This window comes from Arvicanthis niloticus, chromosome 2, assembly GCF_011762505.2.
Source record: "Arvicanthis niloticus isolate mArvNil1 chromosome 2, mArvNil1.pat.X, whole genome shotgun sequence".
Taxonomy (NCBI): Eukaryota; Metazoa; Chordata; class Mammalia; order Rodentia; family Muridae; genus Arvicanthis; species Arvicanthis niloticus.
This window is the reverse complement of record NC_047659.1, coordinates 96,230,855-96,354,163: the sequence shown is the minus strand read 5'-3', so window position 1 is coordinate 96,354,163 and position 123,309 is coordinate 96,230,855. Positions and strand designations below refer to the sequence as shown.

The 123,309-nt window shown below is 42.1% G+C and overlaps 2 protein-coding genes across 8 annotated transcripts; both read right to left on the bottom strand.

The window, feature by feature from the left end:
• Window positions 1–14,053: 14,053 nt before the first annotated feature.
• Window positions 14,054–25,010, bottom strand: Dut (deoxyuridine triphosphatase). Of its 2 annotated transcripts, XM_034496921.2 has the most exons (7): window positions 24,559–24,897; window positions 24,077–24,209; window positions 22,689–22,780; window positions 21,044–21,088; window positions 14,856–14,930; window positions 14,648–14,718; window positions 14,054–14,427 (listed from the first exon to the last, which is right to left on the bottom strand). In XM_034496921.2, exons 1-7 carry the CDS (start codon window positions 24,848–24,850, stop codon window positions 14,371–14,373), a joined length of 765 nt encoding a protein of 254 aa, XP_034352812.2. In that variant the 5' UTR covers window positions 24,851–24,897; the 3' UTR covers window positions 14,054–14,370. The 2 variants fall into 2 exon arrangements, with proteins under 2 accessions (XP_034352812.2, XP_076785787.1); XM_076929672.1 differs by lacking the exon at window positions 14,648–14,718 and having other exon boundaries at window positions 24,559–25,010.
• Window positions 25,011–44,542: 19,532 nt separating this feature from the next.
• Window positions 44,543–122,515, bottom strand: Slc12a1 (solute carrier family 12 member 1). Of its 6 annotated transcripts, none has more exons than XM_076929670.1 (27): window positions 122,377–122,513; window positions 120,674–121,279; window positions 114,958–115,089; window positions 114,759–114,834; window positions 109,987–110,082; window positions 106,085–106,224; window positions 104,496–104,606; window positions 103,978–104,089; window positions 101,413–101,540; window positions 98,075–98,159; window positions 89,998–90,149; window positions 88,625–88,732; window positions 88,196–88,319; window positions 86,752–86,853; window positions 84,774–84,929; window positions 78,931–79,030; window positions 78,047–78,158; window positions 72,434–72,574; window positions 69,527–69,633; window positions 68,095–68,177; window positions 59,941–60,084; window positions 56,690–56,821; window positions 56,353–56,464; window positions 54,701–54,787; window positions 48,624–48,759; window positions 46,823–46,890; window positions 44,543–45,819 (listed from the first exon to the last, which is right to left on the bottom strand). In XM_076929670.1, the coding sequence occupies exons 2-27, from the start codon at window positions 121,079–121,081 to the stop codon at window positions 45,684–45,686; spliced, it is 3,288 nt and encodes a 1,095-aa protein (XP_076785785.1). In that variant the 5' UTR covers window positions 121,082–121,279; window positions 122,377–122,513; the 3' UTR covers window positions 44,543–45,683. The 6 variants fall into 6 exon arrangements, 5 of the variants coding, with proteins under 5 accessions (XP_076785785.1, XP_034350757.1, XP_034350759.1 ...); XM_034494866.2 differs by lacking the exon at window positions 109,987–110,082 and adding an exon at window positions 109,362–109,457; XM_034494868.2 differs by lacking the exon at window positions 109,987–110,082 and adding an exon at window positions 108,810–108,905.
• Between the last annotated feature and the right edge of the window lie 794 nt (window positions 122,516–123,309).

Below are 123,309 nucleotides of genomic sequence, written 5' to 3'. Positions count from 1 at the left end.
AAGACACCAGAACTACTAAAGTAAAACTTTTCCTTTGCTGGGATACTTAATGGTGGTCAGCTAGAGCTGAAAATTTAACAATGATTAAGAAGAGACCAGCATTGTTGAGGAGAAATCTTCTGGGAAGTGTTTTTCTGAGAGTCAGCACACAGAAGGTGTGTTCCAGGGGTGATCAAGATTGTACCTCACACTGGAAGCTGAACTTGATAGTGTAAAGGTCACCCAGATGGTACTGGTTTTGAAGGCATGAAGGAGTCATGGAGAACAGCTATGACTTGGTGCTGTGAGAGGTTAGGAGAGGCCATTGAAGAAGGTATAGCTTCAGTGACAGTTGTTGGCCCAGGAGTGAAGGGGTCATGCAAAGAAGGTGAAGCTTGGCACAATGAAGAGAGCCTATGAGAGGCTAATGGTGAAAGTGCAGCCTAGTTGCAGCAGAAGACTCCAGCATTTTGGAGATGTCAATACCAGGGGATGACGCCCAAGAACAGCAGAAGCAATTGTGTGAAGCCATCCAGAGCCTAGAAGACAAGCTGTGTGAGCTGAAGGGCAGAGCTGAAGAAGTGACTCAAGCTACTTGGAGAAACATAGAAGACTGTGAGTGGATCCCAGATACCTGGACATTGAGTTATTTATGCTGTTGGAGTTTGGTTTTGTTTGTGACTGTACCCTGGTTCTTCCCTCTTGAAGAAAGTATTTAATTTTGATTTTAAGTGGAGCTGTCTTAGAGTTTTATTGCAGTGAAGAGACAACATGATCACAGCAACACTTATAAAGGAAAACATTTAATTTGGGTCTGGATTACCCATTGTGGTTGGTTCCATCCCTTGGCTGGTGGTCCTGGGTTCTACAAGAAAGCATTTGGAGACAGCCATTGGAAACAAGCCAGTAGGCAGCACTCTCCATGACCTCTGCATCAGATCCTGTCTTTAGGTTCCTGCCCTGTTTGACTTCCTTTGATGAAGAACAGCAATATGGAATCGTAAGACAAATGAAGCCTTTCCTTCTCGACTTGCTTTTTGGTCATGGTGTTTCATCAAAACAATAGGAACCCTAAGTAAGATAGAGGAAAGGAGAAGGAAAACTGTAGCTGGTAATTGAGCAGAGTAGGGAAATTATGACAATTTGAAAGTCTAATACAACTGGGCAGTGGTGGCGCACACCTTTAATCCCAGCACTTGGGAGGCAGAGGCAGGCGAATTTCTGAGTTCGAGGCCAGCCTGGTCTACAGAGTGAGCTCTAGGACAGCCCGGGCTACACAGAGAAACCCTGTCTCGAAAAACCAAAAAAAAAAAAAGTCTAATACAACTAAGCAATGGTATATTACTCTGAAGGACTTGGAGAGGTCAGGAGTGATGCTTCTCACTACTCTTAAGGATGATGGTAGGAATGAAGAGTGGGGGCAGTCAAGCCTACATGTGTTATGTTATGCAGCACTCCTACATGTCCACAGAAGTACCTCTCACTGCCCTGGTAGCAGGTGGCCATTTGCTCTCTGGAGATGCCAGCAGTGTTCCCCTCTCAGTGATACCAGAGAGCAGAGTGCATAGAAACAGGAAGAAGAAGTGAAGAACCCATTCTATCCAATAGGTGAGACTTTCAAACCTCCCTGTCTTAGGGTTTCCATTGCTGTGAAGAGACATCATGACCAAGGCAACTATTATCAAGGAAAACATTTAATTGAGGCTGGCTTACAGTTTCTGAGGTTCAGTCTGTTACCACCATGGCAGGAAGCATGGCAGCATCCAGGCAGATATGATACTGGAGGAGAAGCTGAGAGTTCTCTATCTTCATCCGCAGGCAGCCATGAGAAGACTAACTTCCAGGAAGCTCGGAGGATTTCATAGCCCATCCCCACAATGACACACGTCCTCCAACAAGGCCACACCTCCTCATAGTGCCACCTACTCCCTAAACCAAGCATAGTCAAACCACTAGTCTCCTTATCTCTATGAACACTACACAGGTTTAAACACCTGTGGGGGAAACTGGCCACCCTAGAAGGAAGTACCCATCTGGACCTAACATGGGAGTCCCCCCTTATCTTTCTACAGGGAAGCCATCCATCTGAATGCTCTACCCACATCTACAGGCCTTCGCTCGTCTTTCAAATATCCTCAGCACTGGAATAAAGACAGGTAAGCAAAGATTTCAGGTGTATGAGGAAATCCTTTAATTAAATAAAAGAGAAATTGTTTTTAAATGAACAATTTAAAATAAACACCAAACATTTAAAAAAAAAAAAAAGGAGAAATGATACAAGAGAGGAAAACTTAAATGCCATTAATTAATCAAGATTAAGTTTATTCATAAAATAGCAGTGTGCTCTATGATAATAATGTACAAAAGATAAGTCTCTTTAATATGAAAATAAAAATATTTTAAATCAACTCAATGATTGGAAAGCAAAACAGAATATCATCTAGAGAGTAGCACAGAAAGGCAATAATGATTAAAAAAAAAGTAAAATATACTAAATGTTATTGTGAAATGTCAGAAAACCAAGTAAGGATATAAAGAGAAAATGCTAAAAAAACAATTTTTTTCAAGAAAAAAAACAAAACCCTGTTCCTACATAATGAATCACACTGGCACTAAACTTCTTAACAGCAGACAGGAAGCCAAAGATGAGGGAGAAAACAATCACGATTCCAAGGAAAACAATTACTTCGCTATGAGTTTAACACCAAACTCACGCAGTGTGACATCAGAAGCAAGGTTCTGTCAGATGTGTAAGTATGGTCAGCACGACCTACCCTGACAACATCTGCTTCTCCTTTCTTTTAGTTCCTCAGAACACTTCACTTCCTTTCAAATTGGGCAAGCCCATGTGTTCTGATCAAGTGGTTGTGAGTAGACCTGACCTGTGACATTTCTTGGTCGAAGCACGGAAGCCAGGAAGAATATGAACTCATGCTTTCTGATGAGGCTTGAGGCTGAAATGAATGGTAGGCTTAAGATGGAAACAGTCTGAACTGAGAGGTAGCTTGGTGGTAGAGACTGTGCAGAACACACACACACACACACATCAAAGCAGCTTAGATCACTAAGTCACTACATGGAGGACAGCTGCCCTGGACAGTTTCCTCCCTTTCAGACACTCTTGAGCCAGAGAGGCATCACATATTAAACCACTGAGAAATGGGGTGCATTCATTTTGGTAGCATGTTCCAGCAGAGCCTGACATATAATCTATAGAAAAGATTTCTAACCACACTATTCTCAGAAAGCTCATGGACACTGTGTAAATTTAGCAGTTCCACTCCTAGCTGACAGCTCCTATAATGGACAAGTCTCTTTGCAACAGCTGTGCAGAAATTCCCCCAGATAGCTTCTATTCATAATACGGCAAAAACCAAATGAAAGAGTTAACTACTGAAGCAGGTCCCAACACAGAGGGTTCGGGTGTAGAGAAGAGAGCCTCCCATCTGAGCCTTAACACGGTGCTCAAGAACAGGCACGGCTGTTGCTGGCAGAGGGAGACGGTGATGCACTCCTGGGGTAGGGCGGAGGGTGGTGATGGCTATAGACTAAGAGACGGCTAAATGTGCTAAAGTAGGGGATGTAAATGTTCGATATTCTCAATCCTGGAACAATCTTTCAAAAATTAGCATACAAAGCCATGGGTTGCCTGGCGGTTCAAACACACTTGGTTCTTACTCATTCTTCCTGCTCCCCACTTGGTGGTTACAGACACACACAGATGCAAAACTTTAATGAACTGGCCACTTAAGCTCATTATGGTTTCTAGGTGTTTTACTCCAATCTAAAATGTAAGTTTGAAACCAGGCATAGGGGTACACGCCTTTAATCCCAGCACTCAGGAGGCAGAGGCAGGCAGATCACTGAGTTCCAGGCCAGCCTGGTCTACAGAGCAAGTTCCAGGACAGTCAAGGCTACACAGAGAAACCCTGTCTTGAACAACAGTGACAATAACAACAATAGCAAAGACAACAACACTTAGTGTTCAGCAGTTATAAAAATTAAAATAGGTGTCAGTATGAGAATAACAATAGCTGTTGATTTTTTTTTTAAACTTTGGGGTTTTTTTTTTAGGTTTATTTATCTGTATATATGTATATATGAGTACACTGTAGCTGTCTTCACACACACACCAGAAGAGGGCATTGGATCCCATTACAGATGGTACAGGTGAGCCACCCTGTGGTTGCTGGGAATTGAAGTCAGTGCCCTTAAACACTGAGCCACTTCTCTAGTCTCGCTGCTGAAGATTTTTAAAGCAGCAATAGGCAATGTATCAAGCTTATACGTAGTTGTCAGTATGAGACCCTCAACAAGTGAAATCATGTGATTATTGTACTGTTTTGATTTCTTTGACCTTGCCTAAGGCAGATCTGCCTGCATGCACACCATCCATTACACCTGCCAGATTTCTACTGCAACCCTGGTCCAGAGAGACAATAAATTACACCCATTGAGCTGGTCCTGCTAGCTGGAATCCAAGAGTGAAGGAAAAATGGCACATGGGAAGAAAACCAAATAATTTTAACTTTCTACTTTCAACCAATGTTGAAAACAAAAACACTGTCGTGACAGGCATTAAGTGTTCAGGAGAGATGGGAGGTCACTGACTCTGTTTGCATTTCTTTGGTCACTGTGTTTGTTGTGAATACAGTAACTGAGTGTTGGGTAAGCTTCCATGTTTAGGCTAGATGCTGCCACAGTAGAAGCACAGTACTTAGTTTGCTCTGCCACCAACAAGATTGTTTGTATAAGGCAGATCACCTCTTGACCTACAAAAATTAACATTGCTAACCAGGGGTTGGAGAGATGGCTCAGCAGTGAAGCGTACTTTGCTGCTCTTCCAGAAGACCCAACTTAGTTCCTAGCACCCATGTCAGACAGCTCACAAACTGCCTGTAACGCCAGCTCTACAGGAGTGATTCCTTCCTCTGACCTTAGCGAGCATCCTTGCACACATGACAAACATTCACAGACATATACATAAAACTGAGAATAAACCTTTACAGGATTCCTAAACAAGGCTAGGCGATGGTGGTACACGCCTTTAATCCCAGCACTCAAGAGGCAAAGGCAGGAAGATTTCTGAGTTCAAGGCCAGCCTGGGCTCTACAGAGCAAATTCCAGGACGGACATGGGTTGGGGAACACTGAACAATCTCAAACGTGGTGTGAGTGGACATGAGTTGCATGGTGACTGCTTGGTGCTTTACAAAACACTGATTGTACTTCAGACTAAGTGGATGGATACATACTCTCGGTTGCTTTAAACATAGAGAACAAGTAGCAAATGAATATATATTTCATATTGATCAGCATATCTTCCTATTTTCTCTTAAGTGGGCAACTATTTAACTACTTAAATATACATCCTGTAGGGGGCTGGAGAAAGGGTTCATCAGTTAAAAACCCTTGTTCTTCTAAAGAACAGGTTCCATTCCCAGGACCCACAGGAGAGCTCACACACATCTATAACTCCATTTTCAAGACAACCAATGCCTTTTTCTCTGACCTCCCAGGCATCAGGCAGGAATATGGTACACACACACACGCACGAAGGCAAAATACTCATACACATAAAATAAAAATAAATAAATCTTTATAAAAATTAATGGAGAGTAAAAATGTTTTAAAGCAATTTAAAAATATTTTCTTCCCCATTACAAATATGAAGGATTTATAGCAAAAATGTCATTGAGTCATACATGTGCATTAAGGTGGTAAAGCTGACCACAACACCACATTCAGATATGGAAAGTTGGACTTCAAGCCCTCAATTCTTTCCTAAGTTCTCATTAGAATATATAACACACACCATTAATCCCATTAGGGCAAGATTTGTAAGGGCTTACCTGTATAACCTCACAGCAGTGATAAGTACAGTGGATTCTATCAATCACTTCCTGGAGAGTAGGCCCTGGGCTAAGCATTTTGCAAATTAATTTATTTGTGCTTAAAAAAATACTCTCATAAGCAGTATATTTCCCTTCGTTTTGCCAAAAGAGTACACTGAAGGCAGAGAGGTTAATTACCTTTCCAAAATTTGCAACTAGTGAAGGAGAGGATTCAAATACAGACAGTAGACTCTCAGGCCTGGCCAGCGTTACCTACCGCTCTCCAACAGAGCTCAGGCTGCTAGCAACTGACAAATATTAGAGTAGAGCTTCACAATTTTTCACTTGAAAGCTATATTTTTACATGTATGTTGGCTTTTACTTTAAAACGTTAAGTTGCATCTTATTATGTCACATTATAACTTTATATAAAAAGACCAAAAAGTGTGATATACCAGTATCTATGTATCAGCACACTTCAGGATTCTCATAAAAGGGGCAGCCCAGCAGGGTTTCCCCTCCACTGTGGGGAGTGTATGTGTTTGGTACAAATGAGCTAAATCCTGGTAATACAATTCAAATCTCCTTGGACTTGGTTCTAGAAAAGAAAACATACCTGGTGACCTGGGAAAGTTGTAGGAAGTTTGACAAGAGACTGAGTTTAACAGTTGTTGCAGAGCTTTAGTTAGAGTGGTGGCTGCCACATGGCCCTTGAGGCTTGCTGTCTATTACTCTGATCACAAAGTCTTTAGTAGAAAACTTTGTTTTTACAGGGTTTCTCTGTGTAGCCCTAGCTGTCCTGGAACTCACTCCGTAGAGCAGGGTGGCAGCCTCAAACTCACAGAGATCTGCCTGCCTCTGCTGGGACTATTTCTAGGCTTAAGGACTGCTAGTAGCTTCCTTTCTCACCACCAAGTTCCACCAGTTTCTGTTACTTGATTTTTGTTGGCGGTAGAGACTTTGAGAACACTACCAGAGCAGCCAAAGCGTGACGGTGAGATTGTGTTTCCTGACACCAGGAAGGCTGGTTAGGAGAGGCTTGTCCCCGTCCATTTTCTTCAGGATATAATTAGTTTCCAACATTTAGAAGTAAATAATTAGCAACCATCACTCATTAAATGCAGGAGATGTCTGCCACGTGCTTATTGTCACAGTGCTCACATTACTGAAAAAGAAAAGATAACCCAAGAGGCAGAGAGACCAAGTGCATTTTAAATGGAGCCGACTGGTGGCTTCTGATTGAGACCTTTGGTGTGATGGCCTTGCAGAACCCACCCGACAGCAGACCAGAGCTGGGTATATAAGATCACACAATAAAGAGACGTTTTCCATTCTTTGACTTGAGTAGCCATGCAATCTCAGCCCCGACATGGCTATGGTTTGAAAACAATATGTTTTAAAGATCTGAATGAAACGTCCGCAAACAAAAGAGCCACATTTGTACAGAGGGGCCGGTTGGGAGAGAGCAGCAGCAGCAGCAGCAGCAGCAGCAGCAGCAGCAGTCCAAGTGTTCAGGGCTTGATCCTCTCAGGGACATATTGAAAATTATTCCTATTTGTTGTTTGTCTTGGTAAAAACAGGATGATAATTCTTTCCCAGCTCTTACACATCTGCACCAGGACACGTTTGAGGATTGGAACCCCATGAGGTAACTGAGGAAAGCACTCAGATCTCTCACACTTGAGGTCACACAATTTTGCAAGTCAAAAACGTTGGATATGCCAAAAACATCACACTGCATACTACCAAATAAAAGAACACTGTTATTCTTACAGGGGGGGAGGGGGCTTGATGGGATGGGAAGACGGGAAAGCGAAGTTTACTTAATACTGAGACTCATTTAACCATCCTGAAGCCGAAATACAATGACAGCTTCAAACAAACAAACAAACAGCTGTTACACAAAACCACTGGGTGCACGGCCTCCACCAAAGCCCGTTATTAGATTTTTGGCAAATTCAAGAATCGGATAACCTCAGATAACTCCGGGGAAACTTCTAGAAGTCTTCTCCTTAGTCATGCTATATGCTTTTCACAAAGATAATGAAGATTAAGGCAGTTTTAATTTATGGATGGAAAGTTTAAACAAAGAAGACTGGATCTTAAAATGTTGGCACATGATTCCATTAAAGGGTAATTCTTGAAAACACCACATTCTCCTTAAAATGGGGGAGGGGGAAATACAGAAAATGAAGGGAAAAAAATCTAGGCCTTTGGATAAATTTTCATTTGTGTATCAACACAGCAAGAAGACAGGGCTGCTGGCTTCTCTGGCCTCCCGAAGGCCAGGAGTGATTAGACAAAGTCCATAACCAGCCAAGCCTTCTTTAAAGACTTAATCTCATTCTTCAAACAACTCCTGCCCATTTGCTCTCAGATGCTGCTCTAGCCCATCTTCAGCCAGGCTTTGGGTCTACTGGGAATCTTTAAATTATAAATGTGATTTTTTTTCCCTTTTATTTTTAAACCAGAAAAGCAAACAAAAAGTGACATCTAGTGGGCATCGGGTTAAAGCCTCCAGAGCAGCAGTTCTCAACCTTCCTAATGCTGCAACCCTTTAAAACGGCACCACACGTTTTTTGGTGGCCTCCAACCATAAAATTATTTCATTGCTACATAAAATTGCTAACCATAATTTTGCTACTGTTGTGAATCATAATGTAAATATCTGACATGCAGGATGTCTGATATGCAACCCCTGATGATGGGGTCATTCAACTCCCCACGGGATCACATCTCACAGGTTGAGAACCAACTCCTCTGGATGACTTTGACACATATTTAATTTTGCTTTTCAAATAGTCATTTATCTTCCTAAGATGGAAAAAACATTGGATAAAAGACTGATAAGAATGGCAAACTGTCAATTTTTTTCCTTACAGAAGACATTTTTCTTCTCATAGAACATGAACAAGAACTTTTGAAATAAAGCACTAGAGAAACTGAACAGTGCTATTGGACACTGGGGTTCATGACTGTAATCGACAGCCATGTAGTGAAGTGTGAAGACAATAGCTGGGTGTGAAGACAAGGTAGGTAGCCAGCCACAGACCTCAGTTGATACACCTTAAGAATATTAACAAATCTTTCTACTTCCATGAGTGCTCACCTCAAATGCAGGTAAGCATGCCAGCGCTCTACACTGGTGGATACCTTCGATGGTCCCCTAAGTGATAAGATGAAGAGTCGGTCGAGATTTTAATTAGGATTAGGACAGCTGAACATTGCTCCTTTCAGCAGTCCGCCCTTCAGAAGTGTCCTGGTGGGAGCACACACTAATGTCTATAGACGGGACTTGTGAACGGGAGAGAAAAGGAAATCAGTCACTAAAAATCTGAAAGATGGTGTTTAAACTTAGTGTTTTTCTTCCAAGAAAATGTTCAGCTGTAACCAAAATGACAGTTGTCTCCTTGCCCCAAGCCTTCAGGAATCTTCTTTTTTGATAACCAGCAAACTCACACAGGGCACAGGCTCTCCTGAAACTCCTTCCATCTCCTCTCCCCACCTTCCCACTTTGGGTTCTTATATCTACCACCCTTTGCCACCCTTGTCCCCGCCCCCCGCCCCCCTCCCCTCCACACACACACACACACTAGGTAGGAGAGAAAGGTTAGCAGGGAAAGGGGCCACAGAGCTTTTTAGACTACTTCCTGCTGATTAAGTTCCTAGGGGCAAGTCCAGTCTTCGTAGTTAGGATATCTCCAACCAGCAATCCAGCAAACAGCAATAGCAAAAACACAAATGGAACAGCAGGGAAACAGTCGCAGCAGCAGCAGCAGCAGCAGCAGCAGCAGCAGCAGCAGCAGCAGCAGCAGCTGCTGCTGCTGCTGCCTTGGGCCTTCTCAGAGCTCTCAAATTTATACCGGCTCAAGAGTCCCCGTAATTCCAAATGTAAATTATCTGCAGCAGACAAAAATCATACCCCACCTAGATAGAGCACAAATCATAGCAGCTGTGGACAATTTGAAGCGGGCCCATATGCCACACCTGGGATTAAAACAAAAACACTCACACAGCACACCTAGGCTTTTCAAGAAGCCAAACTTCTCACCATCCAGATTCCAAGTGCTCCATGCACCCAGGGCATTGTATGAACCGTCACCTGTCTTCCCCCACTTTGACCGGAATTTATTTTTTTCTTTTCATCCCCTTCCAAAGAACTACTGGTGAGGAAATACAGTGGTCAATTAGGCTGAACTGTGGGGACAGGGATAGGAAGCTACATCACTAATGGCTCAGCAAACAGGTTAAGATGTCACCCATGATGCTAGGAAGCCTGGGAGTTGTTTCAAAATATTTGAGGAAGGAAAGAGTTGCAAGTGGAAAATTAGGGTAACACAGGGGACACCATCACCCACAGCGCTGTCTGAGCCATGGGAGGACATGGGGACCCACTGACTACTTTCACTCATACTTGGAACTTCTGTAAAATTTTCAAAGATGCAAGTCTCTAGGCAATACCTGAGGCAGGAACTCTCTCACTGGCCTCTTCTCCCATCAGTCCCCTACTATGTGTGGGGTCTCCTCTCATATTTGAGGAGGCCCTTATATCTTCCTACATCCTCTTTCCAGGTTTGCCTAAGCAAGCCCCTGAGCTCTTGAACTCATGTAGCCCAGAAGAAACTAAAACAAAGGAACTGATTTCCACCCTCACCCTAGACAGTCCATCCAGGTGTCCAGAATAGCTCCTTTAGGTCAAAGTGATGCACATAGTTCAGCACGTGGCTCCTAACTCACTTTAAAGACCCCTCTCTATCCTAACTAAAACATTTAGTTCTGAACCTGGCTTTAGGATGAATGTCAGCTGATGACCATCCACTCAAATCTTTTCTCTCAAGGTAAATAGCTATAAGTTTTCAACCCCGTCAGAAATCCAGAATGACTGAGTTAACTGTAATTGTGGGAAGCACAAAGCATAGTTTCTAAAACTTAGCCAATTTATAGAGACCTCTGAACACCTGGACACTCGCTCTACTTCAAACCGTTGGAGCATCTGTTGGTGCTGGTTAGTCAACAAAAGGATGGACTGGGTATTAGGACTATCTTGTACCTCACGGGTACAAATTGGCATAATTATGCTCTAATTGTATTTTGAGAGAAAAGTTTCATTTTAACAGGAAGGGTGATGTGTAGGAGGAGCTAAGGTAGGAGGAGTACTGAGAGGATGAAAAGGAGTAAGAAGAGAAGAAGGAGAGGAGAAGCTAGGTGATGAAAGAGAGAAAGAGGGGGGAGACAGGGAGGCAGATGTTCTTGTATCTCCACCAGCCAAAGATAGTTGTTATATCTAGGTTGGGTAGTGGGTTACACCTCTGACTGAACAATACCAAACTTATAAAGCCTATGATTAACATTTTTTTTTAAAAGGTATAAATGCAAAAAGGAAAAGGGGGCATGGGATAGGGTTTTTTTAAGGGGGGGAATGGGGAAAGGGGATGGCATCTGAAGTGTAAATATCTAATAAATAAATTTTTAAAAAAAGACCTCTCTCTTCCTGTGTGTTCTCTAACTCAAGTGCCCAGGATTGAGTGTCAAGGAGTGGGCATGGATGACTGTATTAGGGCAAAGCAGTTGGAAAGATAAGCTCTACAGAAGTCTTGAAAAGAAGACAGCAAATGGATAACTATTTTTCCTCAACAAGATGTTCAAGAGATACCGTGCTGTACCCAAATAAAACTACCTTTAAAAAAAATCCACCTCCGGTTCTTCCATTGTTCACAGTTCACGCAGCTGTGGCTAACCTGGAAGGCTGAGGACTGTGAGTACACAGGCCTGCCCCAAGGCTAGTGACATGCAACCTCTCTGTTCCTTAGCTTCAACTGGCCCCAGCTCCTTTAAACAGCTTTGTCTACTTGGGGAAAGGATAGGGTCTTACTGAAGATCTGAAGCAAGATTCCAGCTACTGTTCAAATTCCCCAAAAGGTGTGCTTACCATTTTCTTACTGACTTTCCCCAGACTGATAGTTACCATTCCATCCCATGGAGGCTGGTAAGGTTACAGGAGAGAACTGGTTGGAGTGACTTGGGCACTGGGATCATTTAACTGAAAGAATTGAGGACTTTAACCTAACCTTCCAAAGCTTTGTCTTGTCAGACAGCTTCTTTGCTTTGGCTGTGTGTCTATCTACACACGCATGCACGAGTTTTACTTCTGAGATAATCCCAACCAACAGGCAGCTTTTCCACTAAAACATAATCACTACATGCTTCCCATGGGACAGGATGGTGTGGCATCCATCTTTTCCCCCAACACTATTAACCGACACCTCCCAGGAGCGGAGGGATTTTATTCCTATTTGCTTTTGCCCCCTCAAAATATACTTTTCCTGTCACTTGTCCTGATTTCACTTTTGTCAAAATACTACCCCTGGTAGTATTAGTATCGGTGGAATTTAGCCTGGTTTATTTGGACTTTGCCTTTGCAGTTTTCATAAACATAATTGTCTGCCTCTGTTGAGCAGACATCTCACTATGCAGCCCAGGTTGGCCTAACTTGGGATCTTCATGCCTCCATGTCCCAAGTGCTGAATCTCAGGTGTGCAACACCACACTCAGTCTTTAGACTTCTCTTCCGCCGAGAATAACTGCTGCCATTGGCCAGAGTCCGTTGCTGTGCGTGTTAGATCCGTCATCTCTACTTTTCCTAATATTATATCCGTCTTTATTTTTCAGAGACTCGGTGTATTGTCTCTTAGGTCACGAGGGTAGTATGCAGTAGTTTCCATTTGTATCATCTAATAAAAGAACAATTTGGGAGAATGCAATGGTAGCATCTACACACTAGAAACAAATGATGGTGCTTTTATTCAGTCTTGTTTTAGTAAGATGCCACACGGTGGCAGCATTTCGCCATGGTCAGTCAGATCTTCACAAAAGCTGAGGCCTCACTCCCAGAGATGAGCCACATTCTTTGATTTAAAAACTTGGGAGAACTTTTAAGTTTATTTTAGCAAGAACCTAACTTAACCTTGAATGTAAAGTTTCCCAACTCATTTTCTACATTTGGGTTTTCTTCAAAACTTACATATATTTTCTGCATTAAAAATACAGTAAAATATAATTTAAAAGATACACATAAACCAGATGTTGGTGGCCCATCCCTTTAACTCAAGCACTTTAGAGGCAGAGGCAGGTAGGCAGATCTTTGAGTCAGCCTGGTCTGCAGACCAAATTACAGGACAGCCAGGGCTATATACAGAGAAACACTGTCTGTCTCAAACAAAATACACACACACACACATTTGTGTGTATGTCTGTATTTACATGCATTCATGTGTTCAATGAAGTCTCAGCAGGAGTTAGATCGAGGCAGTAACCTCTATGCTACCTTCCCCAACCCCATAAACCCATTTTTAAATTAGGACCAAGATACAATCTTATTAAATTTTGTTTATAACCTTATATAGGTACTAGACTTATTCCATGAGACCTGCTAAATTTAAAAAAAAAAAAAAAAAAAAAAAAAAGATGTCCCCAATTTAACCATGTAGTTTCAAATAGACCCCTTTAAAACATACACTTCTAGAAGGAACCTCTAAAATTTTAAATTTATGCCTTTTCTGTTTTCTTTTCGATTAGAAAAATCAACAACAGAACACCTGTGTACACACAACCAGCCTCCATATGGGGGAAGTGCACATTTTACTTTCTGTTTGGAGAAGATAGCCACCCCAACCTCTTTCTTCTTAGGATGATAAAAAACAGTGCATTTTGCAGCTAAAATGATCAGGTCAATTACCTTGGGGCGGGGCGATTCCTTTACCACAGCAGAAAATGCCGGAAATGTCCAGCCACAGATTACAGCATTATCATTTGAAGGATGATCACATGCCTTGCATAGTTTTATCTCCAGACACTCCTAAATCTATTGCTAATATTAACATTGGTCTTTAAGATTTCTATTCACAGACAGTAGGACTGTGAGGGAAAGCAATCAGGGTAGCAGACAGACGTCCTATAAGGCCAAGAAACTGCTGGAACAGCCTCTGCAGGGAAGAGGCCCCTCCAGCATTGCACACAGTGAGGACCTAGAGGCAGAGCTGCCTACAGGCTATACAGCGTGCCCTAGGTTCACGGCTTTAATGAGCAGTCACCATGCTGAGTGGGTGGGCTTTCAGCGGTACCTTTGAGTCATTTCTGTTCCCGTTTGTAGCCCCTCCCCAACAGATGCCACACACTCACTGGTTGGCCACATTGTACATTTGTGGGTTCAAAATCTGGGGTAAGACCTTTCGAGTTCCAGTGTAAAATCATTATCTGCTAAAGGTTTCAACTTTATTGGATTAAAAAAAAAATTACAAATGATACAGCAATTAGAGCAAAACCAGTTCTTGGAGGGCGATACTTTAAATAATACAACAACAAAAAAATCTGATTGTACCCTTGGTTTTAGTAAGTCTGTACATCAGTGCCATCCTCATGATGTAGACTTACAGGGGACCATCAACCACAGTAGTTCCAATGTGACAGGTCTCCTTTCCTGCATCCTAGAACACGAAATGCTTCCAAAGTTAAAGCTCCTGTTTACAGTGTTGAAACAGCAAAATACTTCAAGCAAAGCTTTAATTCTTTCCTGTGGAGCCGAAGCCTCCTGAGCCTCTCTCAGTGTCATCCAGTGTCTGAAAGACAGTATGAGGAAGGGGAAGGAGTCAGTCAGAGCCTTTGCACACCTCATGGACCCATTCAGATGAAAAACATTCAAGTCTCAAAGTAAAAAACTAATCTTGCTTAAAGATTACCAGTCACTAACTACATAGCTACTAGCAGCACACTCTGAGCCATCCCTCCTCTCCAGTGCACACACCAGTGCATTCTCCACTCACTGCTTACAGTGCTCACCTGCACTTCCTCTAAGTCTGGGTAAGAAATCCGCTCACAAATGAGCTGCGCAATCCGATCACCTTTTTTCACTTCAAAGAAAAAGCACAACACAGATTACCACCGATGTGTACTGATCTATTTTCTGTAACCTGTCTTGTTCAGTGAGAACCAGTCAGTTTTACTAACACAGGAAGCTCAAAATTTTCTATGAACATATTTAACTCACCTTCAAACTTCTCTTTTCCAAAATTAAACAGCACAACACCAACATTTCCTCTATAATCTTCGTCTATGACACCAGCTGGAGGAGAGAGTTGATGTTAGCTTTATTCAAGCTGTCAAGAGCATCAGGAGTCGGTCTTCAGTGATCGCAAAACCACTTTGCCAAAGATTTTCTGAGATTACAACTGACAAAGTCATACTTTGGTCCTACAGAATCTGAAAACAATTTTTACTAAAATATAAGAATTTTAAAAATGTGTTCCCGATTTTCCAATCTGAATGCCTATCAAGTGATGAACACTTCCTACTGCAAGCTGAGCACAGCACAGTACCATCTCCATCCTCCCAGATGACTATCCAGGCCATGCACTGGAGACTAGGACCTCCAGTCTTCTCTGGTAACAGCTCCACTGATATTCTGACTGAATTGTAAAGAACCGAGACTCCAGAGCCCGGTAGTCTGCAGTGGGAGGTCAGGGGCACATGCCCTGCAGTGTCTTACAGCGATCAGAACTGCTGTTTATACACCTTTCATTTCCAACCCTATCCTTTTTAAACCACAATGGCTCAGTAAACACGGCTGGTAAGCTTTAATGAGTTCCATTTGGAATTTCTGTTGTGGCGACAGCATCATGTGTGGAGGTCAGAAGACAACCGTTGAGTCAGGGCTCTCCTTCCATCTCGTGGGTCTGAACTCAAGCCATTAGGCTCGGCCGCAGGCACCTTTACCCAGCGAGCCATCTTGCTGGCCCAAGATTATTTTTAAATGTCCAATTAGTACCTGTTTGGTATTATAAAGTAAAATAGATCTTTACAGGAGACTTGCCGTGGCCCAGAAGATGCATGCCCCAGACTTGCCCTCAGCTGTCCTGGAGTCAGGAACTTGATGTGTTTACAGAAGCACAGATAATGTGGCGAACAGCCCTCCGTTTCTGTTTTTAACATGGAGATCTAATTCACATGTCAAAGGCAGTTCATTCTGTCTAGACTGAGGATCTATTTTTTTTCTAAGTAGAACAGCAACAAACCTTTCACCAATCCAAATATTATATAAGGTTTCCTTTCTACCAGTTTATTAGTTTAGCCCTTAATACTTAGGAAAAGAACTGACGTGAAGATTGGGCCAGCTGTTTTCATACTCTTTGGAGAGAGGTTGACTGCAGGGTGATGTAGCTTGCACTTAACAAGGAACCTCCTTAGTATAGAGCATGTTGTCCCACGTTGGAATGAATGACCACAGAAGGCTGAAAATTTTCCACTGTGGAAGACCTTTGAGGTCCAGCCCAATAGGCCTATCTATCACAAGTGAATCTGTGAAAGATAACCCGGACTGACTTTCAAATTCTTTTGGTTACTCAAACAGTATTATCACGCACAAGGTAAAAGCCAATATTATAGTAACAAAGTTTGTAATTACTTTAATTCTTCCACCCCAAAGTGCAGAAGAGTTTTAACCCAGTGATATAGCGGCTCTGTCAAGGGATCACATCCAAAGACCTTTTATTTCTATATAATCCAGTTGGAATACAGACACACCCTTAGTACACACCTTTAATCCCTAACAGGTTAGTTTGTAGAAGGAAGCAACCATGTTTGAAAGTGGCATCTAACTGAGGAGCAGACAAAGTGACTAATCAGAAAAAGATCTGACAGAATGGGTCAGAGTAGGATATACCCCAACTCACATAAGAACAGCACAGGAAAGAGAGGCTACTTAAGGGAGTGGGTGGGAAGTAGTATGGCATGTTTCTACAGCAGTTTTACCAAGATAGTTGGAGAGAGACAGACTGCAGAGAGAACAAGCTAAACACAGATGAAGACAGCATGAGCCAGAGAACAAAGAGCCAGAAGATTAGAACAGATTGCACAAGTTAGGATGAGGCTGCTAAGCAGAGCAATTCAGTCAGAAGTCAAGAGAAGCCAGATTGAATTAGTCAATTTGGCAGATTAGATTGTACAGAGGAGCCGGGCGGTGGTGGCGCACGCCTTTAATCCCTGCACTTGGGAGGCAGAGGCAGGCCAGCCTGGTCTACAGAGTGAGTTCCAGGACAGCCAGGGCTACACAGAGAAACCCTGTCTCGGGGGAAAAAAAAAAAAAAAAGATTGTACAGAGGATAGACCTTCCAAGCTAAGGTCTAGGGATAGTTAGAACAGAGAAAGAAACATTCTGAGCTCAGTTCAAGCAATGTATTATTATTATTATAGCTTGGGTATGACGTTCATCCTATCATCTGAGGAAATAAAAGTGACATTTATACCAAAGAAGCAGCTATTCTTTGAAATAGCATAAATTTTAGTCATTCCTTTTAGATACACATGTGGAAAGGAAATGCCAATATTTTTACATGACTATTATCTTACATAACACCAGTCATGTTGCTTTCATGGTTTTTTTTTGCTGATATATATGGAACAGCCCTCAATGTATATCCCTGTACATTAGTGCTAACTCATGTAAGTTACAAAAACTTCCCTGGGTCAAAGGATGGAGACATGTACATGAGACTACTGCTAGATCACCCCCAAAAGCTGTGAGCACAGCCATTTCTACTTCCAGCAGCAATATCTGAGAGTCCATTTGTGCTAGGACAGATGGCAGCAGTCTAACTGCAGGCTACTAAATAAAAAGAGACATTCCACGACCCTATCTCCCATTTCCCCGTGGATGGACATTTTCCTTTCTATATGAATAATAGACACTTGCATGTCCGTACATGTTTCTACATTTTGCCTATGGTTTTTTAATGTGGTTTTTTTCATGAGCTGTAGATATAGTAATTTTATATCATTCATTCATACACACACACACACACACACACACACACACACACACACACCCCTTTACTGTGTATCTGCAAGTTTCTTGTTGAGAGTATTCATTAGGTGTCTTGAATTCTATAGAACCAGGTCATTTTATATGCTTGGAACATGAATATGTGAAAATCTTTGACTAGCAAGCAAATAAATAATCAAAACAATGTTGGCTGTGGTGGCAAAGGCCTACAGTTCCAACTACCTGGAGGCTGACACAGGATGACATTCAAGGCCCACTGGTAACTTTGTGAGGTTTTGTCTCATGAAGATGTGAAGACGGACTAGAGGCATGGCCGGCAGTTAGGAGCTCTGGCTGTTCTTACAGAGGACTTGAGTTCAGTTCCCAGCACCTATAAGACAACTACAAGTGAAGAGAGGACTAGGAAAAAACGGAGTCAGAACACTTGCCCCAAGTGTGTGAGGTGTGAGTTCTTGGGTTCAATCCTAGTGCTACCATTACAAAGAGGCAAGCAAACCAAAAAGGCAGAAGACCGATCTTTTCTCTGCATTCTCTTATGAGCCCTGCGTATAATCTCTGCGTCCTCACATCTCTTCACGAGAATGCAGAGTATCTTGGAAAGTTATCAGTGGAAAAACCAGGCATCGGAACTGGCAGTGGTTAACCGACTTCAGGCAAGGTTTTCTGTGTCAAGACTTTGGCACGTCACTGTTGGAAACTTCTTTGGTAAAAAAGCTCCATACCTTCCAGATGTGAATTCAGAACACAATCTTGCACAGTCAACTTTTCCTTTTGACCCTTATTCACATCTCCCTCCAGTTGCCAACTATGATAAACTTGTACCTAAGAGAAATTGTTTAGATATTCTGCATCCAAGAACATACCACAATGTGATTTTATGAATAAACTCATACCAAGCAACAGGCAAACTAACTTTCCAACTATACGATTTTCCCCCAGACAGTTGTTTTAAGCAGAGTAAAATTTAGAAACAAAATTGGAGGGGAAAAAGAAGTTTCCACATAAAAAAATCTGCTATGTCCTTAGGAGACAGATCTGTTAACTTGAATTCCTGTGTGCCAAATATTGTTGGATGCTTCAGACACATTACTTAGCTCCCTACCCGTCAGAGGTAGGTATGCTAATTCCTACTATGTAGACGAGGATTATCCTCTTAAAAACCCTTGGCTGTCTGGAGAGATGGCTCCCAGGTTAAGAGCACTGACTGCTCTTCCAGAGGTACTGAGTTCAATCCCCAGCAACCACATGGTGACTCACAACCATAGGTACTGTGATCAGATAACATCTTCTAGTGTGTCTGAAGACAGCTACAGTGTACTCGAATATATAAATAAGTCCTAAAAAAAAAAACCTTCAAAATTTCATTAAAATATATATAAAATCTTTTATAACTTTAAAATAAATATATATATGAACACTGTAGCTGTCTTCGGACATACCAGAAGAGGGCTTCAGATCCTATTACAGATGGTTGTGAGCCACCGTGTTGTTGCTGGGAATTGAACTCAGGACATCTGGAAGAGCAATCAGTGCTCTTAACTGCTGAGCCATCTCTCCAGCCCTATCTTTTATAACTTTAAGTTAGGTAGTTTATCCCAAGTGACCATATTTGAGTTGGTAAAAGTTGTTTTTTTTTAACTTTTATTTTATGTTCTGCCTGCATAGATGTCTGCTTACCACATGCATTCAGTGCATGAGGTCAGAAGAGGGCACTGTACACTCCAGCACTGGAGTCACAGGCAGCTGAGTTTCCACGTGGCTGCTGTGAACTGAACCAGGTCACCTGGAAGAGCAGCCAGTGCTGAATCATCTCTGGCCTATAAAAGTATTTTTTGAAAATTAAATGTAACTCACTATGCCCTGAGAATTCTCAACCTAAGAGAGAACATAAATACCAACCCTGAGGCTACATAGATCAGAAGTTATTTTGGGTATCTGCCTACCCCACAGCACCACCTAGTGATGCCATGGGAGATACCAGTACTTTCCAAAACAGCAGGCCAATGCGTAAGGTCTGGGCAGCTTCATCAGGTACTTAACTAACCCCTACACTGGCACAGGACAGTAAGCCCATCGGTGGCTTTTAATCCCGCTGGTGATAACAGTGCTGTTAGAAACACATTTCTAAGCCAGTTTTCTCATCTTAAAAAACAACACCTTTTGGCATGGGTCTGTAAAAAATGGCTGCAAGAGAATCTAGCATACCCTTAGGTGAGGGCTAAGGTGTCCTAACCCATGGTTGGAGACCAAGGTCAAGACAGTAAGGACCACCCCAGTAAGAGATCAGAAACAAATAAGCCTATCCTTTGTAGGGCCTGGTGTTTGGTTTCTGACCTCTGTGGTAAGGGACTGAAGTGCTTATTTTACACATCAAAGCAGACCTGGCCTCCAGGTTCTCCCAGCATCCCTTAGTCCCTACCTGGCATACCCTGCCCCTACAGCCTCCTGTGTGTGTGTGTGTGTGCGCTCGTGTGTGCGTGTTTATATATTTTCATATTCCAGACATTTTAGTCTCTCTCCCCTTTCTCCCTTTTGCTTCTCCTTCACCCACCTCCAAGGCAACTGCCCTGGCCTCAGTCCTCCGGGCAAGTGAACTTGCCCAAGAGCAACTTCCCAATAAACCCGCCTTTAATATAATCTAATCTGGCTTGAACTGGCTCATTTTACTAATGGTGGAGAGAAAAAAATCTACCAGCTACAAAACTGACTCAGTGATGAAAAGCACTTGCTGGTCTTGCAGAGGAGCCCTAGGTTAACTTTAACAGCATGCACACAACAACTCACAACCTTCTGTAACTCAGTACAGGGGGCGATGCCCTATTCTGGCCTCCAGGAGAACCAGGCATACACACAGTGTGTGTATACACAGGCAAAAGGCTGGCATACAGGAAAGAATCAGGAAAGTGAATATTCTTTACATATAAAGGTATGGTTAGAAACCCTGTAGCAAAATGGCTACTAGACAACACAGTCACAAAGGCAACATGGAAACAGGTGTCTCTGAAGATAGTTTTGGTAAATGCAGGAAAGCATCATGGGGCAAAGTATCTTGTTACATTTTGCAAAACAAGTGGCCTTTCCTTCTCTCAGAGCTAAGAAACTCTTACAAACTGGATCTGCCCTTTCCAGAACCTTTTGATTATTAGTTTAGCAAACTATAACCCAATAACCACACAGAAGGTTTTCCTAGTTTAAGAATTAATCTTGTATTAAAGTACAGATTAGCAAGACAGCAAGGTAAAAACCCCTCATCACACTGTGCCTGTTATTAGTAAATAATATGCATTTCACATACGATCATTAAATATTAGACACTAAACAATATTATTGCCTATTCAGCCTTACAAATTTCCAGTGGCAAGGATACTACTAAATTTCATAGAATAAAGAAATGTTACCTCCTACATCTATGAAGTGCTTTACAGTCAAGCCAGAGCGTGGAGCTAAAAACAAAGTCAGAAAAAAATGGTTATTTTAAATGGTAAGGGGAAACAATACACCGTTTTTGACATAATTTAAATACCATGGTCTCCTCTAATGTTCATACAGTCATCTTAATTTCAACAAATCATTCTTACAGAGGACATTCATCATACTATACCACTAAAGTTGGAGAGGCTAGTTTAGAAAATTCAAAGCAAACTCAAAGCCCGACCACTGACTGGTAGTATTACAGATGCTAACTATGGATTGCTGGAATGAACTGGAAAGAAAGCACACATAGTCGTCTAGTGTCTAAAACATTTGTACTTATTATGACTGCGTATGTGTATGATGTGTGTGCAGGTTAGAAGGCAACTCTGTGAACTCAGGTCTCTCCTACAGGTGGGTCCCTGGGACAGAACTTGAGTCAAGTGCTTTCCTCACTGAGCCATCTTTCTGGCCCAACTTGTGGGTCAAGACTGGAGAGCTGAATATGCAGAGCCTAGATGGGAAGAAGGAATCAGGCTAACCAAACAGCAGAGCTTAGCCAAGAACCTAGGACTTTATTATTCAGGTTAGGAGACCTGTATGTATGAAACACGAGTAATGACCAAAGCCCTCACACTGGTGAGCTAAAATATCTACAGCTATGCACCAAAAATCAAGTTCTCTTCTACATTTTTAATTCTAAAAATGGTAAGCATTTTATGGCTTTAACTTGCTGGCCTGGCTAACTGGTCCACTTCAATAATCCTAGTATCTAAAACCATCTAAAACCATGCTTCAGAATAAACTATAGCAGGTGCCATGTCAGTAACGCAGTAACTGCTACCTCTTCTTGAGAGGTTAACCTCTTTCAAACTCTTTGCTGTTCTAGCCTGGGAATTTAGAAGTGTGATGCTAGAGACCAGGAAAATCCACTTTGTTTTTTTTGGGGGGGCCAAAGTACTAGAGGTTCTACAGATGCACAAGACAGTGTTAGTCATGCTCTCTTATCCAAGGAAGACACTTGGTTTTTTTCCCCTCCTATTTACTTACTTTGAAGTTACAAAAAGCATTCATATTTTGACATGTTTTGAATTCACAAGCGACTTGCCCTAGAAAAATCCAAACCCAGGAACTCACAGCCCACTCTTCCTCAGAAGTAACTGATAAAGGTTTTTCTCTCGAGTGGAGTGCCCCTCACTCTAACCTCTAGGAGGCAGAGCAAGACAAGGCTCAATGGATTGAGACAATCTGGCAGTTTCTCCCCTACAATATAAAGTGCTAAGACCCATCATTCTAAGACCCCATTTTCTTACATAAATACAGTTATCTACAAAGAATGTGACCTCATATGTAGACTGGAAAAGCCAACTAAACAGCATCTGAACTTCGCACTTTTCTGTGAAGTTATAAGATCCAGCAACTGGGTCAATATGATCATCCTATGAGCTCAAGAACATATTTGAAATAAAAAGCAAAAAAGTAAAAGCAGACATGTGAATTCACGTTTTTTTTTTTTTTTTTTTTAAATGGGTGTAAGCATATCTCTTCACTCTGTGGCCACACAACACTAAGATGACAGACGTTATCATAAAAGACAGGCATGAGGAATAGTTACCTGTTTAAGCCACTTACCTACTCTTCCATAGCACCCAGAAGGAACAGCTATCTGAATGTCCGTCTTCACAATGGCTTTCTCCATGGGTGATATTGTATAATCATAGGCACTAAAAGACAAGTATTTTAAACTGTTTAAACATTTTTCTTATGATAATGCATATAAAATGCATATTATTACTTTTCATATTAACTTAGATCCTGTAAACAATCTTATGACAGATTCCTAACTCACCTGAAAGTTTACATACAAGGTAGTAGGCATTTTCCTTTATCTTTAGATGGCTTCAGACCCTTAATCCTAGCACCCAGGCAGAGAGAGCTCTGTGACCTCCAGGCCAGGCAGAGCGAGAAGACAAAACTGTCTGTGGGAGTGGGGAACTGGGAGATATCAACATTGTCTCTGCTATGTGTTCTGTGGTTTTGACTCTGATGGTGATGGCTGGTGAATTAGCATGAGGAGCAGAAAGGCAGACTATTCACTAACTTTATGGAAAAATATGAAAAGCCAACGAAAGAGCAAACCGCTAACACTCACTAGGCCCTCACTCCATGCCACACTTCCAACCTGTTAACGCATATGAACCTATTTTACTTTTGTAACGATTTTCTTGATGAGGGTGAACCTGCAGAATGTTAAAACACAGGGGTGAGGCAGCATTCCTTCTGCCTCCCTGGCTATGATTGTGAACTTCAGTGGCTGAGAGAGGTGGTCCCCCAGAGCAGCTCTTGAGGATGGACACTGATCACAACCGAATGTCCATCTGCCAAATACTGCTGTAGTCTTTATTACTGCAGCTTCCTTCCCGATTTAAAAAAAAAAAAAAAACAAAAAAAACTTCAGAGACTTTACAATGAGCAGCGCTGGAAGCTGGTCTAACATCTGGTGTCAGTGTCCGGGTAGCTCCATTTCCGTCACACGGAGCCATTCCCAATACACAGAAACCGCCAGCTTATGTAGATAGCCAAAGTATCTAAAATCTCTCCAAGACTGGGCATGCTAGATGCATACATTCGGGTTATCAGGCTTGGTGCCCAAGGCAAGTGCTTTTTACTTTACGCTGAGCCACCTCACTAGCTAGCCATAGACCCCTTCCTTAAGTTCCCAGTCCTTGGACAGGATGAAAGAGGTAAACAGCTTCCATACATCCTTTATCTTGACTCTTAACGTGCGCACCGCAATGGTCACCCTTCAGTCAAGAGTAAGCCTTGCTCATTCGGACCTTCCACTTGGAAAGGGTGGGGAGCACGCGGCGCAGTAACGCATGGGAAATGTCATAACCCTTTACTTTCCGCTCGTCCAGACCCCTACTGAATTTGCTCAAAATGAACTCTTCGAGTGTCTGCGCGAACGCGGCGGAGCCACGACTGCACCAAGGCTCCGTTGTTTGCATTGCGGCTCTCACCTGTACAGGTCGTAGCCTGCAGCGCGCGTGGACCCGCGGGTGGGCGCCGTGGCGTGCTCTGAGAGCCGCACGAAACGCAGAGAAGTGCCATCCTCCGCTCGAGCCCTCTTGGGGACAGAGACGGTCGCAGCGTCTTCCGAGCAGGGCATGGCGGCGGGCGGGGAAAAGCAGAAAAGAGGGTGTGAGCGGGCCCGCCGAAAATCTCCCGCCTGGACGAGCCCACCGCGCAGGACGGGGGCGCGGCCTTCCGCAAAGCGCTCAAGCGCGGCTTAGAGGAGGCACGGACCGCGGCAGCCTCCCCTCCTCGGGGCTCCAATGGACTCGCTCCCGCGCTCCGGCCCAGGCCCAGGCTCACCGTTACCTGCTCAGCCCCAGGCTCCCTACGAGCGCGCTCCCGCTCCAAACTCCCCCACCAACGCGCGCTCTCGAACTGCCCTAATCCTTCCCTGCCGGTGCTCGCTCCCGTCCCAGCCCCCCCTCACCAGCGCGCGCTCCAGGCCCAGACCGCGCGCTCCAGGCCAGGGCTCTTCGGCTTCCTTGGCTGCTTCGGCTCTGCGCGGACGCGAGCGCGCCCGAGCGGAGCAGAGCGGGCTGCAGGCGGCCGTTCAGCAGCAGGCACCGGAGAGGCATGGCGCTGGAGGCCCTGCAGGCCCTGAGGCCGCTGCCCCGCCCCGCGCTCCGCCTTGCCGACCTCCTGCGTGCCTTTCCTGGCCCTGACGTTCTGAAGCGCAAGCTGGAGACATTTTGCTTTCCTCCAAGGGACCTGCCGGGCATTTTAAAATCCTTTGACCTCAGCCAAAGCGAGAAGGAGCCTCCCGTGGCTGGGATTCAAACATTGTTTGATTTCTCAGGGAGGATAATTAAAGAACTTTCTGGAGTCTCTGGTTTTATCTGGACTATACCACAAACACGGGGAGCTCAAGTTGTGGTGCACTTTGATTTTCAAAATAAATGGAAGGCCCAAGGGACTTTTATAGAAATGCCAACTAAACATACTGGGACGACTGGTTCCCCTGGTGGGTGTGCAATACACTACACTTCTTGAAGATCTTTTAAAGAATCTGGCCGGGCGGTGGTGGCGCACGCCTTTAATCCCAGCACTTGGGAGGCAGAGGCAGGCGGATTTCTGAGTTCGAGGCCAGCCTGTCTACAGAGTGAGTTCCAGGACAGCCAGAGCTACACAGAGAAACCCTAACTCGAAAAAACCAAAAAAAAAAAAAAAAAAAAAAAAAAAAAAAAATCGGTTATTGTGCAGTCTCATGATGTGTCTGTGTGGTCCCGCAGATCATGCCAATGCCAGGTCACCTTCTCCATCCTCCTTCCCTGGGTTTAGGGGTAGACCTCTGGTGACCAGGCTTGAGCAACAAGCTTATTTTCCCACTAAGCCTTCTTCCTGGCTTCCAGGCTTTAAAGTTTACCTATATGCCCAGAACGTCCTAAATTTCTAACAACATGATCAGACCTCTGGCTTTTTCCTGCCTTGAGCTATTATCCCGCTGCCCTTTGGTCAGTGTCTTTCTAACAATTTCTAAACCTTGCTTTGGCTTCAGCAAAACTCAATTTGTCTCTAAAAGGCCATTCTGGAAAATCTTAACTGAAGTGGCTGTCCTGCCTCCACTCTGTTTTCTCTCAGAATATTTTTCTGTTTACATTTCTTCTTATTACAGTCTGCACATGCATGTATTTTCTTGCTCAATGTTTACTTGTTGGTTAGATTCAAAGTCCATGAGGTAAAGGCTCTATATGCCTTGATCCAGTCTTTGTATTCCTGGGGTCTAAAGCCCACTCAACTAGCTCGCGCTCTCCGCTCTCCCCTCTCCCCCCCTCCCCTCCCCCTCCCCCTTTCCTCCCCTCCCCCTCCTTCTCCCCCTCCCCCTCTCTGAGACAGCTGACTCAGGATCAGGATGTAGCCCTCAGCTACTGCTTCATTACCATGCCTGCCTGCTCCTTTACCATGATAATGGACTAACCCTCTGAAACTATAAGAAAGCCCCCAGTTAAATGCTTTCTTTATAAATAGAGTTGCGTTGGTCATGGTGTCTCTTCACAGCAATAGAACACTAAGACAGTGATTTCATTGTTTAGTAAGTAGGATCCCTATGTATTATTTCTTCTCAGAAATCTTAGTATTTGTGTTCAATCCTTTAAAACAAAATTATTGTTGGGCCTGGAGAGATGGTTCAGCTGTTAAGAGCACTTGGTATTCCTGTATCAGACCCAGTTTGGTTAGCAATCCCCACATTAGTGATTCACAACTGCCTGTGACTCCAGCTCCAGGGGACCCAGCTGTGCTTTCTGGCTTTGGAGGGCACCTGTACATATGTGGTGCACAAAGAATCAGGTCCACATAAAGATACATTGTAGAGTGAAAAATTATAAAGGTCATTTTACGAAATATGTGTAGATTTTTCACAGAACTCGGAACTGAAAATAAGATTTCAGGCCTTCACATTCCAGGTGAAGGACACTTGCTGGATTACATTCCCCAAGCCTCGCCCAAGGCAGGAAGGCATTCCTCACTACAGATAAAGATGCTATCATTTGGGCTAGTTTCTCTGAAATGTTCCACTGTTCTTGGTTACCCCTCCCTTGGTCTTCCCAGTGCTATGTTCAAAATTTGTAAAACAACCAATCATGTGTAAGCGCGCGAAAATGCCTTCCTCCCCCCACCCCATGCTATAAAAGACCCTTTAACCCACCACACGTGGCCAAAAACCCTGCTCTTGGAGCTAAAGAGCTTGTCGTTTTTGACCACCGGCTCCTCCCCTAATAAACCTCTGCTGATTGTGTAAAACCCAAATGAAAAGGACCTCACCGATCCCTGGAGAACTGCAGACGCACCCCAAATCACTCACGAGAAACACAACTTGATGCAAATCGCAAGAGGTTTACTGGCTAGCCAGGGCTGTCTTTCCTTCAAGCCTGCACAGGGGCAGCGGAATTCAGCACAAGAACAAAAGAAGTTTACAGCTTTTAAGGGGGAATCTACAAACCAGGTGGGGGTGGAGTTAGGGAAGGGGGAAGGCTGAGAGTGGAGTTAGGGAAGGGGGAAGGAGGGAGAACAGGTCACTAGGTCATCGATACATTTGATCTCAAATTCCTAAGATGGATGGTGTGTCACTTTATAATTGGCTATTTCAAACTAGTTTCACACTATATATCATGAGCTCCAGTTCAAGGGGGTCAGGCTTATCTCAAACTTTTAGCATCCTGGCACCAACTGTCTCAGGGCTGTTAGTTCAAAGCCCGGCCAAGCTAATCTCGGGCCCATAGCATCCTGACACCATGAATCTTAAGGTTTGTTTAGTTAGGGTCATCTGTTCAAATGGTCAGCTAATTTCCTGGGACTGAGGCAACATAGTGTTTGACTTACAGGTTTTTATGTCTTTGCTTTTAAGAGTAGGGTTCAGGGGATCAACTTATGATTTTTCTATCTTTCAATTGCATCCAGGTATGGTTTCTTGTGATTTTTGGGTGGTCGTGATTCCGGAGGCTTGAGGAAGGGTCTCCCGAGTATGGGGGTTTTCAACATAAAAATATATTCTTTTCAGTTTTGCATATAAACGTGTATATGCTTTGACCACAAGTCTCCGGTTCTTAACCTCTTACCCCATTCTCCCAGCAACAAACCCTTCTTCCTGTAACGTGCCTCTCCTGGTCTTTTGTTTTGTTTGTTGCAGGATATTTGATCACACTATGAACCCACAGATTGTGTCATTTATTGGAAAACCCGTGTCTGGTTGTGGTGTGGCTCAGCCCTAGCACAGAGCTTTCATCCAAGAGCTTCTTTCTGTTTATTGTAAACAGGATTAAATGCAGTCAACCATAGGTCAAGAGGCAGAGCAAGCAACCAGCTGACAGGAAGTGAACACTGGCTGACAGGAAGTGAACACTGGAAAAAAACCATTCAGGGTAAGAGGAAATCAGGAGGACAGTTAGAGGGACGAACAGCAATTTAAGGGAGGGACATTCAGCTTGAACGGTTTTTGAGATGGTGTGGAGGGCAACTTCCTTTTGGGGACTTCAGCTCTGGAAGGTCAGTTGGTTGCTTTCTCTGCCTCTCTGAGCTAGCAGGCTTTCACCCCAGCATCTGGCTTTCAAGTCTTCTTTGGTAAAATAGAATGATTGACATTTTGTTAAAAACAACATTTGTTTGTTTGGCTTGTTTTTTTTCTTTTGAACCCACAAGCATTTAACTAGACTTGCCTCCCTGAAGCTGGGTGTGCAACCATTATGTCCGTAGCTTCTCAGGGGAAGGTAAGGCCTTATCTGCCTGTTATTTTTATTTTCTGAATTCATTGTTTTTCAGACAGGATCTCATATAAGCCCCACGACCACACTGGGCTTGAAAAGGATGACTTTAGACTTCTCATTCTCCTGACTCAGTCTCTCTAGTGCTGGGTTACAGATGTGAGCCACCATGCCTGATTTTGCCAAGGCCTGGGGATAGAACCCAGGGCTTCATTCATTCTGGGCAAGCACTTTATCAAACTATTCTATATGTCCAGCTCCCTGGTTCCTCTAATTTTAATTGAAGACTCTTTCCTCCCTACATTGTTATTCAAATATAAGAATCAGGCATGATGCCTTCCCTAAACTTCCACACACATCTACTCAAAGTCTTACTTTTTAGGGGCAATACTCCCAACATTCTGGGCTTTTTGTGCTGGAGTTTACTTCCCTGTTTCTAGATTGTGTGTTGATATTTCTTTTAAAAGGATACAGAACTCACCTTCTGAATTAGGACATTTTTTTTTTTAAACATTTCCTAAGTACCTGGCCAGGGAGTAGCTTAGTAAGGACTTTTACATCACTCCTGGAATGCACTCTCTCCCGACATAAATAATGTCATATTAAAAAAAAAAAAAAAAAGAAGAAGCAGTATCAAGCTAATTGTTTTTCCACTTGAGTTATTGGAGTTACATATAATTTGCTTATTCTTTCTTTTTTGTTTGTTTGTTTTTCCAGAACCTCCTTCTCCCTGGTCTGGCTCTGGTCTGTAGCAGTGACTTTTGTCCCTCTGAAAACCTTGGCTGTGCTTCGCTCACTCTGGAGTATGGTTCAAGGGCTTCTCCATTTGTTTCTTCATTTTGCTGGGGTTCTTTCTCTTGTAGTTTCTGAAGAGTTCACATGAGAAGTTGTTGGGCTCCCTGCTTCTCTTATCTTGTAATAATTGCTAGGACTCCCTTTTCCTAGGAGACCTCAGGTTGCTCCAAAAATTACATCCAGGAGTGATGTCTGCCCCATCTTATCTCCCGTATCACTTACTGAGTCGTTTCTTCTCACTTGCATGGTCTCATATCTTATCTTCCAGATTAGGAAAAGTCATATAACTTCACAAATGCTTCCAAGTGGTCACCTGAGTGTACTATTCAAACAAAAACGTTGCTTGGCTTACAATATGTTACCACCAAGCTAGTATGTATCTTACAGTATCTTTTGTTAATTTGGGTATAGAAAGTAGTTTTTCCAATCATTTTTCATTTGGGGTTATTTTAGGCTGAACAGAGAAAGGGCCAAGTGAAAGGGGGTATCAGGATTCTGAGGTGTTACACATATTAAAGACAGTGGAAATGAGCTCAAAACAAACATTGGACTGAAATCCAAGCTACCTCACGTAAGAACTGAACATCTTCCCATCGTGATTTATCCAATCAAGATACAGCCATCAGTCCTGCTGACTAACTTAACTGCATACCCCTGGCAGCTTGAAACTTGAGGATCAAGTGGGAACTTTGCCATTCAACCTGGCATCAGAGTCCATGTCTGTCCTCTACCATTCTCTGCAGTCTCCATGTGTCCCAGAGAGACTGTGATAACTCAAGACTGAGGCTGCCTCTGCCCATGCTCCTTAGGTCTGCTAAGATGACTGTAGAAGAGTCTGGATCCTTCATTTCAGAGTCTTCTTATAATATTTTGTTTGTTTGTTTGTGTGTGTGTGTGTTTGTTGTTTGTTCCTGGCTGTCCTGGAACTGGCTCAGAGTCCATTTGTCCTTCCGGATGTGCTCCTTCCCTGGGCTGCATCCTCTGGATTTCCTCCCAGTTCCTCAGCTTCTCTTCTCGGGTGCTTTTCTGATCCTTCTTAACTTCTGATGCTTCAAGCTTAAAATAGTCTAAGGGGAGCCAGGTGTCATGGAGCACACCCTTAACCCCAGCTCTTGGAAGGCAGAGGCAGGCAAATCTGAGTTTGAGGCCAGCCTGGTCTATACAGCCAGTTCCAGGTCAGCCATAAACAAACAAACAAACAATTTTTTTTTTTTCTTTTGGTTTTTCGAGACAGGGTTTCTCTGTGTAGCCCTGGCTGTCCTGGAACTCACTCTGTAAACCAAGCTGGCCTCGAACTCAGAAATCTGCCTGCCTCTGCCTCCCAAGTGCTGGGATTAAAGGTGTGCACCACCACTGCCCGGCCAAACAAAATATTTTTAAAAAGAGTCTTTATTTTTTTTTTTTTAATTTATCTCAGGTCTTCCCTGCTTTAAAAATAGTCTGTTCCTGGCACCAGCTAATGCTTTGCCCCATTCAATGGTTTTTCATGGCATGCACCTTATCTGTTTCACCAGCTCATTGTGCATCTATCCTTGACTATCACAGAAACACCCTGGAGGATTGAAAATTGTGATTTTCTTTTCAGAGTTCTAATTATTGTTTTACTCTTCCTTGTCTTCTTTTAAACTTACTAAACATTTATTTCCTGTTTTCTTGTTATGTTTTGCTGTGTTTTTTATTGAAATGTGAGCTTGATTCATCAGTGTTTAAAATGTGAAATTAGCCTAATTATTTTTTTCTGGATAATCCTGGGTCTTTATAATGCTTTGATCTTGCTAATCCTTTTCTCATTTACATAAAATCATAACCTAGTTATGGTTAAGTTCTGGGCACTTAACTTTGATAAGCCTAACTCTTCGTGGTACTGAGTAGTCATTTAAAGAGATGTCCACCTATAGCAAAGCTTTATTTTGAAAACATCTCTTACTTTCTATGAGATTGGAATATTTGATGGCCCTCATACCCAAAGTTAATAACAGATCTTGAGGTCACTGAGATTTAAGCCTGCCCTTCTGCTGTGCACTCAGCCCGTTTGTTCAACCTGCCTTTAAGAGAATAGTGAGACAACCAACCTTACTTGCTTGGATTTCCCTTGTAGTCAACATTTACAACCTACACTAATGCATACTTGCAATCTTGTTATGTACTCTTCCATTCCTCTGACCCAGAGAGCAATGCATGTTATGGTAATGAATGCTAGAAACAGCAAATAGGTTGAAGGCAACTTTATAAAATGATTCTTTTCCATAAATGTTGAAGACAAAATGTGAATATTGCTTGATAGGATTTGTTTGCTTGTTATCTGGGTCAGTTAGAGTCAGTGATTTAATCCCTTGTAAAACTGTTACAGATTTCTGTAAAGTATTCCTCATTCCTCCCCCATGTGATATCTCCTGAGCTGTTGTACAAAAGAGAGAGCAAAGTCCTTTGTTGGGAATGCAGACACACAGACAGACAGACACAGGGTAAGATTCACAAGACAGCATCCAGTCAGTCACACACTGAGACTCACACAGCAAAGGATGACAAAGACATTGGGAGAGAGAAGGTAAGAATTCACTCTTGATTAAATTATACCAAGTGGAAGTGATTTTAAATTTGTTTTTCTTAATGGGACACAGATGCACTGTTGGTGACTGGGAGTTTATCACTAATGCATCCAAACCAATGCATTTACCACAAGTATTAATTTCTCGCTTGTCTTCCCATGTCTCAGACCTCTGGCCTGTGTCACTGTTTTTCTACCCAACCCATCCTGTGAAGAAGGACCTTTGCAGAGGAGTTTTCTCAGATTTGAGGCCTTGAAAACTCTTGCTTTCCTTCTCAGTGGGAGTATATTTTCTCAGACAATAATGCAGGAATGGAAGAGATGCAGGCAATGGTAGAAAACTGTCCCTTACTCTCAGCTAGCCAACTCTATCTAATTTAGAACATGCCAAAAAATGAGCCAAAGTAACCTTGTTTCTCATGCTGAGGTTCACCATCAGACATGGATGTCAAGACTCTGTTAGGGCTTGACATGTTAATGTTAGGGCTCTGACACTAAAACTGAAATGTGCTCCTTTGCTTCTATTCTAGAAGCCTTTCCACCAAGGGACAAATCTGAGGCAGGCTAGGGGTGGGTGGGAAGTGTATCTTTGTAAATAGATGGCTACACAGGAGGGGGGGGGGAAGGAACAGGCAATAAACAGACAGATATATTTAAATAAAACACTGACCACCACAGTTCACTATCTAAAATGTAATATTATTGCAAATTATTCATCTAGAATTTCAGGATGCTTTAATTTTGCTAATGTATTATTTTAAAATGTTTTGGCCCAATAAATACACCATTGTGGGGTCTAGAGAGATAGCTCAGAAGATTGTTTACTATAAAAATAAAATGAGTTGGGACTGGAGAGATGGCTCAGCAAAACCAACTGCTCTTCCAAAGGTCCTGAGTTCAATTCCCAGCAACCACATGGTGGCTCACAAACATCTGTAATGGGATCTGATGCCCTCTTCTGGTGTGTTTGAAGAAAGCAATGGTGTACTCATATACATAAATAAATACATCTTTAAAAAAATAAAATGAGTTTGATACTACTACCCATGTAAAAATTTGGGTGTAGTGGTTTGTACTTTTTATTCACAGCTTGGAAAGTGGAGGCAGACAGATCTCTGGGGCTCCCTGGGCAGCCAACCTAGACTATTAGGTGAGTCTCTGGTCAATGAAAGAGCCTGTGTATCAGGAGCCATCGTAGTACAAACTAATAACTATCAGGGGATCTTACTGAGATGACTGCCTTAGATTAACACCTACGACAGAACTCCACAAAGCAAGGCCCAGGAGAAAATCATTTTAGGAAAGATTCCTGCTATTAATATGCTTTTCCTGTTATTGTTAAACATATATGACAATCACTAGGTGTTAGCTCACTCTTTTGAGCAGATCTCTGCAGACCTATGAAGATATGCTGTTTTGTAGTGATGCTATATATACAAATAGATGATTTCTTAATTCTTAATGATGATCCTATATGAATTCCTAAAATTATATCAGCATTTATTAAGCTCTTTTATAGTGGGACTGCTATTAGGTCCTTTTCTGATAGTTAAAATTGCAATGAGAACTCTGCCAGTCTCCCATGTGTCATCAGTTAATTGCTTTTGTGATAGTAACCAGACATTCTACTACTCAGAGCACATTCCAAAAGGTTGTAAAATCATTAATCAAAGGTCATAAAAAGGGAACTAAAGATTTATTATAGGTGCTAGGCTAGAAGATAAAACATTGACCTGGTTTATCTATACAGAACTTCACTAATAACTTAGTTATGATTTTTAACTTTCATTGAACCTGTGGAGCTGTGACAGGTGATGAATGTTTAGCCAGATAATTACTCCTAATGGATATGCATGTAACTATACACAGTTGTAAGTTCCTTATTTGATTTATGATGTAAATTTGTGTAAACTTGTGAATTTTTTAACATATGATCATGTATTCTGAAAGCTGTATAAAATGCTGAGGACAAAGAGAAGAGTCAGAACTGAGCTCAGGAGAACATTTTAGACAGAACACTTTTTAGAAAGAACTGAACTCAAGAACTTAGAAGTATAAGCATAACATTGGGAGAAAAGGCATTGAGAGTAAAAGCATTATTGTGACATCAGAGCAGGAGGAGAGAACAAGATTAAAAGGAGAATACAGAGTGGAATAACTTAGAAACTATACGTAACATATATATGTACGGGAGGATGGCCTTGTCAGGCATAGGTGGGAGAGGAGATCCTTAGTCCCATGAAGGCTGGACGCCAAGTGTGGAGGAATTCGAGGGTGGGGAGGTGGGAGTGGGGGGGGTAGGTGGGAGCACATCCTCAAAGAAGCAGGAGAAGGTGGGATGGAATAGGGAGTTCCGGGGGGGGGGGGGAGTGGGGTAAGGGGATAACATCTGAAATGTAAATAAAATATCCAATAAAAAAATTAACAACCTAAGAGAGCAATGTGCAGAATGCAGAAGGAAAGAGGAAATAAGAAGCTGCAGAAAGGGCAGAAGGAGCAGACAGGCTTCTCCTTACCGTGGGACAGAACAGGTCCTTTCTTAATAACAAGGCAGGCTTAGTCTTATTAAAAAGGAACAAAGCTTTCTTCTTACAAACTTGGTTTTAATTCATTTAGCATTAAAAGGGTTGAAGATTTTTCTTTCTCTATGCAATAAAGATTGGAGCTCATTTTTCATTCAGAATGAGTGAGTTCTTTCTACACCGGTGCTTGGTGCTTGGTCGTTTGCTCCATATGCATATGTAAGTATGGATGTGTGTGTAAGTATGTAGTTGTGAGAATGTATGCATGTGTAAGTATGTAGTTGTGAGAATGAATTCATGTATGTGTAAGTATGTAGTTGTGAGAATGTATGCATGTGTGTGTAAGTATGTAATTGTGAGAATGCATGCAAGCTGGGCCCATCTGGTTTGAATAGAAATGCATGAATGCACATGTGTGAATCTGTATATGAACTTATGTGAATTATGCATATTTGCCTATGTAAAAGTTTTTCCTTCAGAAAGCGTTATTCTCTTCTCCTGGCTCAATAGCCATTTATTGCTCCAAACATCCCCCTAGCCTGACAAGAGGCATCTGGACAAAAGGGAAAATGTTCTAGCAATTAATCCTTTACTTAATCTCCTGCTGCTTTAGGATGAGGTGCTAAGTGCCAGCGACTGCAGTTTGTGGCTTCAGCAAAACACAGAAGGCAGATCAGATACAGAAGCAAAATGACTTAGACTTAGATAAGTAAACTTTTTATTATTGTATAGCAACCCTAAATATCTCGTAAGAGAAAGTCTTACCCTCGCCAATGCTCTTTCCCCTCCACTGCCTCAAGAATACCCAACAAGAAAGAAGACCCCTGCCGGGGCTGGCCCCTGGCACTTGTCTGTAAAACCAATGTAAATGGCTCCTGAGAAAGGATACTGGAGGTTGACCTCTGGTTTACACACACACACACACACACACACACACACACACGCCTAGAAAATAATGTCATTGGGAATCTCAGAGTGTCTTTTGTCCCCCAGAAGTGTATACAGACATATTTGAAAATATTTTATCAGTGTGTAAATTAGGAACCACACATGATTATGTCTATGAGGCTCTCATGAAGAATACAATGAACAGATGCAGGATTTTAATTTCATGGGACCAGCACTGAAATCTTAAGTGTCCAAATAGGAGGGGCTAGAGAGATGGCTCAGTGGTTAAGAGCACTGATTGATTTTGCAGAGGTCCTGGGTTCAGTTCCCAGCACATACAGAAAGGCTCACAACCATCATAACTCCAGTTCCAGGGGATCAGGTACCTTCCTCTGACCTTTATGGGCATCAAGGACACATGGACTGCACTTACCTAAATGCAGGCAAAACACTCATACATATAAAATAAAAATAAAAAAAGAATGGCTCTCTACATTGATACAAAATGGGCTGGCAGTTAAGTGGCTTGAAAGCTAATTACATGAGCATTTCGTAGTGTGAAACTATTTCAACTAACTCACAAATTATTGCCTCATTGTGTTGCAGTTTGGTGGGGGTCAGAATACTTAACATAAAGTCTGAGAGTGTGACATTCTCTTGAAGACATTGCATACTCAGTCTAACTTAATGAGGGCAGCCATCATGAAAAGCTGACTCTAGATTATGCAGACATGTCAGGAGACACAATCCCTATAATTATAGTTCTGAGATGAGTTATTATCTCACTTAAAAGTATCATTTAACTCTTATGAAGTAAATAGTGTAAAATCGATAGCTCTTAGACCAAAACCACACAGGACAGTCATCAGAGAGCTTTGGTTTAAGCCCATGTTCAGTTCTTAGGATGCTTTGGTTGATCATCCTGGTCCATATCATTGCTTTGAGGATTTATTTTGGGGGATTTTTGTGGGTTCGTCACACCCTAGAAAGAATTTCTTCCCATTTAATCACTACCACCAGCAGTGCCAAACCTGCTGCGCTGAGCATCTTGATAGACACCACCACTTTAAATACACTGGCAAGGCTAGAGTCTTTGTTCCTAGCACTAATTTTGTGGTATAATTTTATTAATAATTACAGAACAGACAGCATTCAGAATGTCTGCTGCTTTCTTAATTAAGCTGAACAGAGATCATTAGTTACAAATGTTGCTCCATCCGCAATTGAGTGGGACTCAAAGACTGAAGCTAAACTTCCTGTCTAATATGAGGTAAAAGTCAGAGCCAGAAGGGACTGTAAATGGAGGAGGGTTACATGCACTGGGCGGAGACCGCCTTGAGGAGCATGGCCTTTCTCCACCTTGCCTGGCCAGTGGTGTGTCTTTATAGCATTCCTTCCTTTCTCATCTTTAAAGAGTATTATTGGAATGCACAATTAACTTTATAATATAGCTGTCTCTGTCGACTTGTCCCTGGTCAGAGTGTCATTATATGGTTCCATCTGGCCATGGAGGCAGAAATTATTTCATTCCAGGACATTGACTAATTTTTTCTTTTACAATTTTCCTAGACACTCTTCATGCAACCTTTTATAATTTGCTCCCATTTACAAAGTCAAAGTAGAAGGAATTTTTGATTGACCAAATTTTACCCATACACACACCTGTGTAGCTGGGCTTTTGCTACTTTGTGGGTTCTTTCTTCCACTCTTTCAACCCCCTAACACTACATAAGAGAGAAAAACAGTATAGCAAGGAAAGAAAAGAGATCCCTGAATAAAGTCAGGGGTTAGAAAGGGGGCAACACTGTTAGACTACTTCCAGATGACTAGGGGTTCCTTGGGGCAAGTTTGATCTTTGTTGTCAGGATATCTAGTTTCTTTTTGTTAGTTCTTCTTAGCACACGACTACTTAACAAACTTCCACCAACAACAACTAACCATCAACACCCCAACAATCTACCATCCCTTTCGAGGCCCGAGCATTTATATATCCTCTGAAAAGTCCCCAGAATTCCAAATGTCACACAATCACAGACACTATCTGCAGCTGGCAAAGTCATACCCCCAGCAGAGCAGGGAGCAAATCATAGTCAGCTGCTGTGGACGATGTGAAGCAGCCCAATATCCCAACACCTGGGATTAAAATGGAAACATATTCTTATAATATGTTTATAGTGTTTTAAAGAAACCAAAATTCTCACTACACACCTGTATTACTTACAAAGATGAAATGGTCTCCTGCATTAGGACAGGAAACAGCAGAAAGAAGAACTATGGTACAGGACTGAAGGCATTTCGTTTTGCCCCCTACAGTCAGTAGTCATTGCTTTTCTGTTACTAAATTCAAAATACCCGACAGAGGCAATCTGAGGAAAGACAGGTTCCTTCAATGCACACTTTCAGATTTCAGTCCATCACAGTGTAATAAAGGTAAAGCAGAGAGGTTTGGTTCATGGTGGCTGAAGCTTGTGGCACTGGTTGGTCACACAATATAGACAAGGAAGCAGAAACCCTCACTTCCTTGGTTTCTCCTCCAAAGGTTTTCTGGGAACCAGAAGCTGACATCTCAGAGATGCCATTTCACTTTCCTAGTTATTTATGTCCCCTAACTCTCCCTCAGGAATATCCACGATCACTGCTGTGGTTAGGGTATGAATATCCACGATCACTGCTGTGGTTAGGGTATGAAGTTTCCCCTTTTGGCTCATATGTTGAAGCCTTGGATCCCAGTTCTTAGAGCCAACTATCAAGAGCCAGTTGAATTACGAAGGATCTGACCTTTGCAGTAATTAATCCACTGACTGATTCATAATTCAGTGACATTTTGGGGAGGCGGTAGACACTCTGAGAGGAATAGGTCACTAAAGGAGTATTCTTGGAGGTGTTTCTTGTCCTGGGCTCCTTTCCCTAGCTCTGTCCTTTCTTCTTCAGTTGCCATAAAGAGAACAGCATCTTCTCTTTGCCATTTACTAGATGTTTCAGCCTCCTCCATGGCAATGAAGTCGGCCAGAGTGGTTAAAACTCTGGAAGTATTGAATCAAAGCAAAATCTTCCCTTTTTTCTTTAATTATTATTATTTTTAATTAATTATTCTATTTGTTTATATCTCCAATGATATCCCACTTCCTGGTTACCCCTTCACAAGCCCCCCATCCCACAACCTTCCTTTCCTCCTTCCCCTTTACCTCTATGAGGGTGCTCCCCCACCCACCCAACCTCTCCTGCCCCACCGCCCTGGAATCCTTCTACGCCAGGGCATCAAACCTCCATAGGACCAAGAGCCTCCCCTCTCATTGATGTCAGACAAGGCCATTCTCTGCTACCTATGTATCTGGAGCCATGGATCCCTCCCTGTACATTCTTTGGTTGGGAGCACTGGGTGGTCTGGCTAGCTGCTGTTCTTCCAGTGGGGTTGCAATCCCCCTCCGCTCCTCCAGTCCTTCCACCAGCTCCCCCACCAGGGGCCCTGAGCTCAGTCTGATGGTTGGCTCCAAGCATCCACATCTGTATTGGTCAGTTGTTGGCTGAACCTCCCAAGGAGCAGTCATATCGGGTTCCTGTCAGCAAGTGTCTCTTTCCTTTTTAAAGGAGTTATTGTTAAATAGTTTATCACCATGTAAAGGAAATCAGAAACAAAACTAAGCATGAATTATTATACCACCTTTTGTGACTTCAACCTGAGTATATCACGGCATCCACACCAGTAATCAATCAGCACCTGCATCCTGGGCCCATGACAGATGGAGGTGGTTGGGTGATGGAGTGGTAGGTGTTTCTGGAAACCAGGATTGCTTTGATATACTCGGTGGTGCTATAATGGCAAGTTCCCAGGGTAGAAGAGAGGAGTTTGTTTGGTAAGGAAAAGAGGCAGAAAGTTGTCTTGGTTTCTTGGTAGGAAGAGGCCTACGGCTGAGAGAAGGCCTTCCCGAGGGGTGGGAAGACCAAGGAAGAGTCTATACTTTTGTGTTTTCATTGTGCAGAGGCAAACACACACACACAAACAAAACAAAGCAAAAGAACGTGTGCCTGGGAAACTGGAAACTGGAAAGTCTTTTTTGTTTGTTTGTTTTTGTTTTTTTCGAGACAGGGTTTCTCTGTGTAGTCCTGGCTATCCTGGAACTTACTCTGTAGACCAGGCTGGCCTCCAACTCAGAAATCCGCCTGCCTCTGCCTCCAAAGTGCTGGGATTAAAGGCATGCATCACCACTGCCCTGCGAAACTAGAAAGTCTTGAAGACTCCTCCTCAGCTTTGAGAAACTGTAAGCAACCATTGGGACAGGAGGGGTGGAGGGGACTCTGTCCAGGCAGGCTGAGCTCTAGCTACCTCAGGAGCTGAGAGATTCCTCATAGGTCAACTGCCTATAAGTTGTGCAGAAAGCTCCAGGTTGCAGCTTCCATGGGTTGTCGCCTGTGCTAGGTGGGGTTTTCAGTGCTGGAACTGTTTTTGAGTCTTCCCTGCTGCTCTGAGTAAGCTGTCATCCTTACCCCTGCTAGCAATCCCGGAACAACTCATTGGATACTGGTTCAGGAAGTTGGACTTTGGTCAATTGTTGCTTTGATTTTTTCCTAGGTTCCTTTTCTGGGAAGAGTAAATGTGCACATGTGTGCATGCGTGCATGCATGCATGTGTTTCATCTCTACAGGAAATGTCTTTTATACAACACTTGGTACCCAAACAAGGGTACCAAGAATGAGTCAGGGAGATGTGGTTGCATGGACCTTGCTGTGGGTAGCAAGCCATGCAACTGAGGTTAAACCGTCTGAAGGGTAGAGCATTCTAGGAGGGAATTCCTACATAGCAGTCCTTTACTATGTGGAGTGTGATAGTTACCTTTTTGCTCTAGGAGTGTTTTCATGGTTCTTGCTATCAGTAGTGAGATGTGTAACTAACACTGAGCCATCAGGGATTGGAGTGTCCATGGAGGAAATCCCAGAGTGGCAGTCTTCCTCTCTATGATGTGTACTGGCATGTAAGTGGCACTTAATGAGTGGAGTCTGCTACTTGAGTACAGGATGCTCTGAGAACAGTTAAAGGTATAAAGATTGGGCCTAGGGGGTCTCAAGAAAGTAACCGCACAATTATGGAAGGGAGTTGGTGGTGGTGGCGCATGTCTTTAATCCCAGCACTTGGGAAACAGAGGCAGGTGAATCTCTGTGAATTGGAGAAGGTCCTGGTCTACACACACACACACACACACACACACACACACACACACAGAGAGAGAGAGAGAGAGAGAGAGAGAGAGAGAGAGAGAGAGAGAGAGAGAAGAGAGAGAATATTCCAGGATAGCCAGGATTACCCAGAGTAATCCTGTCTCAAAGACTCAAAATCAAACAAAACTAAACCGAAAATTATGGAAAGGAAAAAGTTTTAACTTCTAGAGAAAATTTTAACTTCTAGAGAAAGGTGCATAACCAAGCTTAGGCAAGCAAGCAAGGTGTCCCAGTGGATTTCTAGTCCTAAAGCAGCTGATGTTGATACTCTTAGGAGATTAGCAGATCAGTTGACACACAGGATGAAGCCTTGAGCAGACAAAGCAGCCTCAAGAACACACTTTAGTTTCAGGACAGTGCTGACTCAGGAGGGATTCTTGCCAAGTCTTTTCCTATGTAACCTGTGACAGAAAAGGCGCTATAGGCTGGAGAGATGGCTCATCAGTTAGGAGCACTGACTGCTCTCTCTGGAGGTCCTGAGTTCAATTCCCAGTGACCACGTGGTGGCTTACAGCGATCTGTGGTGGGATCCAGTGTCCTCTTATGGTGTGTCTGAAGACAGCTACAGTGTACTCATATATATTAAATAAATAATATTTTAAAACCAACAACAAAAATTAAGAAAAAAGAAAAGGCAGTGTATTTCTCGCTCATTTCCCACAGTTGTACAAACTTTGCAGTGTTTGAGAGTAGCGTGTGAGAGATGGGGGTGTTGGCAAGAGGCTGGGGAGGTGTTGGCCACTGTTAGGTGTAGGAAGAGATGCAAGCGAGGCCCAGGTGTCTGGGCAGCCAGAGCTAAGCAGGAGGGAGTATGACAAGAAACAGAGATGCAGTTAGCATATCCTGGTGGCCTCTGATTTGGCAGGTGAATTAGATAAAAGACAGGAGATTGTGGGACCCTGAAAGGATGGCTTGGTTTCTGGTAGACCACTGGCTAGAGATAGCTGGAGACCCAACAGGTGTCCATGCCTGCAAGGGAAGGCACATAAGATGCTCTCAAGCTCCATTGACCAGTGCCTTTCAGTCACGTAGGGCAACGCCCCTACAAACCCCTCTACAGGTAGAGGGTGTGACTACAGGCCTCAGCCTCAAAAGAGTTCCATATCAACGAGATACCTGAAGGCCAGAGGGCATAGCCAATTAGGAATTCCTTCCCACACCTTCTTCCCTCCCTCCCTATTTAAGCCAGGTCCGCCCTGACAAAGGTGGGGAGGTGCAGCCAGAGTCATCTACTTCCTGCCATGACAATAAGCCTTGAAAAACCATGGACTTCTTTGTGTCTTTGGGGCCCTGCCATGGAGAAGGCCTTTAACTAATGAGCCACCACTGCCACCTAATCTCCTGCCTAATCTCAGCATTCCGCTGAGGAGCCCTGACAACTCAAGCAAGCCAGCTTTGAATCAGCCAAGTGAGTGCCGTAACAAAGATTCTCTTTCCAGTGGGGTGCCATCGGGGCTTCCTTTTCTCCCCTCGTTCCGTGTCTCTGTTCTTCCCGTCTTCCAAGAATGAAGACCAAGCCTCCGGGTCCACCCAGGAGCCCTTTCCCCCTCGGGAACTTCAGGCTGAGATTGCTCCACGCCCTGTCGGAGCCCTACCGTGTCCACCCAGCACTTCATGGGGTGAACTCAGCCAAATTTCTGCGCTTCCACTCCCCGAAGCCACAAGCAATGTCCAGCCTGGGGCAGCAGACATGGACATGGGGAATCGAAACTCCACCTAACAGGACCCACGTTCAACCCCCCATGAGATCATGGAAGTGTTGATTTGTCACTCCGTACAGCTGGGGGCCAATGGGAAAAGAGTACAAATTAGATCTGTGCTAAGAAGCCCTTTCTGGGATCCAAGAACCTGGAGCTTATGGGAAGAATAGGAAAGAGGGGAGGAAAACATGCAACAAGAACAGAAAGTAACCCTTGTGTAGGAACTTTAAAAGAGAAATGGGGGAATCTGTGATCTGACATGCAGATGGGGGCCTTAACAACTGTCTAGTACGGGAAACCATGACAGTCAGGAAATACTGCCCCTGAGCTTCTCCAATTGGGGAAGATGTCTAAACAATCGATATAAAACTTGCAACAGCTTGACTACCGAGGCTGTGGGATATGGGAACAGATGGAATCCATCTAACCAATGTGGGGCAGAAAAACTGAGCAATGCAATGACCTCCTTAAGACAAATGAGTTGTAACCCTAGACAGTATGGTAAAAGAAAGTGTTCTAAGGTACCTGGAGACCAGAAAGGTTGCAGACTAAAAATTGCTTATTGTGCCAATCCAACCTCTAAATCACGGATTCTCACCCGTTCTCATGCTAAGATCCTTTGACACAGTTCCTCATATTGTGGTGACCCCCGATCATACAATTATTTCATTGCTACTGTATTGTACTACTGTTATAAATCATAATGTAGATATCTGATATAAAGGATAGCTGATGAGAACTCTTTCCAGCTCTAATTGATGGCATCTTTACATTTCTTTTCCCTTTCTGCTTTTTCTTTTGTCTTGTTGTTTTGATACTGGGTTTCTCATAGCCCTGGTTGGTCTAGAACTCCCTGAGAATGACCTTGAACTCCTGATCTTGCTGCTTCCACCTAGTGCTGGGATTACAGACCTGCACTGCCACACCCAGCAACTTTCAGTCTTCTATTGCCAGCATAACAAAGTGTTACAGTCTTAGGGGCTTAAACACTGTCTGAAATTTAAGTCAGAAGTCCAACCCAGCTCTCAATTTTCTAAACATAACAGGACATTGGGACAGCTGCCTTTCTAGAAGTTTTAGAGAGAAAGCCATGCTTTCCTTCTCCTGCCTTGCCTGCCTATGACTCCCTCCCTTGTGCCCAAAATTTCGAGCAGCAGATGGGTTCTGTCACTGCTGCCATCTCTTTGCTGCTAGAGCCTCAACAGGCCGAGTTGGTGGTTGTTTGTGGTTTGTTAGTAGGTGTGCTCAAAGAAGAAATAAAAGGAAAGAAATTAGATTCAGGGATCTATCTTTCTATCTCTCTATCTCTCTATCTTTTCTTTCTCTCCTATCCAGTATTATGGAGTGAAGCCAGAGGTGGGGATCAAGGGTGGGGAAAAAGAATCCACAAAGTAGCAGAGACCATCTACAGGGAGAGTGCTTGCCTAGCATTCATGAAGCCTAGGGTTCAACCCCAGCACCACATAAACTAGACAAGGTGGTATATTACTGAGATTCCACTGCTTGGGAGGTAGATGCAGAAGGAGGAGGAGAAGTTCAAGGTCATTTGAATTTAACCTCAACTACATGACCCTATCTGTCCAAAAAACAACAGCAGCAATAATAAAACATCCTCAAACAAACAAACCCGGGCTTAATCTATCACTTAGTGCCTAAGGAATGGAGGAATGGGTTCCATTAGTAAACAGAGACTTGAGCTCAGGCCAGCCTGAGGAGAGGGCTTATATATATGTATATATATATATATATATACATATATATATATGTGTGTGTGTGTGTATATGTTTATACACACACATATATATATGTACATATATACACATACATATAATACATATATATACACACATACATATACATATATATGTATATTTTTTCCCACCCTTTGGCAGAAATGATGATATCCTATTCCAGAGTTGTTAGTGAAGCACTTGCTGTCAAAGAGCTGGGAAACAGACCTCAGTTCCTTTCAGAGAACAAGTTCACACATTCTCCAGGGCAGCCCACAGCCAGCAAGCCGTCCTAATCATGCAGAGTACAAGACCCAGACACTCTTCTCCCTTCTTGGGATTACTTGGAAGTGAACATTCTAGCTCCAGATTGCTGGGCAAGCCAGTCCTTATCCCCCACATCTCTGCTTACCATTTCCTTCTTCCAATTCCAGCTTCCCCTCAACCCCAACAGTCCACAGTGAGGGGATGTGTTGCTCACTGATCCACTTCACGCCTTTCCTAGAGACACACTCTAGTATTTCAGAGGAATCTGGGCCCTTTTCACTAGGTCAATAGTCAGGTTTCAGAGCCTCAGCTCAGGTTTCAGGGCCAAGAGGCTGAGGTAAATCCAGGGAAGTGGACTATGGAAACCAGCTGCTCAGGCCTTTCTCCTTGCCTCTGTTCTGTCCACCTCTGAGCAAAGCTAAGGTTAGAAACAGTCATCCTGAACCCCAGCACTAAACAGTGTGGGGTCACCAGATAAAAAATTCATGCTTACATCTGTGAATCATTTCACAGTGCTCTTGATTTCAGTAACAGAAAAGGAAAATACACTATTTTGCCAAAGCAAACAAAATTTAGTGATTTTATTTCAGGTCAATTTGCCCCCACGAATATCCCCAGAACAGTCAAAATATGCCAAGAAAAGACAAAACCAAAACCAAGACCAAGCCATTTATCATATAAGCATTTTTTCTGTGATTAAATAATATACACATTACTAATAAGAAGAAAAATCAACACCTGTATTTTTAAATTTTATAAGTTTCTCCGTTTACATCTTAGGTATTTTGTAAAGCCATATACCTGTATATTTAGAAAGTAAATAACTGGAGGATACATTTTTAATAGTGGATTGGAAACCCGTGAGATTAATTTCCAATGAGATCATTGATTTTTATTTCATCTATGCAAACCACTTAATTAGAGAAAAAAATAAAGTAGTACTAAGAAAGAAATTTCAAAATACTTAGCCAGGAAGACAATTGATATTTGTATGTTAAGACTCTATTTCATTTAAGTGGAACATGCATCTCTTGCTCACCTACCTAATATATCTTCAGCTAGCAGCAAATGCAAGCTATGTGCGATCAGAGGTTAAGCTTATTATCTGCTGCATTAAATAAACCTTATTTAGGTAGCTGCTTTGAACACTTTGTAGGCTCCAGTCCTTCTTACAGTTTCCAGATATTGATTTTTAAATCTTCACAAACTTCTCAGGAGGCCAAGCAGAATGAGGCCACTGACCCAGCGGGCCTTTTCCTGTGATAGCCACCTGCCTTCCCCAGACCAGCCTGTCAATAAGAACTTATGGAGAGCCTGCTGTGGGCCTGTGGCCTGCACCAGGACTGTGCAGCAGACTCCGCAGAAACAAGAGATTAAGTTTGCCTGGAGCTCACATCTAGATTAGCATATCCTGTAAGCATGTCAGCCAGCTTTTATTAATTTCCTATTTATCAGCAACAATGGAAAAGTGTTTTTCTAGGAGTCCCATAGCTTTCGATGTTTTTTTAAACTAGTGAGGAAAAACTCTCATTAATAATAACTTTTAAAAAAAAAGACAAAATTTATGTAGAATCGGGTAGGCTAGTCCCCAGAGGTTTGTATATTCATAGAAGAGGTTTAAAATCACAAAGAACCAGATGTGTTTCATAATTATTCAGACACCAAGGTACAACATTTCTCATCCTTCACGCTTTAAGAGTAAAATGTCAGGACATTTTTGTGATTTCCTCTAACCAGTAACACAGGAGGGAGGTTCTTGGTCAGGATTTCTAACCACACCATGTACAACAAATCCGAAATAGATCCTTTTCTTGCCACTGGAAGGCTCCTGACAACAGGGAAGAAAAATTAAAACCAAAGAGAACGTTACAGCCAGTAGGGACATTATCTGCACTTCTGAATTAGTAATGAAAGGTTTATCATGCTCCCCCTCAGAGATAAGCACTGCAGTTACTTTGACTACAGAATTGATTGCATTTTTCGGATAATGCAAATATCTATAAATGAGAAAAGTGGCTTAGTCATTATACAGACAAAATAGAACTGTAACTTCTGATTTCTTCTTTTTTTTATTAAATAAAGAATCTAATCAAAAGATGTCCATCCGTATGGAGGCCGTTACTTTTGCCTTCAGTATTTCCCATTTCTTGGAGGGGACATTAGACGTAGTGGTCCTTCAAGCCACACCGTACTTTAGGATACATACATCTTCACATTTGGGTCAGTTCACGAGGTCAAAATGAAATCATTGGATACTTCCCAATTTTTAGCACCAATCTTCTTCATTTCATGAGTAATATTTTCAGTAGGCATTTTCCTAACATTGGTAGGGCCATGAGATAAAGAATGAAAATAGAAAAACTCATGGCCTTTTGTCTTTGGTGACTTGTTTGGTTTTGTGTTTGGTGACTTTGGTCCACACTGTACAGAGAGTCAGCCGTGGACACACACAGCTCGGGAAGAACCCACTAGGGAAGATGCTTGCAAGCTCCATCGCCCACTTGGGCTATTGGGAGGGAATTTCATGGTTTGGGCTCCTGCAGCCTGGTCCATATGAATAGCATCAGTCCAACATGGACACATGTTTCCAGCCCCATGAATGTTGATGGACTGCTAGAAAACCCAAGCAAGTTCTGCTGAAGTCCCCAGGATTCTGTCATCCCTTCTTAGGGTGACATTTATCCTCCTTCACTGCCTAAACTCCTACACGAACCAACCTATCTTAAAAAAAAATCTGTCTTCCCACTGGAAGAGTCATGGGTCTTTGGTCTCATCAGCCCACTTACCCTATCCCTTCTTCCTACCAATCATAACTGCCCAGCGACACTTACAACACGATGAGGTTGGCAGCTCTGGAATGTTCCTGTAAGAGCTCGTTCAGTCGAACTTGGCGGTAACTCTGTGGAAGTATTTAGACTGAGTTGAGTGCAGGACTACCAGAATTCTGAATGAGAATTTATCTTCTCACCTCAAGTCATGGATAAGCAGAAGATATCATTTAAAAAAGCTATTTCTAGAAATAAATACGGTGTGCTTTGAAAAACGATGATTTAATGTTGCACAGCTTCACAGGAAATTTTAGAAATGTAAAGTGAGTCTGAATTATCACTGTGATATGGTGGCTTATTAGATTTTAGGGGTGTAGAACAAATAGGACAGATGGCCAAATCAAAAAAGACTAGAACAGAGAGTTTGGGAACAGACTTTCATTTGAAGAAAACCAATTGAATCCTGCTATTGCTTTGATAGCCTAACAGGATAGGTTCTGTTCTATTCTGTTTTCTTTACACTCCCTGACAACATTTGTGTGGGACTGGTTTTGAGTAATAAGCCACCAGTAAACTCATTGAAAAAAATTATTTTGCAGTGATAAGAATAATACTTACTTTTGTATTTCACTGGTTCAGAAGCAGCCTCAGGTGTCTGCGCTGCTTATACTCTGTGTTTCTGTAAAAACTGGATACTCAATCCCATGCACAACTTACTGGTCTATCCCAGGGTTGTTTGACTAATGCTGGAGAGTTTAATATTTTCATCCTCTGAGTTTCCCAGCTCAGATCCTAATACAGTTTATCTATGTTTGTAGTTTAGCAGCTCCTGTGACCCTTGTCCTTTAATGTCCAATTAAGATGTTGAGTTTTGTATTTAGATCGGGATCCCTGTTTTTTTGTTTTTGTCTTGTTTTTTTCATTATCAGTACTACCCACTAGTTTAAGTTCAGGCTAGAGAAAAACTTCTGGTTGTTCTCTGTCTACCTCAGGCTGGCTTGGGGGTTGTGATCCTCTTGCCTAAGCCTCCAAGTGCTGGGCTTATAGGCTACCTAGGAAAGCTCAGCCTTTTTCATCCATCTCATGATGTGTGTGCCAGATTCAGCTCAGCGTACACACACACACACACACACACACACACACACTTATTTTGTTATTCCTGTATGTATATTCCACTGTTTGTAAATGGAGGACAACTTTTTTGTTGTTGTTTTTTGAGACAGGGTTTCTCTGTATATCCCTGATTGTCCTGGAACTCACTCTGTAGACCAGGCTAGCCTTGAACTCAGAAATCTGTCTGCCTCTGCCTCCCAAGTGCTGGGATTAAAGGCATGTGCCACCACTACCCAGCCAAGGACAACTTTTTATGAATATATTTTCTGCTTGCACAGTGAGACCTGGGGATTGAACTCAGGACATCTGATAAGCTATCTTGCTAGCACCAGGTACAACATTTGTATTCTTTATTCTAAGCAATACATCATAAATTTCTGTAGATATTTTTGTCAGTTTTTCACAGCTATGTTTAATAGGTTAAAGGTCTTTGCTATTGTTTAAATTGTGTTAAACTTACCTTTACCACGTTGTACGATTAATGTTTTATTTTAGGTTATTAAAAATAAATTTCAAAGGAGCTATCACAATATAAACCAATAACTCGTTAACTTAAAAACAAGTTATTTTCTAGAAAAAATGAAAACATTTTCTAAATGATTATATCCAGTCATATGATTGAAAAGCACCTAAAAATGCAGAGTGCTCAGGAAGGCAGGTTGACCAGATGTCTCATTTCTTGAACTCAACCCTGTTATCTCTTTGATCTAATTAGACAGTAAAGTGAAAACTTAGAAAGACAAGTCCTTACCTTTTCCTTGACTGCTTCCAGTTCTGTATCTGTAATTTTCCATGGGCTTTCTCTTTTTAATTTCTCAGCAGTGGTCAAATCTTTGTGGCTTTCATGGAGCCGATAAGGTTCAATCATCTCTTCAAAGACTTTCCAGCTGAAATTGGAATTGTAAAGGAGGCCTCACAGTGGGGAATGGACTCATTATTTCACAGATGCATGGAAGCAGAGCTGAATGGTATGCAAATCTTTTAAGAGTCATCTTTGCAGGGAACTTACAATGAGGAAACCATGGGCACAGCACTCCCTCAGTAGTGAAAGTAAGCAGTGGTGTGTTTGAGGCCTTGTTTGTTTGTGGGGATCATCAGTATTATTAATTCATGAACACGTAGATAGTAATTACTGCACAGATATGGTTTCTGCATAACTCGGTTAAAGCCACACTTATGCTGTACACACTTAAGTCCACACCTGAGTTTCCATTTGCTTGTTATGCTGATCAATGGGAGACTATCAGTTTCTGTAGATGAGAGATGACCTCTATTTATTGAGAGCTGGGCGTCCTCCTCACCAGAAGTCAATTAACAATGCCCACTGTTAAGGAGGCTTTGGACAGATAGGAAAATAGCCTGGGCTCCCACAGGCTTAACACTTCTTGTGCAAAAATATCTGCCAAAAATAATGGTGTCCTTGTCCTGGTGTTTGATGTTGCTGTCTGAGATTTTCCAATGACTATTATTCATGTTTGTGTTAAATGAGAGGACAAAAATCAATAACATTTAATGCCTAAAAATCTGAGGCCATCTTAGGGCATCTAAAAATAAATCATTGAGGAGAAAGCGAGAAGCTGTGTGTGAGAGCTATGGAACATTTAAAAATTGCAAGGAGAATCTCATTCTTGTCTTACATGATAATCTCTTAAGATTTATTCTTCAAACCACAGTACAAAGTAAAGCTTATAATTTATGAAAGGAGTTGTCTTCAGAGCTCTGCTGGAGAAGGTCTCGACTATGAATAATTTTCTTTGGTTTAATATAATTTAGCTTACTTACAATTTAGTAACTTTGGGATGAATGATAATTAGAATCCATACGCTTTGGGGTTAAGACATTAAAATACAAAGTGATGAATTTAATTATCTCATCAGTTGGCCTGATTTAGGATTTGCAGATAGAAGTGCAGAGATTACAAAGGAGCAAAATTGTCTCTGCCAGTAAGCCTCTGTTAAGGACTGAAGAGATACTGAGTGTCATAGATTTCTATTGTGCTGACTCACAGAAAGTGGGGGAGACGATGAGAACTGAAGTGACCCTATTATTCTTTCAACAATGCTTCGGTTTGCTGCTACTTCCAACAGTGTCACCCTTGAGAGAGCTGTAAAGACAGTCAGTAAGATGGGGTCCGACCTCAGATCCTGGATTCTTGCTCTAGTTATTGCTCTAACTCTTGTCCTCAGCATAGCTAACCTGGCCTATAGAAGGGAGTGACAATGGCTACTGGTAGTCTTATGAGAGCAGCAGATGGTGTAGAAGAGTGCCTTGGGAAAGTAAGGCAGCACCATGTTGACCAGCTCCAGAACTTGGTTTTAATATGGAAAACACTGTTTAAACTCTACATGTTCTTACTTTTGTAGAGTTAGATTCTCTCTGCACCAATATACACCCAGTATTATGGCGCCTACCATGGATGGCCCTGTGGTGAGCCCTGACTTCAATGACTAAAAAGAGACACTTTCTCTCCTACTGAACACACAGGAACAAGTATGTAGTCCTTGTTGCTATTGTCAGTCATCTTGCTTTGATAAGCTAAATAAACTTTGATTGATGGCTTTATACAAGAAGATAGACTAGGAAGAATGGAAAAGAATCAGTTCTTTGTTATAAAGTTTATTTTCTAGGTCATTTAATTGAAAGCCAGCCTACCCTTGTATTTGATTGTGTATGATAGTCATTTCTGTCATTTAAATCACTATGAGGTTTTCTCACATTTGTATTTGAAACATGGCTAAGGGACACTGCACTGTGAGGAAGCTGTCTTTGCCCATTCTTCCTCTGATTCCTTGTCCCGAGCTGGCCCTTTTGCTGTCCCAACCAGGTGATCCTAAAGCAGCACATTTTCCCACTCTCCTTTCCCTGATTTTTCTTTCCTTTTTTAAAATTGAAAACAAGAGAACGATTTATTTAGTTTTATTTTATGTATATGGGTGTTTTGCCTGTATGCATGCCTATACACTACATATGCCTGATACCCAGGGACAGCAGAACGGGTCATTAGAACCAGAGTTATGGATTGTTATTAGGACTACCATGTAGGTCCTAAGAATTTAATCCTGGCCCTCTGGAAGAAAAATCAGTGGTCTTAATGCTGAGCCATCTCTTCAGACCCCAAGTGATTTTTTTTACAAAGTACCTTTCCATTGACTTTCAGACATATCAGTAATATCTGCTGTTAAATATAAATAACATTTAATTCAGCATTTTAAAATTATCTAATAACTGTCCTGCATGCTACGTCATTTTCTTCATACCAAGGTTTAGCATTATTTTAACTGCAGAAAGCTCTTCCTGAGAGAGGAAAGGGAAGGAGGAAATGATATATTTTTATTTCACAAATAGGATATGAATTTAAATTTTTCTCCTTGGTTGGTCAATATAAGATTTCTTCTTTCACAGTAATCTTTAATAGTGTTTCTTTTTTCTTTTTCTTTCTTTTTTTTTTTTTTTTTAAAAATTACTCTAGCATCTAGTATCTTTAAGCTAAATTATCTAGTTAATTGCCTTCAGTTTCTTCTTGATTTCCATATAAAGATTGTTGTCTTTGGCCCATGACTTTTAATTCAGTTTATACAATAAAAATGGAATCTAACCACAATATATCCTACATTTCTCATGCTCAATTATTTTCTCATTTAGTTGCCTTTTGTTCTATCAAATGCCTCTGTGGTAGCAACATTTCACAGTTATTGAAAGATTTACCAAAGATAATTGTAAGATAATTTAACACTAGTCTCCACAAGCAAATCACTGACTTTGTATAACATCAGGTGAGTAAGACAAAATTAGTGATCTGGGGATAATTGTTAATGGTGACAAAGACTGCTCAGCCATGAAGGCCACCATGGGTGCTGAAATTGGGACAGTATTCTTCCCCACCCCTTCTCTAAGATTTGTTTATTCACATATTTTATGCATATGGGTGCTCTGACTCCAAGAATACCAGAAGAGGAAATCAGATCCCATACAGATGGTTGTGAGCTACCATGTGGGTGCTGGGAATTAAACTTAGATCCTTTGTAAGAGCAGCTAGTGCTTTTAACTGCTGAGCCATCTCTCCAGCCACTGGGCCAGTATTCTCTTGATGGCTTAGATCAGTGGCCTGTGGCTGTGTCCATCTAGAAGAACTTTCTCTGTTTGATTGTACTACCCAACTTGCTGCCAGAGGCCATTGGTGCTATGGACCAAATGACTGCTTTCTGTTCTAAACTTGGGCCATTTTCAAAGCCTGGGGTATGAGTTGCCAGCAGGGTTCTTGGCATTTTACAAAGCAATCTGGCTGAAGGAGGGTAGATGGATGAGTGATGAGAATGGCTCTTCGGCATCCTCCTTCTGGCAGATGCCTCTTTTCTCAGGACAGTGTTCAATAGGCACCATGATTATTTTACCTTAGTAAAGATGGATGTATCTTTTTTTTTTTTTTTTTTTTTTTTTTTTTGCAACTTTGATACAGCTAGGAGAAAGTCTGTAAGACTCTGAAATCTAATTTATTGGTTTTACAGAATGGAAGTAATTCTCTTTGAGGATGAGGATGGCATTGTGTGAGGGACACCATTGGTATCTGGAATAGAATTTAGACACAGGGCAAAATGAAAATGCCCTGAGAAGAAGATATCATGGGTCAAGGGTCATCGTAAGACAATGTGTGTCTGTATTGTAACACTTAGGTACTCCCAGAATGGGGAGGCCAGTTCATAAAAGTAACATATCACACGCTCAGTGACAGAACAGAAAGTATAAGGACACAGGGCAGTGGCTGTATCAGCTGAATGGAGGCTAGGATGGCTAACACTGAAGGAAACAGGACTCTCTGAGAAGAAAAAACCAGGTTGAGACGGAAAGAACAAGGGAAATAACCACTCATTTAGGAAGATAAGTAATGAAGACAAATTCCACTACTACAAGACTAATTTGGGAGACAAATTTGTGCTTAGCATAGAACAGGGGCTTAAAGAGAGGCAGTGGCTACCCCACCCCCCAGATTTTGGAAAGTGGCATGACCATGTTATACGATGATTTCTAAATCCTGCCACTAAGGGCTTGATGCTAAAACTTGCTCAGCTTGTTCTGTTATGAAGCATTGTTCTCTCTTACCAACTCAAGCTACCCAATGAGCCTGTTGGGTCCCATGACTGAAAATGCCATGAGGCATTGACCCAATGAACTACAACTCTTTAAATGAAAAGAGATCTCACGACAATCCAGATCTGATCAGAACAGTAGTCCCACTAACCAGAGGGAATTATAAATACATTGTTAAGTATATACACTTGTGAGTGCGGAAGCATAAGAATGTCAGGCGTGTGAGGTATGTATGATACAAGGAAATGTTATAAAGCATTTCTGGTTAGCCCTATTTGTTTCAACTTTCTTATTAGAGAAGGTACTTTGTAAAGCATTATACCTGACCTGTAGCTTTAGGGAGCTCATAGACACCCTAAACAATACAAAGTTCAAGTTTATCTGGTCAATAAAATGCATTGTAAGTCTTTGTTTGTTTGTTTGTTTTTGTTTTTTGAGACAGGGTTTCTCTGTGTAGCTCTGGCTGTCTTGGAACTCACTCTGTAGACCAGGCTGGCCTCAAACTCAGAAATCCGCCTGCCTCTGCCTCCCAAGTGCTGGGATTAAAGGTGTGAGCCACCACTGCCCAGCTCATTGTAAGTCTTAGTATTCTTAGATATTTATCCATAAAAGAAACATTATATTACAAGAAGGGAAGAGGTGAGAAGACTCAGGAATTGTAGAATGATAGCTTGTCAAGAATTGCCAGAGGAAGCAGAAACAAAGAAGGTCGTATAGGATTGTAGGACCCCAGGCACTTAGAAGCTTTCATGTGTCGCTGTGTGGTTTTCTTTGTGGCCTCCAGTCTATTTTAAATCAAATGTATTAAATTGTATCCATAAGATACAGTAAACATAACTTACTATAACAACCGAAAACTTTCTATAGTTGCTAAATTATAAGTCTAATCAGTTCATTTAATTTAAAATTGACCATGATTCTTGGCAATATCCTTGCACCTTTGAGATACTCTGCACACATATAACTTGTGATACCAGTGGTTTTCAGATATGATTGTTATGAACTGCAAGGTTTGCAGTCGGCCAAAGTTCACATGGTGAAGCCTAAACCACCAATGTTGTGAAGTCTGGAGGTGGGGACTTTAGGGGCCACTTAGCTTTAGATAGAGTCATAAGGATGGGGGTCCCATGAGGGAATTAATGCTCTGGTAGAAGAGAAAGAAATATCAGAATTCTTTCTTCATTGGATGTAAAAGTGACCAGCTTCAAGCTAGAAAGAGACTTCTCAACAGACACATATCCCAAAGCTCCTTCATCTTGGATTGCTTAGCCTACAGACTGAGACACACGTGTGGGTTGGCCAAGCCGCCTGGCCTATAGCATTTTGTAAATGGCTAAGATAGTAATGGAATTGAGAAACTCAACGACTGCCGTGCTTTGAAGACATTTAAATGATTATCTCAACTCTGCCAGCTTTCTATTTTCTGGGTGTGGGGCTTATCACCGCTCTAGGTCTCAGATAGTTTTAGAAGCTCCATTAAAAGTTCACAGGCCCTAAGCATTGAGCCACTTAGTCCCTGGAACCAAAAGTTGCTCTGGGATGGGGATCCTTTCCTCAAGCTTCTCACCAAACCCTCTTCTCTCTATTAAAATGGACTGGGTGGTTCTGTGTTATAGTTAGTGAAAGCATTTCTTTAACATCTATCAAGAAGTCATTACAGTAAATACATTACATTTTCACCCTTTGTTAAGTAACACAAGAAAGAGAAGCAGGGGTTGGCCAAGCTTGCTAAACAATTCATACCTCTCTTTGTTTGGCTTAATGTTGATGTCTCCAATTATATGGATGTCTGCAAATTTTATCCTAAATTTGCTGAGGAGAGAAGCCATTCTGAAAAGAGAGAGAAAAAACCCATATCACTAGTGCCTATGTAATTACTTTCTATCAAAAGTGCCTTTCTGTTTGAGTTAAGGTATCAAAAGCAATCAGTGTGGCTTTCAGACAAAGGCTTTTCAGTTTTGATTTGCATTAGCAAACTTGATGGAGATGTTAAGTGTATTTCACTGAAGGCATAAAGCGACCCCTGCGGTCAGCCGAGGTGGCACATGCCTGCTATCTCAGTGCACCGAGGTAGGAGCACTGTGAGTTAGGCCACATTGGGTTGCACAGAGAATTCCAGGCTGGCGTGACATACTCACAGACACCTTGTCATAAAAATAAAATCCAAGAGATAAAAATGAGAAATCCCAGTCGTACAGAGAACTGAGAGAGCAAAGGGGACTCTGTATTCATCTTCCTGAGGAAGAATGTAAAACAGAACTCAGTAATTTCTGTTGAGGAAGCTTTTATAATGTTTTCAACAGACTAATAGTATATGGCTATATGTTGTTCTACCCTGGAAATTGGTAACTTTAACTTTAGGCTACAGAAATCTTGTAAATGTGGTACAAAGATTCCCAGACTTGTCATTGGAATGATTTTCAGTTTGCTTTGTTATTCTCTTTGTTTCTTTCTCTTTATATCTGTCTGTCTATCCACTTCTTTTTTTAAATAGTCATATATTTATTTTATGTATATGAGTACACTGTAGCTGTCTTCAGACACACCAGAAGAGGGCATCGGATCCCATTACATGGTTGTGAGCCATCATGTGGTTGCTGAGAATTGAACTCAGGACCTCTGGAAGAGCAGTCAGTGTTCTTAACCACTGAGCCATCTCTCCAGCCCTATCCACTTCTTAAGAGGAATCAATGTATGCAATACTATTGCATGAACATGTAATGGTTTCCATTGAAAGCAAATATATAAATATAATTATGTCCTAGCTATAAAATGTGAGTAAACCATAATTACATTCTCCTCAGAGGGAGAAGACACTATGAAAACCGATGGAACGAGAGTCCTCTCTTTATTGCCGGGATCTGGGAGTCACGGAGCTCAGGACTTAAGTCTGCATGCCAGACCAAGAGCCGCTGGGGTCTCCTTAGGTTTCCCATGGCAGTATGAGTAAGCCATGCTCTTGGTTGTTTTTCTTCTCACATGAATGCTTCAGGTCCCAGTGGCTGCATTAATGAAAAATCTACAAAGATGTATGATGCAACTTTACTTTAAAAGTCTCTGTCTATCTGTCTGTCTGTCTGTCTATCTCTCCCCCTCTCCCTCATACTCTCTCCCTTCCTCCCTCCCTCTCCTTTTCCCTTCCTTTCTTCCTTTTGAGACAGGCTCTCAGTATATATTCCTGGCTTGTCAAGCACTCAACCTGTGGATTAGGTTGGCCTTGAACTCCCTATGTTGTAGACCAGACTGGGCTCAAACTCAGAAAGATTTGCCTGTCCCTGCCTCTCCAGTGCTGAGTATTAAGGTATGCACCACCGTACCTAGCTCTCTCAGAGACATTTAAGTCAACAGAACAACCTGTCCTCAGAGTCCAGAAAGGTGAGTCCCAAATTACTCACGAAATTTTTTCCTCTTCGATGCGGTTGATCTTTCCTCCAACATAGATTCTTAACTTACAATCTTTCCATTTTTTTCTGAGAGTCAAGATATATGGGATAAGCAGTGTTAACCCTGGAGTAAAGAGCAAATTACCACAGAAAGGATGAGAGAAGTTGATAGAAAAAACCCGAGAGCGTTATTTTTATCTGTTCTCGTTATCGTAGCTGTTGAATGACTTGTGGTCATTGGGAACTCAGAAACAGGGCTCTCAAACTGACACTCTTCTCATATGCATGAACTTTGTTAAGATAACACGGCAGGAGTCCTGCTCCTCAGTGAACACTCTGGACAGCTTACCTCCATCATCAAATAACCACCAAACATCAATCGTGCCTTTTCCCTGTTTCTTTTTAAACTGAGCGCTGGCTTCCACCAGTTTCTGATTGAACTCCCCGACGTGCATCGACTGGATGGTGCTGATGTTGCCGTCTGGAATGGAGGACACAGTAGAGAATCTACTTGTCTTTTGAGGACAGAAACAGCGGGCTAGTTTTAGCTCCTTATTCTCAAAATAGAGTTATAATTTAGGCATGTGGTGGCTTAAGCTCCAAAGATACCCCAAATATAAGAAGCTTATATTTTAAGTCCCCCACCCCCACCCCCGGGGAATGGTGCTGTTTGAGGAGGTTGAGGAGCCTTTAAGAGGAGAGTTGGAGAAAGTAGTTCAGTGGAGGGGCGGGCGGTCCTAACATTATAGCTTGGCTCTGATTTGTAGGGCCTATCTGCTTGGCTTCTGCTGCCAGAGATGAAGACATGGTGGCTCATCTTGAAATCATGAGCCAAAGTAAATCTTGCCTCCTTTAAGAGGGTTTTTATTCCATTTTGGTTTGTTCAGAAGACCATGAAAGAATAAGGAGTTTCTATGAGTATGGTTGGGAGGAGAGAATGGTGTCACATATGACATGTATGTGGAAGAGGGCTCCCAGGGGGAAGGGGAGGGTTCGAGAGACGGGGGGAGAGGGGGACAAAGGAGGAAAGAAACATCAAAATCAAGCCTTGTTTGAAAAATACTATAACGAACCCTAATCTTGTATGTTAATAAAAAGGTTCTTTTCAGAAGAAGCAAGCTACAAAGGGAGCTTTCTCATGCAAAGTTTTAGCCCAGTTACACGCCAGTTATGACCACAGCACATGGCAGCACTAAGTAGGTACCCAACCTTCAGAAATTTAAATTAGAACCTGTGGTGATTGGCTTTTCTAGAGACAAGGAGTAGGGGACTGGGAGATCACTTAGTTGTCAAAGTGCTGGCTTCAAAGAGCCTTATGAAAAATGACGTGAATGGTGGCAGCCTTGTGTGGTCCCAGCCCTGGGTGTGGGTGTGAGTGTGGGGCAGCAGAGAGATGGATCCCCCTGGAGCTCACTGACCAACCAGCCTGCTTTGTTTGGAGAATTCCAGGCTATCGAGGCCATCCCTCAAAAGGGATAGATGGCTTTCCTGAGGATGACACCCAAGGTTGTCCTCTGGCCTCCACACACAGGCACAATGTGCACCACCATCCATACATAATACATACATTTACACACACATATGAATAAACTATCCTTTTACTGGCAAGTTCACTCACTTAAGAACAATTCTGCCCCATGAAAGTCTGGATTTCAGTTTTTCAGGGACCATAGTCATCTTGAATTCTAATTCACAAGCTCGGCTCACATGTTTCTTTTTCAAGACTTCTGTGAAGCTAAAGCAAAACTCCTTGAGTTGTGTGAAGTTTTATAAATGATATAAAAAAAAATAAGTCCAGGATACATGGAGATTTTTTAAAAAAAGCTTTTAGTTTTAATTAAGGATGGCTGCATATATAATACTTAGAAGTGATTAATATTTTACTAAAATATTTATTAATTTGTTTAAAGATTATTTTTATTTTCTATGTGTATCTGTGTGCGCACATGTGTTACATAGGTCAGGCGTATTGACTCTTCATGAAGCTGGAATTACAGGTTTTAAGCCACCTGATGTGGGTACTGGGGCTTGAACCTAAGTCCTCTGGAAGAACAGAACTGTTGAGCCATCTTTCCAATCCCAGACTTATTATTTTTATGTGTGTACCCTTGGAGTTCAGCAGAGGATGTTACATTTCCTAGAACTGGAGTTCACAATTGTGTGCTGCCATGTGGGTGCTAGGAATTGGGTCCTCTGGATGAATGGCCAGTGCTTTTAGACACTGAGCCATCTCTCCAGCACCATGTTTAAAAGGTTTTGACTCTGACATGGATACAGAGAAGGAGTATTGGGCGAACCAGGCCTGTTTCCTAACCTTCATCACTGGGCATTCTTTGGCATGCCATCCGTATTATTTCTAGTTTCCTTGCCTTTGAGAATTGTTACTTCCTGGCTCTAATGCAAAGAGGCAGCGTTGGCACACTGCTTAGGGCATCGCTGAAAGCCTCTTCTGAGAAAGCCTCTTCAGAGCTCCCCTCTGATCTAGCAGGTTCTGAAGATGCTTTGCTCTCTTCTCCTCTGTTGCCATATTTTGGGCCTGTCAATTCTAAAGCAAGTATCTCAGATTGTTTTTATATCCTTAAGACCGCTGAGACAGAAAGTAAATTTATTTGTAGAATGGACCAAACTCTGCCCTTACTTCCATGCAAATCAAAGCGTCTGGAGGAATTGTTAGGAGAGCCTGCAGGTTTGGGCTTGATCTAGAGCTTAAAAGAGTTGTCACCCCTCAAGCCCCGGGGGTGTTGCCCCCTGCAGAGCAGTGCTTGAACCCCTAGGCATTAAACGACACAGCATTATGGCTTTGTTTCTCCTGAACACCATGGAAGGTTGACATTCAGAAAAAGTACCTCTTAACCAAAACAAGCGCAGTGACAGAGGACCAGATCAAGCCTTGCTTAAATGTGTGACCCTTTCAAATAGAAAGAGCGGAGGACTGAGCTTTGATTTTGAACTTTCCATTGCTTTTCCAGACTGTGTCTCTTAATAGAGATTAATATTATAAATAAGACAGTATTGGGAAAAGAAATAATTTTTAAAGCCTTGTTCTAATTACAAATTTTAAGCGCTTATTTTTGCTTCAGTTTGAGTCCTGCCTCTGGACTGACAGTGAACCAGTCACTCTGTGATCTCACACCAGTGACAGGCTCTGGTGTTCTGTGCGCATTCTGATTTTCGACCAGCAGAGGTCACTGTGGACCTGATTAAAAATCAAACTTACTCTTGATTGGGAAAGAAGGGAATTTTCAAAAGCAGGTAGATAAATAAGTCTCCTGTTGCTACAACTTCAACAAATTCTCTCATTTTTGATTCTCTAGCCTCAGGATGTCTTCCAGTCTTGTCAGCTTACCACTAAACTAAAACTACAGGCAGGAATCCATGTGAGCATTGCGCCCAGACTCTCATTCTGGTTAGTGACAGGGATGTTTCTAGCTGTATGTTTTAACAGTAGGGAGGCATAAAGTGCTTCATGATGCTGCTTTCATGAAAGAAATATTTTGGTGCCTGCCCATACCCAGTGTCTCAGATGCTTCTTCTGCCCCTTCGTGATACTCAGCCATGTGCCCATCTTGAAGTCATGCTCTTAAGATCTAAAGTGCTCACCTTTTTTAGGGGCTGGCTTGGAAATGTTCAGTTTGCCGGCCTTCTTAAGCAAGCCTCGGATGCCCCCCTTCCCCTCCTCACACTCGTTGTCTTTGATTGCGGCCTCCAGAGCCAATCTCTCCTGTTCCAGTTTCTCTAGTTCATCTGAAGAGAGTAGACATGGTCAACGGCTTCACTCGGAGGAACAAGGTTTCTAGGAACAATCTCATACATAATCTAGCATCTCGTATGATTATACAATAGGATGCATGCCAATATGCACATGGTTTGATACTTTTCTGTCCTGATCATTAAAAAGTAATTCGTTCAGTAAATTGTATTCAGAAAGTAGTAACAGCTGGTTCAGAAAAGCAGCTCCATGCATGAAGTCATGGGGCTTTTATTTGTGAGGGCAAGAAAGGCTACTTCTTATTTAAACCACCCAGAAAACCCATCTAGTGAGATGATGCCACTGCTGAATCACTGACTTAAGGATCAAGTTACCAGGTAAGGTTTTCAAAAAGCAGACGTAATAATATTGCAGAAGTATGCTGGGCTTGTGTGTTGGGCACATATGCTGGGCATGTATGTTGGTTAGGTATTCGCACATAGCAAGTCCTCTGAATTGAAACATACAACTAAGAGCAAGAACCACAGCATGGTACTGCATGTTGGCGCACTCATGTCATCCCAGCCCTTGGGAGGTGAAGGCAGAGAGTCCAGGATTTCAAGGTCTTCCTTGGCTACACAAGTTTAGTGTCAGCCCCAGGCTACTACAAGACTGTCTCAAAAGGCCAAAGGGGATGGGGAGCAAATGACAGACAGATAACCATCTTATAACCAAGTTCTCTAGTCTCTGAACACAAAACTGCAGTGAACAAAATATCAGGCGCTGGTTATGTCTCCTAAGTGGAAAAAACAGAACAACCTTATGATGTGAGCACCCAGAGACAAAGGACGAAAGAAAGCCAAGGTTTCTGAGAGAATGCCAGCGATCAGCTGAAAAGTCATGCACAATGCTTGAGTCTAAACCAAGAGTCAAACTGTGTAAAATTTCCTCCAGAAGGTTCAGGATTTTGATGTTGTATCTGGCTGTCTTTTTAGCTTTTCTGAGTTTTGATTGTGTTGGAAAGTTCCTAGTGGATCTCTCTCTCTCTCTCTCTCTCTCTCTCTCTCTCTCTCTCTCTCTCTCTCTCTCTCTCTCCATCCCCCTCCCCTTCCTCCCTCTCTCTCCATCCCCCTCCCCTTCCTCCCTCTCTCTCCTCCTCCTCCTTCTCCATCTCTCTCTGCCTTTCTCCTATCTCTCCCTCCCCTTCTCTTTACACCATAATGTAATATATAATCTCTCCTTGACCTTAGCAAGTGAGAGCTTACAAATAGTCATGTTAACAGTGCTGAGCTAACAAGCATATTCTTCAACTTCTGTCAGATCTCCTATCTCATTGCCTGCTGAGAATCCAGCCTTGGGAAATAAGCCTTGCTCCAAGGGAGAATGCAGAAAAATGTAGATTCCCTGTTACAAAACCCTGCTAGGCTTCTGTAAATGTTGGCCCTCAGAACACACTGCCTTAGCTCTTTGCGAAGGGGCGATTCCACATTAAATCCGTCAGAACCACCACCACACCCTTTGGATGCTGCTGTTATCCAGCTACTCAGAACCACCTGGCCCCTTTCCAGGTTTTAGCAATTAATCTTTTGCCAGTGGCATGAGATTTAGAGTCAAGTCACCCATGTGATCTCCCCAAAGCTTCAAAGGTTCTCAGATGAGCAGCCTAGGAAAGCTGGGGAATTTGGCTGATGGTGTTAGAGTTTGGGCAGGTCGTGCTTGCCCTGACTTTAAATGGTGAGGGCAATCTACACTGTGGCAGGGCCACAACCCAGAAGAGCTCTGCAGCTGGCTTTCTGTGGCTTCAGTCATTCACTCTTTCTATGCCTCAGGCCTTCCGTGTACTGAAACATCAGAACGCTTTCCTTTTCCCACCCCTCTGAGCTTCATAAAACGAATAAACGGCAGCCTGCCTTGGAGCTTCAGGAAGAAGAGAGAAATGTGTTCATCAGGCAGGGTCTTTATGTTTCTTCTGGAAATGGATCTTCTCATGCAAAGCAAACTAAGCATTTGAGAGGTCCAGGTGCTGTTTGAACACTGCTTATTGCACACTCTCTGGGTGCTATGGTTTATTCTTTTCCGAACAGCTTGGAAGGGGCTACAATTATTTTCTTTGCTTTATACACGAAGAAACCAGAGTTCAAAGAGGTTAAATAATGTATGTGACTATCAACGAGCAAGGAGGGGACTTGAGTACAAAGAGGTTAGTTTGACGGTCAGTCTATGTGTTTCTTAGCCTGAAGCCCTGCTTGTGGCTTGTTAAGATTACTTAACAGTTGTTTTTATTAACTGCCAGCCTCTTCATCAGACAAACTAAAACATTTGCAGGCACAGGATGCCAAGCCACACCCCCAGCGATGGTTCTGGAACATGTCATCTTAGGGAGGCCTCTCAGAGCTCCAGCGGGGACATGTGTTTCCAGGAGTTCTGCTGTGAATTTCCCGGAGGCAGCTATAAGCAGCACAGGGGAGGGGTTCCTCCCTTTTCTTTCTTTGACAGGCTCCAGCACACCCGGTCTTTAGCTACTAACTGTGCACTCCAACTAGTGCTCTTCTTGGGCAAAGATGGTTTACATCTTCTTTTGTAAAGGAGTTACTCTCTGAGCTACTCTCGAGGTTTGTTCCAGGACAAGCAAACTGCAGAAACCCAGGCCCAGGACACAGCCCAAAGTCTGCTTCTATGATTTAAATTCATTAGTTCCCGTGTAGAGCAGACAGGCTTGCAAAGTCTATTCTGAAAGCTAAAATCAGCTTGCCTGGCCATCTTGGGTCTCAGGGCCACCAAGTAGAGCCATCTCCGCTGCACAGTGAGCTTTCAAGTTTTCGTCAGAGATGATTCTTCATTATTTACTTTGTGGGAGATAGAAGACCCCTGTCCTGGGCAACTCTCCACATTACAGTGTGAAACAGAAGTGGTCTTTGATGGTCTGGTTTTTAAATTGCATCTGATGTACTGCACACCTCTGTTTGCACTGGAAATGAGGGGCAGGAAGAACAGTAGCCTTTGCTAAAACATTTAAGAGAGAGACTGGCTAGTTTTGTTTGCAAAAAATAACCAAAGGAGGAGGTGACTTAATGGAGCCAGGGGGGTGACATGAAAGATTCCTCATTCTACAGCCAGCCACCAACACCACCATCACTACTGCCTTGTTGTTGTTGTGTTTTGTTTTTTTGAGACAGGGTTTTCTTCTATCGCCTAGAAGTCTTCACACAGCTGAGGCTGTCTTTAACCTCTGTCTCCTCACCCCAAGTGCTGGGAATGCAGACCTGTGCTCCTCTGCTCAGCTACAACTACACTTTGAATATTTAGGAATTATAATATTTAGGAAGCTTTCGATGCAGATGCTGGTGTGTGGGGAGAGCTGGTTTTAGTTTGCATTCCATTATAAAGGAAACTTGGGCATTGACAGTCCATGTCGTCTGTGTCTAATTCTATCATTAGATTCTGCCTCCACTCACTGTCTGAGTCTTGTAGCCTCAGCTAGCCTCAAGTTCACTTCGTAGCCTAGGTTGGCTCTCATTCAACTCCTAATCTTTTTACTTCAGCATTGTTCGTGCTGGGATTACAGGAATGTGCCACCATAGCCTATTGTTTAATCCCTGATTACAGTGGTCCTCAACCTTCTGGATGCTGGGACCCTCTAATATATACACTTCCTCATTTTGTATTGGCCCCCAACCATGAAATTATCTTCATTGCTACTTCATAATTATAATTTTGCTACTGCTATGAATCATAATGTAAATATCTCTGTTTTCTGGTGTTCTTAGAGGACCCCTGTGAAAAGGTCGTTTGACCCCCACAGGGTCAAGGCCTATAGGTTAAGAACTGCTGCTCTTAAACAAAGCAAAGCAAAGCAAAGCAAAGCAAAGCAAAGCAAAGCAAAGCAAAGCAAAGCAAAGCAAAGCAAAGCAAAGCAAAGCAAAGCAAAACAAAACAAAACAAAAGCTGGGCAGTGGTGGCCCACGCCTTTAATCCCAGCACTTGGGAGGCAGAGGCAGGCGGATTTCTGAGTTCAAGGCCAGCCTGGTCTACAGAGTGAGTTCCAGGACAGCCAGGCCTACACAGAGAAACCCTGTCTTGAAAAACAAACAAACAAACAAACAAAAACAAAATAAAAGAACTGCTGTTTTTTTTACTCTTCTTCAGTCACTCAATCATGATATCTGTCTGCCCTTCTATTTTATAGAGTTTGAGAGAGAACCCCAAGGTTGTAGTGGAGAGAGTCAATGACCTTTAGATTGTCAGTTGAGAGCAGGTTTTTAATAACCCTCTTCCTGCACACCCCAAAACAACTCTAGTGAGACCAGATACCCAAGTTGCTTTGAATAGCGGCCACTGTGTTCCCAAGTGCTCCATAAACTGGCCACACAGTAACTGACTGGAGAGACTGTATTTCGAAAATTGGATTTAGTTGTCAAAACTTCCTCATGTGTCCTACCATGTCATTGTTTAAAAAGATGTCATTTAGGGGTTTATAATTTACCATCTGCTTTGACTCTTAAGGACAGCGGAAGGAGGAGCAGAGAAAGCCAGAGGGCAGACATATCCCCGCCCATCTTACAGCCTCTTCTTCCTTTATTCCTTATTAAATTGTAACTCTTTCCTTGGTCAGTCAACTTGAAGCCACACACGCTTACGTGGAACCCCGGGTGGAGTCAGGCTGGATAGAAGGCAGCAGTCCTTGCCTTCCAATCAAGCAATTATTTACTGCTCGGCCATCTGTCTTTATTTTTCAAAGCCACTCGATCAGACCCAGCCGTATCACCGTGCTCTGAGCGGGTCATAAATCGCTTGGTACTTACACAGGGTACTCAATTGCGACTCACACTCTATCACTTTGTTTACTACCAGTGCAATCTGGATTCTTTGTTGTAATTGGCAAACTTGCTAAATACCTCTGGGATGTGAAAAATATGAAATGCCACTTTTTTTTTTTGGTGTGTTGTCAGGCAATAAATTAATTTATTAAGAAGCAGCATTAGTCATCAGTACCGGGTGACTTGCCGCAGTGAACGAGTTATAATGTTATGAGCATCGATCTTATTTATACAAAAAGTTATTGTCGTGTGAGTCTGTGACACAGTATAGAAACGACTGCCATTAGCTGGTAAATTACCTAGAAAGCTGATTTCTGCTCACTGTTTTATTAACTGTAGTATATGGGCTCTGAATTGTTAATGTTTCCCTTAAATTATAATCTGTGATGACACTGTGGTGCATGTTGGGAAAGCTCTGATGATAATCATTAACATACTGTAATGCAATACCGAAGATTTATCAGGCTCTTATTAAGCCCTATATTACAGTGTATTATAATGAACTACAAGTTTGTTTCTTCTAATCCAAAATCTATGATGAGGCTTGTGCCATAGATCACTAAAGCTTCATGACAAAGCGTGGTGCTGTGGCATCAAGCTAATGTCCGTCATTATGATGTTTGTTTTTATCTCACATGTTCTCTGGGTATGTGCGTGACACTGAATTTTTGTTTACCTAGACAGTTGGTCCTTATAATTATTTTACTAGCATCTAACTGTAATTTCCCTTTCTTGGTTAAGAAAGAGAAAAGAATTCAAACATCAAAGTTGATCTAAACACTACTTGTTCTTTGGGAAATTTAAAGAAGCTATGCTTCATGCTTCCTTGAGAAATGCTACACATTCTGGTAGTGGCTTCAGAGAAATGTCTGGTGCCTGGAGCAGTAAGGGGTAGTAGAGGTGATGTATTCAGCTCCATCACATATATCAGCTTCAAGAGACTAACATAATACACAAATGCATAATAAAGCAAATGCATCATCTAAATACAAGCTGTGTTTATTGTTCTTGTTTTTTAGATAGAAAAAACAACATCAGCAAAGCCAGAAAAAAAATCAAAGTAAATAGAACATGGGGCTTGGAGAATACAAGGTGGACCCAACCAAAAGCCTTATCCCTGAGGACTAGTTTTTATAGTACCAGAAGGTTCTATGGAAGCTTCCACAGGAGGGAAGCAGTCAGTAGCCTTACCCAGCTCTGATGCCCATGAACTTCAACAATGACCAGGATGGTAAGATGCAATAGTGGCACTTATGTCTTGGCAGTAACCAACAGCTTTCTATTTGGACTTATGGCCCACTCAACAAGAGGGAGATCACTCCTGGTACTGGAGATCTAGCCAACTACCCAGGGCTGGTGAAGTCACGGATCTTGGAGAACATACTACTGCCACTTTACTAAAGCAGCATAATTCTTAACTGAATTCTAAGGGCTTATCCTCATGTCCTTAAGTGTAACCTTCAGTCCTCATCCAAAAAACTTCTCTTTCCAGTAGATGGGGAGAATTACAGAAACCACACCTGAGAAGAACTGACCGTGGGTTGTCCAGCCCCAACTGCTACATCTACAACACAGCTCCTGTATCTAAGGCCTAGGGGACATCGTGGAAGCGGTGGCATAATGATTGATTGAAGAGCCAGAGGACCAGGAGATCTGCTGCAGGAGAGTGTGTTTCCTAGACATGACAGGGAAGTTTTTCCCATGACACCTCAACAATATGGCTGCCTAAGCAAGATCTGAACAAGGATTTCAACACTATAATAATTCTAGAGAAATCTCTTTGACTACAATTACGTATGCCATGTCCAATATATTTCATAGACTGTAACTGGGCTTAACTGCTGTCTCTGATAATGCTGATTATGGCCCATGGCTCTCTTGAACCCAATCACCGGATCCTTTTACCTCTCTGGCTCCCTCCTAGCTTCTCTCTTGGGCTGTATTTGCATTGTTGTGATGTCCATTTCTACCTTACCTATGATAATTTCTGCCTTCATTTCCTAGGGACAGTCATGGAACCACCATGCATTAAAGAGAGGAAATGAAAATTTGTTTCTCATGGTTCAGGAAGTGAGAATTTCAGTATCGAGGTGCTAACTGAAATAATTATCCTTAGGCCACTTGCCATGGCTTGAGGGTGGCTGTGTCCCACATGGCAGTGCCCAAATTATCTATAGAGAAGAAACAGTTGCTGGTCAGAGTGAGTCTTTCTACCTGTGCGTTAGATTAGTGATCCACAGGCATGACACATTCCGATTCATTTTATTCATTTCTCGTCAGCTACAAACCAGTTCTTGGTCACCTAAAAGCAAATATATGCTTTGCCATGGGGTGTTGGGAGCCAACTCCTAGCAGAAAGCGGCTATCATCTTTGCAAACATCTCCAGCCATATACCCTGACAAGAGACTTGTTTTCAACAGCCTATAACAGCTGAGCACACTCTGATAAACATCTTGTTTATCTCACATATCTTGCTGGGCAGTGGTGGCGCATGCCTTTAATCCCAGCACTTGGAAGGCAGAGGCAGGCGGATTTCTGAGTTCGAGGCCAGCCTGGTCTACAGAGTGAGTTCCAGGACAGCCAGGGCTACACAGAGAAACCCTGTCTCGAAAAACCACACACAAAAAAAAGTATCCCACATATCTTGTTTTGTTGTTAGTGCCCACAGCTGCAAGGTGCACGTGGTATGTGGTATCCATGCCTGCAAGATGCACATGGTATCACAACTACAAGGCACGTGGCAAAGCATATAAATACCCCGGATTTCCTTTCATTAAACAAGACTAGAGACTTGATCAGACCCTCTGTCTTGTCTCCATTCTTTGGGTCTCTTTCCCCTCTATCCCTATTCTCTCTTGCGCAGACTGGAGCAGCAGCTCAGGCCGGGACACAGTGGCCCCCAAGCTGGGCAGTGTGGGCCTCAACAATGAGGAAAATAAAAAAAAAAAAAACCTTCATTTTGTTAAACATCTTGCAAAAATTAATTTGGAAGGCTACTTACTGAAGGTGTTTATTTACCTTCATGCTGGCTTTGTGGTATTGAAATAAGAGAAATCATTAATTACCCTGAGTTAGACTACATCTCTGATTACCAAGGCAAAGGCCATGAGTGTTAGCCATGAGAAAGCACGGAGGGCGTGCATACACCATGGGCTAAGGCATAATCGTTTTATTTACGCTCAGCACTGTTCTGATCCAACCACCTAAAACAATTCACCATCTGTTGAGTGGATATGAAAAATATTTACCTTGTACCTGGAGAACTGGAGAGATGTCAAACCCTTGGCTGATTCTGACTATGACCACGCCAATCTCAAAGTCAAAGGCATCGCTGAAATAGGAAACAAAACAACATTGGAATGTGTCCAATGTTTTCTTTAACCTTTACACTTGGAGTAAACATTAAACTCATCTCTCGGATTTTGATATTGTGAATCTATTAAAATTCACTTTAGAATACAGCTAAGATCCAGTGTCTTTTTGTTTTGTTTCATTTGTTTGTTTCTCCTTTGTGCCATTAAAACATAAATTCTAGGTAGAGGTAAGTAAGTTATTCACTCTGAAGCCGATATGTTCAAATAGTCCCACCAGCTAGATATTTTTGTTAAGAAATCTCTACATACTTTTAAATAATTAATATGTTATTAGGTGATCAAAACAATCTGATAAATTTAGAATGGAACATTTATAGATTGCAAAATCTTTTGATTATCAGCCTTCCCTCTCTGCCATTGGGAAGACATCTTCAGTGATGTCTGACACCAAGCTCACGGCCTAAAATGTCTTCAGTACAGCAGTCAGAAGGCAGGGGCAGACATTTTCTGAGTTTATGGCCAGCCCAGTCTCCATAGTGACTTCCAGGACAGCCAGGCCTATGTAGTTGAAACCCTGTCAACAAACAAACACATTTCCAGTGTCTCTGTGGAACTTTTGTCATGGACTCCTCACAGGCCCTTCAGAGCTGTGCCTCCCCATGGAAATCCTTGCAGATGTCTCTGATGCCTTCTCTGCACCAGCCTAAAGAGATTTAAGGATGTAGAAGAGAAGGGGAAGCTGTTTGGTTTATCTCATCTCCTGTAGTACATGTTGTCAATCTGAAAGCAAGCCTATTGCTTTTTTGTGTTATTTAATGTTTACTACTGAGAAGGCCAATTGCTATGTGTTGTAAGAGCCAGAGGCTTCCTCAGTTTGATGTGACTAGGCTCCGTCGTTTGGATCCTTTGAATTGGCTGTTTGAGGTGGGGGGTGGGGGCTGACCACAGGGGTGCTGCATCAATTACTAGACCCTGAGGATGTACAAAGTTCTGAAATTTGCTTAGATTTCTTTCTCCACCTTGTTTGTTGGTAAAATAGCCAAACCTGGATTCTAAATGTTTTCAAGAAAAATTCCCTTCCCCTCTCTACATATCCTTTAATCTAGTAAATAGACATTTAAGTTAGAACCTTATACATTTGTCCCTTCTTGACTCCAGTATCACCCCACACCAGCTCCTCTGCTACTCCACCTCCATCCAGAGTTTATTGGTGGTGTGGGTTTTTCTCCTTTATTAAAGAATGTACAGGATCAGAAGAATGCATTCTCTGGCAACTGGATGTGCTGCTAGAGAGCTTTGTGCATACAGACTGTATGCTGCCCTGGTGAGCACATTATAAACAAAGGTCCCCCAAGCCATCACTTACTGTAAGATTCCCACATAGTTCTCAAGCTCCGACAAGGGAGTTTTCCTCCAGTTTTTTTTGTATCCAATCACGAGAGTGTTTGGCTTCATTCTCCCCAAGCCTGAGGCCTAAACAGAGGACATAAACACATGAGCCATCCTTATCATGCCAGTAAAATACTACTGCAAATGACAAATGATGTCAAAGAGCACTGAAGTAATGTTCTGAAGATTCTGAAGATTAGATTACATCTTAATGCATGTCCTTCATGCCCGTACCCAAGCATAAAATAGGAAGATCAGCTTTAAATCATCTCAGTCATAAATGGATTTCAAATGACAGGAATGTAGCCTTGCTAAATTAGCAGTCATTTGCATTACTTCTGACACACTCATTAAAATGGTTCAATAATTTAAAGTCAAGCTAGGGTTGGCTTAACTATCAATGTACATGTTATAGCAGTGGTTCAGATCTCATTTCCACCTGGGATGTTCAAAATGACGTCAACAACAAAAGTCCACATTTTGGAGATCTCTGTATACAAGGACCATTGAAGATGTCCTCATATTGCTTGCTGAAAATAACTGAGATGCACTTCCCAAACAGAATGCTCTTGAATGACTGTGTCCTTAGCTGTTATATTTCATATCAGAAACTTCAGTCATCTTTAGAGGACAAGATGTGACTTCCAGTCAATCACATTTAATGTAGTAATATTACCAAGTCTGTATTAATTGCAAAGTGATAGTTAAGGCACTGGTGGTAGGGGCTTAGAATAATGTAGAAGAGACAAGATATACATAAGCAATTGTAACTCAAGAATAAATGCAATAGAGTCTTGTGGAAGCCCCAAGGGAGATTTGTGCTCCACCTGATGGCTACAGCTTCCTGGAGAGGTGGCATTTATTCTGAGTCTACAAGTCTAATTGGATACTGACAAACAAAAATAAGGAGAGCTGAGCATGAAGAGAGGTCACCTTGGACATGAATATACTAAAGAAATTACCAGGACCAGTCATTCTAGGGGACATAGTCCTGAACAGAAGGACATGGGCAAAATCAAGGATTGCTAACATCAGCCTGTCCTTCTGCACACTTGGTATATGCTTCGTGTGAATCTGTATGTTCATTTTTTTAACATTTATTTGTATATTTCTTTACTTTCATTTTTCATGACTAGTTTAAAAATTCTTTGACAAATGTCCCCATGTCTATGCTGAAATCTAGGCATTTTTATTCCCCCCTTTCCCCTTTCCACCCCTTGCCTCTGCTGAAGCTTTTCTCTCTAACAGGCCTCCACCAGATTCAATGGCCATCGTCATAGTCCACTGAGTGTAAAATGTGGTCACTTGCATGAGCATGAATGTATCTGAGGCTACTAACTGGACATGGTCAATTTATAGGTGAATACACCTATAAATTGAAGACAATGACCTCCCTCTTCCAGCACCTATACATTGCCCATAGTCCTTCTATAAGGGGTGGGGCTTCATGAGCCCCCTCCCCCCCCCACACAATGAAATAGTAACAGGTCAGATTTTGTACAGGTCTTGTGCAAATAACCACAGTTTCAGCGATTCATGGGTGTGCTTCCCGCATCATATCCAGAAGACACTGTTTTGTAGCAGTCCAACCTCGGCCCCAGACTCTTACAGTCTCTATTCCCCTCTCCTGTGCTGTTCATGAGCCTTGGAGTGGGTGATATTGATAACCCTTTTAGAGCCTAGCACCCCATAGAAATTTATTCTTCATACTTTAACTAGTAGTGTGTCTCATCATTAGGTAACACCTATTGCAAAAAGAAGCTTCTCTGATGAAGGCTGAGACCAGCACTAATCTATGAATATAATAAACATCATGTCAATTTAGTGAAATGAGAAAAGCACTCTCTCCTTTGGGGTCTATGATCTTTTTTAGCTACAGGCTCTTTACTGGGTTTGTATTAAAAGGCATGAGTTCCCTTCTATAGAATAGGCTTCCAATCCAAGGAGAAAGTGGTTGGTTATTTCCATCACAGTCATGCCACTGTTACAGGAGTGGGCATATCTTGCCAGTCTGGTTAGTATTATAGAACTCCTAGAAAGAAGCTGTCACTACAAAGGCTGATCAACAGAGTCAGCACTGTGAAGGGGTTGGAATGTTGCAAGTTCAGAGCCAGTTTTTCTTGAGTGTCTGTTAGCCTCCCAGATAACCGTTTATTGCCTTCTTCCATGTCATCTAACATCTTTGGAGCCATTGGGTAAATATTTTGAAATACACAAATGCTATATTCAGAGAGTCTCTTGAATTGTTTTAAAGATTTTTTTTTCTTCAAATTACAGAGGTGAGAGCTGAAGAACAAGTTTCTATAGTCACCGTAGAAGTAGAAGAAGGAAGGGCAAAGGAAAGAACAGGGGACGGATAGAAGACTGCAGACTCCAGCATGTAGCTGTGGAGATGAGCACATTTATTTAATGTTCTGGAAATAATTCCCGAGGCTGGGGAGATTTTCCGCCCTGGTCCACATGCATTTATTAGTGGAGTCTAGCAGCTGCCCACCCGTCATTTGCAAAAGAAAAAAAAAAAAAAAGAGAAAAAGTGCCCAACTGGACTGTAGCTACGTCCTGTACAAGACGCACAAGTTTGAAGTTTTAATAGGATTCGGAACGTCTTCAACCTCCAGAACACATCTGCATTTCAGTGAGCATGAGGACAGAGTGATGCTGGCCCAAGGCATCTGATTTTCTATTTCCAGTAGATCATTCCTACTGGAATATTCCTACTGGTAATAGAACCTCAGCCTGTGTTCCAGCTTGCCTCACCTGAGGTTCCCTGACCACCTGCCTTGATCTCTTATTCTTCCTTGTGACTGGCCTAACTCTAGCCATTGGTTTTAGGATCGTCTACCTGGATGCTGTCTTCAGCCTCTGTGCTCACTCCCTGCCTTACCTGAAGGAGACTCCGGACACCGTCCCTGAAGCAGTCTGCTGCCACCGCAGCATAGAAAGCCTTGATTTTGTTCTTTATAAGCCAGGCCTGTTTTTTAGCCATGCCGCTGTTCATCTCTTTAACACACAGCTTTCGAGGTCCCTGTAAGGACACAAAGAAATACTGGTTAGCAGCCCCACTATTATACATCACACTACTGTTACCAGGTGACAAAAGCAACCAGTAAAGCCCCATTAGATTAAATGATGGGACCAAAGCAAAAGCACCTCCTTAAATGAGGCTTGCCCAGAATGAGGCTTGTTTTGGGAGAGGACCTGTCCTGTTCCCATGATTCACTTTCACACCCAAATATCCTGGCTTTTTAATACCCACTTAAATAACTGCCTTGTGCAGAACAGAAAGAAAAGCCGAGGGTTTGATAGAACACAAGGAGAATAGGATGTGATCCAGGAGGCTCAGGATGAATTCACAACCAGCCTGTGATTCAGCAGTGAGAGCCATGCTTATGAACCTCAAAGAAATCTCAGCTAGATCCCAATGTTAAGAATGGACCGAGCTCTCAGGACCCCCGAGTATTCTGGACCACAAATTCTGCCCCAAGCCACAGATCCTGACAGTTTTGTAAGTGTCTGAGCACTGCATTTTGATTGCTAAGAATTCCCTTCTACCACTCTTCCCTTGAATCGATACATTTATAGTTGGGCAGGTTAATGCTTCTTCCTCATTTAGTGAATTGAGTGGGGACAAAAGATCACATGTCTACGATGTAAGGGGAGTGAGAGAAGCTTAGAGAAAGGGAGGCGGGCATGGTGGTGCTAAAGCACCTTGGCATCTCAAGATTATATTCTGGAGACCCAGTGTTTGCCTAGCAACTCTTCTTCCATAGAGGTCCAAGTTAGCTCTTTTCTTCTCATGTTTTAACTCAGTTCAAAGGGTATTTCTGGTTATTGCCTTAGTGTTTAGCAGGACAGATGGAGCACCTACTTTCTTCAGTCTACAGAGAGAGTTGTATTATGTTTGGATGTTGTAGATTTCATGCAAGTTCCTTGAGATCCTGATAACATGTAGTTGACAACTCCTAGAGGGTGTGGAGTGGGGGTTAAGCATCTGAATTTGTAATAAGCTTCTAGGTGACATAGATGTTACTGGTTCCTCACACTGCATTTAAAATGACAGTCTTAATGGTCTTTGGTGGGAAACGAAGGACTTTGGGATACAAGAAAACTTGTCTAGCCCTTCACTTGACTACTTTGGAGTTCATGGGTTATCTCTCAGATTTGAAATCTTATTCTGGATTTGGGGATAAACACCCCATTCCCTGCATGGTTATTTTAAATAAGTAAATAAGGTATCTAGTACTAAGCTTGAAAAGTACTAGGTCCTACCTACATCCGACTTTTATCATTGCAAATGAATGTTTATAATCTCACTGAAACTCCAGGTTAATTCTAAACTGTATTTGCTCTGGGGCAGTTGGAATGAAACTGAACTGGGAGACAGAGTTCTGGATTTAACTGTGGCTCTGGACTGACTCCCTGATACAATGGACATCCTCTCCTGAGGACCAATATATTTATTAAATAAGGCAATTGCTGAGTCATCACTGCCAACCATAACAGCTCCTAGCCACATGTCGTTACTCAGCATTTGAAATGGAATTCATATTAAGAGAGCCTTGGTACACAAATATGTGTAAAAAATATCACTGACATTTATGTTGATTGTATATTGAAATAACATTTTGAACATATTTGAGCTAAACAAGAGAAATTATTAAAAATAACTTGATATATCTTTTTGTCAATTTAATTGGCAACCAGAAAATTTTAAATTATCCATGTAGCACATATTGCTATCATACAGCAGTAGTTGGGCTCTGAGGCCCTTTCATTCTAGAATTCTGTATAAACTGGGTCATGTTCTTTGTATAGTTAGTTGTTTTCTGGTATATGTTTTAGAAGTTACCAATATTACAGAAACAGTTGGATTGTCATGTATTAGTCAAAAAGCAAGAACCTTCAATGATGACAGAAAAGATCAAGACATCAGGAGGATGATTATTGAACCAGAAGTCCTGGACCAGAGAAAGACATGCTAGTAGAGGAGAAGTTTCCCTCAGGCCTCCAGAATGTCAGCACATTTTTGTTACCAGTTCTTCCTTTCCTTCCTTGGGCACCCACTAGAAGAAGAGGAAGGAATGTTGCATTGAGGGTCATTTACTGTTGACAAGAACCATTAGATAGAAGAACAACCAACAGCTAGAAGGATGGCAGACCGTCAGAGTTCTGAGCCTTCCTGCAATGCCTGTAAGCCCCTGGGGAAAGTGGTGCTTATTTAAAGAAATACAGTCTAGTGTATGTCTGTTAGTAGTACAAAAATCTGGATTACACATTAATTGCACCAGAGAGATTTATTTTAATGACTGAATTTGCCATACTGAGAACTCATAAAAATATTTTATGTAGAATCTTTTTTTTGCTAAAAGGGATTATGATGTCCTTGTAGCATACTTATTAATATAAAACTAGACTGTAATGCAAATGTAAGAAGGTTAAAAACTAACAGGAGGGGAGACATCCTGGAACATAATTACCAATATTCAAATATGTCACAAAAATGGATTCTACCATCCAATTAATATATTACAGAGATTAACTTCCCAAACATGAGCCCATGAATTAATTCCCCAATTTGAACAATGAAACTTTGAGAAATTTACGCATTTATATATCAACTATGCTTCTACATATTGAGAGTCTCATGACTTTGCTGTCATTATTTCTGTGACTGAAACTACCAGAAGGATAATTTCTCCCTTTTTTCTGATTTGGCCCAAGAACCATCTCACCATGTATCCTAGTGCTTATTCATAGATCATTTCATTCTTCTTATATTTGATCATGTTATTATTTTATTAACATTTATTTTGAGACAGGGTTTCTCTGTGTAACAGTTTTGGCTATCCTGGAACTCCCTCTGTCAATCAGGATGGCCTCAAACTCGCAGAGATCTGCCTGCATCTGTCTCCCAGATGCTGGGATTCAAGGCATGTGCCACCACAGCCAGGCTTTATTAAGATCTTGACAGACGCCCGCTGACACAAAGAACTTAGTGTTCTCATCTGAAACTCTGAGGTTGAGTAAGAAAACAACAAGAGAAGGGAGGAAGGGAGAGGGATTTTCAATGGCTGAATGAGTTAGGGGTCTAGCAATCCACTCTCTGGACTTGAGGGTATCTGGGTTTTATTGAAGACCACATAGTTCAGGAATGAAATGAGAGACTATCATATTCCCATGATAATAACATCAACAACGTTATCAATTAATAACAAAGAAAGTTAATCCAGCATTCGGTATTTGAAAGACACAAAACAGTGCTTGAAAGCAAGTATAATTCTCACAATGACCTTAAAACAGGTGCTCTCTTATTCAGAGAGACTAAACTATGTGTGTGAGGGAATCGGCACCAGTAAATGTCAAAACAGTGTTTCTAAACTTGACTGCTAGCTTCAAAGGCCCAGGGGAAAATGCTTCCTAGAGTGGGAAACACAATCGGATTCCTTTTCCATTGTCACTACTTAACATTTCCACAAGGCTGGCTTAACCATCATCTGCATACGTAGGGGAAAAGTTTCCAGTGGTATGCTGCCTCCCCCTGCATCCCTCTCCATCTGTTTCCTTGAAAGGGTGATTGACAGCTGAGCCTTGAATCTAAAAATGCATCTACAGCCTAAGGAGTGTACAGGAAGTAACTAACCGGGAAGGATTTAATTGATGCAATAACTGTTTTCTGTTCCCAAGAGAACTTGAGCACTGGGGAGCAGGACTCAATGGGCCTTTCATGGAGACATCAGCACAACAAACGAAGTGTTGTCCAACACACGTGTGAAGCTACCTGATCACATGCTTAGGCCCGCGATCCCCAGGAAAGGGTCTTCTAGGACCATAGTCCTTTTTGCAGTTAAAGATTCAAAGGGTTAATTAAAAGCAGGGTTTCTTAGCTCTGTGGAAGCTCTTTTCTCCCCATTTTGCCATTATATGACTGTTTATATTTCTTGTTCATTTCTCCAGTCCTGAAGATATTTTATTTCTTGCTAAACCAAATTTTCTCTAAATTGCTAGAGAAGAAAAACACCCCAAACTGCTTATTGCATCAAAACCGGCTCCTATATTATATTGGCCAAAATGAAATCCACTAATGCAGGGCACTAAACTTGATAATAAGAGAGAAAGGCTCTTGATAAGTTTTTAATAAATCCTCTGGAGTCACAGTTGGCCATAACTTAACCTGTCAATCTTCCCCACCCAGTAGCTCTCCCTCCACCCCATACTAGATAATTGTATTTAGTTATATTGTTTGAGTTAGTGTCATCTAAGCCCAGATAGGAAAGAAGATGTGGCCGACTTCTGCAGCATTAGGATATTGCTAAGTTTGAGATGTTTGAGCGTGTCTCGATGTAGCATATAGTACAATAGTCCAGCCACCGCATCTCTGCAGTGTGGACTCCTCACACCCATCCCTTGGCTGATACTAGAAGTGTAACTAGTAATCTTTGATGGTGGCAGTTCTCCAGGGGGTCAGACTGACTAGGCTTTCTCCTCCTGGCCTGCGGAGAGGCACCCTGAGAGGGCTCTGACATCCCAATAGGCGTTTTCTTGTCAGGATGGCTCAGTCCATGATTTCATTTTTCTGGCTCATTTTCCCAGTAAAATGGAAACAAGTGTTTTCTTTGGTTGTTGTGGTTTTTTCCCCCTCTTACATGCTTGTGGATCAAGTAAGAAACTGGGACAATGCTTTGAAGAAAAGGTAAGTAATTAGTAATATAAATGTGTGTTGGCGAAGATTTAAACTAAGAAAGACACACAGCATAGGGGCAGAGGGAGAAGAGAGAGAGAGAAAGAAAACGAGGAGACATGCAGAGGTAGGCTAGTATGGAGGATTTAGACATATTTTTAAATTCTAATTTCAATGCTTTCTTCCCACTGGAGAATTGGTAAATAATTATGATTGACTCTTTAGCATCTATTTTGAATCCTCCAATGAGTCAGTTCCCAACATGTTCCTTGAACAAAGGGGAATTAGCTCAATTCTGCTGTTTGTCAAAGGCATAGAAAACTTAGCTTAATTCCCCAGGGAAACCTTAGCCGAATTCCCCAGGTATCTGTAGTGCCATCTCAATTACCCAGACATTTCATTGAATTCCACGTGGTCATTTAAGGCCATCATATCCGCTTCCTTTTCATTGTCTTCCATAGACTAGTTAGTGCTCTGGTCTGATTCTTTCCCCTCTAAAAACTATCAGCCCAGATGCCTTCCTTTTATTGAGGAGCCAGTTCTTGTTGACTCAAAGACCATCATTTAAGAATATTTATCACTTTTAGTTGGTCTCCTAAGAAACCAGAAATATATTTCATCTATCTATTTACATTCGTGATCATGGTTTTTTGTGTTTTTTTGTTTGTTTGTTCGTTCCAGCCCTGAATCAAGGAGGTGAACACTTGTCCAAGCCATCTCTTCTCTTTCCTATTGCTGCAGGTATCATCTTTGCCACCTAAAATAACCCACTGTGAGCAGAAAGGAAAAAGTACTTCTTTTGGATGAAGTGACTCTTACCACAAAGACTTCGCAGCAGATGCAGAGGCCACTGTTCTTCGTGAAGGCGTGGGTTATATCTAAGAGTGCGGGTCGTGTCATGGGCCCACCTGTTAAGACAATGCACTGGGGTCTGAAAGCAAAGAAGACATGAGAATTGGTCAGTGCAGGAAGCATGAGCTAGAAGGAAACCCCTAGAAGGAAGTAAGAGGCATAGAAAACTTGGAGAAATGGGACAACCTTCCTTAGTTATTTCTTGACTTTCCTACCAGAATTCTCGAGTTATCTTGACTCTACATCTTTAGTATTTTTCATTTAATTAATCACAGCAAAAGTAGGAAGTAGGGAAAGGGTACTCCTGTTCCCTGGGTTCCCTTGTCTTACTTTGTGGGCAAGTTGTCACCCCAAATCTCCCTCTCCCATTGATATTTTCATTTATCTTCCTTGCTAGCTCATGTTGTGAGGCACCATCCAAAATAATATATAATTAATAAAAAATCTCTAGATTACTACTTCTCTGCAGGGAACTCATTACATCATGAAGCCTCTGTTGACTGGAGGAGATAAAGCCAATGATTAAGATAAACAAGGACCTGGGACACACCCCTCCGAAGTTGCATCCTTCTGGCCTTTCGTCTCTAGGCCTGGAAAAGGACACAGGAGTGTGAGGAACTATGGCACCCGGAAGGCAGAGCTCAGAACAGGAGGAAAACCACATTCATTTCTCTTCATGGTAACAGCATGGACTTTCATCAAGAAAGCAGGCTTTCTGCTGTTGTGAAATGTGACTTTGCATGTTTGAAATGTGCCCACAGAATTTGCAGATACTCCCCGATGCATTCGATTCCTCTAAGGAAAGCCACTCGTAATGTGAAACACCATGGGACCCCAAAAGCCGACGTTACCTGAAGTTTTTCACATGGTCTTCCACTGTGGTTAATTCCAGAGCGTTGTCTAAAGCACTCACGTAGGACAGAGCCTGTGTGGAGGAGCCCCAGTTCACATCTGTGGACAAAGGAGGAAATGGTACTCCCCCAAACTGACCTTTTTTTCTGCATGCATTGAATAATTTGTAATGAGCCATTCTCTCCTGCAGCCTTTCTTGCCTATGCAAGCAGTGATGAGAGTCCAAGTTAGATCAGATACAGCACAGTGTTTCCTGGAAAGAGTGCTGTACCCTCCTGTGTACACCCATGCGAATCTACACATGAGATTTCTTTCCAGCCTGGATCACAATGTAAATCTGAAGCCCCAGAAACCTTGCTTAGTAAGAAAGGCCATGTGATGATGGCCAGGTAGGAAAAAAATTCAAGGCCTTCACAAATTCTTAAATTGGAAACAAAAGAAATTTCTGTATGCAGGAGTAGTGTGCGCACAGAAATATATTTATATTTCGGGTGTCAGAGCTGACCAGCTTGGGAATTCTTACTTGTGGGGGTAACGAGGAGAGTTTAGGCTCTTTAGGAAGTGCTCAGTCTGACCTGCCAGAAACCGAACTCCAAAAGAGGGAGCTCAATACTCTAGCCTGCCTCAAAAACAGTAAGTTGAAAAAATTAAATGGGCTCTTTAATTTTGTGATAAGAATTGCCAGAGATGAGCTGACAGACCTGCCTCTGATGAGTCTTTCTGGGCTTTCTCTGCAGGGTGAGGACAGTGAGTGTTTTATCTGATGACTGAACAGAGTGATACGAAGTGTTGATTATGTACCAGACAAGCATACCTTAGGACATCCATTCTTTTATTTATTATTATTGTGCATGAATCTAAGTGGGTACATACACGTCACAGCACATGCATGTCACAGCACATGCATACCATAACACATGCATGGGGGGAGGGTGAGAGACCAAGATTTATGAGTGGGATTTCTCCTTCTAAATTAGGCTCAAATGATTGAACTCAAGTCGCCAAGCCTAGGTGGCAAACATTTCACCTACTGAACTAAATTGCTGGCCTGACATTCATTGTTTTGGGGCTAAAATTGCTACTAGTCAACTCAACATTCATATGTAAAAGAATGAACCTCACTCACTGTTGCAGCCCGAGCTGCCCCCACACTTGGGGGCCAGAAATGTTGAGAACCACGCTACCCCACATTTGGGGACCAAAATGTCTCGGACCGTTCTGTCAATGTTGGGACCCGCACTGCCAAAAGCCTTGGGGGCTAAACTGTTAGAGCCAGCACTGCCCTAAGCTGCTCTGGTCCGCGGGTCCGGGTTCAGCAAGAGAGAGAGTGAGGATAGACTCGAGGAATGGAGACCAGACAGACTGTGATTCAATCCCGTTTATTCTTCAGTCTCTCTTCCTAGTCCAAGTCCCAAGTCTTGAGTTCCTAGTCCCTGTTCCTAGTTCCTTGTCCCTAGTGCCTCCAAGTTCCAAGTTCCCTCTTCCAAGTGCTAAGTGCCTAATGTCTAACGCCTAACTCCAAGTTGTACTCTAAGTTGTACTCTCTAACCTAATTTCTAGTTCCAAGTTGTACTGAACTCTTCTGTCTTTTATATGACTCACTTCTAAGCCACGCCTCTAAGTCACACCTTTAAGCCATGCCCTTAGGTCTTGTCTCTAAATCTGATCAGGACCTTAAGTCACACACCTTTAAGTCTCACACACCCAAGGGAAAATCCTGGGTATCTAAAGCAAGATGTTATCAGAGTGTGCTCAGCTGTTGTAGGCTGATATAATCAAGTCTCTTATCAGGGTATATGGCTCAAGATGGCTGCAAGGATGATAGCCGCCTTCTGTCATTGGCTCCCCACAACTCACTGGTCCATACAGTAGATAATAGAATTGCCAAAGCACCAAAAGTTTTAAATGTTTGTGGTCTTGGGTTGAGGAAAGATGCCTCAGATCACAGACACACACAAAAAATACAAATGAAAGAAGATTAAGAAAAAAAGAAAAATCAATTAGTTTTGATAAAAGTTAAGAACTTGTATTAATAAAAACAACCAGGGAAATGAAAATAGAAACCACAAGCCTGGGGCAGATAGAAAGTACACACTGCAAGAGAATCCAGAATAAATACACCAAGAAGCCTTACAACTGAGTTAGAAAACAACAACAACAACAACAAAATAGACATAGTGTTATGTAGTTAGCAAGATATGTGAATGCAAGTAAGATTTTCAGTGTCATTAGTCACTGGGAACATACAAATTGGGCAACTAAAGTAGAAATTTTTGGTTTCTTTGGAGATTCAGTTATGTCATGTGATTTTTTTTCCCCTGGAAACTGTCTTATGAGAGGATGTTTTGCTGAGAACAGACACATGGTGTTTTTCTGGAAGCTGTCTTACGAAAGGGCATATATGATCTGCCGGAGGGGATGCTTGAGAGAGTTGTGATGTTTAGAAAGACTATAAATATAACTCTACAGACAGTGAGCAGGTGCTCTTGCATTGGTTTGCTTTGCAAATACTTTGCTGGTCTTCAATGATCTTTGCTTGTCGTGACTTCAAGGACAGTAACTAGTCAAAGAACTTCTCATGGTATTTTGGCTGGTTCTTCCTGCTTGCACAGACTCATACCAATTTGATGGAGCCTTGTGGCTTCCTCTGGATTGAGCATCTGCTACTGATTTACATTTGGTGTTACAAACTGGACTGGATTGCTGATATCCTGACAATGAAGACTGAAATTGCCCCAAAGAACTACTTCTCAACAGGTCCACATCCCCGTTTCCTGTTATCATTTCTTTTTACCTCTACCTCTTGTAGATACACTAGAAGGGAGGTTGAAACATTTAAGAACCATTATTAAAGTATGTTTTGAAAAATCTAAGCTTACAGGCAACAGTGGCTAAGACTATACCTCTATTAAAAGGACTTTTAAAGAGCAATCAACAATATTACATGCTGCCAAGGCTGTGGAGTGACTAGGGAGCCATTGTAAACTGCTGTTTTGAATGGAAAATAATACTGCTATTGTGGCAGACAATCTGGCAGTAAAGCCATATATACCATGTATAAGTAGTCTTATGTGGGGAGCCGACAGAAGGCGGCTATCATCCTTGCAGCCATCTTGAGCCATATACCCTGATAAGAGACTTGATTGCATTAGCCTACAACAGCTGAGCACACTCTCATAACAACTTGCTTTAGATACCCAGGATCAGATTTAGAGATAAGACCTAAGGGCATGACTTAAAGGCGTGACTTAGAGGCGTGGCTTAGAAGTGAGACATATAAAAGGCGAGAGGCAGACAGGAGAGTTCAGAACAATTTGGAGTAACAGAGATTCAGACACTTCAGAGAGACACTAGGAGTAGGAATTAGGCACTTGAGTCTTAGCATTTGAAGGAAGAACTTGGAATTAGACATAAGGCACTTAGCACTTGGAAGAAGTAACTTGGAACTTGGTGGCAGTAGGGACTAGGAACTCAAGACTTGGGACTTGGAGAGAAGAAGAGAGACTGGAGAATAAACGGGATTGAATCACACTCTGTCTGGTCTCCATTCTTCGAGTCCGTCCTCACTCTCTCTCTTGCTGAACCCTGACCTGCGGACTGGAGCAACTTGGGGCAGTGCAGGCTCTAACAGTTTAGCCCCCAAGGCTTTTGGCAGTGTGGGTCCCAACATTGACAGAGCGGTCCGAGACATTTTGGCCTCCAAACATGGGCCAGCTCGGGCTGCAACAGTCTTACTCTTAGGCATTTAATATATCAATATATCAATATATCAGTCTATCTATCTATCTATCTATCTATCTATCTATCTATCTATCTATCAGTCATATGCCCATCAATTGTCAATCAACAACAGAGATGTATTGTGGTATGTTCATATATAGTATGCCATTCATCCATATCAAAGAACAAATTGCTTATACATGCTACTACAGTATGGACAAGGCTAAAAGTTCATGCTAACTCAAAGACATCCATAAAGACTGTATGCCATGATTCTATTTATATGATATTCTGGAAAAAGGCAAGGTCAAAGGTTCACTGTTGGGAGCTGACATTTAGCAGAAAGCAGCTATCAGCTTTGCAGCCATCTTGAGCCATATACCCTGACATGAGACTTGTATTACAATAGCCTACAACAGCTGAGCACACTCTGGATAATCTTGGTTTAGATACCTTGGGTGTGTGAGATTAAAGGTGTGTGAGATTAAAGTTGTGTAACTTAAGAGTGTGACTTAGAGATCAGATCTAGAGACAAGACCTAAGGGCATGATTAAAGGTGTGACCAAAAGGCATGGCTTAGAAGTGAGACATATAAAAGATGAGAGAATCAGACATTTTAGAGAGTAGAGAACAATTTGGAGTAACAGAGATTCAGACACTAGGAGCAGGAGTAGACATTAGACACTCGGAAGAGAACAAGAGGAGTACAACTAGGAACTAGGAACTAGGAACTCAAGACTTGGGACTTGGACTAGGAAGAGAGACTGAAGAATAAATGGGATTGAATCACACTCTGTCTGGTCTCCATTCTTCAAGTCCGTCCCCACTCTCTCTCTTGCTGAACCCTGACCCATGGACTGGAGCGGCAGCTTGGGCCGGGAAACAGTGGCCGCCAAGCGTGGAGTGGAGAGGGCCGCAACATTTTTGCGCCTAAACGTGGGCTGGTGCGGTTCTCAACAGTTCACAAATTAGGAAAGTAGCTGCTAGGGCTAAGTTCTGGAGGAGGAGCCCGAGCACACAGGTATCTAAAGGGACCACTGGAGAAGTCCTGTACCTTGGCTGTGATGGTCACAGGACTGGATAAGTTTATCAAGACTTCTGGCTGTACAGCAAATGGGGTGAAGTTTTTCCAGCTGTAAAGTGTATGTGTTGCTAACAGTATATAAAGCGATAATGAAAAATGACTAGAGTTCCCCTAGAGTTGTTACCATCTCTGCCTGGCTGGAAGAATAATGTCAGGGACACAACAGTGGACCGAGGCTTCTGGATGCTGAATTCTGGTCCCTGGATATTTCTAACTGTAGTCTCCTTCCTCCTGGGTTCTGAGCTGAAGTTCAGGCCTCAGTGTCCACAGTATCCAGATTCTTTCCTACTTTTTGGTTGGTTGGCTATCCTTCCAGGACACTTCATGGCCTTTCTCCTTGGTCTTCAAGAACTCTATGTATGTTAAGGCCATGCATGCATCTTTAATCCACTCCTGTTCTTCTCCCTGGAACCTCATTCTCTGGCCCTGGCATTGACCACCTGCACGTGGCTTGATGTTGCTTTAGAACTTGCTTTGTTCATTCAACAAGAATTCACTAAACTCACGCAGAGTAGTTGGCTCTGTGAACACGAGCTATGAACCAAGAAAGAATTTTGAACAACTCCAAGCTTGCTCACGCCTTGCCCTTTTCTCAGCAGTGTGTTTATACTGCTTTTGTATACTTTATGCTGTGCTACAGTCACCTTCCTCTCTGAGTCTGAACTCTCCTTGAGGACAGGGCCTTATTTCATTAGGACATTAGGAGGTGATAGAAGGGAACACTTGTGAGGCCCGGGTTCAGCTGTATCACACCCCGACTCTTATTTTGGCAAATGACCAACACTGTGAACTCCAGTTTCTTCATCTTTAAAACAAGCTTCCCGTCACCAGGTGCTCAGCTTCACTCTGAGGATCAAGTGAGCACATGGTGTGTGTAGTGCTCCATAGTGCTAACTATCATTGTCCTTACGTCACATAGCACTGTGATGAACTGCCTTGCACACACTACATGTAAGCATGTGGAAGCTGCACCATAAACACCCAATGGATGGATAGAGAGCCATGGAAGCCCATCCTAGGTGGCCTTTTTTCTCTTACCTGGCTTCTTATAGGTCACATAGATATAGAGGAATAACTCAATGACGTAGGTGATAACAGCCGCCCACCAGTTGATGACAAACATGACTGCACAGCACAAAATCGCTCCAAAAAGAGATACCCACATGTTGTAAATCCCATATGCTGGCCTCCATCCTGGAAGGAAAAATAATACAGAAAAAAAAATGCACACATCAATGCTACTGCACTACTCTGTATTATAAAAGTGCAGATAACATGTCTTCCTCTGGCATAAAAATTGTAGTTTTTAGGTCCATGTCTCAGGTCTTAACTTTTTTCTGTGATCTTGGATCCTTGGTCTACAAAAGTGGTATTTGTACCAAAGACAATGCTGTAAACTTTAGGAAATATAAAGCATCTGAAAAGCAGATGGTCGCAGACACCACTGTGCTTTTTGCGAGTCCTGATTGTCCCCTCCCCCCAAACTACCAAACCTCAAGTATCTAAAATCAACACCATCAAGAATCTAAAGGAAGAGGGTATATTGAGAAAAGTGGTGTCCTGGCAACAGCTGGGGCAGAAGAATGTCCTGTCTTCCCAAGAACTGGTTATAACAGTGGGCTTTTGCTCCATGTGCAGAGCAATAGAGGCAGCCTGCCTTAATATTATCCTAAGAGGACAATGTTTGCTCCATCAGAAGCATAATGTTACCAAAGAGGAGAAATTTTGCATAACACATTAAGGTATACAGCATTATGTTTTAAAGTGCCACAGTTTCTATACACACAGATTTTTATGTTTTATTAGTTTTCTGAAGTGAAAGAGCCCAAGAAACAACTCAGTCAGGATGGGAGAACCTGATTTGTAGGACACATTTGATCAGTGGGTTAATGCAACTTTAAATCTGGAGTCTTTGAAACTCGGTGGGAGTCGGTCTAGAGGTGCAGTTCCCTCAATGACCACAAGATGGAAACAGCACTCCAGGAACACCGTTAGAGAAGCCCCAGATGTTCCTAGTTCTGCTTCCTTTTCAGAGACAGAGGATGGAGGACACGTGGGTAGAGAGGGGGAGGGGTAGATTTTGAGAGTCATTTTGGGGTTTATGTATCTACACGTGCCTTCCTGCATACATTATATATATTTTTTCTCCTCCTTTTCTCTCTTTTCCATTCCTTTTCACACTTCTGATAATTGTAGCTGGCTTGTTTTTTGTTTTATAAACAGCAAAGCATGGCATGAGATTGTAGATTTGTGTTTAAAGACAAACTAAACTAAACATCTTCTGTTATTTCCTGTAACCCAGTGGCCTTGTGTGGACACGGGCTCCTCAAGCAGGAATGTCAACAGGCTGAGGATAGAGGCAAATTGTAGTAGAATATTTATTTAGTATCTTGGACAAAAGTCTTCACAGTGAAGAACTTTCTGAGAGTCATATGACTTTCTGGAGGGGTCAGAAGGACGGTGGGAACAAATGAGAGATGAAGGTTGATGAGCTAGCGGATGGCTCTTGGGTGTGGAATTTTAAACGATTTATGACCACAGCCCAGTTGTGTGCTGACGCCCCTGGGGTGGGCACGGCAGTAGAGCTGCATTGCCTGCATTCAGCAGGTAATTATGGGAACTGCTCATCCTTCTCTTCTGCACCATGGGCAGGAAACAAATTGATAGTGAGGAGGTCTCAAATATATACATTTATTCCACTCCTGTGGTCACTTTTACCCTGGAAATAAATAGTGGTGTTTTTCTACTGCTGAAATAAATGTGGTTTCTCTTGCAATGAATAATTTATTGCCACAGGAGAAAATTGACTTTACGGTTGGTCAAAAAGGCCATTGCTCATATGATTCCTTTTCTATTTCAGAAGTCATCCCCCAACTCACCAAAATAAAGTGGATTACGCTGCCTACAAAGATATAAGAAAACATAAAAACACAGATTGAATACTTTTCACGGACTTATTTCATTTATGGGGAGAAACTAACTGTTTGCTTAGGCTTATGTTTTCACTTCGGCTTACCTGGAGATTTGGCATACGAGGCATGGAAGCAGGAGAAATTAATAAGCGCGTATGAGGCCAGGAAGAAGTTGGAGATGATGGGAGCGATCACATTCAGCTCCGCTGCAAGAGAAGAGGAACAAGCGTGTGGACATCTGCGCAGTGAGAGGCCCAGCAGCTGCTAAGGCCCGAAGCTCCACTTTTTCTGGGAATTGAAAACATAGCTCGCATCTGTCAAAGTTGAAGAAGTTAGTGGTTTTTTTTCTTTTTTCTTTGAGGCTATATACATACTTACAGCCAAGGTTTCCGTGGAGTGAGACTCAAGAAAGCCTGCCAGTTAGAAAATAGACAGTCCAAACCTCTGTCTACACAAGGGCTAAGCTCACCAAAAGCCCCTCTATAGCAATTTCGCATGCTCCGGATCCTGTTTCCGTTGCTGTCTGCTATGTAAATAGTCACGAGGTTCTGTAGGGTGGAAATCCATGTGCTTCTCAATGGTTTTAGTGGAGATAATTTAATGTATACATTTTTTTTTTTTTAAAAAGTGGATTGTGTGATCATTTAAATGCAGAAGAAGGGGTCTGGTAGGATGGCTCAGAAGGTAATGGTTTGCTTAGCCAACCACACGCACGCACACACAAACACACACAGGCTCTCACACACAAATGTAATAAAACATTTAAATGCAGCAAAGGGCAACAGTTTGAAGTCTTAATTGTTATGTTACAGGAATCTCTATATATAAACTATTTTTATTTAATTTCTTAAAAATCTAACAAATTTAATTGGAGTTTTTTTTGTAGTCCCTTTCCAACTGCATAGACATTGTACAAGCCAAATAAGTCGCAGGTGCTCCTAGAGGTTCACAGACAAGAAGAACCCTTAGTTTTTGGTCTTCAGGAAAAGCAAGGATTGTATAGCTGACAAATACGCCTTTTCAAGACCACATGGCTACTTCTAGATTGCTTGGGAAAGGAAACCAAATCCCAGTCCAAATAAGTGATTTTTAAAAGACTCGGTCTAGGGGAACTTGAGGAACTTGTACAATGCAGATTCCAAGTCCTCGGCAGTTCAAACTCAGCCCTGGAACCGGGTCTGCAAAATCTGGACTTTCAGAGTCACTAGTGATTCCAAGGGGCTGGTCAAGGAGCTACGTTTGAGCTACCAGGCTAGCGCACAGAGCAGGTCTGCCGTGTTTGGAGCCCAGTGACTTGGAGGAAAGGCTCAGTTGTATTTTGCTGGATGGGCTTCTAATATTCAGGTTCAAAGAACAGACAGAAGCGTAGATCCTTCCTCCCTTCCTCAAAGGCCCCCTTCACTAAACCGTCTCACTTCCCTCTTAGACAAACACTAGCAATCCCAGATGGAGTCTTAAACATAAACCTGCTAATTTCTCAAACAAAGAGCAAAAGCCCGAGTAATCAGAAGAATCTTTGGCCTTCTGTTGTACAAGAAAACTACATACCAATGAGAATGAACGCCATGGCTATTACAAAAGTGAGGAAGTACCCTCTCAGGGGCTCGTTGTTTTTCCCATAGCCCTTTGCGAAGAACTGCAGTCCTTTGAAGATGTTGTCCTTGCACAGAGCCTAATGGGAAAAAAGAGAAGACATTTGTCATTTGTATCTATGCGCACTCGTTTTCTCTAGGTGATTCCGAAAAGAAGATTTGGGAAAGATTAAGCGTTGCACAATACGAGGCGCAGGTTAACTCTGCGGCTCATCATTCTTTATATTATCGGAATCGATCTTGACGATGTGGCAGGCACAGCACTTGAGCTAGATGCAAACATTAACGGGTGCAGAAAATGATGGAAAGTGATTGCTGGTGGGAACCGCTATTTCAGCTTGTCTGGAGGCAGGGAAGACAGTGCACACTTTCACGGCTGTATTACCTGGAATACTTTGGGCGCACTGACGAGGGAGGCCAGGGCTGAGGACAGTGTTGCCGAAAAGATCCCTGCAGTGATGAGGGGGCCGAACCCGGACACCATGCTCATGACCTTACGAAGACAGTGGTTTGGATTAGGCAGTTTACCCAACAGACGGCTTGAACAGTTAACTATTCTTCAACATGTTTTCTTTCTTCTCCTCTTCCTGTGATTCCCACTCTTTGCAAACTAATGCTTTCCATTCTGCTTCATTCTTGAATTTGTAACACTTCTCTTTTCATTATTTACTAGCTACCACTAGCCACCCATCACTAGAAAACACTGGAAAGGCTAAAGAAGAAAGTTTTTTTTTTTTTTTTTTTTTTTCCAAAGGATTTTCATAGCCTCTCCCCGTGCTCTCTGTAGCTCTGGTGGGAGGAAGTTCTACCCCGAAGAGTGTGCAAGGAGAGGCTTGGCTCCCTTCCGACTTTTTTAAGATACTGGCTTTTCTCCTACCAAAGTGTTTCTAAACCTTTGCTTTTCTTCTGCTCCTTAAACATAACTATTTTTGACATAATTGAAACACTCATGATTTGCCTCAGAATGACAATGAAAATGATACCAGCATCAATATGACCCTGGGAACAGACTTTACATGTCTGGGAGGAGCCTGTCAGCTCGAGTCATATTTTGAAATAATGGCTTCAGCTGAGTTGATGCCTCTGTCGGTTGTTAAATGAGATGGATGAAGACCTCTCGGCTCATTTACTTCTTCCTCTCCTTACTAAGCACACAGGACAATTAGTATGTGGTGTCCCCTACTTTTCCACGTTGCTCAGCCTTCAATTCCCTCTAGATTTCTCACTCACAATTGCTGCTCGCCCCGTCTCTTGCCTTCAATTTTTCTTCTCTAAAGCCTGTACACAAAATGCACTCCAAGTTCCCGCTAGCCCGTGCCTCTCCTGTCCAGGACGGTATCTCACACAGTTGACTGGAAGCTAGGAAACAACATGGCGCTCCCCTCCGAGTGACTTAACTCACAGTCTGTTGTCTCTCTACAACAGTGCCTGCAAAGGACAAACAGACGGCCACCCAGAACACCTGCAAGGCCTTTTTCCCTCCCACACCACCTGCTCCTTGTTTAATTCAAATCAATCAGTATTTAATCAACTGCAGATCCAAAAGCCTCACTAGACTTGATATTCTGGAAATGCAGACAACATCAATAAACTCTGTCTGTCTGTCTGTCTGTCTGTCTGTCTGTCTGTCTATCTATCTATCTACCTACCTACATCTGTCTGTCTGTCTGTCTATCTATCTACCTACCTACATCTATCTATCTATCTATCTATCTATCTATCTATCTATCTATCTATCTATCTTTTTGATGTTCATACCTGGAAATTGTTCATCAGCCCATACTGACACTCCTCATGTTGACATCTTGAGAAGTCATAGCCCAGCCCACAGGCTGCAGAGCCGTTGCAATTCATCCCAGAAACGATGGTGTCGTTCATGCTTCCAGTGGCATCTCGGACCACACAGGCCGCTGAGGAAACAGCGTTTGTCTGTCATTTGCTCTCCCCCCACCCCCTTCAGCGCTGGGACAGAAGCGAGGGCTTTGTGCTTGCGAGGCAAACACTGTAGCGCTGAGTTAAGTCCCTGAGCCCCACATCATCTTGTCATCTTGTCATCCCTTTGACAGAGGCCTGCTCTCTTAGGGTTTTGTTCTGAAAACATGCTAAGTTGGCATTGAGGCTGGACATATGCATTCTAAGCCTGTGCATACAGTCAATCCTTTTTGGGACACAGTTGCTAGAGCTCCCAGCTTCTGAGTCCTGTGAACAGCATGTTTTTTTTTTAAATTAACTTATTCTCCCATATATTATATGCTGACTGCAGTTTTCCCTCTCCCTCCCCACCCCCCCCACCTCCTCTGCTACTCCCCATTACTCATCCTCTGCTTCCTTTCAGAAAAAGGCAGACCTCCCAGGGATATCAGCTAAACATGACATACCAAGTTACACTAGGACTAGTCATCTCCCTCACATTGGATCCTAGACAAAGCAGCCCAGAGCAGGCAAGAGCTTCAGAGACAGTCCCACAAAAACACCAAGCTACACAACTATAACACGTACACTGAGGGCCTAGGTCAGACCCATGCTGAACACTCTGGGGTTTGCAAGCTGCTGCTCCCCTGCCTTGTGGGCTCCCTGTTCCTGAGGCTATCTTGTAGAAGGCTCGTGCAGAGACTCTTACTTTCTCATTCCCAAAATGTGCAGTGCTTTGGCATAACATGTGCACAGCTCAGACCGACCTTAGTTCTACTGACCAAATGATTTTTAACAATTCTTTTTACCCGAGAGGCAATCAAGGGAAGAAATCTAATAACTAAGAAATTGCAGCCTTATTTTCAACTAATTGCACACTTTTTAGAAACAGTTATAATTCTACTTTAGATGTAATTTAAAAACTTTTTTTTTGAGATTACAATGTAACTACATTATTCCCCCTTTCTCTTCCCTCCCTCCAAACCCTCTCGTATACCCAACTGCCTTGCCCTTTCAAATTCATGGCCTCTTTTTTTAAAATTGTTGTTATATGTGCGAGTGCATCTGTGTTTGTGTGTGTGTGTGTGCATGCACATGCACTTCTAAACACACAAATACAACATGCTGTGTCTGTATACTGTTACTTGTCTATGTTTTCGGGGCTGACCATTTGATATTGGATCACCAATTACTGTGTTCTTCCCTGGGGAGGACCATTTCTTCTGCTCTCAGCGTTTCTTAGTTCCCTATAGTTCTTTGTGTAGGGATGAGGCCTAATACAAAATATTAGACTTCATCCCAAACCGAAATGTGGGGAAAGCGTTGGGAATCCATAAAGTGAAGAAAAGCAAAGAGCTGAGCACAGATGCATAGCGATGCATCTCCGAAGTGAGCCCAGAAGAGCCGCATCTGCGCACTTAGGCCCATGGCTGGGACTCAGAAACCACTTCCAAAAGGTAAGCTAGATGAAGATAAGGCAGCTCCCCGCCCTACCCCACACGGAGAAGCCCAAAGCCCCGGTGCTCGTTGGTAAAGACGATTTCACCAGCTCATGTGGCAGCAGCAATGAGAGAGATCCTGTTTGTTCAATGAGATTCCGACTCAACGCTTTTGAGGCCAAGAGTTCTAGAGGTGTATGTAAAACTAGCAGTGAGGTCCTCTGCCTCCATCTCAGTGCTGTGGCTGCCGCCCTCCTCCCCCCCCCCCCCCCATCCATCTCCGCACCCCCCTGTGCACCAAGGAGATACCCTTCTGCAAGAACAGGCACATCCATGGTCTGGGAGTCTCAGGAAGAGAGAGAACCTGTCCAGCTTACAGACAGACAGAGTGGCCAGCAGAAGCCCCTGACACCTTGAGAAGGAAAACATGGCTGCGGAGAGCAGTGTGAAGGCGCAGGCTCTAATCCAGTACAGACTCACAACAGTACGAACCAGAGGAGATCGGGACCACAGTGCAACTAACTCCCCTCCCCAAGGCTTGTAACTAGCAATTTGACTCCGAAGACCCAGACAGAGCCATTCTAATGTCTTTCCATGCACTGTGTGGTTCCCTCTTTCGCTTTTCCTATATATTTAGCAGTATCTTCACTGTATTATATCTTTTGAAACTTTGTAATACATATATTTATTTTTCTTCATACATTCATCTCATTTTATGTTTTTTTTTTTTTTTTTTAAATCCCTACCTTGAGGTGACATTTTTTTTCTTTGTTTCTTTTCTGGCTCTTCTTCCCTCCCCCCATTTTATAGTAACTTAAATTTGCTTTTTTTTTTTTTTTTTTTTTTTTTTTTGGCTTTTCCCTTTTTAAAAACAGATTTCTTTTATTCTTTTCAATTATGTGTCTGTGTTTGTCTATGTGGGTCTGTGCACCTGAGTGCAGGTGCTCGCAGAGGCCACAGGCATTGGATCTTCTACAGCTGGATATAGGTGGTTGTGAGCCACCCACGTGGGTGCTGAGAACTGAACCTGGGTCCTCTGCAAGAGCAGCACCTGCTCTTAACACCCACTTAGCCATCTCTCCAGCCAGGATACTTTTTTCCTAAAACTCCTATGTTTTCTTTTTAAACTTTTATCCTATTTATTATATTTATTCCATTTGATTTTGAAGTTCTTTAAAATGAGGAAATACTTGCCCTTTGATCCCCCCTTCTGCTCTCTTCTCCACTGTCCTCCTATTTTCACCGTTCTTCAGCTCGTCCTCATCTCATTTATCTCTCATTCTATAGCACATTCTGAAGTCATGCCATTCTTAGTTGATAACCACTGGTGATGTATCAGTGGCTGTAAATGGCTTTAGGTGGATTTGTCTTTCCCATCATTTGATGTATTTGTGGGTACAGAGGTTTGTTTCCTCCTCTGACTGAGACCACAAGAGTAAGTGACTAAATAAGAAAGACCTTTCCCTTAAAAAAAAAAAAAATCATCCAGAAGAGATACCTAAACCAGGAGATGCATAAATTACAACAGAGACAAAAGAAACTTGAAAAAGCCAGCAGCATGACCCTTTCAAGAGACTGTAACTCCACAAGTGTTAAACCCAAAGACACCGAGATGTGCAAAATGCCGGGTGACAACCTCAGTTGTCTGGTAAATATGATCAATAACTTAAAAGAAATTACAAACTATCAGATGAATTTGATCTAGACCACAGAGAGAAACATGAGCAAACACAGGGAAAAAAAAAAAAAAAAAAAAACAGAGAAGGAAATCAGCAATACAGGTGAAAATGTCAGCAAGGAAACTGAGATTTTTGGAAAGCAAAACAAAACAAAACAAAAAGCCAAAAACGCAGAAGCTTTGAAAATAAAAAACCCAGTGGCCAAAATAAACACCGCCCACGTCACTGGTCCCCAGAAAACCTGGCAAGCCGAGGGAAGAACATCAGGGATGGAGGGTGGGTTGAGGGAGCATGGCCCTCAGAAGTCAGCACAGGCGCCGACAGCAGCAAACAAGCATGGTCACATCTGAGGGCTCTGGGATGTGAACAAGCCACTAAAGCTCAGAGCTCACAGCACAGAAGAAAGAGGCCAGCACTAAAGCTGTGAAGAAAAAAAAATCTACCAATTATAACAGAAATTCTCTAAACTCAGAGAGACAGACATTCAAGCTCCAGAAACATTTAAGGCTCCAAATAGATGTGAGGAGAGAAGATTCTCCATCAAGATGTCAAAAAAATACAGAGCAAAAAGGCATTTTCAAAGCTGTAAGGGGGTGGTGCCAAGTTATCTACAAAGGCAGAAGCAGCAGAATAACATCAGACATCTCACAGGCTACCTTCAAAGCCAAGAAAACTTGAAATGAAATATTCCAAAGCAAGTAACTGTTGACCAAGATTGCCATATCCACCAAAGTTATCTTTTAGAATTAACAGAGAAATAAGGGCATCTCACGGCAGGCACAGACTAAGTTGGTGAGTTCGCCAAACCCACACTACAGAAGATGCTTAAAGGAACATCATATACAAAAAGGGAAGGGGGTCATGTAATTATAGTATAATATAAAAAATAAAATTAACTTAGAAGGAAGAAAGCAAAGATCGCATGGACTGCTGGGGATATGGGGAGAGAGGAGCTCTTAGTCACTGTTGGTGGGAATGTAAACTTATGTCGTCCCTTATGGAAACCGATATGAATACTCCTTAAGAAACTGAAAGTAGATTGAATGTAAGACCCAGATATACTCTTGGATATATACCCAAGAGGTCTTAGGTAGACATATCACAAAAGTCCATGCATATCAGTGCTTACAGCTGCACTGCCCACGATAGTCAGGACATGGAAGTAGCTTCAGTGTCTACCTGCATACAAAAGGATGAAGAAGATGTGCTGTCTACACAGTGCGATTTTATGCTGTCAGAAAGGAAAATGAAACTAGGATAGTGGCAGGAAAATGGACACATTTGAAAATCATTATGCTAAGTGACACAAACCAGCCTTAGAAAGGCAAATGCTGCATGTTTTCTTTCAGACGTAGAATCTAAATTTAAAATTATACATGCACGTGTGTGTTTGTAGGCCATGTAGCTAGAATGGAGATGAGGAGAGAATGGAGGTGAGAAATAAAGAGGGTAATGGGGCACGGGTAAGAGGAAAACAGGAGCAGGACCTGACATGGGGAAGGGAGAGGCAGGGAGAAGGCCTGGGGCAGAGTGGGGGTGCGGAGAGGGTGGGAACAATGCAAAACTAAGCGTACTGACAAATGCCTATGTGGATGTTGTAATGGAATCCGTCTCCTTGTATGTAAACTGAACAAAATAGCTCATAAGGCAATGTTTGGGATAAAACATTAATATTTCCTAAGTAACCATTAATATTAATGATGAGATAATCAGACTCCTTTCTATTTCATTAATTTCATGCATTTGAATACTTCCATTATTTTATACCATAAACATTGTCTGATGAACATCTTTATGCATTGACTTTTTCTTCTAAATCTTAGAATATTTCTCCAGGGTAAATTCTCAGAAACAGAGTTGTTTTAAAAAACAAAACTTTTTTTTAAGATTTACTTATTTCTTTTTATGTGTCTGTATGCTTTGCCTGCATGTATTTATGTGTGCCAACAGGTGTTCTGTTTTTTAAAGTTTATATTTATTTTATGTATATGAGTATACTATTGCTATCTTCAGACACACCAGAAGAAGGCATTGGATCCCATTACAGATGGTTGTGAGCCACCATGTGGTTGCTGGGAATTGAACTCAGGACCTCTGGAAGAGTAGTCAGTGCTCTTAACCACTGAGCCATCTCTCCCACCCCACAACAAGTGTTCTTAAGAAGAAGAAAATTATGTTACTTGACAGAAAATGGCTAAAACTAGAAATCACCATGCTTAGCAAAATAAGACAGACACAGAAAGAGAGACGTTGCAAGTTTTCTTTTGTATGAGAATCTAGATGTAAATCTGTGTGTGTCTACTTACATACCTACACATATATGTAGACATAGACATATGCCAACACATATACATATATACGATGGGAAAGTAGAGGGAGAACTAACTAGGGGAGAAAGTGTAACAATGGAGGGAAAGGGGTATAAGAAGGTGCCATAGGGGCATGGATTAGAAGATGCAATGGTGTATATGAATAAGATATCAAAGAAATGAAACAAAGAGACTCAGTATATATTTTAATTTTTTACCATCCCTATGAGTTTTTCTGACTGTAATCTCTGCCATTATGTATTTGATAGTTATTGAAATATATGGATATACATGTAAACTATATGTAAGGATTTTGAAAATTATATAAAAAATATGTTCTTTGTAAGCCAAATGCCAACTAATGTTCATTTTGCTTTTTCACTCCCCCCAGCATGGTCTTTCATTACTACTACCTTTAAGACAGCTCCCAAGGTGGCTCATTGGTCTGAGGATGTGTTGCTTCTAGTGTGAAAGGTCACTGGTTCTAATTCTAGATGAGCCTTTTCATTAGGACAGAAGCTGGAGATATGGCTCAGTCAGTAAAGTCACTGCACATACCCGAGCACCTTCATTTGGACCCTTAGAAGCCATGTAAAGTTAGGCCTGGTAGTGATTTGTCACAGCCCTCCCGTGCTGAGATGGGAAGGGAGGCAAGTGATTGTCTGCAAGACAGCAGGTCACCTAGACACACAGCAGTAGGCAACAAAGAGACCCTGTTTTAATTGAGGGTGAAATCCAGGACCTACCTGAGACTGTCTTTTGATCTTCATGTACTCCCTGGTATGCATGCATCTACACTCACAAATGCACATGCAATTAAACATACATGTGGACATACATATATCACAGATAGATAGGTAGGTAGGTAGGTAGGTAGGTAGGTAGATAAATAGATAGATACATAGACAGACAGACAGACAGACAGACAGATAGACAGATAGATAGGAATTCTTTAAAAGATAGTTCCCAGGGGATGAGAATTAAGTATATTCTGTCAATAGTGGAATTCCCTCCCGAAGCATTTTATCACAGGCTTGAGAGGTGGCTGGCTAGCCTCTCTGTACACTTTGAACTTATGGCTGCTAATAGTTAAGACATATAATCCACCTAGATTTTGCCTCTTTGCACTGGTCACTTTACCTCCGACCATCTTTTTGGAACACATATTTTGTGACCTGCATGACAGATCCAAGTCCTGAGATGCCCAGCCATGAGCCACTGTTAACACTGATTCTCTGAGAAGTCGTCACAACCTGGCAATGTACAGCCACACAAATTACCACCTGAAACCCAAAGAGCCTCTCACGTGAGCTCTGGCTACTCATTCCCTCAACGTTTTTATTTCTTAAGCACGCAGATGCTCGCCCAAAACCACGTTTGGAAGACTTAACCTCAGGTGGCTTCAGTGTTATTCTGAAGTGGTTGATGTCCTAAAGCATTGAATTAGAAAATGTCTTCCTGCGTAACTCAGCTGGGAATGCCATAGGACAGTGAATCACCTTACCAGGTTTCTTCACACAAGATGCAGCAAGATAGGCAATAGTTTTAACTTTTTGCTTTTCAGTTTTTGTTTTTTCTTCAGAAACCAATTTAAGATATTGGACTCTCCCAATTTTTCTTATACTAAGCAGAGGACAACTGGAGTTTACTCTTTGGTCAAATGGTCACCAGTCTTCCCTAGTTGTCTATCCTGGGCCTGCATTCCTCACTATCACTGAGGAGAGTTTCCTCTCTGCCTGTTGGAAAACATACTCCTTCTTTTCCACTATGGCATAAGCATGCAATGGCCTTAAGAAGAGGTGTAGCTTCAGGCAGTAGCTAGAATCAAAGCTTGCCTTGTGAGCAAAAGGAAAAGGCACATATGCATGCTCTGCTCGCTGAGAAGCATAGAGCTGGCTTCCACACTGCTAACAGCTGGGGCTGTGATGATTTCCTGGCAGTTGGTGTCAATGACACTTCCAAGTTGGCAATATTGTTGTGAATTCTCCATCTTTCATGATTTTCTTTGCCACGTTTGAGTTTGGGTTTTGTTTGATTTTTCTTTCCTTTTTCTTTTCTTTCCTTTTCTTTTTCTCTTTCTTTCTTTCTTTCTCTCTCTCTTTCTCTCTCTCTTCCTTTCTCTCTTTCACTCTTTCTCTCTCTCTTTTGCTCTTTCCCTTTCTCTTTCTCTCTCTCTCTTTCGCTCTCTTTCTTTTTTTAACTACTTTGCTCTGCCCTGGTTCTCACTTACTTCACAGGGCAAGAGAACTGAGTATTGGGAGTGATAGCTTTCTCAGCACTACAGTCAAAGGCAGGGCACTGATCTGAAGATACCTGCACTACATCACCCCTCCCTCGCAAGATACAAACCCTTCGCTACTAAGAAAGGAAGTAAAGTTACTATCTTAAAAAATTTTTTTAAAAAAGCTTTCTGCTTACTTATGTGCCACTGAAATCCATTAGACACAAAGAACCACTGGACTCCTTGCAATTCTGATGTCAGAGATGTTCCTCTTACCTACGCAAATAGCAACACCTATGTAGGCAACAGTGGTGATGAAGATGGCCAGCATGGTCCCTCTGGGGATGGCATCCTGAGGATCCTGTGGAAAAAATATGCAGAGGAGAGAATAAACTGAAAAATGATCAGAATGCTAGGAGTTGTTTCTGTATTTTCAAAATGTTAAACTGTGCTCCCTAAGGCAAGGGCTAAAAAAAACCATCTAGTCTTTGGGCAGACTGTCAGTGGTTCTCCACCTTCCTGATGCTGTGATGCTTTAACACACTTCTTCATGTTGTGGTGAGCCCCAGCCATGCTATTATTTACTGTTACTCATAAGTGTAATTAAATAGCTGCTATGCAGCTCCCAGAGGGGTCATGACCCACAGGCTCAGATCTTTTGGTTTAGAGTGAACAAAGGAATATAAAACCTGGTGCTGCCTATAAATGCACAGAGCTTGCACAGTCTGTACCAGATGGGGTCCTAGAGCTGAAAAGAAAAGTGCTCACATGCTCCCATCCCTAACCCAGAAGTAATCTCTGATTGATAGCCATTTGCAAATGAGAAATTAGTTTTTTTTCCAAGGGAGTCTCACTGGGGAAACAAACCACTCTCGAAGGCAGGCCCAATGCATAGCAGTAGATGGCTAACACAAAACCATCTAGACATCTTTGGGGTTCTTTGTCTTATGATGTTAAGTCAGATTCATTTGTTTGTTTGTTTTTGCTTACAAGTCCTTTATGGATATAGTATGGCTTCCAGTTTTATGTTTTCATGGGATTCTGTGTCTGTGAACATGAATATCTATCTCTGTGTCTATATGCATTTTTTCTCTCTCTCTCTCTGGTAATTTTGTTTTTTACTTTTTTTTCTTGTTTGGTTATTTTGTTATATATTTGTTTCATTTTGACTTATCTTATTTCATTTTATTATTATCCCTTGGTTCCTGTTGTTTTCTAAGAAGAGATGAAAAGAGAGTGGATATGGATGGGAGAGAGGGTGGGGAGGAATTAGGAGAAGTTTGTGGAGGAGAAACCTTAATCAGAATATATTGTATGAAAAAAATCTATTTTCAATAAAAAGAAAAGGAGGATCATAGTTCTAGTCTTAATAAACAAATCCAAATGTTAAAAAAAAAACAAATGAACAAAAACTCAGTGCTCAACTAAAGAGAGTCGAACTCCCATTGAAAGGAACATTATAGAAGTACAACAGACCTCTGTTTCCTTGTGAATTGTATGTAGATACATCAGACACACAGACATATTGGGCATATTGACAATAGCTGGGATATGTGTGTTTTGTGTTGAGCTTAGGTTTTGTCTTTAATTAAAACAAACAAACAAACAAACAAACAAACAGGAAAAAAACAACCAAACAAAAAGCCTTTCTGGCTGAGCAAAAAGTATCATCTACTAAATTTTCCAGTCTCTCAAAATTCTTCATGACCTTACAAGGTAAGGTCAAGCCTGTGCCACAGTAGGGACTTTTCTCTTGCTTATAAATGTATAGGCATACATTGAATTGAGTCCACACGATCCTTAATTTACCACATTATGTGTGATTTAGAAAAGGGATGGTTAAATTATAGCAAACCAACTTCCAAGCAGCATATTGGATTATATATAATTCAATTTTTATACAAATATTTTCAAGCATGCTTTTCTTATACAGGGTTGTTACCTGGCATTCAGAAGGAGTCAATAAATACCAAATAGAGAAAAGTATAATTCCGGCAGACAATAGTCTCCTGGAGCAATCAATATAGGCAAATGAAATTTGAGCATTGGTTGTTTTAAAACTTAAATATAATGATCAAGTCCATCAAAAAGATCATACTTGGTGAATGCAGGTGCAACCTGACCACTGGAGATCATGACTTAACCCATCAAAACTGCCCTACATGGTTGTAACCAATTCTACTAATACAGCTACTAATCCATAAGCTCCAATTCTTCTAGAAACATCTGTATAAAGTGTGTTGCTGGTACATGTGTATCTGGCCTCTTCCCTCCATACTATTGTCTCCAGTGTCAATGAGCAAGTGTGTGCAACACAACAGCTCCTGGGAAGGAGGAGAGGGCAGTGTGGCTGAGATGGACCTTATCTAATCTCCTAATTTACATGATGTTTTCATTGTATTTTATTGCCTAAGAATGTATTGGGAACTTGGAGATGGTTCAGTAAAATGTTTGCTGGATAAGCATGAAGGTCTGAGTTCAATTATTGGAATCCATGTTTAAAAGAAGAAACAAACAAGGGTTGGGGCACACTGACAATCGCAGCACTGGGGAGGTGAGGCAGGTGGATGGCTGGAGCTCATTGGCCAGCCAGTCAGTCTAGCCTACTTGATGCCTCCCCAAGTTCCAGAATATCAAAACAAAACCAAGTGTCCATATTGACCTCTGGCCTTCACAAGCACACTCACTCACACACACACACACACACACACACACACACACACACACACACACAAAAGCAGGCACATGCTCACCCCACACAAAAACTTCATGGGTGATGTAACCAACTTCATATGAGCATAACTGAATAGGAGGTGGGTGGCAGGAGGACGTCACCTGTTTTAACCTTGTTTGCTAAATGTAAGCCTCTTCTACTATGTCACGAAGCCAATCCAGTAAAGTGAAACCAGTGTTAAAAGAACAGAATGGAATAGAACTTATGATAGCTTACAGTAAAAGATATTCTTTCCTTTGTTTCAAACTCTAACAAAAGCAGAGCTTTTTACCTCTCCTGAATGGCCTTAATTCAGGCATGAAGTAAGATGAATTGACTAAGCACCTTGTTTTTAAGGAGTCTAAAGAAAGCACAATATTTTCCAATTTAAAAGCCTGCTGGTAGCTTCTGGAAGCTTATATCAGTAAACTTTCCTAGGTAAAGAGAAGACGGAGTTCATAACTAAATTTTATTAAGTGAGAAAACCATTTTGAACAAGTTTTTTACTTTTTGACTTTTGGCATGACCTTTCTTCTGCCATCAACTCTCTGCTCAAGAATTTACCATGACTGGACTGGAGAGATGGCTCAGCCATTAAAGGCTAGGCTCACAACCAAAAAATAAGAATTTATCCTGGCAGTGGGTCACTAGTATAACAAGTCTAAATGCCTTAACCCACTTCCTCAGTCAGTATTTACTAAGACCATGCTATCTTTGAAGATATAAATGAAAGGAGAGAGAGTGAGAAAGAGCTTGTAACTAACCAGGAAGTCAAGTAGAAACCTTCATTCTTGAGTCTCTGGGACTTATCATGCTCTAAGTTGTATTCTAAGTTGAATAGCTTCTCATGCTCAAACCACACTCCCACCACCAGAGCTACAAAGCAGAGGAAACTACATACCTCCAAGTCTCCAGAGATGTTGGCACCGGCAAGAATCCCAGTAGCAGCTGGGAAAAAGATGGCAAAGACTGAAAAGAAGCCTTCCCCCTTTGTGAAGCTTGGCCCAAAGTTTTCTGCAAATATAGATGCTGAAATGGAAGTGAGAGGAACATTACTGTGTTGGGTTTTCTACACAGGAGAAGCTTACACTCCTAACTTCTGTATTTCTAAGTGGAAACAGATCCTTAGAATTGCAGCAGAGTCAACTTGAAATGGTTTGTTATTCTAATTCTAGTACTGAGGTATCTATCATTGTAGGTACACATTTAAGTCTTAGACCTCTAGACAGAGCTTTGAAAAAGCCATTAGAAACCACACTTGTTTGTCCTCTTGAATACAAAAGAAATGGAAAAAGGATGAGAAATTCTTGTAGAAGGAAAAATTAGTCTCCTCCAGTAGAGTCTCACTGGGCATATGAATCATACATATGAGAGGCCCCATGCAGAACAGTGGCTGGCCAACACAAAAGAAACTCATGGTTATTTTAAAAGACTTCTTGTCTCATATTGCTTTGTTTGAACTTTTTTTTGTCTTGCTTTCCTTTGCTTGAATATTATGGGTTTCCAATTTTGTGTTTTAATGTTTTCTGTTTGGTTGGGTTTTGAGGCAGGGTTCCAGTGTGAAGTCTTGGCTGTCTTGGAACTCTGTAGACCAGGCTGGCCTCAAACTCAGAGATCTGCCTTCCTCTGTCTCCTGAGGGCTGGGATTAAAGGTGTGCACCACCACTGCCCTGATGGGTTTGGTTTTTATGTAAATGTGTGTATTTTTAGTTAGTTTTCTTTTTTTTATTCTGTTTTTGTTTGCCTGTTTATTTTCTTGTTTTCTAAAAAGAGAGAAAAAGAAGGGGCATGGAATTCTGCCTGTGGGGAGACTGAGTGGATTAAGGAGGGGTTGTGGGAGGGAAAACCATAATCAGAGTACATTGTATGAAAAAATTTTTACATTAAAATACATAAAAATAAATAATTCTTTATTTATTAATAAATAATAACCCCATAATTCTTACAGGAGCATGTTAGCTCCCTCACAAATATACCATCCATTGTCACCTACCCCTCATAGCCACATCCTCAGAGAGTAGGACCATGGTGAGGTACTAACAACGCTAGAGGCTGTCACCCAGACAAAAGGAAGCAATTTTGAGAAAAGGGAGAAAGAGGAAGAAACTGGACAAAGAAGGGAATGTGGGATGAGAAAAGGAGGAAAAAAAGTTGAAGACATCAGAAGATGCAAAGTGGGGGAAAGGTAGAAAAGAAAGGACAGTAAAACCCAAAGAAATAAAATAACCACTGTAGAGAAAGGCAAATAGAAGAACCACATGGTTTTGTGAGCCACCATGTGGTTGCTGGGAATTGAACTCAGGACCTCTGGAAGAGCAGTCAGTGCTCTTAACCGCTGAGCCAGCTCTCCAGCTGCCCTCCCCCATGGCTTTAAGAATGGTGAGGGGGCGTCACAGGTACTGAGAACTGAATACATAATGGAGATATGAATATGTAGATGTAGGTGATGTACATGTACCTGATATGTACCTCAGTCGTGTGCTCTTGAGTAAGCTAGGGTAGAAAGTAAGAAAGTAGGAGAAGCAGAACGGGGAGAAAAAAGTCAAATGTGCACGCTGTGGTGAGATCACAAGGAGTTACACAAGTAATTCACCCATAACCTCTTCTTTTTCTTTGTGTATGCATTCTTTCCTTGTATGCATGTCTATATACTGTGTGATTGCCTGATGCCTATAGAGGCCAGGAGAGGGTGCTGGATCCCCTGGAACTGGAGTTACAGAGGTTGTGAGCTGCTATGAAAGGCTCTGCAATCTCACTGGTCCTCTAACCCATGATACTTGAAAGCCTGACAGTGATCCTCAGCAGGTTATGCCCAGCAAGCTTGAACGTTACAAAGCCTCCCAGGAGGACAAGAGGACTTGACTTAACATTAGTGTTCTGCAATGGCTGATCATTTTTCCCAGCTCCAGGGTTTTTTCCCCTACATGTAGCTTCTATTTTTACTGGTTAACCATCTAGTGACCACTGAATAATATTCAAGGATTTACAAGAGACTTTTACACTTTCAACTGAAAAGGATTGACTTTTCAAAATTACTTTTAAATGTTAAATACTTTGCATATTTACTTTAAACTTTCCTCAGGATTTTGTTTTGTTTTTTGTTTTTTGTTTTTTGAGACAGGGTTTCTCTGTGTAGCCCTGGCTGTCCTGGAACTCACTCTGTAGACCAGGCTGGCCTCAAACTCAGAAATCCACCTGCCTCTGCCTCCCAAGTGCTGGGTTTGAAGGCGTGCGCCACCACCGCCCAGCTTTCCTCAGGATTTAGTGGGGAAATTTAAGAACCAAACAGAATATGTATAACCTGTTCAGCTGATGACCAAGAGTCAAGATCAAACCAGAATCCAGTTCTAGGCCCTCTCCTGGATCACATTGGACTTCTGGTGGCTGGGGATGGGGTGAGAAAAGTAATAATGGGTAGAATAGTATAGACACATTTACTGAGCGGTGACTGACTGGTCACACTTACCTTGGTAGTTGAAGAAGCCTCTGGATTTCTTCTCATTGTTGGATGGAATGACAGTTCCAATGAAGAAGTTTGCAATGGCAATGAGAAGAATGACCAGGAGAATCACTTGAGCCTGTGACATCACAGGAGAGTGGCCAACTTAGAAGCAACAATGATACAGACTATTCAAATCTAGATATTCTCACTGCACAGATAAAGCTTAATATACTGCCCTCCTCTGTGCTCAGCAAATGAGGATGAAACTTGGGTCTCCAGTGTGCAGTGAGGCTGTTCTGAACAATAGTTGCACACAAAGGTGCATCAGTCTTGCTGGCTATGTCCCCACAATAGCAGCAAACAAGGTGAAACAAGGCAGTCCTGACCAGACTTGGTGTTTAGTGGTTATGACGCTTGCTTAGCATGGACTTATGCCTTTTGTTGTAACGAGCTATTCTTTGTGAGTATGGCATTTCTTTCATTTTTGTGATTAACTCTGGGCCTGGCTAGCACTTATCACAGTGTTATTCAGAGATACTCACCTTAGCTTCCCACTCCATCCCAGCTACTGAGATTCCCAGAAGAATCACCACTGTGATGGAACCGATTATGCGGATGTCATTGGTTGGATCCACCATCATTGAATCGCTCTCCTGGGGGGGAGGGAATCACTCAGATGGTTAGAGATAGCGCTTTGCATTCAGTCTTTCGTATAACATCCAACAAGAAGAGATACTGTACACAAATACCTGAGGCCACATAGGATAATAAGAAAATGAAATATTCATAAGTTCCAGAAGTCAAAAGAATTCTAATTTTTTTATCTGTGATGTAGGCCTTTGATAGGCAAGGCGAGGGGCTAGAGATGTTAGAAATTCCTTTTAGTCACAGCTCTGGGAGCTGTTGTAGCACTAAATAAAAGTATGCATGTCCACACCTTTTATGTTGTGTTTTAGCAAAAGGACTAATTACTTTTATGTGCCAAGGGGAATTTTAGGAGAATAAAAATGGGTAGCTTATAATATGAATATCAGAAAGTAAGTGTTGTTCAACTCCAGAACAAAGAACACAGACTCAGTCATGCATCTCCTGAAGAGAGCAGTACTGGCTGGTTTTGTGTGTCAACTTGACACAAGCTGGAGTTATCACAGAGAAAGAAGCTTCAGTTGAGGAAATGCCTCCATGAGATCCAGCTGTAAGGCATTTTCTCAATTAGTGATCAAGGGTGGGAGGACCCATTGTGGGTGGTGCCATCCATGGGCTGATAGTCTTAGGTTCTATAAGAAAGCAAGCTGAGCAAGCCAGAGGAAGTAAGCCAGTAAGTAACATCCCTCCATGGCCTCTGCATCAGCTCCTGCTTCCTGCCCTGTGTGAGTTCCTGTCCTGACTTCCTTTGGTGATGGACAGCAATGTGTCCTTTCCTCCCCAACTTGCTTCTTGGTCATGATATTTGTGCAGGAATAGAAACCCTGACTAAGACAAGAACGTACCTTAAGAAATACACAATGTGCTCATTTGTTCGTGTAATTTCCCTATAGAGGTACCTTTTATCACCAGACTCAGACCCTTTATTAGCACAAGAGGAAGGCGAGGAGTTGCCACACTGCACGGGCTCACAGAGCTTCTTCCCAGAGCAACTGGGTGGGTGGACACCTAGCTAAGAACAGTCAGTTGTTCTCGCATTCAAACTTTCTTCATTTTTGGGAACCTTGTGAGCAACCGAGGTGTGGCTGCAGGGAAGCATGCCTGCGTTCTACCTGAAGCTTCACATGTTACACACTCTCCATGTACCTCCTTTTTACCTGATCGGTTCTGAACTCTTGTGAAATGCACAAAGCAGTAACAGCTTAGCTCCTCTTTCGGCTTCAGAAAATAAGCCTCAGATGCATAGGAAATTGGTTTAAAGTCTCCCAGATGGCAGGGTGAGAGCTGAACTCAAAGCCAGATCCTCTGAGGACATGCCTGGGGCCCCTGCTCTAATACTGAACTTTCCTTCTCTTATCTTGACATAAAACTATCCCCTCAGGCCCTGTTAAAAAAAAAAAAAAAGAAAGAAAGAAAGAAAGAAAGAAAAAGAAAAAGAAAGAAAGTGAAGTTGATTGTTTGGTTTGAATTGTAAAGCTTTAATTACCTTAAGAAGATCCACCACAGTCTCTGCGAACCCCACCACATACATAGCGACAGCCACTGCATTGGCAAAAGCAAAGATCAAGCCTATTGACCCACCGAACTCAGGCCCTAAGCTCCGGGAAATCAGGTAGTAGGCTCCACCTGCGAAGAGAAAACTGTGTGTCAGCTGAAACAGGATGCCAAGATATCCAGTCTCTAAATTCCTAGTGTAACCATTCCAATAAGAGTATATGGAGTCCTAGTAATTTTGGATGTCCTAGGTCCTCATGTGTATTTGTAGTTAGCTTGTACTCGTACATAGTCTGCAAACTATGTGACAATACAGTTTAATCTATCAAAACTTACCAATAGAATCCTAATTTAAATTTATAATTAATAACAGTAAGCTTTACCCAAATGTGCTGTCTTTTTAAAAAATCACTACAGTATCCAAATTAATGAGATAACAAATAAAATTTTAGATTTAAAGTTTTCAGAAACTGACAGACCAAGGTAGAAAACGAAATGGCAGAACTTGTTTTAGTCTGGTGTTGTGGCAGAAGCCTGTTATCCTAGCTCTTGGGAGGTGGTGGGTGGGGGGATTAGGTAGGCAAGATTATCCTAAGCTATAGTGAATTTGAGGTTAGGCTGGGTTACATAAAATCTTGTCCCAAAAGAACAAAGTAGTTGATCTTTTTTCTCTTCTAACCTCCATTCTATTGCATGAACTTTTCTGATAGTCAGTAAAGTGAGCATCGGTCTTGGGGTGTGTGTTTCCTACTCTTGTTTTCTGGCTTTAGCCTAATGAAGCTTGAATTCTCACAATAAGAACAAGGAATGGAAAGGAAACCTGAGGGAGCAGGGCCTAGAACCAGTGTTCTTCCTTGAACACTAAAGAATAGCTTTGTCTATGGTCACCCATGTGACATGAAAACTGAACAGGAGCACCTCACAGGTAGAGCAGGTAATTGGCAAACAGGCTAGATGAAAAACATGCATATCACAGTGACTTCTTAGGAGGAGCAAGTCATGGGGTCTGCAAAGTCAACATGTGACAAGCAAACTCAGAACAAAATCACCTTTTACAGAGAAGAAACTGTTCACTATGGATAACAGTTCTCAGAATGGAACATATTGTCCGGTAGAGCAAATCCCCATGAGTTTTTAAAAGTTAACTTTGCTCAGCAAACTAGCTGGACTGTTACATGAGCATACCAGTCAGAAGAGACAAATAGGGGCTGGAGAATTGGCTCAATAGTTAGGAGCACTTGCTGTTCTTGCAGAGGACCCAGGTTCAATTCCCAGCACCCATGTGGTAGCTCACAGCCATGTGCTATGCCAGTTCCAGAGGATCTGACACTCAATTCTGACCAGGCACACACACGGTGCACACACATGCGTTCAGACATTATACTCTTCCACATAAAATAAGATACATCTCTAAAAAACCAATTAAGAAAATGTAATTTGAAAGAGAAGGTGTGTTGTGGGTAGGATGATGTTTAGAAGGCTCTGGGGTAGCTGTTGGGGGTGGGGTAGGGGCACAGAGGTGGTCCTCATGCCTGTCAAGGAATTTGGAAGGCTGAGACAAACAGATTGTCATGGATTGAAGGCCAGTCTGTCCCTGCAGAGTAAGACATTCTCTCACTATACCAAAACCATGCAAAAGATATGGCTCAGTGGTTGAGAGTGTGTATTGTGTTTATAGAGGACTCAAGGTCCTAGCACCCAGGTTAAGTAGCTCACAACCATCTGTAACTCTAGTCTACCTTCTGGCCTCTTCTAACACCAAAACTGATTTGAAAACACCTCCCCCACACCCCAGCCTACCTCCCTACACACACACCACAGAGACATACATACCATACACAGACACACACCATATATGCACACCACACACATACCACAGATACAGACATACATACCACACATAGACTCATACACAGACACACTACATACACACACCACACACACACACACACACCACAGATACAGATATATACACCACACACACACACCACAGATACAGATATACACACCAGACACACACCACATAAACACACCACAGATACAGATATATACACCACACACACACCACAGATACAGATATATACCACACACACCACATAACACACACATACATACACACACACACCCCACAGATACAGAGGGAACCTGGATGAAACAAAGAAGGCAAAAATCAGTGGGTGTCCCCATGAGCATGGTGAGGACAGCTAGAACAGTGACAGATTTCACCTACTTTGTTTTCTACTCAGGCCTGCCTGCTCCTGGAAACTTGATAGTAATTCTTTGTTTCATTTATTTATTTATTTTTAAATGTTCCTTTTTGTTGATGGTTCTCAATAGAAGCAGAGTGTTGAGGGAGAACCCAAAGCTGGGTGCAAGAGCGTTGGCTATATGGGAACCACCACCATAGGGTGGGATACTGGGGAGCACCCAGGCTGAGGGGCCCCATGAGGGAACCACTGTAGCTCACCTAGGTACTGAGAACTCAGTGGGATTCCTCATAGGAAATGGATCAAAGGGGCCCTTTCTCCTGGTCTCTTGGTCTCTTTGTTTTTAATTGAGAAGAAATTTACCCCGTTACTTAAATTTTGCTTTATTTTGTTTTGTTTCAAGACTTGGGGGCTGGTTAGCAACATAAAGTCTCCACATTTAGTTATTAAACACCTCCAGACAGGAAATGCAACCACAGTTTATAATGACAACTAAATCAATCGGCTTACCTCCTCGCACCACTCCATTTGTGCAAATAGCCGACATAGAAATACCTGTGAGTGTTGTCACTACTACGCTCAGGCCAATGATGATGACTCCCAGACCTGCAAAACCCCCAACAAAGGTGTTTGGCTCCAGTAGGTAGAGAAATCACTGTTACTTCAGGAAGCGTCGGTCACGGAAGGTCAATCTCCGCGCAGAAACCTGAAATGTTCTAACTGGTCCCATTCCACGACAGTGTGGGAGACACCTGAAATGCACTGTACTTTAAAACTGTAGCCACGCATGGAGGAATCATTTCCTGGTAAACGCCAAAAAGAAGTGTCCAGACTGACCTGGAAGAATAAGAGCTATCTTCAAGGACTCCACGTGGAGCAGGACCTGTAACGTGCCAGGGTTCTGTTAGCCATGGCCTGGGTGGACTTGAACTACACTTACCGTGCTGCTCTCCAAATGCAGCTCCTCCTCACTTCCTTGTGCCCATCAGTAAGAAAGTATACAGAAAACTTGTGCCTACCCGTAGCATGTGACGCAGATATTAGATATCTTAGAGATTTTACCTCCACGAACAAACCCGTTTGTTGCTATTGCAGAAGTTGACAACCCAGTGATAGAGGTTACCATGGTGGAAAGAAGAATTATAAGAACTCCAAGACCTGTTAGCAATGAAAGACAGAAGATATTACATTTCACTCGTTTTCCTTGGACTCCCTACTCCTGCAAGCTCTGCTGCCTTTAATTTAACTTTTCAGGCCCATGCTTTAGGCCCAGTGGGGTTTCTTTGTACAAAGGTAGAGTTGCTGTGCCTGGCATTGAAGATCAGCTGCAAGAGGCACTCATTACGATGAAGGACAGCATCCCAGAGTCAACCGAGTCTAAAGTGCAGCCCTGGAAAGGAAAAGCTGACTTTTGTTGGTGTCCTGGGAGAGAAACTACCCCAGCTCGGAAAGAGGCAACATGACATCTGACCTTCTCTCTTGCTTGAGAGGAACCTGATGGAGAAAGTTGGGGATTTGACAAAGGTTAAATCCTTCTTCATTTGTCTTGCGCCCCTTCGCCTGGCAGGAGGAAAGGGAACCAACTTGCATTACCTTTGAAAACACCCCAGAAAGGTCAGCGGTGAGCTATTGGAACCTGCCTTGCCTTTACCTTGCACATGAAGATCTGGCTTACAACTTTAATTACCTCCTCTGACATATCCATTTGTGGCGATAGCAGAGGTGGATAAACCTGTGATGGCTGTCACTGTCACGGCTAAGCCGATGATAATCACACCGAGACCTCAGTTGAGAGAGGAAAAATAAGTGCGATTAAATGGTGGAGCAGCTCATTGGGTCATTTACATAAAAGCAGACAAATCTATGTAGTCATTGAAAGACCATATTTGAATTTAACAAGCTGGCCACGGACCTGCCATTCAGGTACTAAGAGATTCCAGATCAGGAATGTGCAGAGCTCTGTTGCCCCCAAGTGAACAATCCCATTCGGGCAAAATGTAGGATGAACCTGGTGTTTAATGAAATTCTACGCAGCCTCCAGCTGCTAGTGTAAATGAAGGTTATACTAACTATCCAGGTAAATGTCTTCATTAGCAAACTGTTCACTAGGTAGCTGGGTAAGTCAGACAGAACCAATTAACCAATTTAACTACGTTCACTTATTTGCTGTGTGACGTCAGAATTTACTTATTTTCTGACTCCCAAATGGCAGTTAAATTACAGAGTGGATGTGTAAAGTTCCCGTCACGGTGTACAAAGAGCAGTACTCAAGGGGGCTACTCCGTCAGCGTACCCACCACACTCATAAATCCTAGTGTTTATGAAAAGCCTTCTGCACGTTTAGCTGAGGTTGGCAGTGTGAGAGATGCAAGGCACAAGTACTACAGTGGGATGAAAAAGCCACCCTGGAGGGTATTATGGTTTAGAAGTTCAGAAGGGCAGCTATTATGAGGAGACCCTGATAAAGTCCACAAAAAACAAATAGCGTGTGTGAGTGTGTGTGTATGTGTGTGTTTGTGTGTGTGTGTGTGAGTGTGTATATATGTGTGTTTATGTATGTGTGTGTGTGTGTGTCTTTAGGCAGGCATATAACATGCTGGTATAAGGCTTTGTTTTGCAAGCTCTACAGTGAACATAAGCAGAGCAGGCAGAAGAAAATCTCTCAGCTTTCTGGTGTGCTCAGGTAGAGACACACATGTGTGAGCGTGTTCATGCTTCCATTATCTGGAAGAACTGACACTGACCTGCAGAGACAAATGCAAACCCTTGGCAGCCTGCAGAGGGCTCCACAGGAACCCAGCCTTCCAGGCCAGCCTGCAGAGGGCTCCACAGGAACCCAGCCTTCCAGGCCAGTCCTTTTCTTCTAGCAAGTTTCTCTGCTTATTTTCCTACCCACGCTTGTCCACCCTAGAAATGCAAATTCCCTTCTCTTCGTCTGGTCTCTTCTCTGCAGTTTCATTGTTCTTTTGTTAAGAGGATATCCAAGTGTTCTAACCACTCCTTTGAATCACCACCCACTATGGAGTCCTCCCCACATGTGTGCACAATACATTAATAAACATGTTTTCTTGTTAGCCTGACAGTTTGACAGTAATGCATGAGACTGCAGGCAACGAACCCAAGATGGACAGAAGGAAACTTACCCCCTCTTCTCCATAACAGCCTATCCAAAGAAGCTGAATCCAGGGAGACTGTGGGGAGTTCAGAAGCTCTGCCCAGAGTGTTTTGCTCTGTGCTGTTTTCTCTCACATATAAAGCAGTCCTTCCTACTTTACCACACCCCTGCCATAGAACCTTAGAAAGGGTTGTAAGAAACAGTCATACTAAATGTTTTGTGTTCCAGCAACACTGGGAGAAGCGTCACTTCTCCTCCGTGTGGCCTTGGGTGCTGGTGCCATGAAATGTACATTATTCCCAGCTACACATTAGTTTGCTTTTCAGATGTTGGAGAATGAATGTTTGGCACACTCTAGACACTGCATGGGCCCACAAACTTGCATCGCATCATGTTCCTCCCAGGCTAACTCCACTGATTTCCAATCTTTGTCTCCCGAGAGATCCCTGTCTCACCCTACTGTGCCGCATACATGTCTGTAAATGGTCTGACCACCACTTTCTACCTGAAAACAGTGAGAAGCTTGCTTCTCTCACACAATTAAACAAAACGAAAAGTCCCAGGATGAAAGAAAGGTAGCTGAGAGAGCATTCGGTGTGTTGGTTCCTCAAAACGTGACCCTTGCATGGCCTACTGCAGGAAGTGAAGGAGATGCCTATTTAAAATGTTTTGGAAGTGAATCCCAGGCTCCTGCAGCCTTCTATTCCACTGTTAGGTAATTCTTGCTCATCCTGCAGCAAGATGAGTAGTTTAGCATTGGCCCATCTCAGCTTGTATCTGCCCATTTAGCTAGAATTTTTAGCTGTATCTTCAAATACTTGATTGAAGGAGAATTAACTCATTTTCCTATATTTAGCTGCAAAGTAAAACTTAAAAGAGTGTGAGTGACTTGCTCTGGGTCACATACATGGTTTACACCCAGCTTCCCTGCATAACGGTTAAGTTAACTGGAGATGGTTGCCCCAGCAAGGTGTCCAGCAGAGAGGCACACCTAGTCAGCATCAGCAGCTCAGGCTATCGCGTGTGTTTAGGAATTAGGAAGCTTAGGCTCAGAGTCCCACAATGGCTGCCCGTAGGCTATAACTACTGTCACCAGAGTCTACCTGGTTTATCTCCTGGGTTTAGGCTTGAAAGTATATCATTTCCTCTCCCCTTAAATCATGCCTAAAGCAAGAAGAAAATACTTGTGTTTGTGTCTTTTCTTCTCCAATATAGAGAGGTTAGTCAAACACAGTGTCAGCTGCTCATTTCCATGGCAAAATATGTCTGTTTGTCCGTGTCTGTGTGTCTGTGTGTCTCTCTCTGTATCTCTCTGTGCATCTGTATCTGTGTGTGTGTATATGTGTCTATCTGTGTGTATGTGTGTCTGTGTATGACAGAAGCTGCCTCGTCAAAAGGGTACCAGAGATTGAGCCTTAAAGAGCAGGAAGCCTAGTAAGAAGACTCCCTCTTGAGAAGAGTTATCCAAAACAACAGTCTTGAACTCAAAGATGCTGATATTGGAAAGTGCCAAATGAAGATTTCAAAAGTTTTGGAAAAAAAATGATCCAGGATCTGAAGAAGGATATAAATTCAATTTAAACCCTAGAAAGGAATGTCTGCAACATTGAGCGGGGAAGTCAACAAAATGCATGAGAAAACCAGCACCACACAAACCCAAATGCGACCAATTATTGACTTAACCCAGTTAGCTTTATAACTATGTGAGTTGATAAGTTTGTATTTCTGCTACTCACTGTCTTCTGTTCTAACACGTAAAGGAGCACGAGAAAGAACAACATCAGTGACTCCAGTCAACCTAATGCACACCATTAGGTTAGCATGAACTCTACTGACTTCTGTGAATGATTCAACTACACAAACCACGGATGTCTAAAACTGAAGCAAATGGCTTAGCAAAAAGAGGATACCTTTGCAATAAATGTAAAACGGGTTGGCTGTAAAAAGTAGAGTAAGATCTGATTAAAGTTCAGATTGTTGCCCAAACAGATGGGTGTTAAATACATACATTAGAAAGAATTACTCTTGCCTTTGGCTGTCTGTGCTCACACCTCCACACAAAGAACTGCGTCTTGATGATCTCAATAAGTTACTAAACTGCCCTTAAAAACCTAATTTTGCATGAAGCCCTGGAGCAAAGCCTCGGCAATATTAAGCTGCAGCTTTTCCATGGAACGGCATATACTTGTTTTGGACCCCGCGGCTGTAGGCGCTCATTTGCTACGCGTCATCAAACCGGCAAGCAGCCTTTTTGTCAGGAACATAGCAACTGCTGAACAAGAAACATGGGGGAAAAAAAAAAGATGGGGCTGGCTCAGTGCTCCCTGTTAGAGTGGAGCCCTCCTGCTCCAGTTGTCAGCTCATGGTTCAAAGGACATGTTGAAGGAGGTGGATAACACCAGGTACTTTTCAAACACGAATTGAGGTATCTTCCTGAGCAGCATATGAAGGCACAGCTGAGCTTCTGGCTTCTCCATATCAATATTCACTCTGAGTCTCTCCTCAAAACTCAATCCAAATGTTTTCACACATATAGAACGTAACTGTTGATTTTTATCACAGTAAATTAGGAAATTTGGTAAAACTCAAGTAACTTTTCTAAATAAATTTTACATTTTTAATGAATAAACAATCTATACAACTGAATGTTTTCATTGGAATGTAATTGAAAAGCACTAAGTCCTCACTCCTGGAATAATATCACTTTTTTTTCTATTCAGAAAAAAAAAAAAAACTGGTTACCTACATTGTAAGTTATTATTTACAATGACTGGGGTCATTTCGACTATCATTTTAAGCTTATAGTTGGGAATATTTTGAGAATTTGCTTTTTACTGCTTGTATGTGATAGTAACACAGCTGTTTTCTTTGTAAAATGTTCAATAATGCAGCACTTTATTAATCAGGGCATATATATTTGTATATACGTCTTTACCAGTTTCCCACTGGACCTTTTTGCTTAGTGAAGTTTTGTCAGTCTTTGTAAGCGAGATAGTCTGAGGCAAATAAAATGCAAATATCAATTATGTCCCAACGTGTGACCATAGTTATTTGAAATGAATATGCTTTATCCACTCATATGCTTGAGACTCTATAGAAAGCTAGAACTATTCACCTGACTATTCACTTACTGGGAAAACCAGAAAATTCCAGTCTCATAGGAGTTAGTGCCCCCACTTCTCCTCCCTGACATTGTCAGAGGCAAAAAAAAAAAAAAAAAAAAAAAAGCGCTCAAGTGTAAATGACTTCTGTGACCTTCATCTTCTGCAGCACTGAAGGCAAACCAAGTTGGTTATTAAGCTTGCAATTTACATAAAAATTATTTAGGAGGGAAAATTGCTCACCAATTCCCGCTTCTCCTACAATCCAGGAGAGGCGAATGAACAGCATGACTCCCCAGATGTTTAGCATGCATCGCACCTGTGGATGAAAGTGAGCATTGAGAGCAATCCCGGGCCAAGCCCAGCTAACCTTCATTGGCTGGTGACCCCTGTGGGATCACCTAGGGCGTGGCTCTCAGGGTAAGCACAGGACTTTGCTCACCAGCACACCTTTCACCCATCCAAACTTCACAACCCCAGCTGTGTCTTCCTCCTTGTTTTCTGCTTGCTCATCTCCAGGCATCCCATCTCCATTAGCAACCCTGTCAGCTGAACCAGGGGCCACAGTCACGTTCTGCATTTTTACAGAGAAAAAAAAAACCAAGAACATAGTAGTGGATCAACAAACTGTTTCTTACATCTTTGAAAGCAAACTGTTTCTTAAATCTTAAATCAAATCAAAACAGTAGCCATAAAACTCTGGGGGAAAAGATATTTCAATAACCGCAGCAAGTAACTTAGTTGTTATTGTATTTCCAGCCATGGCTAAGGCTGAAGGATGGTAGACAGAACCGGGGCCGTCCTTGTCGTTAACAACACAAAACACAAAAGTGGTCGGATTTAAATGAACTTAAAATGCAAAACGATACACAAGACAATGGATTCAAGGGAGAAAAGCTACAGTGACAGAGAAAAATCTTCCAGAGAAATAGAATAATAATAGGTTTAGATGGAGATAGTCAGATTTTCAAACTCTTATAGGAAATTGCATGACTGATATTTGAAATGTAGAGGTGTGTTAGCAATCCTGGTCCCTCACTTTGTAGTAGGGGCTGGAGTCACAAGGAGTTTTAGGTTATATTTCACTCAGTTGAGTCTGTACCAAATATTACTATTCAACCTTATAGTCGTTATAAAGTACCAAGGAGATTTTATAGGAATAAAAATTTAAAAGCCAATGTGTATTTTCCATTAATAGCACATCTTGGCTTAGACTAGCCTCATTTCCAGTGGTCAATAGCTAGGAGTCATGCATGGGCTACCTCAACACAGGCTAATACAGTACAGTTTCTGATGAAAGCATTAGGTACTTTTCACACATCAAGTAAACAAATCCTAGAAACATAAAGTAGCCAGCAGTCACCTGCAAATTTTACTTTCAATTGCGAGTGGGGTGTGTGTGTGTCTGTATTTCCGATGTATGTGAGTTATATGATGTTTGCCTTTGTATTATGTATCATGTGTGTGCATATGTGTATGTGCTTGTGTGTATGAACGCAGGTGTGTGTATGTATGATGTATGTATTTATGTCATGTGAATATGATGTATGTGCATATGTGTGGTTTTGTATGTGTGGGTGTAGGTATATGAATATGTATGATGCATGAGTTTGTGTTGGATATGATGTATGTGCATATGTGCATGTGTTTGTGTGTATGATGCAGACAAGAACTTGTTGAGGCATGAGGACAACCTTGGGTGTTGGTCCTTGCCTTCTATCTTGATTGAAACAGGGTTTCTTTGTCCTATGTATGGTACGCTGACTGGCCTCCGAGCACCTGGAGAGGCAGTCTCCTGTTTCTGCCTCTCTCTCTCTCTCTCTCTCTCTCTCTCTCTCTCTCTCTCTCTCTCTCTCTTTCTCTCTCTCTCTCTCTCTCTCTCTCTCTCTCTCTCTCTCTCTCTCTCTGTATGTGTGTCTCTCTGTCTCTGTCTCTCTCTCCCCCACCCCGGTTGGATTCAGCCCCACACACCCACACCAGGGAATGCTGCATGTGCTTTCTACCTGGAGCCGTGTCCCAGCGACGGCTTTTACTTCCCACGTCTAAAACTTACAATCTTCAAAAGCATGAAAATTAGGGCTGTGCTAATATAAGGAATTGTCTGGTTAGAGAACGAATTTCTTCAACTTAGTTGGATAGTCTACCTTTATGATAATCAATATTCTCATCAATCACTATTCCTATGGCTGGGGTCACATGAGAAAGCCTTAGTCACTTGCCCTTTTAGACATGGTTTTGGGGATGAAACCTATGCTTTCTGAGAAAACCTGTGAGGGTTTGGTCTGGGAGGTTGCTGTGCTCTTTGATGAACCCCAGTGGTGACTCTGATTTGGAGAATGAGAGCATTAATAATGGCTAAAATCTATATTATAATAATGGCTAAAATCTATAAAGTCATGTAAAGAATAAAGTACATATTTAAACTTTTCTATTAGATGAAGATTTTTTTTCTTGATGGGTGCCATTTCTGTTCACAGTTTTATGGTTCTTCAATCCATCACTTGAACTTCAGAGAACAAAGAGTACATTGTCTGAGTGCAGGACAGAGAAACCACCGTGCATAGAAGTCAGTACAGCAATGAGTTTCTAAATTATTCAAAAGCAGAGTCAATGTAAGACCGACAACTCTTTTCATAGATATGTGAAACTTGCTAGTGTTTTTTGAAGTTTTAAGTATATTTATGTCAAGACCAGTGACCTTGAATTTTTATGACTATATTTCCTTTTGTGACTAATGTTTAATAGTAAATTTATAAGAGCTGATACCATTTTCTTGGCTGACCGTAATATATAGTAGCAGAAATGTTCTGTGCCTTAGAAACTAAACTTACTTTTTGATAAATGCTTCCTTTGTACACCAGAACAATAGTGAATTCAGTGTTTCACCCAAATATTGAATGTGACTTGAGTGAGGGTTTGTGGGGACCTGAGGTTGCTAGCTCTGCCTAGGGGTTCACAGACATCTGGATGCTGTTAGTGTCTCACGGATGGAAAGTTCTGGGATTGTATCCTTCCTGTTTTTTTCTTTCTTTACAATTTGAATTAATCTGTTTCTTTGCACTCCATAAATAATGACCCTTAATCCCTCATAGATGCATTTTTAGTTCTATGGAATGATCATCCATTCACCGAGATTTTTCTTTGTGTACTACAGATTCAGAGAAGAGAAAACTAGTTGATACATGATTTTCCTCTCCCAATGCCCCCCCCCCCCAAAAAAAAAAAGTAATGCAGCTTAAATCACATGCAATTTAAAACTGAATGAAAATAAATACAAATCTAAGGGGAACTCAAAGCAGAATTCTTTTTAAGAAGTAAAATTGCAAGATTAATCCCCATCAGATGCCAGGTAATCACTGTGCATTCTTTGATATAGAGAGATCACCAAGGTCTAGCCTATAGTGGAAAGAGCAGAGCACAAAACAATGCCAACGCCTTAGTCTTATGTTGTCCATTCAAAAAAATGTTAAGGCATCCCAAACAGCTTCCAATGTGCCATGTCAAAGGCAGCTACGACACTGAGTGGCCATTCAGATGGCACACTGACAAAAACTCTTGCTTCTGAGATGACTTCCCCAGTGTAAAGATTTTCATAAACCAGGGGTTTAAAACTTACAAGTAAGCTACGATTCTCTCTAGAACAACATGCCTTCCACTCAGCTCCAACCTCTTCCCCTTAATGGTGCTGAGGACTGAACCTGTAGTTTTTATATGTTCTGGATAAGTACAGCATCACTAAGCCTTTTCGATTGTTTTGTTTGTTTGTTGGTTGGTTGGTTTGTTTTTTGGGTTTTGGGTTTTTTTTGTTTTGTTTTGTTTTAAATTCAAGCTTTAGTTCTGAGACAAGGTCTTACCCAGCAGCTCTAGCTGATCCTGATCGTCATCTGTAACCGGACAGGCCCTGAGCTTTCCCTTCCCTTCCCTCATTTTACCCATCAGACAGCCCCTGTCATAATTTTCTGACTTGGAAATCACGTCTGGAGTTAACTGGGATTGCCGACCTGAACAACCAGGTCCTGCTTCCAGTTTCATCTTAATGAAGGCTAAAGTATTATTTTTCTTTGTTGTAAATTGTGGGACTGGATGAATGAGTGGTTACATTTTTTATTACTTTTAATAAAGGGGTCAGCTTTACAAGTTAAGTGTAGAGCACAGGACTTGGTGGGGTAGAATTTCATGTCTTTTTGTGGACATTTTTGGTTCCTTTTCTTCTTCGGATAATAGGAAGCTCCTTGGGATGTTTCTGCCCCTTTCAGAACTTAGAGCCATCATGTCGTGTCCCCCTCTCTGCCTGCTGTTTCATTCCTGAACCCGCTCCTGTCCCTTCCAGTCTCCTTTCCTTCTTTTCATTTAGAGAAAGAAACCGACAAGCAGTTTGTCTGGAGTTTCAAATTACCTTTCTAAAAAAACCTCAAAACAAAACAAAACAACAACAACAAACCCACCCCTCCATGGAAGCTGATACTGAATAGCCATGATGCTAATTTTTTTCTTTTGTTTAAAGCACTAGATATCTCAAAGTCTAGGGTTAACACCTTGCCACGGATGCAGCACACTGGACAGATGAGGAAGGTTTGTGGATGAGGGTATAGGAGCGGACTGAGAGCATGGACTCTTTCTCTGGAAGTCCTAGTAGAGAGTTGGGCCCCCTGCAGCTCAGAGAGTAAATTTTGTAGATGTTTTTCCTCTGGAAAGAAGGTGAGAAGAAACTAAAGCCAGTGCTTTTACCAGACTCATTCCTGAGCATACCCATCCTGAGTCTGGTGGGGGGCGACAGGAGACTGTTTAACTTTGCTCCCCACCCCCACCCCCACCTCCCTGAGACCAAGTTTCTCTTTGTAAGCCTGCCTGACCAGGAACTCACTCTGTAGACCAGGTTTACCTCAAACTCTGAGATCCTCCAGCCTCCTCCTCCAGAGTGCTGGGATTAAAGGTCTAAGCAACCACAACCTGCTTTTTTTTAACTTTTAAGAGCCAGAATGGATAAGTGAATAAATGAATGATTATGAAATAAACTGTGCATTATTCATTTTCCTGAAAGCTTGGCTGTAAGTAAATAAACATTTGAAACTAATATTCAATTATCTTCTCAGAGAGCAACCATATTCCACAAAGTGATATTCAGGGCTGGGGAGATGGCTCAGTGGGTAAAGCATTTGCTGGTAAGTGTGAGGGCCAGAGTTTGCATCTCCTGCTCTCACATAAAGAGGCTGATACATCCCACCTCTGCTTTCAGTACTGAGGAAGTGGAGATGGAAGATCTCCAGAGGAAGTTGGCTAGTTACAGTAACTGAACCATCGAGCATGGGGTTCAAGTGAGAGAGCCTGCCTCAATGCATAAGGTGAAGAAACTAGGGAATCTGCCCAACATCAACCTCTACACACACCTGCAAATACACATGCAAGCACATACATTCAAATAGGCGCACCTGCACAGCCCCCCCCCCCACATAGAGACATACAAAAAAAAGAATGTTATTCATTACAAGCTGTCAGAGAGGAAGATAAAGTCTGTCAACATATCTCCGAGGAAGTCACAGAAGACATCTAAGCTTCTAAATAATGAGGTATAAATTAGAGCCTTTCAGAGACTTTCGAACCCTTTTGCATTCTTTAAAAAGGAAGTTTAGTCACTTCTGTGCTTCTGGGCTTAAATTAGTAGAGCCAGGAGCCTCAGGCAAAGGTATGAAGAGGAGAAACACAAGGGCTGAATCTTATGCAGATCTGATCTTTCTTTTAAAAATAGAAAAACTAGTCATAATTTTGCCTCAGCTTCCAGAGTAGCTGAGTCTTAAGGCCACACCATGGCTGGACCACAGGCTGGCCCCCACGATATGAAAGCATAGTGGTTTGCTTAAGGATTGCTGTGGAGTCTTTAACACTAAAGTAGAAACAGCTTAAGATTCAGTGGGACACAGTCAGCCCAATGGGACTTGAGTATCCTTGCTTGCAAACACCATGGGATACATTGCCCAACTTCCGGAGTTCAGTCTGCACTTCTTTCTCAAGTCAGTAAACATTTGCAAAGCGCCTGTACGGTTTCTGTTTCTTGGAAACCAGAGATATCTGCTTAAGGAGGATAGATGGCGTGGACCAGCCCTCTTTCGCCGCTTGTGCGGAGTTTTTACCCCGAGAAAGTGGCATAGAAGGATGCTTACCTTAGCCAGCTGCTCGTGGATCTCCAGCAGGCTGGGCCGGTTGACCTTGGGCCCGCTCACACTGCCCGTGTTGCGGTAGTACTCAATCTTGGGAACGGCGTCCATGGTGTTGTGGCCAAAGGTTTGTAGGTAGTATGTATTTGTGTGAGAGTCATAGGCGTGAAACGTGGTGTCTGTTTTAGCAGTCTCTCCAGTTTGGAGAAAATTGTCATAGCACTCCTGATTCCCAGGCCTAAAGCTGATTCTCAGTCTGTTTTGGGCTTCGTCCCCAAAAGAGGTCTCTTCATAATGTGGGGGGTCTGCGCTGTCACTCACGGCTGCTCCACTGCCGTGGCCCTCGTTTATGACATGGACCTGAAAACGACTGCCGCTACTGGGCACTGAGTTGGAAGGGATGTTGACTGACATCTTCCAAAATCTACTTTAGACCTACCTATTTTATTGTTATTGTTTTAATCTATGTATTTCTGCTTCAAAATAGACAATAGTGTGGTTATAGTATGGAGTGCTTGGTTTTGGTTCTAGATGACCCAATAGCTAGTAGATTCCTGATGTATTGTTGATGTGTGGTCTTCCATGTAATCTTCAGAATGATCCTCAAAGCTGCTATTAAGAAAGAAACTTATATTTGTTCCAGGCAATGCAAATATTTAAGAAGGGCTGTGGTTTGAGGCACAGTTTCCCTTCATAAGATGTATAATTTTAAGTTTGTTTCACTAAAAATTCCCATCCTGAAACTCTTGCTACCTGAGCAAGGAAACCCTAACAAATAGCAGGGGATTGGGTTCTGCAAATAGAATTCCAATGAAGTCACTAGCATGTGACTGTTGGTCATGTTTGCTTGGAAGTCACTGGAACATTTATAAAGCATATTAGTAATTAGGATAGTAAGAGAGTTCATGGAGAGTCTAAATGCCAGCATTGCAAAGCATTTTACATTGATAGCATTATCCACTGCCTAATACACAAAATACAAAACCTGAAAATGTTGAAAAATGTATTTTGCTAGTTACAAAAACATCCACACATCATCAATGATAAATTTGACCCAGAAAAATTTTCACCTGTGTAACATAAAAATTTACATTTTAGAATATGAAATTAAAACAAACAACACCCACAAACTAAGTCTCTTAAGATGATGTTCTGAGAACTTTCGGGATTTGTAGTAGCCTCTGAAACATTTCACTTGCTCACATGTTTGTGCTTTCTCATAAATGCTATTGTGGAAACCTTAAAAAATGAGTGTTTGGGATACGGAAATAAATCATAGCTCTCAGTAAAGGCTTATGTTCTACTGGCCCCTTTTAATGCAATGTTTTATGAGTTCAATAAACCACCCGATAATTTTCACAATTCTGCAGTATGTGCCAACCTTAAATACTGTGCTTAGAGTAATATTTCTTTGTAGATACCCGAAAATTTGCATTTTTTTTTCCCAAAGAAAACTAGAAAATAAGAACAATACTAACAAAAACTTGGCTCTTGCACAATAATTTAAGGTATTTCTTTGAATAAAACAAACAAATACAGATAATTTAAACTCTTAAATAATCTTTCCTGGTAAAATTATCAGCACAGCCCACATCTCTTAGCTTTTTAGAACAATTAACTTCCCACAGCCCCTGACATCTTCAGTCCAGTCCTCAGGCTCTGTTTTGACATGATATGAAGTGAGGCTTCTGCCCAGCCCAGACACTTACCGTCCCACCCAGCAGCCTTCTTCTGAGGAAGCGTAGCTCATGTTAGCATTGCACGGGCATATATGGGGACTTAGCTTTCAGCCCACAACCTTAGGCTTCTGCTCATTGGTTAAAAACTTTCTTGAAAGAGATGACTTTTCAGTCATTGGCCTGGAATCGTGGGAGAAGCCCTGCCAGTCATCAGCCCTAAGGAACCCTAAGTACCGCATCAACTAGTAACTAGTAGTAAATCATTAATCCTTTTAGTCAGTAAACAAAATAAAGTTTCTTTAATTCACACATTGCACAACAACAAATCCTTCAAAAATATTGCTTCAGTTGTTTGGGACTAGATAAATTTATTTCCACAGTCTGCCTTTTTGTCTCTGTCTCTGTTTTTTTGTTTCTGTGTCTGTGTCTCTCTGTCTCTCTCTGTCTTTCTCTGTCTGTCTCTCAACTGGAATTGAACCCAGGGCCTCACACCTTCTAAGTAAGTACTTTACCACCGACCTCTCCCACCCCATCTCTTTTATCTTGCTAATTACCCATGCTGGGCCTGAGCTCACTCTGTACTCCTGTCAGCCTCCCCATCCTCCTGACCTCAGCCTCCCAGGTAGCTGGAAGCAGGCCTCTGTCACCAGGCCTAGCTCATCACCTTATTCTTGATGAGACTCAGTGACCTCATATTGCTCACCATAGGAACCAAAATACCACGAGATGGTCTCCATATTTTGTGGCTAGGAAATGTGACCTGAAATTATTTGACCTTACTTACCTTGCCTCCTCTCTGCATAGGAAGTGAGTAGGTTGAGGGCAGAATTAGTGAGGCATTAAAAAGATTTCTGCCAAGCGTGAAAACCACAAACCAGGCACACTTCCCAGTGGCACTACTAAGTGGATTTTCTGTCACCTCATGGAGGAACCATTTTTATCACATCTAGTTCCTGAGTTTTG

What these genes read in the sequence shown, in the direction of transcription:
- Slc12a1 (XM_076929670.1), bottom strand. Translation starts at nt 121,081, where the DNA reads ATGTCAGTCAACATCCCTTCCAACTCAGTGCCCAGTAGCGGCAGTCGT. An exon ending in GGATGGAGTGGGAAGCTAAG is followed by an intron (nt 104,090 to 104,495) that starts GTGAGTATCTCT and finishes GTGATGTCACAG; the next exon opens with GCTCAAGTGATTCTCCTGGT. An exon ending in TGTGACCTATAAGAAGCCAG is followed by an intron (nt 79,031 to 84,773) that starts GTAAGAGAAAAA and finishes CTTTGTCCACAG; the next exon opens with ATGTGAACTGGGGCTCCTCC.
- Dut (XM_034496921.2), bottom strand. Translation starts at nt 24,850, where the DNA reads ATGCCCGGCAGGTCCCTTGGAGGAAAGCAAAATGTCTCCAGCTTGCGC. An exon ending in TGGGCCTGGAGCGCGCGCTG is followed by an intron (nt 24,210 to 24,558) that starts GTGAGGGGGGGC and finishes CCTGCTCGGAAG; the next exon opens with ACGCTGCGACCGTCTCTGTC. An exon ending in CAGACTTAGAGGAAGTGCAG is followed by an intron (nt 14,428 to 14,647) that starts GTGAGCACTGTA and finishes ACTGTCTTTCAG; the next exon opens with ACACTGGATGACACTGAGAG.